The 128,058-nt window shown below is 43.9% G+C and overlaps 7 protein-coding genes and 1 long non-coding RNA gene across 22 annotated transcripts; 6 read left to right on the forward strand and 2 right to left on the reverse strand.

Moving 5' to 3' along the window:
• The first annotated feature begins 30,905 nt into the window (after nucleotides 1–30,905).
• LOC125535305 lies at nucleotides 30,906–32,383 on the forward strand. Its single transcript, XM_048698363.1, has 2 exons — nucleotides 30,906–31,927; nucleotides 32,136–32,383. Exons 1-2 carry the CDS (start codon nucleotides 30,994–30,996, stop codon nucleotides 32,165–32,167), a joined length of 966 nt encoding a protein of 321 aa, XP_048554320.1. The 5' UTR covers nucleotides 30,906–30,993; the 3' UTR covers nucleotides 32,168–32,383.
• A 6,211-nt stretch (nucleotides 32,384–38,594) lies between these two features.
• Nucleotides 38,595–45,645, reverse strand: LOC125517692 (putative 2-hydroxyacid dehydrogenase HI_1556). 8 transcript variants are annotated; one of them, XR_007287766.1, is made up of 17 exons: nucleotides 45,131–45,640; nucleotides 44,588–45,023; nucleotides 44,330–44,444; nucleotides 44,148–44,251; nucleotides 44,007–44,048; nucleotides 41,500–41,610; nucleotides 41,269–41,403; nucleotides 41,097–41,156; nucleotides 40,570–40,672; nucleotides 40,442–40,491; nucleotides 40,256–40,362; nucleotides 39,961–40,164; nucleotides 39,708–39,852; nucleotides 39,486–39,590; nucleotides 39,309–39,411; nucleotides 38,981–39,021; nucleotides 38,595–38,835 (listed from the first exon to the last, which is right to left on the reverse strand). XR_007287766.1 is itself a non-coding variant. In XM_048682885.1 (17 exons), exons 2-7 carry the CDS (start codon nucleotides 44,664–44,666, stop codon nucleotides 41,542–41,544), a joined length of 618 nt encoding a protein of 205 aa, XP_048538842.1. In that variant the 5' UTR covers nucleotides 44,667–44,672; nucleotides 45,131–45,644; the 3' UTR covers nucleotides 38,595–38,835; nucleotides 38,981–39,021; nucleotides 39,309–39,590; nucleotides 39,708–39,852; nucleotides 39,961–40,164; nucleotides 40,256–40,362; nucleotides 40,442–40,491; nucleotides 40,570–40,672; nucleotides 41,097–41,156; nucleotides 41,269–41,403; nucleotides 41,500–41,541. The 8 variants fall into 8 exon arrangements, 2 of the variants coding, with proteins under 2 accessions (XP_048538842.1, XP_048538840.1); XM_048682885.1 differs by adding an exon at nucleotides 42,353–42,574 and having other exon boundaries at nucleotides 39,309–39,590; nucleotides 44,601–44,672; nucleotides 45,131–45,644; XM_048682883.1 differs by adding an exon at nucleotides 42,353–42,574 and having other exon boundaries at nucleotides 39,309–39,590; nucleotides 44,601–45,023; nucleotides 45,131–45,642.
• Nucleotides 45,646–47,987: 2,342 nt separating this feature from the next.
• Nucleotides 47,988–49,096, reverse strand: LOC125535314. The gene is made up of 4 exons (XM_048698371.1): nucleotides 48,748–49,096; nucleotides 48,431–48,660; nucleotides 48,279–48,354; nucleotides 47,988–48,198 (listed from the first exon to the last, which is right to left on the reverse strand). The coding sequence occupies exons 1-4, from the start codon at nucleotides 48,862–48,864 to the stop codon at nucleotides 48,040–48,042; spliced, it is 582 nt and encodes a 193-aa protein (XP_048554328.1). The 5' UTR covers nucleotides 48,865–49,096; the 3' UTR covers nucleotides 47,988–48,039.
• Nucleotides 49,097–58,839: 9,743 nt separating this feature from the next.
• Nucleotides 58,840–72,587, forward strand: LOC125517748. Of its 2 annotated transcripts, none has more exons than XR_007287787.1 (8): nucleotides 58,840–59,013; nucleotides 59,098–59,210; nucleotides 59,320–59,399; nucleotides 64,855–64,968; nucleotides 65,074–65,151; nucleotides 71,056–71,155; nucleotides 71,948–72,019; nucleotides 72,102–72,587. It is a non-coding gene; the product is annotated as an uncharacterized LOC125517748 (long non-coding RNA). The 2 variants fall into 2 exon arrangements; XR_007287788.1 differs by having other exon boundaries at nucleotides 59,104–59,210.
• Nucleotides 72,588–78,917: 6,330 nt separating this feature from the next.
• Nucleotides 78,918–91,248, forward strand: LOC125517764. 5 transcript variants are annotated; one of them, XM_048682886.1, is made up of 12 exons: nucleotides 78,918–79,179; nucleotides 86,582–86,761; nucleotides 86,879–86,989; nucleotides 87,114–87,446; nucleotides 87,575–87,751; nucleotides 87,838–88,125; nucleotides 88,283–88,405; nucleotides 88,876–89,073; nucleotides 89,192–89,427; nucleotides 89,624–89,828; nucleotides 89,913–90,218; nucleotides 90,549–91,248. In XM_048682886.1, exons 1-12 carry the CDS (start codon nucleotides 78,994–78,996, stop codon nucleotides 90,822–90,824), a joined length of 2,619 nt encoding a protein of 872 aa, XP_048538843.1. In that variant the 5' UTR covers nucleotides 78,918–78,993; the 3' UTR covers nucleotides 90,825–91,248. The 5 variants fall into 5 exon arrangements, with proteins under 5 accessions (XP_048538843.1, XP_048538847.1, XP_048538846.1 ...); XM_048682890.1 differs by having other exon boundaries at nucleotides 78,963–79,179; nucleotides 86,571–86,761; XM_048682889.1 differs by having other exon boundaries at nucleotides 79,161–79,179; nucleotides 86,628–86,761.
• Nucleotides 91,249–91,818: 570 nt separating this feature from the next.
• LOC125517820 (RAN GTPase-activating protein 2-like) lies at nucleotides 91,819–94,992 on the forward strand. The gene is made up of 2 exons (XM_048682891.1): nucleotides 91,819–92,031; nucleotides 93,072–94,992. The coding sequence occupies exon 2, from the start codon at nucleotides 93,100–93,102 to the stop codon at nucleotides 94,753–94,755; it is 1,656 nt and encodes a 551-aa protein (XP_048538848.1). The 5' UTR covers nucleotides 91,819–92,031; nucleotides 93,072–93,099; the 3' UTR covers nucleotides 94,756–94,992.
• Nucleotides 94,993–95,962: 970 nt separating this feature from the next.
• LOC125517836 lies at nucleotides 95,963–102,638 on the forward strand. Of its 2 annotated transcripts, none has more exons than XM_048682892.1 (9): nucleotides 95,963–96,248; nucleotides 96,634–96,847; nucleotides 96,969–97,082; nucleotides 97,538–98,538; nucleotides 99,884–100,057; nucleotides 100,149–100,265; nucleotides 100,538–100,717; nucleotides 101,197–101,243; nucleotides 102,017–102,638. In XM_048682892.1, the coding sequence occupies exons 1-9, from the start codon at nucleotides 96,198–96,200 to the stop codon at nucleotides 102,360–102,362; spliced, it is 2,244 nt and encodes a 747-aa protein (XP_048538849.1). In that variant the 5' UTR covers nucleotides 95,963–96,197; the 3' UTR covers nucleotides 102,363–102,638. The 2 variants fall into 2 exon arrangements, with proteins under 2 accessions (XP_048538849.1, XP_048538850.1); XM_048682893.1 differs by having other exon boundaries at nucleotides 97,565–98,538.
• A 15,118-nt stretch (nucleotides 102,639–117,756) lies between these two features.
• LOC125517862 (cysteine proteinase inhibitor 3-like) lies at nucleotides 117,757–121,634 on the forward strand. 2 transcript variants are annotated; one of them, XM_048682894.1, is made up of 4 exons: nucleotides 117,762–118,071; nucleotides 118,899–119,124; nucleotides 119,547–119,638; nucleotides 121,277–121,634. In XM_048682894.1, the coding sequence occupies exons 1-4, from the start codon at nucleotides 117,859–117,861 to the stop codon at nucleotides 121,289–121,291; spliced, it is 546 nt and encodes a 181-aa protein (XP_048538851.1). In that variant the 5' UTR covers nucleotides 117,762–117,858; the 3' UTR covers nucleotides 121,292–121,634. The 2 variants fall into 2 exon arrangements, with proteins under 2 accessions (XP_048538852.1, XP_048538851.1); XM_048682895.1 differs by lacking the exon at nucleotides 119,547–119,638 and having other exon boundaries at nucleotides 117,757–118,071.
• The last annotated feature ends 6,424 nt before the right edge of the window (nucleotides 121,635–128,058 follow it).

The raw sequence follows: 128,058 nt of genomic DNA on the forward strand, positions 1-128,058 counted from the left end.
GCAAGTTCATCATCATCAGCTTCGTCTTCATCAAACGGCACTTGGAAAGCAACTTGCTTCTTTTGAGGACTTGGGCGAGGACCTCGTCCAGCAGTGGCCTTTGTCTTTAGCAGTGAGGGGCCAGCTGAGGAACTTGGTGCATTTGAGGAACTAGCTAAGACACCTGAGGCAATGGAGATGCCGGCAGTCCTTTGGCACGAAGCGAGATGCACAGGTGCTGAGGATTTGGTCGGAACAGCTGAAGGCTTTGGCGGAGGAGCTGAGGACTTTGGAGGAATAGGAGCAGCATGAGGAATTTGCCGTGAGGGCTTTGATGATTCTGGCCGTGAGGGCGTTGCTGAGGAGCTTGGCCTTGAGGGCATTGTTGGTGAAGCACTTGGCTTGCGCGCAGGTTTCTTAGACATAGCCTTCTTTGGCTTGAAAGCAGAGGCCTCAGCAGAGGCAGTAGCAGCAGCAGAGTCTTCACTGAATTTCCTCACTGCTTCTTTGGCTTGCTTAGCCTGCTTGGCTTGGCGCTTGGCCCATTCATCAGGATAGTCCTCACCGCGCTTGAGGATGGTGGGATCTGCTATTTGGCCAGGTGCCAATGGAGCTCTAGGGCATGGAGGATTGTAACATCCCAAAATTCTAAATTTTGGAATGTTATAATAATTAGATAGATTTGATTTATTTTTTGATTATTGTGTGATCGATTGAGTGAAATTCGAAACTTTTTGAAAGTTAAATGAGAGGGAATAAAAGGACTTTCCCAAACTTTCATTTTTGCATTTATGATCTCCGGGAATTCAAATTCTTTTCACCACGAAACCCTGGAGAGAAGATGACATGACTTCTTCCATTTATTTAAATGACAAGGGGTGTTGAAAATATTTGAATTTCATTTGAGAATATTTCCAATTCTGAAACTTTATGCAACTCAATGATTTTCACGAGCGAAGATAAAATGACTTCTTCAAATTATATGAAATATGAGTTGGGAGTTTCAAAGGATCAATTTCAAAGTCCTTTTGGAATTAATTTTCAATTTGGATTTATTTGAGTTTTATTCAAATTATTTTCTCCAAAAATAAAATATATGGAAAATAGGGCAACATGATTCCCTATATTAGAAAATTGGAGAAAAATTAATTTGAAATCATTTTGGTATTTTTAAAATGATTTTTATTGGATTTTACTAGACCAGTAGCACTCTTTGCTTTATCTGAATTTGTATGAATTTTATTTGATTTTACAAAAATGTTCACGTTGTAGAAAATCTTTTTCTGAAAATTTTGATATATTATATGCCTATATAATGTTTTTATTTATCTTGGGTTTTGCTATTTTGTTCGTCTGGAAGAATGTTTTTTTAAACAAAAAAAATTTAAAAAACTTCTCGGGCCGCCGAACTGGGCCGAAGCCCAGCCCAGCGCCCGAGCTTCGTCTTCCCCACGGAAGCGGAGACCCGCGCGCGTACGCCGGCGACGCCAAGTCCGCCCCGGCCTCCTCCTGCCCCCTCGCCCAAGGAAGGCCTCGGCCTCGTGCCTTTATAAGGATGGCCCCGGACCCCGCCTCCTCTCCTCCCCTCGCGCCGCCACCCCACGCCCGATCCACCGCCGGCGAGATCCGCGTCGCAACCGCCGCCATCACCGCTTCTCGCCGCTGCCGCACCACCGCCGCCGCTCCACCGCCCGCGCCGCCGTCCCGCGCTCCGCCCTTGCCGCGTGCTTGCCTCTGCGCCGCGCCGCTCGACCCGCCGGACACCGCCGCCCCGCCGGAGTTCGCCGCCACCTCGACCCGCCGGACGCCCGACCCAGTCCACCGCCGAAAAACCGTTGAGTTTCGTTGAAAATATGAACCGGTAATAAACCGCTTTGGTTTTTTTTTCTTTTCTTAGGTTTTCTTTTCAAAAAAACCCTAGATCTTTTAAAAAAAATGGTTTTGTTTAGATTTACTTATGTAGAGAACGTTCATTAGATTAGCCTCTGTAGTGAACGAATTCGTCACATATGCTTCTGTAGCGAACGCTCGTTCTGTAGAATTTTTTTTCTTTTTCTTATTAAATTCGGCCAGGGACCTATATGTGAGGATTTTCTTTACAGATTAGTCCCTGTTCATCAAACGATCACTACTTTTTACCCGTTTATCCAAATCCAACGAAACCAACACCCACGTCTTCGTTACGATCTCCTCTATCTAGATAAACAACTTAAACATGTTTTGAAAAGTTTAAAATTTGAATTAGAACAGATTTGAATTCAAACTTCGTTTGATCATAACTTGAGTTTCGTAGCTCCGTTTCAATTGATTCTTTTTGCAAATCGAAGCTCTTGACCTAAACATTCTGATAAGGCCAAATTCACATAATTTTGGTACTATTATAAATTGTTTTATGTTGCAAGAGCTATTTTCTTGGTTTTGATGTTTTTCGAATCGTCTTCTTGTTCTTTTTTATCCTTTGAGTGGTTGCTTATGTGTGGTCACTATTGCTTGATTACGATAGATTGACCGGAGTGTGACGAGTAGAACTATCAAGAGTTTTGAGTGCGAATCATCTTCATCTACATTGCAGGCAAGTTCACACTTTGATCATACCTTTTTCATACCCAGTTTTTATTACATTAGATCAAACCTCCAACATTGCATGATTAGGATCTCATTAAATTGTGGGATGGGAAGTAGTTGATGAGGTAGGAACCTATTGCCCTGCATTCAAACCTTGGGAGTTACATTTACGTTATGCTTACATTGCCATGCTATGCCCGTAGACGTGGATTGGGTTTTGAGAGTATTCATGACAGATGTGAGATTGTTAATTAATGGTTTACTTAAGGTCGCAACTTAAACACACATCTGGGTGGATTGAGGCACCTGGTTATTCTAGGATTGCCTGTCTAGACACCTGGGTAGACCAGGATTGCCTGTTTTTCTATGAACCGCCACCCAGGCTCAAAGGGATCATAAGATTATTCATGCTAGAAACTTCCATGTGCAGCCACAAGCTATTATGGGCTCTAGCATAGTTGATTAAGTCGTGCGAACTCTTACAGGGTAGACTAGCAGATGTAGGGGAAAGTAGGTGTAACAGTCTATCCATCGTAAGGTGCTAGCGCTTCTGAAAGACTATGTCTCGGTCATCCGTCTTCTCAAACACCATGTAGTGCGAGAAACCAAACGGAGGCGATCGAGTCTTGTGGGGAAAAGTGCGCAAACCTCTGCAGAGTGTATAAACTAATCATGATTAGTCATGTCCCCGGTTATGGACATCTTGAGTATCTAGTACCTGGATTATCATGTGAATCTCAACATGTTACTCTAAAATTTAATTTTTGTTGGGTTTTGTTTAATGATGTTACTTAATTGGGATTGAGAATGATGTCAACCATTCTCAATGTTCAACAATCATCATGATAGTTAAATAAAATTTATTCCTTTGCAGTAGGGAAAAATTGGCTTTTCGCAAAAACCTTATAACCGTAGAGCTTTTCCACCAGCCATATATGCATGTAGTGATAGCCATTGTTCATCATTCTCTATGGTGTGAATTAGCCAGTACATTCAATGTACTGACCCTTTGTGGCTGCAACATCTCATATTGCAGGACTTCTTACGACGAGTAAGTGATACGTTAGGGTTACGATTTCTACACTCAACTTTGCCGTTGGTGTTGATGGGAATCCACAACCTTGTTACTTCTGCTATTTGGATTGAGGTAATAGTATTTACGTTACTTATACATGTGATTTACCTCTGTTATAAATCCTCGAGTACTGTGTGTGTCGGCATACCGATCCAGGGATGACACTTAAGCACAGAGACTTGATCCATTCGGGTCGGGTCGCTACAAGATGGTATCAGAGCACATGTTGACTGTAGGACGTGACCCTAGAAACTGGCAAGCCCATAGGAAAGATTTTTTCTCTAAAACTTTACTTTTCAAAAAGATCTTTTACCTCTCTTCTCTTCTGAGCTTATTCAAATGTTCCCTTTAGTGAGACCATACCCCTTTCCCCTTTTGACCACACGAAGATTCGACTGATGAGACCACTCCAAGAAGTACAAGATATCAGACAACTAAGGCCACATCGGAATGAAGAGTATTTTCCGTGCATCTGAATAATGGAAACTACAACGGTTGAAGACCGAAGACAAGTAGAATTTGAAGGCTCTGAAGAATACCCAGATTTGTATGACCTAGGAAGGCTATCCTTATGGAACTTGGCAGACTATGGAAGTTGTCAATACCCGAGATCAAGGTGTATCGGAGAAAGACTGAAACTAGGAGCATGAGAACTCAAAGTTTTGTCAAGAAAACCCTAAGGCAGGAGATATCAACTATGGAATGATAGCTCATGGAAATGACAAGTGCAGAAACATGGTTATCCATGATGTCATCGCCCGCTTATGCTATTTGTCACCGGGCTGAGTTAAGTAGGAATTTCTTCGGAAGGATTGGATGGTAGAAGGCTGATGGAGCACCTATCAGCAAAAGATGAAGTTTTAACCTTAGCCGGTGTATCACCAGGATCTGGAGTAGTACATCAAGAAGTTTAAGATGGACCTTCAGGAAGCCGTATTTCGACAAGGAGCATTTCGTAGAGAACTTAGGTCCAAGAAGCCGAAGTAGCCAAGCTGGAGGAGCAAAACCTCGAGATACCGGAGATTCGTCAGGAACTGAAGGACAGTAGGACCGTGGTTCATGCCAAGGATGTTGAAACCCAGAAGTTTGGAATGCAACTCCAGAATATTAAAGGACGTCACGAGAGACTTCGCGTCAACAGAGTTGACCTGGCAAAAGAACTTGAGAAACACAAGCATGATCGAAAGAAGCCATTGGAGGCTTGAAGAGTTTGGATACGTTGAAGATTTATTGACCTTTAGAAGACCAAACCCCTGTTATATACCTACGTTAGATGCGATGTTTGTGAGCTGTCATTTGTTTGATGTTTTTCCCGACAGCCACAAATAAAATATGTCTTTTTAAAAACTATTGTTTGTATTGTGTGTATCCCTCTATATCTCTCTTATCTCACCCCAAACCCTTGGAACCAATAGAGGACGAATGGAGATGAACTCATGTTTCCCTAGACCGATAAGTCAATTGGAGATGGACCAATGGATTCAGAACATGGAGGATCACATGAAGAATAACCCTATAGTCGGAAAGGATATGACCCAGCATGCTCTTCAGTGCTTTGAAAGAGGTGCTGCTACTTGGTGGAGAATGTACCAAACCATCAATGGATGGCAAGGAGTAACCACTTGGAAAGAATTTAAGTTGACTCTGCCAAAGTCTCAGCTTGTGTCCCAGAAGTTGAAGCCTTATGGAAAGGATATGAAGAAACCTTGTGCATGCAAGATTTGTGGAGAAATGGGACACACCCATAAAGAACACAAGGATGAATGCCCTAATTGTGAAGGAAGTCACCCAGTTGAAGAATGCCCAACTAGGCGAATTACTTGTTTCTTGTGTGAAGGGACTACCCACTATCCTGCTCAGTGTCACATTTACCCCATGGTACAACGAACCATCCAGCAGAAGAAAGAAGTAAAGAAAGGATCCCTTATGGGAATTTTAGAAGAAACTATAATGAAGGAAGAGGTGGAGAACACACCTAAAGAAGACCCGAGTAAACCCTTCACTAAGTCTTGCTATTCATGTGGAGAAGAAGGACACATCTCCCAAAATTGTTTGAATGGGGATCTAGTAGAATTCCCGACAGAGGAAGTAGAATATGGCCCACAGGAAATAGAAGCCATGATTGGCATGGAAAAGTCCAGGAAGAGAAACCTATTGGAGCCCAGGAGGGACCTGAGTCATATCACCTGTTACAGGTGCAAGAAGTCAGGGCACTACATCAACAGTTGCCCAAAAAGGAAACCTCGATACTTGCCAGAAGTAATATGTTTTAGTTGTAATGGAGCAGGGCACTTTGCCAGAGAATGCCCCAAGGAGAAGGAAACTTGTCCTAGATAGTTGAGTTTGCAACAAAAGAAATGGAGTAGTAGAAGTGAGAACATTTTCTTTTATATTGAGGTGTTGAGTTGAGACATGTAATGGAAAAGCGAGAGATTGTAATCACTTGAGAATGAATAAAGTTAGCATCGTTGGTGCTGATATGGATTCTATGAGATTTTACTCTATGAAGAAGAATTTTGGCCATTCTGAGGATATGAGAAATATGGTCTATGGAAGATTTGTGCATTTTAAGGGTGGTAGTACCCTGTAAGAACCGTTGACCCCTGGAAAAGATAAGGATACTCCACTGAGTGGATTTCGGACAAAATGAATACGAGTTTTGTCTCGATATGTGTGATACCCCAAGAGTATGTGGGATGAAGTTGGAGACCGTCAGTTGTTTGGACCAAATGTGATCAAGGAGTCAGAAGAGAATGTTAAGTTGATTCGAGACAGACTGAAGGTAGCTCAGTCCAGGCAGAAGAGTTATGCAGACTAAAAAATGCAAGGAGGTAGTCTATGAAATTGGAGACAGAGCATGTCTTCGTGTGCCCCCTCTGCGAGGAGTTAAACAAATTGGTGTTAAGGGAAAGTTAGCCCCGAGATTCGTAGGACCATACCGAGTTTTGGAGCGTATGAGAGAAGTGGCCTACAAGTTGGAGTTACCCGAAGGACTGTCAGGAGTTTAGGATGTGTTTCACGTTTCCCAGTTGAAGAAGTGCCATGCAGAGATGGCCAATATTCCCCTGTAAGGACGCTTGACCCTGGAAAGGATAATGATGTTCCATGAAGTGGAATATGGACTTCATAAGTATAAGTTTTAACTCGGTATGTGGGATATCCCACAAGGATGAAGAGATGAATTACTATTGGATATAAAGGAGGTATGATATTGGAAATATGGATCAAGGGAAATTCCATGATGAGTCTGAGTAATCGTGTCCTAGTTTGGTGCCAATAGAAGGAAGGAAGATAATACAATTGGATGGATTTAAGAATACTAGGAAGTTGGAAGTTGGAATAATGATCAGTTGCCCGATGATAAATTCAAGGACTACAAGTGATGAGATGGGCCATAACCCACAGGCCCCAGGACCTGCCAAGAAGCAAGCACATTCTTGCTGAAGGAAAAACCCTAGAGGAAGATACGACGTTTATCGGCAGACGATTTTATAGGAGTAACGCAAAACCTGAGAGTTGTGAAGGAATGATAGATATTTGTTTGGCTTGCAGAATCAATGGATTATTCCAAACGCAGTTCATCGACAAGAGAAATTCTGCAATGCTTGTGAGCATGACCGAGTGTTAGAATGCGAGATTCTCTAAACCATATACAGGGTAATGATTTGGGTGCGGGATGGATTGATCACCATACCGACTTACTCTTATTATTCACCTTGCTATGTGGGATGGTAAATCTGAGTGACTTACCTATAGTAAAGAGACGACGATCAAACCTTGTTTAAACCTTAGAATGGTATAAGAATTTTTCCCTTGTACACGGCAGCTTTTTGCCAACCGTAGGTTATACGGTGAGGTTCAACCCAGACCCATTTCCTGCAGGAGAAACCATAAATTGTTGACCACCATGAGATATCGATAGTTGTTTAGTTTTGGCGCCAGACCCGTCAGGTAAAGAGACCCAGTCTCGGAATAACCTTACCAAGAGGAAAGGACAGAAGAATTGAGGAAAAGATTATGCTGAAGGAAATATGCCCTAGAGGCAATAATAATGTTATTATTTTATTTCCTTATATCATGATAAATGTTTATTATTCATGCTAGAATTTTATTATCCGGAAACATAATACTTGTGTGAATACATAGACAAACCAAACGTTACTAGTATGCCTCTACTTGACTAGCTCATTAATGAAGGATGGTTATGTTTCCTAACCATAGACATGTGTTGTCATTTGATTAACGGGATCACATTATTAGAAGAATAATGTGATTGACATGACCCATTCCATTAGCTTAGCACCCGATCGTTTAGTATGTTGCTATTGCTTTCTTCATGACTTATACATGTTCCTATGACTATCAGATTATGCAACTCCCATTTGCCGGAGGAACACTTTGTGTGCTACCAAACGTCACAACGTAACTGGGTGATTATAAAGGAGCTCTACAGGTGTCTCCAAAGGTAAATGTTGGGATGGCGTATTTCAAGATTAGGATTTGTCACTCCGATTGTCGGAGAGGTATCTCTGGGCCCTCTCGGTAATGCACATCACATAAGCCTTGCAAGCATTGCAACTAATGAGTTAGTTGCAAGATGATGTATTACTAAACAAGTAAAGAGACTTGCCAGTAACGAGATTGAACTAGGTATTGAGATACCGACGATCGAATCCCGGGCAAGTAACATACCGATGACAAAGGGAACAATGTATGTTGTTCTGCGGTCTGACCGATAAAGATCTTCGTAGAATATGTAGGAGCCAATATGAGCATCCAGGTTCCGCTATTGGTTATTGACCGGAGACATGTCTCGGTCATGTCTACATTGTCCTCGAACCCGTAGGGTCCGCACGCTTAAGGTTTCGATGACAGTTATATTATGAGTTTATGAGTTTTGATGTACCGAAGTTAGTTTGGAGTCCCGTATGTGATCACGGACATAACGAGGAGTCTTGAAATGGTCGAGACATAAAGATTTATATATTGGACGGCTATATTCGGACACCGGAAGTGTTCCGGGTGATTTCGGAGAAAACCGGAGTACCGGAGGGTTACCGGAACCCCCCCCCCCGGGAGAAGTAATGGGCCATATGGGCCTTAGTGGAGAAAGAGAAGGGCAGACAGGGTGGGCCGCGCGCCTCCTCCCCCCTGGTCCGAATTGGACTAGGAGAGGGGGGGCGGCGCCCCCCTTTCCTTCTCCTTCCCCACTTCCTTCCCCCTCCTAGTAGGAGTCCTACTCCTACTAGGAGGAGGACTCCTCCTTGGCGCGCCTATAGGGCCGGCCGGCCTCCTCCCCTTGCTCCTTTATATACGGAGGCAGGGGGCACCCCTAGACACACAAGTTGATCCTCGTGATCGTTTTCTTAGCCGTGTGCGGTGCCCCCTTCCACCATAATCCTCGATAATATTGTAGCGGTGCTTAGGCGAAGCCCTGCGACGGTAGAACATCAAGATCATCACCACGCCATCGTGCTGACGGAACTCTTCCCCGACACTTTGCTGGATCGGAGTCCGGGGATCGTCATCGAGCTGAACGTGTGCTAAAACTCGGAGGTGTCGTAGTTTCGGTGCTTGATCGGTCGGGCCGTGAAGACGTACGACTACATCAACCGTGTTGTGCTAACGCTTCCGCTGTCGATCTACAAGGGTATGTAGATCACACTCTCCCCTCTCGTTGCTATGCATCACCATGATCTTGCGTGTGCGTAGGAAATAATTTGAAATTACTACGTTCCCCAACAGTGGCATCCGAGCCTAGTTTTTATGTGTTGATGTTATATGCACGAGTAGAACACAAGTGAGTTGTGGGCGATATAAGTCATACTGCTTACCAGCATGTCATACTTTGGTTCGGCGGTATTGTTCGACGAAGCGGCCCGGACCGACATTACGCGTACGCTTACGCGAGACCGGTTCTCCCGACGTGCTTTGCACAAAGGTGGCTAGCGGGTGTCAGTTTCTCCAACTTTAGTTGAACCGAGTGTGGCTACGCCCAGCCCTTGCGAAGGTTAAAACAACACCAACTTGACAAACAACCGTTGTGGTTTTGATGCGTAGGTAAGATTGGTTCTTGCTTAAGCCCGTAGCAGCCACGTAAAACTTGCAACAACAAAGTAGAAGACGTCTAACTTGTTTTTGCAGGGCATGTTGTGATGTGATATGGTCAAGACATGATGCTAAATTTTATTGTATGAGATGATCATATTTTGTAACCAAGTTATCGGCAACTGGCAGGAGCCATATGGTTGTCGCTTTATTGTATGCAATGCAATTGCGCTGTAATGCTTTACTTTATCACTAAGAGGTAGCGATAGTCATGGAAGCATAAGATTGGCGAGACGACAACGATACTACGATGGTGATCAAGGTGTCGCGCCGGTGACGATGGTGATCACGACGGTGCTTCGAAGATGAAGATCACAAGCACAAGATGATGATGGCCATATCATATCACTTATATTGATTGCATGTGATGTTTATCTTGTATGCATCTTATCTTGCTTTGATTGACAGTAGCATTTTAAGATGATCTCTCACTAATGATGAAGAAGTGTTCTCCCTGAGTATGCACCATTGCGAAAATTCTTCGTGCTAAGACACCACGTGATGATCGGGTGTGATAGGCTCTACGTTCAAATACAACGGGTGCAAAACAGTTGCACACGCGGAATACTCAGGTTATACTTGACGAGCCAAGCATATACAGATATGGCCTCGGAACACGGAGACCGAAAGGTCGAGCGTGAATCATATAGTAGATATGATCAACATAGTGATGTTCACCAATGAAACTACTCCATCTCACGTGATGATCGGACATGGTTTAGTTGATTTGGATCACGTAATCACTTAGAGGATTAGAGGGATGTCTATCTAAGTGGGAGTTCTTTAGTAATATGATTAATTGAACCTAAATTTATCATGAACTTAGTACCTGATAGTATCTTGCTTGTTTATGTTTTGATTGTAGATAGATGGCCCGTGCTGTTGTTCCGTTGAATTTTAATGCGTTCCTTGAGAAAGCAAAGTTGAAAGATGGTGGTAGCAATTACACGGACTGGGTCCGTAACTTGAGGATTATCCTCATTGCTGCACAGAAGAATTACGTCCTGGAAGCACTGCTGGGTGCCAGGCCTGCTGCTGGAGCAACACCAGACGTTATGAACGTCTGGCAGAGCAAAGCTGATGACTACTCAATAGTTCAGTGTGCCATGCTTTACGGCTTAGAATCGGGACTTCAATGACGTTTTGAACGTCATGGAGCATATGAGATGTTCCGGGAGTTGAAGTTAATATTTCAAGCAAATGCTCGGATTGAGAGATATGAAGTCTCCAATAAGTTCTATAGCTGCAAGATGGTGGAGAACAGTTCTATCAGTGAGCATATACTCAAAATGTTTGGGTATAATAATCACTTGATTCAGTTGGGAGTTAATCTTCCAGATGATTGCGTCATTGACAGAATTCTCCAATCATTACCACCAAGCTACAAGAGCTTCGTGATGAACTATAATATGCAAGGGATGAATAAGACTATTCCCGAGCTCTTCGCAATGCTGAAAGCTGTGGAGGTAGAAATCAAGAAGGAGCATCAAGTGTTGATGGTCAATAAGACCACTAGTTTCAAAAAAAGGGCAAAGGAAAGAAGAAGGGGAACTTCAAAAGGAATAGCAAGCAAGTTGCTACTCAAGAGAAGAAACCCAAACCTGGACCTAAGCCTGAAACTGAGTGCTTCTACTGCAAGCAGACTGGTCACTGGAAGCGGAACTGCCCCAAGTATTTGGCGGATAAGAAGGATGGCAAGGTGAACAAAGGTATATGTGATATACATGTTATTGATGTGTACCTTACTAATGCTTGCAGTAGCACCTGGGTATTTGATACTGGTTCTGTTGCTAACATTTGCAACTCGAAACAGGAACTACGGATTAAGCGAAGATTGGCTAAGGACGAGGTGACGATGCGCGTGGGAAATGGTTCCAAAGTCGATGTGATCGCGGTCGGCACGCTACCTCTACATCTACCTTCGGGATTAGTATTAGACCTAAATAATTGTTATTTGGTGCCAGCGTTAAGCATGAACATTATATCTGGATCTTGTTTGATGCGAGACGGTTATTCATTTAAATCAGAGAATAATGGTTGTTCTATTTATATGAGTAATATCTTTTATGGTCATGCACCCTTAAAGAGTGGTCTATTCTTATTAAATCTCGATAGTAGTGACACACATATTCATAATGTTGAAGCCAAAAGATGCAGAGTTGATAATGATAGTGCAACTTATTTGTGGCACTGCCGTTTGGGTCATATCGGTGTAAAGCGCATGAAGAAACTCCATACTGATGGACTTTTGGAACCACTTGATTATGAATCACTTGGTACTTGCGAACCGTGCCTTATGGGTAAGATGACAAAAACACCGTTCTCCGGTACTATGGACAGAGCAACAGATTTGTTGGAAATCATACATACAGATGTATGTGGTCCGATGAATGTTGAGGCTCGTGGCGGATATCGTTATTTTCTCACCTTCACAGATGACTTAAGCAGATATGGGTATATCTACTTAATGAAACATAAGTCTGAAACATTTGAAAAGTTCAAAGAATTTCAGAGTGAAGTTGAAAATCATCGTAACAAGAAAATAAAATTCCTACGATCTGATCGTGGAGGAGAATATTTGAGTTACGAGTTTGGTGTACATTTGAAACAATGCGGAATAGTTTCGCAACTCACGCCACCCAGAACACCACAGCGTAATGGTGTGTCCGAACATCGTAATCGTACTTTACTAGATATGGTGCGATCTATGATGTCTCTTACTGATTTACCGCTATCGTTTTGGGGATATGCTCTAAGACAGCCGCATTCACATTAAATAGGGCACCATCAAAATCCGTTGAGACGACACCTTATGAACTGTGGTTTAGAAAGAAACCAAAGTTGTCGTTTCTGAAAGTTTGGGGCTGCGATGCTTATGTGAAAAAGCTTCAACCTGATAAGCTCGAACCCAAATCGGAGAAATGTGTCTTCATAGGATATCCAAAGGAAACTATTGGATACACCTTCTATCACAGATCCAAAGGCAAGACTTTTGTTGCTAAATTCGGAAACTTTCTAGAGAAGGAGTTTCTCTCGAAAGAAGTGAGTGGGAGGAAAGTAGAACTTGATGAGGTAACTGTACCTGCTCCCTTATTGGAAAGTAGTACATCATAGAAACCAGTTTCTGTGACACCTACACCAATTAGTGAGGAAGCTAATGATGATGATCATGAAACTTCAGAACAAGATACTACTGAACCTCGTAGATCAACCAGAGTAAGATCTGCACCAGAGTGGTATGGTAATCCTGTTCTGGAAGTCATGCTACTAGATCATGATGAACCTACAAACTATGAAGAAGCGATGGTAAGCCCAGATTCCGCAAAATGGCTTGAAGCCATGAAATCTGAGATGGGATCCATGTATGAGAACAAAGTATGGACTTTGGTTGACTTGCCCAATGATCGGCAAGCAATTGAGAATAAATGGATCTTCAAGAAGAAGACTAACGCTGATGGTAATATTACTGTCTACAAAGCTCGACTTGTCGCAAAAGGTTTTCGACAAGTTCAAGGGATTGACTACGATGAGACCTTCTCACCCGTAACGATGCTTAAGTCTGTCCGAATCATGTTAGCAATTGCCGCATTTTATAATTATGAAATTTGGCAGATGGATGTCAAAACTGCATTCCTGAATGGATTTCTGGAAGAAGAGTTGTATATGATGCAACCGGAAGGTTTTGTCGATCCAAAGGGAGCTAACAAAGTATGCAAGCTCCAGCGATCCATTTATGGACCGGTGCAAGCTTCTCGGAGTTGGAATAAATGCTTTGATAGTGTGATCAAAGCATTTGGTTTTGTACAAACTTTTGGAGAAGCCTGTATTTACAAGAAAGTGAGTGGGAGCTCTGTAGCATTTCTGATATTATATGTGGATGACATATTACTAATCGGAAATGATATAGAATTTCTGAATAGCATAAAGGGATACTTGAATAAGAGTTTTTCAATGAAAGACCTCGGTGAAGCTGCTTACATATTAGGCATTAAGATCTATAGAGATAGATCAAGACGCTTAATTGGACTTTCACAAAGCACATACCTTGACAAAATTTTGAAGAAGTTCAAAATGGATCAAGCAAAGAAAGGATTCTTGCCTGTGTTACAAGGTGTGAAATTGAGTAAGACTCAATGCCCGACCAATGCAGAAGATAGAGAGAAAATGAAAGATGTTCCCTATGCTGCAGCCATAGGCTCTATCATGTATGCAATGCTGTGTACCAGACCTGGTGTGTGTCTTGCTATAAGTCTAGCAGGGAGGTACCAAAGTAATCCAGGAGTGGATCACTGGACAGCGGTCAAGAACATCCTGAAATACCTGAAAAGGACTAAGGATGTGTTTCTCATATATGGAGGTGACAAAGAGCTCATAGTAAATGGTTACGTTGATGCAAGCTTTGACACTGATCTGGACGATTCTAAATCACAAACCGGATACGTGTTTACATTAAACGGTGGAGCTGTCAGTCGGTGCAGTTCTAAACAAAGCGTTGTGGCGGGATCTACATGTGAAGCGGAGTACATAGCTGCTTCAGAAGCAGCAAACGAAGGAGTCTGGATGAAGGAGTTCATATCCGATCTAGGTGTCATACCTAGTGCATCGGGTCCAATGAAAATCTTTTGTGACAATACTGGTGCAATTGCCCTGGCAAAGGAATCCAGATTTCACAAGAGAACCAAGCACATCAAGAGACGCTTCAATTCCATCCGGGATCTAGTCCAGGTGGGAGACATAGAGATTTGCAAGATACATACGGATCTGAATGTTGCAGACCCGTTGACTAAGCCTCTTCCACGAGCAAAACATGATCAGCACCAAAGCTCCATGTGTGTTAGAATCATTACTGTGTAATCTAGATTATTGACTCTAGTGCAAGTGGGAGACTGAAGGAAATATGCCCTAGAGGCAATAATAATGTTATTATTTTACTTCCTTATATCATGATAAATGTTTCTTATTCATGCTAGAATTGTATTATCCGGAAACATAATACTTGTGTGAATACATAGACAAACCAAACGTCACTAGTATGCCTCTACTTGACTAGCTCATTAATGAAGGATGGTTATGTTTCCTAACCATAGACATGTGTTGTCATTTGATTAACGGGATCACATTATTAGAAGAATAATGTGATTGACATGACCCATTCCATTAGCTTAGCACCCGATCGTTTAGTATGTTGCTATTGCTTTCTTCATGACTTATACATGTTCCTATGACTATGAGATTATGCAACTCCCGTTTGCCGGACGAACACTTTGTGTGCTACCAAACGTCACAATGTAACTGGGTGATTATAAAGGAGCTCTACAGGTGTCTCCAAAGGTAAATGTTGGGTTGGCGTATTTCGAGATTAGGATTTGTCACTCCAATTGTCGGAGAGGTATCTCTGGGCCCTCTCGGTAATGCACATCACATAAGCCTTGCAAGCATTGCAACTAATGAGTTAGTTGCGAGATGATGTATTACGAAACGAGTAAAGATACTTGCCAGTAACAAGATTGAACTAGGTATTGAGATACCGATGATCGAATCTCGGGCAAGTAACATACCGATGACAAAGGGAACAACGTATGTTGCTATGCGGTCTGACCGATAAAGATCTTCGTAGAATATGTAGGAGCCAATACGAGCATCCAGGTTCCGCTATTGGTTATTGACCGGAGACATGTCTCGGTCATGTCTACATTGTTCTCGAACCCGTAGGGTCCGCATGCTTAAGGTTTCGATGACAGTTATATTATGAGTTTATGAGTTTTGATGTACCGAAGTTAGTTCGGAGTCCCGGATGTGATCACGGACATAACGAGGAGTCTCGAAATGGTCGAGACATAAATATTGATATATTGGACGGCTATATTCGGACACCGGAAGTGTTCCGGGTGATTTCGGAGAAAACCGGAGTACCGGAGGGTTACCGGAACCCCCCCGGGAGAAGTAATGGGCCATATGGGCCTTAGTGGAGAAAGAGAAGGGCAGCCAGGGTGGGCCGCGCGCCTCCTCCCCCTGGTCCGAATTGGACTAGGAGAGGGGGGCGGTGCCCCCCTTTCCTTCTCCTTCCCCACTTCCTTCCCCCTCCTAGTAGGAGTCCTACTCCTACTAGGAGGAGGACTCCTCCTTGGCGCGCCTATAGGGCCGGCCGGCCTCCTCCCCTTGCTCCTTTATATACGGGGGCAGGGGGCACCCCTAGACACACAAGTTGATCCACGTGATCATTTTCTTAGCTGTGTGCGGTGCCCCCTTCCACCATAATCCTCGATAATATTGTAGCGGTGCTTAGGCGAAGCCCTGCGACGGTAGAACATCAAGATCATCACCACGCCGTCGTGCTGACGGAACTCTTCGCCGACACTTTGCTGGATCGGAGTCCGGGGATCGTCATCGAGCTGAACGTGTGCTAAAACTCGGAGGTGCCGTAGTTTCGGTGCTTGATCGGTCGGGTCGTGAAGACGTACGACTACATCAACCGCGTTGTGCTAATGCTTCCGCTGTCGGTCTACAAGGGTACGTAGATCACACTCTCCCCTCTCGTTGCTATGCATCACCATGATCTTGCGTGTGCGTAGGAAATTTTTTGAAATTACTACGTTCCCCAACATATGCCACTACTGGAAGAGCCCAGAGAAGGAATTTGCCGAGAATCTGAGAAGACCGGCACTGTCAATAATAAGGATGGAGTATATGAGTTTTGATGGAACTGTAACCATGCTTTTAAGGGTGGTAGCACCCCAAACCCCTGTGATGATTGATGGATTTTGAGAAGACCCCCAAACCCTAACCTTTTCTTGCTAGCCTCTCAGAATCTCGAGGACAAGATTCATTTTAAGGGTGAGGTTTGTAACATCCCAAAATTCTAAATTTTGGAATGTTATAATAATTAGATAGATTTGATTTATTGTTTGATTGTTGTGTGATCCATTGAGTGAAATTTGAAACTTTTTGAAAGTTAAATGAGAGGGAATAAAAGGACTTTCCCAAACTTTCATTTTTGCATTTATGATCTCCAGGAATTCAAATTCTTTTCACCACGAAACCCTGGAGAGAAGATGACATGACTTCTTCCATTTATTTAAATGACAAGGGGTGTTGAAAATATTTGAATTTCATTTGAGAATATTTCCAATTCTGAAACTTTATGCAACTCAATGATTTTAACGAGCAAAGATAAAATGACTTCTTCAAATTATATGAAATATGAGTTGGGAGTTTCAAAGGATCAATTTCAAAGTCCTTTTGGAATTAATTTTCAATTTGGATTTATTTGAGTTTTATTCAAATTATTTTCTCCAAAAATATAATATATGGAAAATAGGGTAACATTATTCCCTACATTAGAAAATTGGAGAAAAATTAATTTGAAATCATTTTGGTATTTTTAAAATGATTTTTATTGGATTTTACTAGACCAGTAGCACTCTTTGCTTTATCTGAATTTGTATGAATTTTATTTGATTTTACAAAAATGTTCACGTTGTAGAAAATCTTTTTATGAAAATTTTGATATATTATATGACTATATAATATTTTTATTTACTTTGGGTTTTGCTATTTTGTTCGTCTGGAAGAATGTATTTTTAAAAAAAAATAAAAAAACTTCTCGGGCCGCCGAACTGGGCCGAAGCCCAGCCCAGCGCCCGAGCTTCGTCTTCCCCACGGAAGCGGAGACCCGCGCGCGTACGCCGGCGACGCCAAGTCCGCCCCGGCCTCCTCCTGCCCCCTCGCCCAAGGAAGGCCTCGGCCTCGTGCCTTTATAAGGACGGCCCCGGACCCCGCCTCCTCTCCTCCCCTTGCGCCGCCACCCCACGCCCGATCCGCCGCCGGCGAGATCCGCGTCGCAACCGCCGCCATCGCCGCTTCTCGCCGCTGCCGCCGCCGCTCCACCGCCCGCGCCGCCTCTTGCCTTCGCCCGCGCCGCCGTCCCGCACTCCGCCCTTGCCGCGCGCTTGCCTCTGCGCTGCACCGCTCGACCCGCCGGACACCGCCGCCCCGCCGGAGTTCGCCTCCACCTCGACCCGCCGGACGCCCGACCCGGTCCACCGCCGAAAAACCGTTGGGTTTCGTTGAAAATACGAACCGGTAATAAACCGCTTTGGTTTTTTTTTCTTTTCTTAGGTTTTCTTTTCAAAAAACCCTAGATCAGTTTTTTTAAATAAAAAAACCGGTTTTGTTTAGATTTACTTATGTAGCGAACGTTCATTAGATTAGCCTCTGTAGTGAACGAATTCGTCACATATGCTTCTGTAGCGAACGCTCGTTCTATAGATTTTTTTCTTTTTCTTATTAAATTCAGCCAGGGACCTATATGTGAGGATTTTCTTTACAGATTAGTCCCTGTTCATCAAACGATCACTACTTTTTACCCGTTTATCCAAATCCAACGAAACCAACGCCCACGTCTTCGTTACGATCTCCTCTATCTAGATAAACAACTTAAACATGTTTTTGAAAAGTTTAAAATTTGAATTAGAACAGATTTGAATTCAAACTTCGTTTGATCATAACTTGAGTTTCGTAGCTCCGTTTCAGTTGATTCTTTTTGCAAATCAAAGCTCTTGACCTAAACATTCTGATAAGGCCAAATTCACATAATTTTGGTAATGTTAGAAATTGTTTTATGTTGCAAGAGCTATTTGCTTGGTTTTGATGTTTTCCGAATCGTCTTCTTGTTCTTTCTGATCCTTTGAGTGATTGCTTATGTGTGGTTACTATTGCTTGATTACGGTAGATTGACCGGAGTGTGACGAGTAGAACTATCAAGAGTTTTGAGTGCAAATCATCTTCATCAACATTGCAGGCAAGTTCACACTTTGATCATACCTTTTTCATACCCAGTTTTTATTGCATTAGATCAAACCTCCAACATTGCATGATTAGGATCTAATTAAATTGTGGGATGGGAAGTAGTTGATGAGGTAGGAACCTATTGCCCTGCATTCAAACCTTGGGAGTTACTTTTACGTTATGCTTACATTGCCATGCTATGCCCGTAGACGTGGATTGGGTTTTGAGAGTATTCATGACAGATGTGAGATTGTTAATTAATGGTTTACTTAAGGTGGCAACTTAAACACACATCTGGGTGGATTGAGGCACCTAGTTATTCTAGGATTGCCTGTCTAGGCACCTGGGTAGACCAGGATTGCCTGTTTTTTATGGACCGCCACCCAGGCTCAAAGGGATCATAAGATTATTCATGCTAGAAACTTCCGTGTGCAGCCACAAGCTATTATGGGCTCTAGCATAGTTGATTAAGTCGTGTGAACTCTTACAGGGTAGACTAGCAGATGTAGGGGAAAGTAGGTGTAATGGTCTATCCATCGTAAGGTGCTAGCGCTTCTGAAAGACTATGTCTTGGTCATTCGTCTTCTCAAACACCATGTAGTGCGAGAAACCAAACGGAGGCGATCGAGTCTTGTGGGGAAAAGTGCGCAAACCTCTGCAGAGTGTATAAACTAATCATGATTAGCCGTGTCCCCGGTTATGGACATCTTGAGTATCTAGTACCTGGATTATCATGTGAATCTCAACATGTTACTCTAAAATTTAATTTTTGTTGGGTTTTGTTTAATGATGTTACTTAATTGGGATTGAGAATGCTGTCAACCATTCTCAATGTTCAACAACCACCATGATAGTTAAATAAAATTTATTCCTTTGCAGTAGGGAAAAATTGGCTTTTCGCAAAAACCTTATAACTGTAGAGCTTTTCCACCAGCCATATATGCATGTAGTGATAGCCATTGTTCATCATTCTCTATGGTGTGAATTTGCCAGTACATTCAATGTACTGACCCTTTGTGGCTGCAACATCTCATATTGCAGGACTTCTTACGACGAGTAAGTGATACGTTAGGGTTACGATTTCTACACTCAACTTTGCCGTTGGTGTTGATGGGAATCCACAACCTTGTTACTTCTGCTATTTGGATTGAGGTAATAGTATTTACGTTACTTATACATGTGATTTACCTCTGTTATAAATCCTCGAGTACTGTGTGTGTCGGCATACCGATCCAGGGATGACACTTAAGCACAGAGACTTGATCCATTCGGGTCGGGTCGCTACAAGGATTGAGTGCGAATTTCTTCATGTACTTAGGAGGGACATATCTGTACTCCCTCCATTCTCTTGCCCATCTCCTCTCTATCCTCTGTTTGCGCACTTTGCGCTCATTCTTGGTTTCCTCAGTAGGTGTGCAGTACCCAGCATATATGTCATCAGGGATCTCAAACGCTGTATTTACCTCAGGCCTCTTTCCTCCCTTCTGTGGCTTCTTACCATCAGCCATTTTCTTCAGTTGAGAAATTTGAACAATTGAATTCTCTGAAGAAGTATGCAACTTTTCTTCGAGGAATGCTGCAAATGAGTTAAGTTGATGAGAACCTAGTGATTCAGCAGCTGACATGTGTACCTGTGAATAGAGTATAGTTGCGAGGAATTTGGAGAGGTCATATGCGTTCTCAGAAGGTTTTTCAAAAAGAACAAGTTTGAGGAATTTGACCATATGAGTCTTGAAGATTTTCACTAAGCGTTCTTTGCCTTAGGTTCCAGAGTTGTATAGATCGAAGATCCACACAACTGAGGAATCTTGAAGAAAAATGATGCTTAGAGAAACGAATCAAGAACAGATGACTTGTGAGGTGTTTAGTGTGTGAAGCTATGAAGAAAAACACTTTTGAAGATTTTGTAGATAATCATTCGAATCAACGAGGGTAGTAAAAGTAACTTTTAATTACCCTGGATGAAGAACACGACGAATAGTGAAGTGGAGGGGTGAAGTTCGTCTGTGCAGATCTTCCACGCCCTAACTTGGCGGAGGAAGACGGCTACGGCGGCGGCGGAGTGAAGATTTCCGCTGTCGGCGCGAGTACGTCAGCGACGAGGTCGAGGCAGTGAAGCTCTTCCTCACCGGCGGCGATGAAGTAGCGGCGGCGCTAGGGTTTGAGAAGCTCGAGCTAGAGAGAGAGGTCGAGCGGAGTAAAAGAAGTGAGGAAGGGAAGGAGGGGTATTTATAGCCACGGTGAAAAACTGCTCGCCCGAAGAAATTGGACGAATGTGCCCCTGACCCTTCTCATTCGCATGACATGTGTCACCCACGTAGTGAGAGGTGGAGATCGTGTTAGATCGTGGGTGAGTGGATAAGTGTATCGTGGGATGCGGAACAGTTTGAGCGGCAAAGCCGAAAATTTAGATAAGATAGGTTTTAAAGTTCCGTTTGCAATTTCTTCAGCTGACAAGGACACAATGAAGATTTTGAACGAGTTTCAAATAGAACGCACATGAAGAATTTGTGAACAGATTGGGTTGAGTATAGCATAGAGGGGAAGGATCCGATCACATTCACTTAGCAGAAAACCAACTTGAAGAAATAGCAATAAGTGAATGCTGTAGAGGACATAAACTCATATATATACATAGCCAATGAAGAAAAACGACGGAACCAGTGAAGACTATGCAAAGTTGAAGAATACGAATAATTTGAGGAATTTCAACTTTTGGTGGTGGCGTGACCCACCGTATAAGAATGATGATTTCTGACACCGCGTACAATTATCGTAGGGTTCTGAGAATCAAATTCTTCATTAATTTCTTCACACTAAGAGTGTCATTCTTCATTGATTGAAGAAAAACGTTTCTTCATGTGTTGCACATATAAGTCATCAATTTTGCATAAGTGTTAGGATGAGTGTCCTTTTCAAAGAACATTCGAAGATTCTAGGATATTTAGCTCACACCGCAACTTGCTAAATCTCTTCTCATCCAAGGGCTTTGTGAAGATATCGGCTAGCTGTTCTTCAGTCTTCACATGCTCAATAGAAATGTCGCCCTTCAACACATGATCACGAAGAAAATGATGACGAATCTGAATGTGCTTTGTCTTCGAGTGCTGAACTGGGTTGTGAGCAATCTTGATGGCACTCTCATTGTCACAGAGGAGAGTCACATTCTTCATGTTGACGCCGTAGTCCTTGAGAGTTTGCTTCATCCATAGTAATTGGGCACAGCAAGAACCAGCGGCAATGTACTCAGCTTCAACAGTAGATAGTGATACGCAGTTCTGTTTCTTCGAGGACCAACAGACCAAAGATCGTCCGAGGAAATGACATGTACCAGATGTTGACTTGCGATCCACACGATCACCAGCATAGTCAGAGTCAGAATATCCAACAAGATCAAAAACCGAGCCCTTGGGGTACCATAATCCAAGTGTTGGTGTGTGAGCTAGATATCGAAGAATATGCTTCACAGCCTTATGGTGTGATTCCTTTGGTGTAGCTTGAAATCGGGCACACATGCAAACACTAAGCATTATATCTGGCCTAGATGCACATAAGTACAATAAGGAACCTATCATGGAGCGGTATACCTTATGATCGAAGTCAATACCATTTTCATCAGTGCACAGATGGCCATTTGTGGGCATAGGAATTTTGACGCCTTTGCAATCTTGCATGCTGAATTTCCTCAGTACATCCTTGAGGTATTTCTCCTGAGATATGAATATGCCATTGTGTTGTTGACGAATTTGAATACCTAAGAAGAATTTCAACTCTCCCATCCTAGACATTTGATATTCTTCACTCATCATATAGGCAAATTCATCACTATAACGTTGGTCAGTACAGCCAAAGATAATATCATCAACATATATTTGGCACATAAACAATTCACCATCATAAGATTTAGTGAAAAGAGTAGGGTCGAGTGAACCGGGTTTGAAGCCATTCTTCATGAGGAGTTCCTTCAAGGTATTATACCAAGCCCGTGGGGCCTGCTTGAGGCCATAGAGGGCCTTGTTGAGTCTGAAGACTTTGTCAGGATTCTTTGGATCTTCAAAACCTGGGGGTTGAGCAACATATACTTCTTCCTCAAGCTTACCATTGAGGAATGCACTTTTCACATCCATTTTATATAAAGTGATATCATGATGGTTAGCATAAGCAAGTAATATGCGAATAGCCTCAAGTCTAGCAACAGGTGCAAAAGTTTCATCGAAATCAATTCCTTCAACCTAAGTGTAGCCTTGAGCTACAAGTCGTGCCTTATTCCTCACCACAAGGCCATTTTCATCTTGCTTGTTGCAGTAGATCCACTTTGTGCTGATGATATTGTGCTTGCGAGGATCTGGACGTTTGACCAGTTCCCAGACATTGTTGAGCTCGAACTGATGTAATTCTTCTTGCATGGCCTGAATCCACTCAGGCTCCAGAAATGCTTCATCTACCTTAGTGGGCTCTGTAATAGAGACAAAAGCATACTGCCCACAAAAGTTAGACAAATGTGAAGCTTTTGAGCGTGTGAGAGGACCTGGCGCTTTGATGTCATTGATGATCTTTTCAACTTGCACTTCTTTTGCAATGCAAGGATGATCTGGTTGTCGTTGAAGAGTTTGATCAGCGTTTTCTTCAGCACCATTTTCTTCAGTATTTTCTTCAGGTGCATTAGCTCGACGTTCTTCATGTTCTGGAATGAATTCTTCAGCAGATTCTTCAGTAGGAATGACATCCTCAGTAGCCTTGAACTTGATAGTTTCCTCAGGTGCTGGTTCATCTATCACAGTAGGTAGGTGCTCTCTTTGCGAGCCATTAGTTTCATCGAACCGCACATCTACAGTTTCAACAACTTTGTGAAGAATGTTGTTGAAGACTCTGTAGGTGTGCGAGTCCTTTCCGTAACCAAGCATAAAACCTTCATGTGCTTTCAGTGCAAATTTTGAGTTGTGATGAGGACCTCTAATCCAACATTTAGCACCAAAGACTTTGAAATAACTTACATTGGGTTTCTTATCAGTGAGAAGTGCATAGGCAGTCTTTTTAAAGAATTTGTGAAGATATACTCTGTTGATGATGTGGCACGCAGTATCAATTGCCTCGGTCCAGAAACGACGAGGCGTTTTGTATTCATCAAGCATAGTGCGAGCCATCTCAGCAAGAGTCCTGTTCTTGCGCTCCACGACGCCATTCTGCTGAGGAGTGTAAGGAGCAGATAACTCATGAGTAATACCAAGTTCATCAAGATAGTCATCGAGACCAGAATTCTTGAACTCAGTGCCATTGTCACTTCTGATGTGCTTGATCTTCACATCAAAGTTGGTTGAAGCCCTCGAGGAAAATCGTTTGAAGACTTCCTGCACTTCATGTTTGTAAGTAACAAGGTGTACCCATGTATAGCGAGAATAATCATCAACAATAACAAAGCCATATTGAGATGCTTCATTTGAAATAGCAGAATAATGATTAGGACCAAAGAGATCCATGTGAAGCAATTCAAATGGGCGAGTGGTGGTCATGATAGTCTTTGCTGGATGCTTGGCCTTCGTCATCTTCCCAGCTTCACAGGCTCCGCATAGGTGATCCTTGAGGAATTTGACATTCTCGATGCCAATGACATGCTTCTTCTTCGCAAGCGTGTGCAAATTCCTCATGCCTGCATGACCAAGTCGTCGATGCCAGAGCCAGCCTTCTGAAGATTTTGCAAGTAAGCACACGGCTGGTTGTGGTCCTGTAGAGAAATCAACAATATACAGATCTCCTCTCATAAATCCTTTGAAGACTTTGGAATTGTCAGCTTCCATAACCACAACACAACGGTACTTGCCAAAGACAACAACCATATCAAGATCACAAAGCATTGAGACAGACATAAGGTTGTATCCTAAGGACTCAACAAGCATGACTTTGTCCATGTGTCGATCCTTTGTAATCGCAACCTTACCTAGACCCAATACCTGACTTTTGCCTTTGTCAGCAAAGATGATATGCTTCAGATGCGACGGATATAACGGAGCATCCATCAATAGATTCTTGTCACCAGTCATGTGGTTTGTACATCCACTATCGAGGACTCACTCGGTGGCTTTGGGTTGATCATCCTGCAGACGAATTAGTGCAGCTTACAAACTCATATACTTCATCAGTGAAGAATATGACATCAATCCATCAGATCAATTTTATCAAGTAAAAGAACTGATATAGCAATATGAGGACGTGAGAAATGAAAGTTCATTTCTTCATGATTAGCCTGCGTCCTATCAGGCATTGCTCAGGTCTCCAGCAAATTCTTCAGACGATTACGTGCATCTGGAGACCTGACCCTGCAGAAGAGATTAGTTCTTTTTCTTCACCACCCACATCTGAAGGGGTGGCAAGGAGTTCATCATTCTGTGAGCTCCATGCGAGAAGGATGGCATAGAAGCCAATCCATTTCGTTTCACATAAGATGGGTTAGAGTAAGCATAAGAGTAAGCAGAGAAATTCTTCGAGGACTTATGGACATAATGCTTTGAATAATAATGCACATATCCATAATCCTTAAATATTCCCTGCAAAATAGACGAGTTAGCATGATGATGTTCATATGAGGACTTTGATCCATATGAGGAATTTGGTCCGTATGAGGAATTTGATCTGGGGTTCGTATTCTTCACAGGTGGCGTCATGATGACATTCACCTGAAGATTTTCAAGGCATCTTTTGGGAACCCAGATTTTCTTCATAGGGGAGCCGTTCCTGCAGTTAGTGCCAACATATCTAGCAAATACTTCACCATTCTGATTTTTGAACAGTTTATAGTTGGAGTCAATTGACTCATCATCAGAATGAGGAGATTCACGTGCAAATCCAGATAAGTTAGATGGATCAACTGGAGGTCCCTTTGCAACAACCCATGTAGTTTTGGGGTACTGCTCAGGCTTCCAATATGTACCATCAGCATTGAGTTTCCTCTCAAAGGTGATACCCTCTTTCCTAGGGTTCTTGTTGAGGATCTGCTTTTTAAGCACATCACAAAGAGCCTGATGCCCTTTGAGGCTTTTGTACATGCCTGTCGTGTACAATTCCTTCAGCCCTGCATCGTCAGTGATACTAGCAATGTCCTCAGATGAGGAATTCGTGATAGCAGAGGCATGTGAAGAATTTGAAACATTAGCAGCATTTGAACATTCAGGTGAAGAATTAGCAGATTCACGTCCAATGCACTTCAAGCATGGAGGAACAAATTCTTCCTGAGAAGCGCTGATTTGTTGAGCAAGTAATGAATCGCGCTCCTTCTGAAGATCTTCATAACTCACTCTTAGCTTCTCAAGATCTTGCTTTCTTTGAAGAAATTCATAAGAAAGCTTCTCATGATCCGATAAGAGAGTGTTATGATGACTTTGAAGTTTGTCAAGCTTGGACTGAAGTCTTTGAAGATTTTTAGTCAAAGTTTCAGTGCGATCCATTTCTTCACCCAACATATCATCACTTTTATTTAGCATGTTTTGAACCTTTTCTAAAGCCCTTTGTTGTTTTATAGCAATCTTAACAAGTTTAGAATAGCTGGGCTTAAGGTTTTCATTAGATTCATTATCACTTGATTCAGAGGAGGTATATTTGAGTACCTTGGCACCCTTTGCCATGAAGCAATAGGTGGGAGCGTAGTCATCATCGCTTTCATCAGCCTTGTTGGTGAGGTCATTTTCTTCAGTGTTGAAGATAGACTTGCTGACGAATGCAGTAGCGAGAGCTAGGCTCGCCACTCCGGATTCGGACTCCTCAGATGTCTCCTCTTCCTCATTTTCTTCAGATTCAGCCTCAGAGTCCATTTCCTTGCCAATGAATGCCCTAGCCTTCTTGGAACTGCTCTTCTTGTGATATGAAGACTTTGAGGATTTTGATGATGAAGATTTTGTGGATTTCTTCTTTTTCTTCGCATCATCAGAACTGTAATCCTTGTATTTCTTCTTCTTTGATTCCTTTTCCCACTGAGGACAATCTTGAATGAAATGTCCAGGTTTCTTGCACTTGTGACAGAGCCTCTTCTTGTAGTCACTGGGTGAGGAATCATTGCTCCTTGAGGATCTTCCAAGGCGACCACATCTTGAGAACTTTTGAAACTTCTTCACGAGCAGAGCCAGATCATGGCTCAGTTCTTTAGGATCACCAAGGCTGCTATTAGAGTCTTCATCTTCGGACTCAGATACTGCCTTGGCCTTCAGTGCACGTGTTCTGCCATAGCGTGAACCATAGAGATCTCTCTTTTCAGCAAGTTGGAACTCATGAGTATTTAGCCTCTCGAGAATATCAGCGGGATCAAGTGACTTGTAATCAGCACGTTCTTGTATCATCAATGTCAGCGTTTCAAATGAGGAATCAAGCGATCTCAGCAATTTCTTCACCACCTCATGGTCGGTGATGTCAGTGGCACCAAGTGCTTGAAGCTCATTTGAGATGTCAGTGAGGCGATCGAAGGTTTGTTGAACATTTTCATTGTCGAGTCTTTTGAAGCGGTTGAAGAGATTGCGAAGAACATCAACTCGAGAGTCACGCTGAGTTGAGACTCCTTCATTCACTTTGGACAACCTGTCCCAGATAAGTTTCGCTGTCTCCAAAGCACTCACTCTGCCATACTGTCCTTTGCTCAAATGGCCACATATGATATTCTTCGCTTGAGAGTCGAGTTGCTTGAATCTCTTCACATCAGCAGCATTCAGAGAAGGTGTGACTGAGGGAACACCATTTTTCCACAACATACCAGAGATCGTTATCAATTGCTTCAAGATGCATTCGCATCTTATTCTTCCAGTAGGGATAGTCCGTCCAATCGAAAGTAGGACACCCAGCAGAGACCTTGATCATACCTGCGGTCGACATAACTAAAACTCCAGGCGGTTAAACCAAAATCACACAGAACAAGGGAGTACCTTGCTCTGATACCAATTGAAATTGCGTCATATCGACTAGAGGGGGTGAATAGGGGATTTTTATGAAATTCTTCACTGAGGAATTTGCCAGTGAGGAAATTCCTTAGCGAAGAAATACTAGCAGCGGAATAAGTACTCAAAAGTAAACATAATAGAATACAAGCATAGTCATCATGATGAAATGAAGACAGGCACAGAGTACAGGAAACGTAATCACAGGATAACATAGGATGAAGACAAACAGACTGAAGAAATTGAACTGAGGAAGTTGAGAAAGTCTTTAGTCAAAGTATTCAAACACAGATATGAACAAACACACAACACAGTTATGAGGAAATTAAAGAGTTGAGGAAATAGAACCAGTAAGCTTGGTGAAGACAATGATTTGGTAGACCAGTTCCAACTGTTGTCTCAGTTGTACGTCTGGTTGGAGCGGCTGAGTATTTAAACTCGAGGACACACAGTCCCGGACACCCAGTCAAGGACACTTAGTCCAAGACATCCAGTCCTCACCGTATTCTCCTTGAACTAAGGTCACACAGACCTCGTCCAATCACTTGTGGTAAGTCTTCAGGCGACTTCCAAACCTTCACAAACTTGGTCACTCGGTGATCCACAATTCCTCTTGGATGCTCTAGACCATGATGCCTAACCGTTTGGAAGAAGCACAGTCTTCAAAGGTAACAAGCGTCGGATCCACTCAGGATCAATCTCTTCAGTGATGCTCAATCACTTGGGGTTTGTAGGTGTTTGGGTTTTGGGTTTTTTTGGTTTTTCCTCACTTGATGATTTTCGCTCAAAGTCCTCAGAGAATGGGTTGCTCTCAAATGACAAGTGTCAGTTTCTCTTGGAGCAGCCAACCAGCTAGTGGTTGTAGGGGGCGGCTATTTATAGCCTAGGGAGCAGCCCGACATGATAAGACATAAATGCCCTTCAATGATATGACCGTTAGGTGGATAGATATTTTGGGACAGCTGGCGCATAGCACAACAATGGTCGGAATTTTGAGTAGCAAAATCCTCAAGGCTATCATGTTCCTCACTGTGTAGGCAATCCGCACTGGCGAATTCCTAACTCCTCAGTCAGGACAAATTCCTCAGAGACCAGAAGAACTTCGTCTCTGTCACTGAAGAAATTGACTGAACTATATGAGATTTCCAATGGCTTCACTCGAAGGGATTGGTAGGTGTAGGATTTTGAGTTGAGCATCACATGGAAATTTTTCCTTAGTATTTCCTCGACCCCCTTTAACAGTACGGTGTTTCCTATGACTCAAGAAAGAGAAAAACAAAACTATGAAAACAAAAGTCTTCAAGCTTCATATTACTCGCATGAATATCAAGTCTTCACGGACACACCAATTTCTTCACTTTCAAAGTCTTCATGAAAGTCTTCAGAAATACCAAAATCTTCAGTCGAAGATATTCATTTTTAGGGGTCGACTTTTCCTGTAAATATCAAACTCCTCATAGACTTATAGACCTGTGTACACTCACAAACGCATTAGTCCCTTAACCTATAAGTCTTCAATACACCAAAATCACTAAGGGGCACTAGATGCACTTACACATCACACCAATTTCTTCACTTTCAAAGTCTTCAGAAATCCAAAGTCTTTAGTTGAAGAACTTCATTTTTAGAGGTCGACTTTCTCTGTAAATATCAAACTCCTCATAGACTTATAGACCTGTGTACACTCACAAACGCATCAGTACCTTAACATATAAGTCTTCAATACACCAAAATCACTAAGGGGCACTAGATGCACTTACACAAATCCACCAAAAAGAAACATAGAGAAACGCCGTCTTCTATAGTGTTCGAGGGGCACCAAATCGTCTTGTGCCTAGACATGATATATCTGAAATGATCAATGCACACGATTAGTCCGCAAAAGTATTGTCATCAATCACCAAAACTACCAAGGGATAAATATGCCCTTACACCCTCTGGTCCCCAAATCATCATCTCTCGTGTCCAATTCAAATAGGTGAATCAATTCAAAGGATGGACATGGGTTACAATTGATACTAGGAGCCATCGATCCCTGCTTCTAGCTTAGATCATAATTTTTGGCGATAGGATGGTGGCAGATTTGTTATGTTGCCTTAATTCTGATGTGAGGTCTATTAGCTAAGTGGCAATCGGATTCTACTACCCTGGCACCGAGGAAGTCCACTTGCGCGGATTCAAGAGTAGGTATCCAAGTCCATGGCGAAGGTCTCTCCTCAAGGTGTGGTGTTGACCAAGCTGCTTAAGCAAGTTCTCAACAAGTTGATCGACTTGACAGCGTAGAGCGCTAGGCAAGTGGAGGCGCTTGTGTGGTTGCAGTCCCAGCCGTACGAGATCGAGAAGAGGACGGGGGATCTAGAGGCTAAGGCGATGTTCCCTCCCTCACCGTCATCGTCACCCCAGCCACCATAGTCACTTTGGTTCTTCCTCTATTCAGTTCACTTTGTTCTTCCTCTATTTTGTTATGTTGTTGTTCTGTGTAATCTATTTTTCTCCGAAGAACTTGCATTTATAAGAAAATTGTTGGATCAAACAACCCATACATGAATTATTCCTAAAAAATCATTATTTCAAAATTCATATAAGAATGCTTTGAATCAAAGAGGCTCAAGGGTGTCTATTAGATTCGGTTAAAATCTTTATTTTTCACTATGGTTTTATAGTACTTGTACGATTTTATTTTCCCTGCAGATTCTAAATTGTCGTTTCCCATATATTTTGATTTTCTTTTTCTTGTGCTTTTCTCCTACAAATACTTAGGGCCCATTTATCAAAATTGTTGACTGGATACCACATTGCAGCAAGGCCCGACGCACTTTAATTCAAGGGTATTCAGCTGAATAGCCAATTTTTAGAAGAACTTGTGTGTTATCATTCCATATATATAATATCGGCAATTTTTATAAGACGGCAATTTCTAGAATTTTTTTATAAACACTTAATTTAAATAATAAACACATTAATATGAGCTATTAAATCACGAGCTAACATACTTAAATATTTGTACCCCCTGCAAACGCACGGACAATTATCTAGTCTACTAAAGACAAACTATTACACCTTCATAGTTGATATGTAGTAGTTTGATCTGTAAGTTTAGCAAAAAAATTGCGAATATAAGTTTAGCATTTTTGTTTGTTTATAGTATATGTTAATTTTGAATGCCCATCCTTAAAATCCGGGACTCACGCCTGCCTTGCAGAATTCTCAAATGTGAAATGTAAACAATTTCAAGAGTTTAGGGTGTTTAGATTTTTTTTTTGTCCTGGACCTGAAGGGTGCGATCTACTATTTTGTTGCAACTTTCACTTTTTACAAGATGTAAGAGAGAGCAAGAATTCGAAAGCAGCGGACATGAAGACTAATGAGATAATAATAATTCAAAAGAAAAGCAAAAGCAAAAGCCCCGAAAAAGAAAAGCAAATGATGCCTCCCAGCTCTTCACCAAAAGCAAGCAAGGAATCGATCCGTGTTGCTTTGTTGCTTAACTAGAATGCCGGTGTTCTAGCCACTCTCGATCTTCTTGTATCAGCCTCCACACACATTGGCCATCTCGCAAGCCGTGACATGGCAAAATCAATGGCGCTCCTCCGTCCGCGCCTAGCCGCCGCCCTGCTCGCTCTGTGCGCGTGCGCCATGGCTGCGCCGGCGGCCGGCGCCAACGTGTCGATCACGACGTGCCGGTCCTTCTGCGGCAACATCACGGTGGACTACCCGTTTGCGCTCCACGCCGGGTGCGGCCACGCGGGGTTCCGCGACCTGCTCTACTGCATCGACCGCACGCTCATGCTGCACCTCCCCTCGGGCTCCTACCGCGTCCTCGACGTCGACTACGCCTACCGCGGCCTCACCCTGCACGACCCGGCCATGTCCGACTGCCGCGCCATCGACCGCTCCCCGGGCGGCCGGGGCAACGGGTTCGTCGTCGAGCCGTGGCGCGCGCCGTTCCTGGCCCCGGACCCGGACAACGTGTTCCTCCTCCTCGGCTGCCGCGCCAGCTCGCCGCTCTTCCAGGGCTTCCCCGACCGCCACCTGCCGTGCCGGAACGTGTCCGGGATGGGGTGCGGCGACTACTACGGCTGCCCCGCGTGGGACGACTACGGGCGCCGGCCGTCGGGCGCGGCGTACGGGTCGGCCGTGCCGCCCGAGTGCTGCGCCGTGTCGTGGGGCGCCATCCGGGCGGTGAACGTGAGCCGGCTCCAGTGCGAGGGGTACAGCAGCGCGTACAGCCTCGCGCCGGTGCGCGCGGAGGGGGCCGGCGGCTGGGCGTACGGCATCCGGGTGGCGTGGGCGCTGCCGGAGGCGAACCGGGGGTTCTGCGGCGCGTGCCGCGCCACGGGCGGGGTGTGCGGCCACGACGTGGAGAGCCACGGCGACCTCTGCCTCTGCGGTGACTGGAACTCCACCTCCAACTGCGACTCCTCGGCGGACGCCGCGCCGTCAAGCGCCGCGGCGCCTGGCGCCGCCATTGCCGCTCTTCTCTTGGCCCTTCTCGCCTCAGGTAAACATATTGACGTAGCACATTTCAGTAGTCTCTTGCATCATCTCATATATTTTTCATCATGCATTTCGCAACCTCGATCACCTCACGATTGTGGGATTAGTTGACCAACTAAACGCAGCAGACCGATCTGAATTTGGATGTCGTTTCTAGTTCTTCGTGCCTCTCATTTCATTTCCTGATAGAGATGTCGCTACCTCTGGTGCAGGATTGTCGTCCGGATCAATAGCCAACATGTGACGGTGTTCATCCCACAGTGACCACTGACGAGCAGTTCGTGCCGCCATGATTACCTCCGCCGTCTGGTGTACCGCCGCAATACTTTTGTGTAGACAAAAACTAGTGCGACTGAAATGTTTATCTGCGGCATAAATCTTTGATTAGGAAATCAGTGTCATATTACATTCGAAGTATACCTACAAAACATATGCGAGTCACCATTTGTGTGCTTTCTGAGCTTGCTCGATTCATCATGCTTATTCGATTTTATGTGGCTCCGTTTGCATTTGTGAGTGATGCGTTGCGGTCCTCGCGGACGCGAGCACTATTTCTCATAGGAAAAGAAAGAAAACAGAGCGCCGCAGCTAGCCTACCCTAGACTCCCGTTCGTGACTAAATAGTAGGTCGGGCCTTCTTAAGTCGAAACAAGCCGCGTTTCCACTGTTTCTTTTTCGGGTTTTTCAGGTTTTCTTTTTCTTTTGTTCTTTCACTACTTTCATTGGTTTTTATTTCTCCTTTTTTTTCATTCTTTTTTCATTTTCTTTTCATGTTTTTGGTTTATTTTCTTTTTGGTTTTCTTCTCCATTTTTTGTTTTCTTTTCTTTCTTCTTCTTTATTTTTTGTTTTCTTTTTCTTTTTTCTTATGTTTCTTTTCGTTTTCACTCTACATTTTCGCATATGTCAAAAAAAAGTGATCAACATTTTTTATACACACGTTCATCATTCCCCGAATGCTTATCCAACATTTTTAAAATACTTGTTCAATATTTCATGCTTTTTCAACATTTTTAGTACTTATTCAATATTTTTAAGTATTTGTTTAACATTTTCAAATACTCGTTCAACATTTTTTATATTTATTCAACATTTCTTTCAATATTTTTAATATTTATTGAACATTTTCACATACTTGTTTGATTTTTTTAATAGGTATCCTACTTTTTTCAAAAACTTCTTCAAGATTTTTCAAATGCATTTTTAAAGAGTACTGTAATTTATATAAACATATAATTAAGAATATTTTAAAGTATAAAGAAAAGTACATAAATAAAGCAAAAAACGAGAACAGAAAACAGAAAAGAAAAAAATAGATGGTGACCTCCCGCGCAGCTAGGCCGGCCCATCTGGGGCTCCCCCCGACTTGAGGCTTCCCCCTATCTAACTTAAAGTGAGAAATAGGTGTGCCCCTCACGGAGGCATAAGAATATGTTTCGCCTGAAAATCAGTACGGAGCCCCAAGCAAACCTACAAAGGCCCATCAAAAGCCCAAACATGTACTGCCATGCATGTACGTATCACTCGAAAAAAATAAAAAGTGATTACCACAAAAGATACACATTCAATATAACTGACCTCTCGAACTATGTCAATATAACTTACTTTCAGACAAACTCAGTCAATATAAGTGACCCTAAGGTCACTCTCCTGGATATCATCTCTCCAACCCAGTTTGTATTCGTGTTGGGGCGCTTGATCATGGATAATGTTCTGTTCGCGTACGAAATCACACATATGATTCATAAAAAGAAGGGTGGTCGTGATGGCATTGTAGCGATAAAACTCGACATGAGCAAGGCATACGACGGGTAGAATGCAACTTTCCGGAGCAAAACGTGTTTAAAAGGAGATTCTCCACAACATGGCAAGGCATCTGGCAGGGCGACTCGTTGTCACTGTGCCTCATTATCCTTTGCGTGGAGGCGTTCTCGATCTTGCTGCAGCGCGTGCAGTTGGACCATTCAATTGAAGGTATACGGATCTTTTCAGAGGCGCATAGTATTGATCGTTTGTTCTTCGCAGACGACTCCCTAATAGTCATGAAGGCTATTGTGGCAAGTGCCGAGAGATTGCAGCAGATTTTGGCTGTGTATGAAGCCCAGTCGAGATGGTAAAATAGGATAATCATCGACGTGTTTTTCAACAAGGGTGCATGTTTGCATAGGAAACAAGTACTGCCGACGCTAGGTATTCCGACAAAGTCCCGAAATGTGAGACATATCCGTTTGTCGGTTCATTAAGGGGCAACCAAGGCCAAGGAGTTTGAATACCTCAAAGAGAAAAATTGTTAGCGCATTCATGGGTGGAAGGAAAAACTTCTTTCGACGACGACATGCAAGGAGATTTTTATCAAAATCGTCGCTTAGGCTATCCCGACCTATGCCATGGTCGTGTTCGACCTGACAAAAATGCTTTGTGAGGAGATCAGCAACATGATTTGCACATAGCAATGGAGCCAGCATGATAGGAAAGATAAATGTCATTGGGTTGGATGAGAAAAGATGACGAAATCAAAGCATGGAGGCGGTCTGGGTTTCCGAGACTTACACATTTATATGATAATGTTAGTGAGGCAAAGCTGGTGGATGTTGCGGCACCCCAACTCCTTATGTGCCTGAAAACTAGGTAGTATATGGGATGTTCTTTTCTCGAGGCCATGAGCAAGTCGCGTATTTCATATGTATGGCGCAATATCCTACGTGGTGTGACCTCTTATAGGAAGGAGCTGTGTGGAGAATTGGAGACAACTCATCGGTTCAAGTGTGGTCCGACGCATGGATACCTAGGGAGGACTAGACGATCGGTGGCATACCATGGGCTGATAATAATTTCCAAAGTAGTTGAACGAATGAATCTTTTTACGGAGAGCTGGGATGTGGAACTTGTTTGCAAGCTTTTCATCGAGGAAGATGCTCATTTTGATCTTCCCGATCCCTACTAGGTCGGGCATGTAAGACTTTATATCATGGCATTACGATAAATAGGGGATATTTTCAATCAAATCAGCGTATCAGCTAGGGGTCAGCATACGGGACAAGAGTCTGAATCATGTTGCTAGCACATCGTTTTTTCCAACCTCGAGTGACTCGATAAGGAACAAGATATTGGTAGATGCAAGTCCCAGGTAAAGCCAGGCTGTTTAATTGGTGTCTTGCTCACAACAGATTGCCCAGTAGACTCAGTATAAAGAGAAAATAAGCTAGATATCATCTGCCCTATGTGTATACGGTTGGATGAAGATGGGGATAATCTATTTCATTAAATGCGAGATGTTGAAGACTTTATGGAGCGAGCAGAATCTTGGAGACGTCGGGCAACAACAATATGAGTGTCCTACCACAAAGGAAGTCTTGCACCAGTTCTGTTTTTTTAAATACATGTTGAATTTTTTTAATACACGCTACACTTTTTTCATATAAATGTGAGACATTATTCGGGTACACTATGAACATTTTTCCAATACATTATGACTTTGTTTTCAAATACATGTTTCAGCATTTATTAATACACATTGAATAATTTCTTCGAATGGTACGAAACATTTTTACATTGTATAAACATTTTTTAAAATGTCATGAACATATTTCTGACTGCGCAAATATTTCTTTAAATTTTAGGAACATTTTTTAAAATGTCATGATCATTTTTTGAATCATACATAAATTTTAAAAATTATGCAAACATGTTTAAATGTGACAGACATTATGAAATTTCATAAAATTTGTTTTTGAATGGTACAAACATTTATTAAGATTGCATGAACAAAATTTCCGCTTCCATTTGGCATTATTTAAATGTGCCATCAACGCTTTTAAGTGAAGTAATTATTTTCATACACATCTGTAAAAAAATTGAATATAAATAAAAGAAAGAAAAGGTTGAAGAACAAAGTGCAGCTTGTAGTGCACCTCTTGCACTGTTGGGCTTGGCCCATTTAGGATTTGCTACAAAGATGCGCCCAACGCAAATGCAATCATCTACTTTAAGTGCGTCCCCTAAAAAACATTAAAAAAAATTTGGGAATTCTTGCCAGTCTTTATTAAACCAACAAAATGTTTGTGGGTACAAGGTTTAGGTTGTGAGGCATGCCCAGCCAGACATGACGACCAACCGAAAGACTACTAGCAAACTTGGCGAGATCATGAGCCTCGAAATTAAAATTTCTACGTTCGAAAACAAAATTGCAAGAAAGAAAAAGACTCTTCCGTTCTGATATTTCATGTAGAATCGCTGCATGTGGTCCCCTGCTTCCGGAGTTGATGTCCGCGATCACCCCTTGACAATCATTTGCAATGCGTAGCCTGTGGATGTGCTGCAAGGCGATTAAGTTGGGTAACGCCAGGGTTTTCCCAGTCACGACGTTGTAAAACGACGGCCAGTGAATTGTAATACGACTCACTATAGGGCGAATTCGAGCTCGGTACCCGGGGATCTCGACATATTGCAGCCGCCACACCCATATTACCATCACCAGAAACGGCCCCATCCGCGTTGATCTTTGCTACCCCCTCCTCAGAAGGAAGCCATCGAGGAGCAGTCGATGGTTGTGCCACAATTATGCGCGCATGTCTGGACTGTTTAGGGATAGTTTGTAACTCTTGAAGATAAGAGTTCACAAAAGAACTAGTTTGTTGCGGACTCTGGAAAATGTTTTCATGGATCGCCCTACGCCTTGCAAACCAAATGGCCCACGGGGTCACTGCCATTTTTGTGAACCTGTCATGGTTCAAAGTATCATAGAGATCAAACAGCCAATGCTTGGCACTTGACTGAACATTCTCCCTCATTCTGTCAACAATCTCCTCATCTGATAACGCCCATGTACATCTAGCCATAGTGCAAGAGACAAGAGCGTGTCTCCATGAATCTTCCCCTCCGAACAGAGGACATGCATCTTGCACCGACATGTTTCTATTTCGAAGAACATCCGTTGTCGGTAACGAATGTCGTGCCAGCCTCCATAAGAACACTCGAACTTTGGATGGAACTTGCAGCTTCCAGAGAGAGCTCCAAGCCTTCTCTTCTGATGAGGTTTTTGAGGGGCCCGCGCGCCCTTCTAACCAACTCTCCCTTTCTATCTTTGTGCTGATAATCATTCGGTAGATTGAGCTAACCGAGAAATTACCTTATCCGGATACCATGCCCATGAGTCAGGAACATCTCGCATGCATATAGGTATTTTTAGGATTTCGTCCGCATCAACTGGAAAAAAACATTAAGTGGAAATTGACCCCAGATGCTTGAAGGCCAGCTACGTGTGTTGGCCCATTTCGAGATTTCTGTTTTTTCTAGGTATTTGCATGTGCATTGCTACGGGATATAAATATTAGTACATTAGCCCACAATTTACATGTGTTTATTATATGATTGTGTAAATAAACATTTATCAAATCCTATCCATGATTTTACATTGTAAAATACTTATTGAGTTATCAAAAAATAGTTTATTTGATAAGTCAATAAAAGATGTGACAATTAAGGCGGTTTCAAGTAGTGATCATTAGGAAAAATATGGAATGTTGGATGAAGCACTCCGTCTGGCAGTAAAAGGAGCGTTGCTCTTTTTTTAAGTAGTAAGATATTCTAATGTTCTTATCATCTTGTTTTTGTCTTTTACCTTTTTATTTTTGGGGGCTAGGCGGTGGGGTGAATACTTGAGCATTTTTCTTCAAAACATGAATAACTTTTTGGAATACACAAACTCCTTTTTTAAAAACAAACGGACATTTTATAACATGAGGTGGACAACTCATTTTAAGTACTCCTGTATGAAGAATGTTTTTTAAAACATGAGGTGGACAGTTCATTTTATAAATACTCCTATATGAAGTTTTGTATTAAGGTATAAGAATACTTTGCCAATTTTTCAAGATATGGAAGATTTCATTTATTCTAAGCTGGTTCTAATAATATTTTTAATCTATTAGATAAGAATATATCACCCAAAATAAAAATAAACTATAAGCTATGTCGTGATCGGGTCGTGCTAGTGCCTGGTAGGGAGCTTTCGTGTGTTTGTATGACAAAATCCATCGCCTCAAGCATAGAACAAGTGGTTGTTTTTGTTCAATTCTTTAAGATAAACAAAAATTTGAGAATCAATGAGTTTTTGGATCAAGTTCCATATTTGACGATTCAGTGTCTCTTTTATGTGAATTACCCTTTTAGTGGGAAGCGACATTATCATAGATAACGAGATGACTTTGTCAACTTTAAAGCTCCACAACCCGAATCGGATCTTCAGTAGGCTGTGTGAGTGTGTCTGTAGTGGTGTGAGTTGCACACATGTTCTTTTACTAGTGGTTGGGGCCCGCCAATGGCGGGCCTCCTAAGGCGTTCCTATGCGGCCCTATCTTGACTCAGCACATTTTTCTGTCTTGTTTGATCCCTAATCTCAACTCATGTAACCTTTCTTTACATGTCTAAGAGAAACACCGATCCTGCTAATCGATGGGACAAAGCTTATCAGGTTGCTACAAGTTTACAACCAATTGGTCATTATTGTATGATTGGGTGCACACATCATTTGGTTGGAACACTTCCCCAAGAAAATTCAAGAGTAAGGTTAGACCTTATCTAGTCAAGAATAAAATGACATCAATATCAACATATTCACTTTGCACCTCAAGGCAATGGGAGAGGTTAACGCAGATCATAATGAAAAGATGTATGAGCAGGACGAAGACACTTGTTTTATAGTCTTGACATATATGAGGATATACCATAAGTTACATGTAAAAAGTAGCAATGGGCTTATAATATAGTTTCTAGAATAATCTTCAATGAGAAATAAACTTGGTAGGGTAAACAATGAATTTATGATCTTTAAGCTTTAGCCGACACATCAGTCTTTACAACCTTAAAATATACTGATCTAAAATATTCATAGCTTGAAAGAGCAAGTAGATTTCCTACAAAAAAATAAATAGAAAATAGTTAGGCGTGGTGACTGGTGAGTGGACAGACACATTAGTGTGGTCAAAAGGAACAACAACATTTTAACATGCCTACAAAAAAACGGGAGGACACTGTAATATCATGCAAAGAAGAAATCACCTCAGACACTTCTCCCTTTTTAGGAGAACCGTATCAAACACCTGAGTTGTACAAACCAAAAATACGAAATTAGCAACTCTCGGTACTTCCTTCACATTCAGTTATATGAGTTCCATCATTTACAACCTGCAATATTTAACTCTTGCTAGTCCTTAGAGCTAGAAGTACACATATTAGATTGGGAAGATCACATTCAGTTAGTCCAAATTAATCAATGAACTACTCAACTAAGTTTGCTTGTGTAAACAATAATATGCACCCATCAATGATCTGGCTATGCAAACAACTATAATTTATAATTTTCTAGGATCCTCGGGTCTGAGTATACCTTCACTAAACTGCTGCTCAGGTTGGTCACCTCGGATCACATCAGTGCCTACAGCACTTTCAATAACAGACTTGCTAAAACTTCTTACTACTGGCACGCTTTCCTGCAAAGTAGGTTCGATCAAAGAGCATCAAGGGAGAGTGAGTACCTAAAAATTCTGAAGATCTAGAACGTAACCTCCTGCAGGCGGCACGCCGGACGAAAGGGGGCAAGGCTGCTGGATCAAAATCTCGACGTCCTCTGTCATCCCCTAGTCAGACTACTCAACTTATTTTCATAGTCCTGAATTAAATTTTAGAAAAATGAAATTTCATGATTACATAGATGAGATGGTCTAGAAGTAGGGCACTGGAAGAAAGGGGAAGGAAAATATCAGGAAGAAGAGAGGAGGGTGTGTACCTGCGTCAACAACACAGTCAAGTATACGGAGAAAAGGTCCGCCGTGCACTTGCCTCAACACGACAATTAATCGAAAGAACTATCCTCTGCACCTGTAGCGCTCAGTCCTGTAGATAGTCTAGTATTTAAAACAACTCCATTCTAACTGCAAGAATACACATTGTCGCTAGTGAGCAGAACCATGGCTCCACATCCATACTGATCTTATTGACATTTAAATATAAACATGGATAGTTAGAACCACACAAAGTACCTGCAGTAGTTCAGGCTGCATATCGAGCACTTAAGTACCAATCTGGTCAGCGATTACAGTGGCACACATTGATGATGCTCAGTGTTGGTGGTTCAGTTCTAGCATATGCACAGAGAAATGAAATCACCTTATAGCATCTAACATGTATTCGTTGTGGTACTGTATCCTCTTATCATCTTGAAGACATATTTCAACCTATCATGCCTGCCATATATAAGTAGTTAATTATCACTGACAATTTATTTAAGGGCAAAAATCTTATCGGCAGGGAACTATACAATCTTCAGCGACTTACCATTCTTAGTAATGAACACAGGCGGATTTCCATACTTCTTCTTAACATGTTTCACCAGACTGAACATTCCCTAGGGAACTAACTATGTGCAGCAAACTCAATGCTGCCTGAAAGTAGACAAATATTTGTGTATTATCAATTGAACATGTGATTAAATAAGATAGCAAACAAAAGTTTAGAGAAAACCTGAAGCTGCAAGTATATCGTTTTTCCTATTCTCTTTCCATGCCTGTAAGCTGCATAGCACATGGAGAAATCAGTAATGTTGACACTGGATTATGGGGATTATCATATGTTTTTTCATCATGACTGACAGAGATGAGATGACTGCAGCATCCGTTGAAGCATCATTCATGACAAGTTTTCTGACGTGCATCCCGTCGTTCCTAGCATATAATGTTGTGTAGTGGTTTATGCCTATCAACAAAAGTTAGATCAAATTGAGTGTGTTTGCATACAGATTCTGAATATGCAGAAAGGGTGTTACATACTATCCAAGATTTTGCTGTCCAGCTTAATCTTATACTGGTGGCAATAAAAAGAAAAGCATCAAAGGATTAGTACCAGAAGTAAGTTCCTATGTTTATCATATCTACTTTTACAAAGTTAGGATGCCTATTCCTTATATGAACTGATACTTGAACTTTGTATCTGACACTGAGTACATAAGAGCTCAATTTCAGCGATGTACATTCAGTAATGTGTATAAATGTCATGCAAATACAATTGTATTCAATAATGCTATGAAAATGTCAATTTTTTTTGCATGGAAAATGTAAGCAGAACACCTTCTACTTCTAATCTTTGTATGGAAGTGCATGATAAAATCAACAACACCTACAAGTCAAACTGGGCGTGCCTTATCCATATGCTGCACCAAGCTCTGCATCTCCAACCTCAACTACAAGACAATGTCTCCAAGGTAAAAAGGACCATCCTACTTCTATAAGTTTGCCCACGAAAATAATATATTTTGTACAGTTTAGCGCAAGGAGAGAGGAGCAGGGAAATACCAGTGGCGGCAGCGGTGGTGGCGCGATCTTGGCGGAGTATACCCCGGCGGCGGCGGGAGTCGACGCAACTGCAGTCGATCTGCGGTGGAGGAGGGAATCTAAGGGACGACGACGGTGTCCGCTTCAAACTGGAACCTATAGGCGCATGGCACAATGAAAAGCAACCAATCAATATCACTGGATGGCTGGATGTAACACAGGACGAAGGGTGGATTCTGGGTCTAGTTATACGTCTTAAATTAAATCAACAATGCCGCCATCTACTCAGTTTGCCTAGTTCACAAATTCTATTTCGGTGAATGGCTCCCCCGCGTGAAGCTTGAGGGCAACATCACCAACAACCTGCACACAAAGGCAGAGCAAAATTCAGTACGAGAGGAAATGGTAAATGGTCACACAAGTCAGCCAGCTTTAATTCTTTTGCGTCGAAGATTTCAATGATAATACACACAGTTAATGATGATGGTGGTGACTTCCTTTATTAAGAATGAAATGATAATGCACATGACACGCCTATCTAAGCAGGGGTTGAATGAGGTGTCCTTCAGTTCAAAGTAATTCTAGGATATCGAAAAAGGAAGCAACAATCCACAAGGAAAATCATGAATTTATGCGCAAAGAGAAAGAGGAGGTTGCTAAGTGGCTAATATCAATAAAGAATAAACCATTTTGTTTAAGCATATATGTTCTTGTTTACTGATGCTTTTAGTCATGAGAAAAAAAGTTCTTCCAACAGAATACTGCCTTTTCATACCAGGCCTGTGGCCAGGAAAGCTGATCATCCAAATTGGCACTGTGATGTTTAAACAGTGTGCTCATGAAGCCAATGAGGTAGCTCATAAATCATATGATTCTAGTGCTAGTTTTGTTTGGAAAGATGATCCACCAGACGTATTATAGAGGCTAATGTAATTGACGCTACCTAATGATATTAAAACGTCACAGTTGGCTCAAAAATAAATAAATAAATGTGGCGCTTCTGAATCTAGAAGTTCTTTTAACACAAATAGTATAATGTCACTATAGGAGTTGTCAAGATATAACTACTAGCGACAACTACATGATTGGTAAAATGAGAACCAACTCTGTGTATTGCAAAGAAACAAGTGCAAACCAACTCTGTGATTCCTGCAACATGTGGTGTTATAATAACATTTGGAAATTTCAGAATTGGATCCTCTGGATCGAATGGCTCCGTCCAAGCAACATCAATTCCTAAACCACCTAAATGACCTGACTCAAGGTGATTAAACACAGCCGTATAGTCCAGTAGGCGCCCTCTGGCAATATTGATGAGATATGATCCCTACAAGAACATGGCAGTTATTGAGAATGGGAGTTCTGCTGTCAGGTGCATACTTCACAGTTTTCCAAAAATCAAAAACAGATCCTATATGTAGATTGCAAAATAATATATGCACTCTGTAAGTTTTTGTCATGAAATATGTCCATTTATGTGTGTGCAAGGAGAGAAATACTAAAATATCAACTCTATGCCATGAACCTTAGTTCATGATGGATAATACCGCCAGCCCGGTACGGCTAGGTTGATAGTGGAGGACAGGCTCGAAGATAAGGCTGATTATTTCTTGTTTCATTAATATATTCTAAGAGGATCTTCTTTACATATAGCCAAACAATAAAAAACAGGATATCTTATTTCTGCTGGCGTAAGGGCCAGGTTACAAGATATCTTCCTAATTTAAATAGTTAAAACATCCCATAATTTGTGCCGATTGGGGTCGGTTATGCCTGTCACATGTGTTTCTGCAGCAAGTTTTTTTTCCGATACCGGTTTTCTTTTTTGGAATGGGCCGGAAGAACCAAATTGCGATAAATCTCAGAAATCTCAGAATTATTCCGTCTGAACGTATTCAAACAAATTCTTGATTTTTTTTGCGTCACAATATGTAATTTTAACCTGGCACACACACATACTCTCACGGATTCCACTGGTCACCTCGCACATGCCTTTTTTCCGTGTGGGGTGTGGGTTTTAACCCTCGCTGCTGCACTATTTTGCTATGCACCATTTACAGCTGAAGAAGCTGCAAACATTGATGGGACAATAGGGGAATCCCCAAGACCTCCAAGGGTGTAAGTTATGGACCTCACCACCACACGAGGCAGTGAGTTGTGATAACATATGCATACAGAGCCTATTTGACAGTCTTAGCATTTGAATTCATTTTTTTTCAAAAAAGTCAAACAGTTACACTGTTTCTTGGGGGTCAGCGAAAGTTCTGTTCGGTTACCACTCGGAAAAAACCTTGATCTGCAGTGGTGCACACACACGGCACCCTTTTTGCGGGGAACACACGACGCTTTTTTTTTGCGGGGAACACACGAGGCTATATGTATGCATTTCTTTATAGACTTTACCAAAAGAGCTGTACATACAGTATCATTCCACGAACGTCTATGAATATTCTTGATATCTTTTCCTTTTGAAAACTTGGAGCAGCACGCTTGTTCTTTGAAACAAGAACATATGCTCCTGGGATCACTTTGGCATTTTCTGATGGTTACTCCAATGAATACACCAGCACAATCTGATCCTCCAACACTATTCTAAGATTAATGTTTCCTCATATACAAATTTTCTTCTTACAGGATGAATCAAGAATGATGGCTTATTTATTCCGTAAAATAAATAGATCTCAGAAGAAGATTTAAGAAATGAGAAGATGTAAATCTCCTACGATGCAGACAAGTATATTGGAGAAAAATACATGTACCTTTTTCAAAGCTGACAGGAACTTGTGATCCACAATCCCAACCTATAAATATTTATAGCTTAGTAACCGCCTAACTGAAGTCAAATAGAGATATTACTGGCAGAATTTTTATTAAATAAATGAACAAAGAGAAGAATTAACTGATTCATTGTTTAACGTCATGCAAGTTATAACTATGTCAGCTTCTCGAACGAGTTCATACATATCTTCTGGACCACCTTTCTTGTCAACCAGCCCATCAAGATCTGCAATAGCAATATTTTGAGAGAGGAAGATAACACAACATCTAATAAGGGAATGATACTGCAACTACTGCAGCTTACCACAAGACACTGTATTTGATGACCAGTTTCTTTTTGTAGCAAGAATTTTCACTCCAAATGGTCTTAGTCTCTTGGCAATTTCCATGCCAATGGCTCCGAACCCCAGGATAAGTATCTAGCATAGTAAATACAAGTTTCTACTCAAATGGGATTTTTCTTGTGGAAAGTAGATAAAAGTAACAGTATCTAGCACAGTAAATACAAGTTTCTACTCAAATGGGATTTTTCTTGTGGAAAGTAGATAAAAGTAACTTATACACGAAAAGCATACTGTTTTCCCGAATATTGCTTCTCCAACTGGAAGGCCCAAGTCCTTCTGAATGACAGCAGTATCCATTTCCTTCTGCAAATTATGGCCAAAGTCCAAAACATGAATATTCCATTACAACTGACAGAAGTAACTTAAATTTATTAAACTAAAAAAACTTATCTTCCAAATGATGGAAGCTACAAAGGTAGCTTATTTAACAAAAAACTGAGTGAATATTCGGTACAAATATATGCGACATGATGAACCATGGCTTGAAATCAGTGTCCGATTGCCTAAATTGTTGGATATTGTACTAAGTAGGATCCACGTGAAACAGAAACCATGTTTAATAGGCTCATCATGTATTTTTTTCCCAAATTTCTGCAGCTTGCAGGCCCTTTTATCAAATCCAGCGGCTGTCGCATCAGCAGCTCAAACTGGAACCTACAGGCGCATGGCACAATGAAAAGCAACCAATCAATATCACTGGATGGCTGGATGCAACACAGGACGAAGGGTGGATGGCAGGGAGGGAGGGAGCAACGCGATACCTCGAGCAGGAAGGGGTTGGGGCCGGGGAGGGGGGAGGTCGAGGGAGCGCGCGAAGCGCGCTGAGCTGAGCAGCCTCTCGCCGTAGCAGGAGAGGTCCATGCCGCCGCCCTGGATGATGAGCAGGAAGACGAGCAGCGAGGGCCCGGACTCGAAGAGCTCGCCGCCGCACTCCTCTTCCTCACCTTGGACAGCGGCCGCGATGTCGACCTGAGTCTGGCAAATCGACAGATCAGACGAAAGTGGTCCCACCGTGCTCGGCAGCGGCGTCGCGGCCCTCCTTCCGCTGCCGTACTCGGGGAAGAAAGGGAGGGGTGAGGAAGCTGGTGTTCGGGCCGGTGCTGGCACTACAGCGAGGAGCCGGTGGTGGAGGCGGCGGAGCTCGGGGCGGGGATAGAGGCGGCGTACTGTGGTGCCGGGCGGCGGAGGAGCTGGGGCAGTGGCGGCGGCAGCCTAGGGAAGGGAGGAAAGGGGAGGTTGCGTGTACAAAGAGAGAAAGAAAAGAAGGCACCGACGTCCTGCGCTTTTTTACTCTTTTTTTTCTCACTAACACAGTAAAATTGACGAGGTGGAATGCGCGAGGAGGTGCCCTTGATGGGCACCTTATTGTTTTGGATTTTGCAATCGATGTTTAGAGAAAACAATAAACTGAGGAAAATTGCTGTGTTATTCAGTTTTTCAGTTCTTTGAGAAAAAATATAAAACTGAGAAACTAAGATTTTTTTGTGTGGCAAATATGCAACTTTTTTTAGAAAAGGAGGATGCACCCCCGGCATGCATCTCGACGATGCATACGGCCACTTTATTAATTATTAAGTACAAAAGACCTTACAAAGTAGTACATCAATGAGCCTGAAGCCACCATCTAGGCAATATCTGTCGCTACTCTTATCCCCTTGATGCAGTAGTGCCGAATGTCCGAGCCTAATACCAAACAAACATCGCACCAAATCCTAACATCTAATGCCGGATGCCCCGTCCTAGCCACATACCGGGACTGTGTCACACACCGGTCCGGCGCACTCACCGAGGCTGCCGCCGCCTTCTTCCACCGATCCATCTCCAGAGCAGGCACTGACGCACAGACCTTGCCAGGCCTGCCGTCGACGCCACCATGGCGCCAGACAGCTCGACCACCCTGCGCTCGTCCATCCAGCTGCATCCGTCATCGAAATGCAGCTGCACCATGCCGCCAATACTCGTCGCCAATGACGCGGTAGATACAACGCCGCACCACCTAGCAACCTCCGCACCATCGCCACTGCTGGAGCTACTTGGAGCCCACCATCCACAACATCTCTCTCCCGAACAGCTCCTCCCAAGATGACGCCTCCATGGAGAATACGACGCGCAGGACGCCGTCGCCGCACAATCCAGACTGAATTTTGGACTTTCGTCCGGGAGGGGTTCAGGAGTGGATAGGGGGGACCTCGGCTTCGCCTCCAGGAAGGGTAATGGCGTCAAGTGACGTCGCCGATGCCGGGCCGAACACGCCGACCAAAGTTTCCTCCGGTCCCCATCCTATGCCACCAAACCTCCGTGTACTCCTGATCCGGCAAGCCACGATCCGAAACCCGTGAAGATGAAAGAGCCATGGGGCTCAACCCACCAGAAAGGAGGATCGAGAAGAACTCTTCGTAGATCTCCAGACGCCGAATCCAACGATCCGACGTGGCCAGCGACGATCATCACCACCCCGTGGCGGCCGACGGAGTCCGAAGATAGGATCCAGATGGATCCGATCTGGATCCGGCGGCACCCGCGACCACCGGTCAGGCCAACGCAGCCACCACCTCACGACACGCAGGTCGCCACCGCCACGCCGCGCACGACGCCAATGGGAGACCCGTCCGCCGCGCCGCCGGACCCCACGTTCGCCCGGCGTTCCTCGGATCCCGTTGTCCCGCGCCAGCCAAGACGGAGAGGATGGGGAGAAGCCCCGCCGCCGCCCAGCCGGCCAGGCTTCGCCCGGTGGCACTATGGATGGCGGCGAGGAGGGAGAGAGGAGGAGGAGACTCGAGGGGTGGCGGCTAGGGTTTTCCACCGGGTCGCCCGCGGGGGCGACACGAGGGGCGAGGAGCAAGGTTCTCTGCAGCGGCAAATGAGTAGGCGTTGGGACCAATCAACTGAGAAAACTCATTGCATTTTTTCGGTTTTCCAGCCTATCAAAATTAACAAGCAAGGAGACAAAGAAGCTTTGGTGGGACTTTTTCAATATTTTTTAGTTTTTGATGTACAAATATGTTCACTACGGTTCAACAATTGCAGCATATGCATGGCCGTGTTGTAAACAACCCTGGCCTGTCACACGTGTTGGCCCCTGCGTTTTGGATTTCGGTTTGAGATTTTTTTCGTCCCAGGGCGAGATGGCCGAATTTCGGCCGTTTTCAAAAATTTCGGTTAAAATTTGACCAATGTTTGACTGACGTTTGACTAAAATTTGATCAAAATTTGTTAAATTTGACCAATTTCGGCTGAAAGAGACTTTTCGCCCTAGGACAAGATGGCCGAAATTCGGCCGAAATCTGTTTTTCTCGGCCGAAAATCAAAACACAGGTTGGCCCAGCTAAAGCATTTACGATCATTCGTATGCACACTAGTAAGCATGCACGTGCAACGCACGTCTCAAATAAAACAAGTTTATATGCTTTTTTACAAAAAATTTAGATTGATCCGAAATGTTGTTTTATCTTTCAATTTGTATTTACAAAAAATGTGACATATTTCTGATCCAGCACGTGCTAATTTTTATTTCAGTGAGTTCTTTTACCAAGCCATTTAAATGTGTCTTATGCACAAAGATATGAGCGCGTGTGTAACACATGATCCAGAAACATGTTTTCGCATAAAATTCACTGTCACATAATAATTGTATTATAACTATTACAAAAATATATTTTAAAAACCGCAACTAAGCATGTCTTGAAGGTCCACTTTTTGAAGCAATGAAGGTCCATCTATAGATGCGATCAATGATGCTTCGTTCAATGTATGGGATATTGTTTTGAGCTTCGTTCTCTTCATACTTTAAAAGATGCACCAAAAATTGCTTCCTCAGCTGAAAACCATCCTACATATGCATTATACAACATTGTTGTAACAAGTTGCATGTGCAATGTGTATACAAATAAGCATAGTGTCAATACTTACGTTAGGTATGGGGAAATATAGTTTTCCATCGCACAATGAGTGCATGTAATTAAAAACCAAATAACCGGACAGGGCACTGCATGTATGAAATAAACACATAATGTGAGTCGAATGAATCAATTAATATTGTAATGCATTTAAAAGATTCATACCAATGTGAATTTGTTGGAGCAACAAGAACTATGCATTCCCATTTAGAGATATCATCCTTGAATGCAGGGTTTGCAACTTCAAGCGCAAGGTTTAGGTTGTCGACCACAATTTTAATTACATTATTCCTCAAAGTAGGTATTGGTATCGGATCAAAAATTGAGACAACTTTTTTGTTTTGATCCAACACAAACAATAGAAATAGCCCAAACATATACCAAGGCAATAAAATCTGCAATGATGAGATAGTTTAGAAATAAATGGAATATTAATTAAGACCAAACAAAGCACTGTTAGAGATGAAAAATTAAAATCTTACCGTATTACATTGTGAGATATGATAATCATTACTGTCAGGCCAACTATGAAACAACCGTTTCAATGTAGCAATTTCCACATTTTCACGATGACTTGAGTCTCGTGCATAGTGGAACATCGACTAAAATAAGAATGAGAAAATATTAGTGCAATGAGAAAAAATGTAATACATGATTATAGTAACTTACACAAAAGTTCAGATCCATATAGTGAGATGGAATGTCTCTGAGAAGCTGGACTTCGTGGCGCGCTAGTATCCGCACAGCCATATTAAAGCAATGTATATCCATGTATTCATCATTGTTCAATATGTTTTTTATTTGTCTCAAATTTAAGCTAATAGGGTACGGATCAGAGTTTTTCACCCATTCGCTCCTGTAAAGTTGAAATACTTTCAATTATAATGACATCAGAGTAATTTATTGGAATAATACAAAATGAATTAAAAAAATATGGCTTACTCTAGTAGAGCGACATCATCAACCATGCTGATGAACAAGCATAGTTCATCGATTAAATCATTGTTTGTTGGTTTGACAGACGATGAAAGGTATAAATGATTGCGAGATTAGCTCGAACTTCTCCTGATGTATTTGATGTTTTTGAAATTCTCAGGAGTGTATCCAAAATCATACATTCCGTGGGATCTGTGTGTTGTCGTTCATCTTCCAATGTCTCGATTTTTCTTATGTTATCATCATTCAATTCCGAGTCTACTAAAATGACAGCTAGTTTTGTTCTAAAATCTGTCATATGTTTCTATTAAAATAGTAATAAGAGTTAATTAGTGATACAACATAGAATAAGTATAATGATACAGAGTGAAAAATACCTGTGTTGGAATGTCATACAAAATATTTCCTGTGAAGTACTCCATAAAATTTATCATCCACAGACCACAAGATGACCTGCATGATTACAAAACTCAAATTTATCATCCACTTTTATCATTTTCAAAGGGATTCATATTATTTTTTTAAATCATCAAATGATCATGATTATAACAAGCCGCGATGAAAACAAAAATTTCACCCACGCAGCATGTGAACCGGACATGCCCTTTGAAATCTAAAGACATTTTTATTTTGTTTGGAAAAAATGCCACACTCACTTACAATGGGTCACTGGCTTAGTAGTATAGTATAGTAGTATAGAGATTAAAAAAACTGAGTCAACCTTCCACCGCCCCCTCCCCTCACGCTTATCTTTTCCCCATTCTTCACCCAGTCCTCCAAATCCACAGCCTGGCCACCCCTCCCCTTCCCGATCCCCATCCACAGCTGCCGGAGCTCTCTGCTGGCCGCACCTCTCCTTCGTCAGCAACGCCGGCGGACGCGCATGCCCCTGCTTTGCCCCGCCCCCCCCTTCGTCAGCAACGCCGGCGGACGCGAGCGCCCCTGCTCTGCCCGCCCCTTCTTCCTATCCGGTGCTGCTGGGACCCTCCTTCCTCCTGGTGACGGCGGGGCGCTCGAGCCGGGCATGCTCGCGGCGACGCCGGGGCCCTCCCTCCTCCTGGAGACGGCTGTTGGGGAACGTAGCAGAAATTCAAAATTTTTCTACGCATCAACCAGATCAATCTATGGAGAGACTAGCAACGAGGGGAAGGAGAGTTGCATCTACATACCCTTGTAGATCGCTAAGCGGAAGCGTTCAAGTGAACGGGGTTGATGGAGTCGTACTCGTCGTGATTCAAATCACCGATGATCCTAGCGCCGAACGGACGGCACCTCCGCGTTCAACACACGTACGGAACGGAGACGTCTCCCATGCCTTGATCCAGCAAGGAGGAGGGAGAGGTTGATGGAGATCCAGCAGCACGACGGCGTGGTGGAAGTAGCGGGATTCCAACAGGGCTTCGCTAAGCGCTGCGGGAGGAGGAAGATGTGTCACGGGAGGGAGAGGGAGGCGCCAGGCCTTAGATTGGTTTGCTCCTCCTTTTTCCCCACTATATATAGGGCCAAGGGAGAGGGGGAGGCGCAGCCCTTGCCCCTTCCTCCAAGGAAGGGTGCGGCCAAGGGGGGAGGAGTCCATCCTCCCCAAGGCACCTCGGAGGTGCCTCCTTTAGGACTCTCCCCCTTTTTTCTCTCTTGGCGCATGGGCCTCTTGGGGCTGGTGCCCTTGGCCCATATAGGCCAAGGCACACCCCTACAGCCCATGTGGCCCCCCGGGGCAGGTGGCCCCACCCGGTGGACCCCCGGGACCCTTCCGGTGGTCCCGGTACAATACCGATGACCCCGAAACTTGTCCCGATGGCCGAAATAGCACTTCCTATATATAATTCTTTACCTCCGGACCATTCCGGAACTCCTCGTGACGTCCGGGATCTCATCCGGGACTCCGAACAAACTTTCGGGTTACCGCATACTAATATCTCTATAACCCTAGCGTCACCGAACCTTAAGTGTGTAGACCCTACGGGTTCGGGAGACATGCAGACATGACCGAGACGTTCTCCGGTCAATAACCAACAGCGGGATCTGGATACCCATGTTGGCTCCCACATGTTCACGATGATCTCATCGGATGAACCACGATGTCAAGGACTTAATCAATCCCGTATACAATTCCCTTTGTCTAGCGGTATTGTACTTGCCCGAGATTCGATCGTCGGTATCCCATACCTTGTTCAATCTCGTTACCGGCAAGTCTTTTTACTCGTTCCGTAACACATCATCCCGTGATCAACTCCTTGGTCACATTGTGCACATTATGATGATGTCCTACCGAGTGGGCCCAGAGATACCTCTCCGTTTACACGGAGTGACAAATCCCAGTCTCGATTCGTGCCAACCCAACAGACACTTTCGGAGATACTTGTAGTGTACCTTTATAGCCACCCAGTTACGTTGTGACGTTTGGCACACCCAAAGCATTCCTACGGTATCCAGGAGTTGCACAATCTCATGGTCTAAGGAAAGACATTAGAAAAGCTTTACATACGAACTACACGATCTTTGTGCTAGGCTTAGGATTGGGTCTTGTCCATCACATCATTCTCCTAATGATGTGATCCCGTTATCAACGACATCCAATGTCCATGGTTAGGAAACCGTAACCATCTATTGATCAACGAGCTAGTCAACTAGAGGCTTACTAGGGACATGGTGTTGTCTATGTATCCACACATGCATCTGAGTTTCCTATCAATACAATTATAGCATGGATAATAAACGATTATCATGAACAAGGAAATATAATAATAACCAATTTATTATTGCCTCTAGGGCATATTTCCAACAGTCTCCCACTTGCACTAGAGTCAATAATCTAGTTCACATCGCCATGTGATTAACACTCACAGGTCACATCGCCATGTGACTAACACCCAAGAGTTTACTAGAGTCAGTAGTCTAGTTCACATCACTATGTGATTAACACTCAATGAGTTTTAGGTTTGATCATGTTGCTTGTGAGAGAGGTTTTAGTCAACGGGTCCGAACCTTTCAGATCCGTGTGTGCTTTACAAATCTCTATGTCATCTCCTAGATGTAGCTACCACGCTCTATTTGGAGCTATTCCAAATAACTGTTCTACTTGGAGCTATTCTAAATTGTTGCTCCATTATATGCATCCGGTATCTCTACTCAGAGCTATCCGGATAGGTGTTAAGCTTGCATCGACGTAACCCTTTACGACGAACTCTTTTACCACCTCCATAATCGAGAAAATTCCTTAGTCCACTAGTTACTAAGGATAACTTTGACCGCTGTCCTGTGATCCATTCTTGGATCACTCTTGTACCCCTTGACTGACTCATGGCAAGGCACACTTCAGGTGCGGTACACAGCATAGCATACTGTAGAGCCTATGTCTTAAGCATAGGGGACGACCTTCGTCCTTTCTCTCTATTCTGCCGTGGTCGAGCTTTAAGTCTTAACTTCATACCTTACAACTCAGGCAAGAACTCCTTCTTTGACTGATCCATCTTGAACACCTTCAAGATCATGTCAAGGTATGTGCTCATTTGAAAGTACTATTAAGCGTTTTGATCTATCCTTATAGATCTTGATGCTCAATGTTCAAGTAGCTTAATCCAGGCTTTCCATTGAAAAACACTTTCCAAATAACCCTATATGCTTTCCAGAAATTCTACGTCATTTCCGATCAACAACATATATTCATCAGAAATTCTATAGTGCTCCCACTCACTTCTTTGGAAATACCAGTTTCTCATAAACTTTGTATACACCCAAAATCTTTGATCATCTCATCAAAGCATACATTCCAACTCCGAGATGCTTACTCCAGTCCTCAGAAGGATTGCTGGAGCTTTGCATACTTATTAGCATCTTTCAGGATTGACAAAACCTTCCGGTTGTATCACATACAACCTTTCCTCAAGAAAATCGTCGAGGAAACAATGTTTTGACATCCTATCTGCAAGATTTCATAAATAATGCAGTGACTGCTAATATAATTCCAACAGACTCTTAGCATCGCTACGAGTGAGAAAATCTCACCGTAGTCAACTCCTTGAACTTGTCGGAAAACACCTTAACGACAAGTCGAGCTTTCTTAATGGTGACACTTACCATCATTGTCTGTCTTCCTTTTAAAATCCATCTGTACTCAACAGCCTTACGACCATCAAGTAGTTCTTCCAAAGTCTACACTTTGTTTTCATATATGGATCCTCTCTCGGATTATATGGCCTCGAGCCATTTATCGGAATCCGGGCCCACCATCGCTTCTCCATAGCTCGTAGGTTCATTGTTGTCTAGCAACATGACTTCCAAGACAGGGTTACGTACCACTCTGAAGTAGTACGCATCCTTGTCATCCTACGATGTTTGGTAGTGACTTGATCTGAAGTCTCATGATCAATATCATAAGCTTCCACTTCAATTGGTGTAGGTGCCACAGGAACAACTCTTTGTGCCCTGCTATACACTAGTTGAAGTAACGGTTTAATAACCTCATCAAGTCTCCACCATCCTCCCACTCAATTCTTTCGAGAGAAACTTTTCCTCGAGAAAGGACCCGATTCTAGAAACAATCCCTTATTGCTTTCGGATCTGAGACAGGAGGTATACCCAACTGTTTTGGGTGTCCTATGAAGATGCATTTATCCGCTTTGGGTTCGAGCTTATCAGCCTGAAACTTTTTCACATAAGCGTCGCAGCCCCAAACTTTTAAGAAATGACAGCTTAGGTTTCTCTAAACCATAGTTCATACGGTGTCATCTCATCGGAATTACGTGGTGCCCTATTTAAAGTGAATGTGGTTGTCTTTAATGCCTAACCCATAAACTATTGTGGTAATTCGATAAGAGACATCATGGTATGCATCATATCCAATAGGGTGCAGTTATGATGTTCGGACACACCATCACACTATGGTGTTCCAGGCTGTATTAGTTGTGAAACAATTTCCACAATGTCTTAATTCTGTGCCAAACTCGTAATTCAGATATTCATCTCTATGATCATATCATAGATCTTTTATCCTCTTGTCACGACGATCTTTCAACTTCACACTGAAATTACTTGAACCTTTCAATAATTCAGACTCGTGATTCATCAAGTAAATGTACTCAACATCTACTCAAATCATCTGTGAAGAAAGAACATAACGATATCCACTACATGCCTCAGCACTCATTGGACTGCACACATCAAAATGTATTACTTCCAACAATTTGCTTTCTAGTTCCATTTTACTGAAACGAGGCTTTCAGTCATCTTGCCCATGTGGTATGATTTGCATGCCTCAAGTGATTCAAAATCAAGTGAGTCCAAACGGTCCATTTGCATGGAGTTTCTTCATGCATACACACCAATAGACATGGTTCGCATGTCTCAAACTTTTCAAAAAGAGTGAGTCCAAAGATCCATCAACATGGAGCTTCTTCATGCGTTTTATACCGATATGACTTACGTGGCAGTGCCACAAGTAGGTGGTACTATCATTACTATCTTTTGGCATGAACATGTGTATCACTACGATCGAGATTCAATAAACCATTCATTTTAGGTGTAAGACCATTGAAGGTATTATTCAAATAAACAGAGTAACCATTATTCTCCTTAAATGAATAACCGTATTGCGATAGACATAATCCAATCATGTCTATGCTCAACGCAAACACCAATCTCGATGGTAGAGGGAGCGTGCGATGCTTGATCATATCAACATTGAGAAACACTTCCAACACATATCGTCAGCTCACCTTTAGCTAGTCTCCGTTTATTCCGTAGCTTTTATTTCGAGTTACTAACACTTAGCAACCGAACCAGTATCTAATACCCTGGTGCTACTAGGAGTACTAGTAAAGTACACATCAACACAATGTATATCCAATATACTTCTATCGACCTTGCCAGCCTTCTCATCTACCAAGTATCTAGGGTAATTCTGCTCCAGTGGCTGTTCCCCTTATTACAGAAGCACTTAGTCTCGGGTTTGGGTTCAACCTTGGGTTTCTTCACTAGAGCAGCAGCTGAATTGCCGTTTCATGAAGTATCCCTTCTTGCCCTTGCCCTTCTTGAAACTAGTGGTTTCACCAACCATCAACAATTGATGCTCCTTCTTGATTTCTACTATCGCGAATATCTCAAGGATCATCATATATGTCCCTGATATATTATAGTTCATCACGAAGCTCTAGCAGCTTGGTGGTAATGACTTCGGAGAAACATCACTATCTCATCTGGAAGATCAACTCCCACTTGATTCAAGCGATTGTTGTACTCAGACAATCTGAGCACAAGCTCAACAATTGAGCTTTTCTCCCTTAGTTTGCAGGCTAAGAAAATCGTCGGAGGTCTTATACCTCTTGACGTGGGCACGAGCCTGAAATCCCAATTTCAGCCCTCAAAACATCTCATATGTTTCGCGACGTTTCAAAACATCTTCGGTGCCTCAATTCTAAACCATTTAACTGAACTATCACGTAGTTATCAAAACGTGTATGTCAGATGTTCGCAACATCCACAGACGACGTTCGAGGTTCAGCACACTGAGCGGTGCATTAAGGACATAAGCCTTCTATGAAGCAATGAGGACAATCCTCAGTTTACGGACCTAGTCCGCATAATTGCTACTATCAACTTTCAACTAATTTTTCTCTAGGAACATATCTAAACAGTAGAACTATGCTGAGCTACGACATAATTTGCAAAATCCTTTTGACTATGTTCAGGATAATTAAGTTCATCTTATGAACTCCCACTCAGATAGACATCCCTCTAGTCATCTAAGTGATTACATGATCCGAGTCAACTAGGCCGTGTCCGATCATCACGTGAGACGGACTAGTCAACGTCGGTGAACATCTTCATGTTGATCGTATCTTCTATACGACTCATGCTCGACCTTTCGGTCTTCTGTGTTCCGAGGCCATGTCTATACACATGCTAGGCTCGTCAAGTTAACCCTAAGTGTTTTGCATGTGTAAAACTGTCTTACACCCGTTGTATGTGAACGTAAGGATCTATCACACCCGATCATCACGGTGCTTCGAAACGACGAACTGTAGCAACGGTGCACAGTTAGGGGAGAACACTTCTTGAAATTTTAATGAGGGATCATCTTATTTACTACCGTCGTTCTAAGCAAATAAGATGTATAAACATGATAAACATCACATGCAATCAAATAGTGACATGATATGGCCAATATCATATTGCTCCTTTTGATCTCCATCTTCGGGGCTCCATGATCATCATCGTCACCGGCATGACACCATGATCTCCATCATCGTGTCTTCTTGAAGTTGTCACGTCATCTATTACTTCTACTACTACAGCTAACGGTTAGCAATAAAGTAAAGTAATTACATGACGTTTATGTTGACACGCAGGTCATAAATAAATTAAGACAACTCCTATGGCTCCTGCCGGTTGTCATACTCATCGACATGCAAGTCGTGATTCCTATTACAAGAACATGATCAATCTCATACATCACATATATCATTCATCACATCCTTTGGCCATATCACATCACATAGCATACCCTGCAAAAACAAGTTAGACGTCCTCTAATTGTTGTTTGCATGTTTTACGTGGCTGCTATGGGTTTCTAGCAAGAACGTTTCTTACCTACGCAAAACCACAACGTGATATGCCAATTGCTATTTACCCTTCATAAGGACCCTGTTCATCGAATCCGATCCGACTAAAGTGGGAGAGACAGACACCCGCTAGCCACCTTATGCAACTAGTGCATGTTTGTCGGTGGAACCGGTCTCACGTAAGAGTACGTGTAAGGTTGGTCCGGGCCGCTTCATCCCACGATGCCGCCGAATCAAGATAAGACTAGTAACGGCAAGCATATTGAACAAAATCAACGCCCACAACTACTTTGTGTTCTACTCGTGCATAGAATCTACGCAATAGACCTAGCTCATGATGCCACTGTTGGGGAACGTAGCAGAAATTCAAAATTTTCTACGCATCACCAAGATCTATCTATGGAGAGACTAGCAACGAGGGGAAGGAGAGTGCATCTACATACCCTTGTAGATCGCTAAGCGGAAGCGTTCAAGTGAACGGGGTTGATGGAGTCGTACTCGTCGTGATTCAAATCACCGATGATCCTAGCGCCGAACGGACGGCACCTCCGCGTTCAACACACGTACGGAACGGAGACGTCTCCCATGCCTTGATCCAGCAAGGAGGAGGGAGAGGTTGATGGAGATCCAGCAGCACGACGGCGTGGTGGAAGTAGCGGGATTCCAACAGGGCTTCGCTAAGCGCTGCGGGAGGAGGGAGATGTGTCACGGGAGGGAGAGGGAGGCGCCAGGCCTTAGATTGGTTTGCTCCTCCTTTTTCCCCACTATATATAGGGCCAAGGGAGAGGGGGAGGCGCAGCCCTTGCCCCTTCCTCCAAGGAAGGGTGCGGCCAAGGGTGGGGAGGAGTCCATCCTCCCCAAGGCACCCGGAGGTGCCTTCCCCTTTTAGGACTCTCCCCTTTTTTTCCCATCTCTTGGCGCATGGGCCTCTTGGGGCTGGTGCCCTTGGCCCATATAGGCCAAGGCACAACCCCTACAGCCCATGTGGCCCCCCGGGGCAGGTGGCCCCACCCGGTGGACCCCCGGGACCCTTCCGGTGGTCCCGGTACAATAACCGATGACCCCGAAACTTGTCCCGATGGCCGAAATAGCACTTCCTATATATAATTCTTTACCTCCGGACCATTCCGGAACTCCTCGTGACGTCCGGGATCTCATCCCGGACTCCGAACAACTTTCGGGTTACCGCATACTAATATCTCTATAACCCTAGCGTCACCGAACCTTAAGTGTGTAGACCCTACGGGTTCGGGAGACATGCAGACATGACCGAGACGTTCTCCGGTCAATAACCAACAGCGGGATCTGGATACCCATGATGGCTCCCACATGTTCCACGATGATCTCATCGGATGAACCACGATGTCAAGGACTTAATCAATCCCGTATACAATTCCCTTTGTCTAGCGGTATTGTACTTGCCCGAGATTCGATCGTCGGTATACCGATACCTTGTTCAATCTCGTTACCGGCAAGTCTCTTTACTCGTTCCGTAACACATCATCCCGTGATCAACTCTTTGGTCACATTGCGCATATGATGATGTCCTACCGAGTGGGCCCAGAGATACCTCTCCGTCACACGGAGTGACAAATCCCAGTCTCGATTCGTGCCAACCCAACAGACACTTTCGGAGATACCTGTAGTGCACCTTTATAGTCACCCAGTTACGTTGTGACGTTTGATACACCCAAAGCATTCCTACGGTATCCGGGAGTTGCACAATCTCATGGTCTAAGGAAATGATACTTGACATTAGAAAAGCTTTAGCATACGAACTATATGATCTTGTGCTAGGCTTAGGATTGGGTCTTGTCCATCACATCATTCTCCTAATGATGTGATCCCGTTATCAACGACATCCAATGTCCATGGTCAGGAAACCGTGACCATCTATTGATCAACGAGCTAGTCAACTAGAGGCTTACTAGGGACATGGTGTTGTCTATGTATCCACACATGTATCTGAGTTTCCTATCAATACAATTATAGCATGGATAATAAACGATTATCATGAACAAGGAAATATAATAATAACCAATTTATTATTGCCTCTAGGGCATATTTCCAACAACGGCGCTGCGCTCGAGCCGGGCATGCTCGTCGGCGATGCCGGGGCCCTCCCTCCTCGTGGCGACGGCGGGGCGCTAGAGCTGGGCATGCTCGCCAGCGACGCCGCGGTTCGCTCGTGCTGATGCACTCGCCGCGGCAGGAAGTTCCCTCCCCCTCCACCCTGCTCGGGACGCCATGAAGGTCCGGTTCCGACTGTTCTTCTCCCCTCAATCGGGATGCTCTGCACTCTGACCCCATCTTGATTACCCTGTCCGTTTCGGTCAGGAGCAGGAGCAGTTGCTGCTGGAGACCTCCATCTTGATTAGGATCACCACGATGACCTCCGCGTGCTGTGCTTGGGACCCTCCCTATGCTTCTCGTCGCTCCTCCGGGTCCAGGTTAGTCTCTTCGACCCCGCCGCCTGCTGGTCCCCGTCAAATCGGTGCATATGTGTATACTTTCAGCTCGTATACTTTGACATATCCATGCTTTACTCTTGCTGTGCAGAAACTTCTTTTGTGCTGCAACTAATGGGGAAATACAAAAATACAAATAATGTCAATTACTTTGAGCCTTTGAGTTAGAAGGTATACCAATCTCTTTGCAGTGTGCTCTTAATATACTCTTCTCTTGGCCATGCTGAGATGTTTAAGTCTTTCCACTTATCAGTATTTAGTTCCATTTGAAGCGATGCATATTCGAATACATTTTCCAGTCCTTTGAGCTATTGAATGAATAAATGACAAAGTATTAGCATCACAACTGAACAAGCCCAGAAATCGTCTTATCAAAAGATGGTGTAGTGGGACTAATGACTAACCATAGCAGTGAGGTCTTTGCGGCTCATTCCTGGGCCCAGCGAGTCGAGCACCTGGATGCATCGCTGCCCTGTATTTATAACTGCTAGGTACCAATGGAAGTGTTCAATGTTAACTGGAAGGAATATCTGAAAATAGGGTTTTTGTTAGTCTAGGTCCCATATACAAACATTCGTCCTTGATTGAATTCATAGTAATATGTATGGAACTGAGACTCACCCCATTTTCTAAATAAGTTTTAGCTCTGTTTAATACCCACCTTGGCGCGTCATCCCGTATAGAGCTAAATTCCTTTATCATCTTAGAGATGCATGCATTTTCTAAGAACACACTTCCACCTGACCTCATCTGTAGATGCTCTTTAGCACTTATGCAATGTATGTATGCGTCTATGATCTGCAATATTAAGTGCACACCTTGGTTATAGGAGAGAATAAAAACTCATGTTAAAATAGCATTGTCTTGTCTATATATACTTACTTCGTCGCCAAGAAATTCTTCGGGGAGTAATAAACGTTCTAAGTGTCGCCTTTTGAGATGTGAGTCGTCGTTGCTCACTAAATTTCTTTTATCGTTCGGTTCAGACATGATATTTTCAATCACGGACCAATCATCGCCGGTGCAGACGTAATCTATCATGATGTAAGTAACAACATTTAGTAATAACAAAGAAAATAAATGTAGCAAAAGCAGGGCATAGAAATTAAATGTAGCAAAAATAGGCATAATATATCATGATGTAAGTAACAAAAGTTATTAATGATGACCACAAAAATAAATTTAGCAAAAGCAGGGCATAGAAGGATTTGTCCGTGCCTTCTGGAGCGACCACGTAGTCTTGTGCCTTCTTAGGTTTGTTATGCAGTCGGACAGGCTTCCCTGTCTGCACAGGCATTGCAGCTTGTGTACTATAATTTCTGCCCCTTCCCTGCCGGACGTTTGTTCTAATTCTTCGTCCTTAGGGGCATCCATTTGTTCACTTGTTTCGTTGTCGGTTAATTCCTGGGAGCAACATTACAAAGAATGATCCGTATGCAGGATTAATAAAGGATTAATAATATAATTAAGAATTAGAACTATATGGGACATATTTGGAGAAGATGCCTGTGTCACTTTGGAGACTTCGGAATCAGTGTCCTGCGTGCTCTTCTCTTTCTCCAGTTCATCTTTGTTGGCTATTCCATTTGATTCTGCCAACTTGCCCCCTATAGTTTCTGCCCCTTCGGTGCCGAATGTTTGTGCTAATTTGTCTTCATGAGCTGGCTGCATTTGTTTACTTGTTTTGTTTAAGGTTAATTCCTGAGAGCAACATTACAAAAAAATAATCCGTATGCACGATATAATTAGAATTATAACTATTTGGGACATAGTTGGAAAATAAAAGACGCCTCTGTCACCTCGGAATTAGTGGACTGTGTGCTTTTATTTTTCTCCACTCCATCTTTGTCGGCTATTCCAGTTGAATCTGCCAGCTTGTCCCCTATAGTTTCTGTCCCCTTGGTGCCAAATGTTTGTGCTAATTGCTCGTCCTGATTTGGCTGCATTTCTTCACTTGTTTTGTTGAAGGTTAATTCCTGAGAGCGAGGTGACAAAGAATAATACATATGCAGGAATTTATATAATTATAGTAAGAACTATTTGGGACATATAGTTGGAAAGGAATAGATGTCTTTGTCACCTCGGAATCAGTGGACTGCGTGCTCTTATTTTTCTCCACTTCATCTTTGTTGGCTATTCCATTTGATTCTCCCTCACTTAGTAACTGGAACACACAATAATACAATATTACCCAGTACTTACAAAAGAGAAGATATTATTCATGTGAGTAAAGAATTGTATGTATGATAATCTAGTACAAAATACATATTATTTCGTCCTGCCAGAATAAGAATAATAATGACATGTGAAAATAAAAAGCGCCTTTGTTGCATCGGGGTTTGTATGCTTGTCTTAGGGTAGCACCTGATCAATCTGCATATTTTCCGTATCATCCATGATTTCTTGATCTTGTGATGCCTTTGTTGACTCGTGGTTCATATCCTCGTCCTTGGCTCCCTTGTTGGTGTTTTCCTGAAAACCCAAGCATTTATTATTAGCACGTAGTTAACATTAGTCTCATTCTTATTTCTACATCACACCTAGATGCACATATCTGCATATGTTCTTAACATAGTGGTATGAGGACATTCTTTCCAATTAAATTTCAATATGTATTTGTTTGTTTTATTATCCAGTCAACTTTTTGAGAGTCACTTGGGTGACTATTCTCTCAAGTAATCAGGTGGATGCAGTAATAAGAATTTCCTTAGGCACACAGAGCATCTTGGTAATTTTGCGGGGGCAAACAAAGCATGTTGATTCACTTTGTTGGATCCCCTCTAGTGACCATATTGCCTTCTAGATGTGAAATCGTGAATATTGTGTAATCACAGAGAGATATCAATACCATGATGATGGCAGATTGATCCGCAGAGCTCACAAGGGATTGCGACGCAGACATGGAGGAAGATGGTAGTTCACCACGGAGAGATGTGTACGGCAGGCTGGAGAGACCTGCGGTGGAGGAGGCCGGCGCGGTGGAGGGGTGTGAGGATGCGGCTTGGGAGAGAGGATTGAGAGGTGGAAGAAAACCCTATGGTGCAAAACCTGTTGGTTCTTTGTGCTCCTGATCGAGAGATCGTTAGTTGTAGGCAATATGTAAGGCGGAAATCACGGGAAGGATTTCTATAGCGTGAGGAGGAAAGGAATCGTGGTCGTTATTCAGGGCCGACACCTTTCCTTTGATTTATCTCAGGCCCATTTTTTGCTTTTTTATACCCGACGCATATACAGAATTAATGTAATCATTTTTCGTAATACATTTTTTATACTGTAATATTGGGTTCGGCTCATCGGATCGTTTATTTGATTTTTTGTGTGCTTTCTCTTACGTTTTAATATACAGAAAAAAAATTTACCTTTCTTTGTACAGAAGTATAATTCATTGAGATTAAACGACGTACCCTCACAAACATAATACTAAACCATCAAGATGACCTTCGTACTTATGTTTTATTATTACTATTATTGCTGCTAACGTATACAAGAAATTTTTTCAATATTTCTTGCACGCTAGTAATATAGCCTGGTCTGGAAAAACTTCATACATAATTTCTTATATGAAAGAAACCATCATCCATATACCACAACTGGGTTAACTGAACTACCTTGGTGGTATTTGTTAGGGAACGTTGCAGAAAACAAAAAATTTCCTACGGTTTCACCAAGATCCATCTATAAGTTCATCTAGCAATGAGTGATCGGATTGCATCTACATACCTTTGTAGATCACGCGCGGAAGCGTTCAAAGAACGGGGATGAGGAAGTCGTACTCGACGTGATCCAAATCACCGGAGATCCTAGCGCCGAACGGACGGCACCTCCGCGTTCAACACACGTACGGTCAGCGTGACGTCTCCTCCTTCTTGATCCAGCAAGGGGGAAGGAGAGGTTGAGGAAGATGGCTCCAGCAGCAGCACGACGGTGTGGTGGTGGTGGAGCAGCAGTACTCCGGCAGGGCTTCGCCAAGCTCGTGACGGAGGAGGAGATGTGTTGGGGAGGGGAGGGGCTGCGCCTTTGATGTCCTTTGCAGCCCTCCCCTCACCCCTCTATTTATAGGGGAAGGAGGAAGGGGGCCGGCCCCCTCTAGATGAGATCTAGAGGGGGGGCGGCCAAGGGGAGGGGGGCTTGCCCCCCAAGCAAGGGGGCGCCCCCCTTAGGGTTTCCCCCAACCCTAGGCGCATGGGCCCTAGGGGGAGTGGCGCCCCAGCCCACTTTGGGCTGGATCCCTTCCTCATACAGCCCATAAGGCCCTCCGAGAGAGGTGGCCCCTCCCGGTGGACCCCCGAAACCCTTCCGGTGACCCCGGTACAATACCAATATGTCCCCGAACCTTTCCGGTGACCGTATGACAACTTTCCATATATAATTATTTACCTCCGAATTATCCCGGAACTCCTCATGACGTCCAGGATCTCATCCGGGACTCTGAACAACTTTCGGATTACTGCATACTCATATCTATACAACCCTAGCGTCACCGAACCTTAAGTGTGTAGACCCTACGGGTTCGGGAGACAAGCAGACATGACCGAGACGACTCTCTGGTCAATAACCAACAACGGGATCTGGATACCCATGTTGGCTCCCACATGCTCCTCGATGATCTCATCGGATGAACCACGATGTCGAGGACCTAATCAATCCCGTACTCAATTCCCTTTGTTAATCGGTACGTTACTTGCCCGAGACTCGATCGTCGGTATCCCAATACCTTGTTCAGTCTCGTTACCGGCAAGTCACTTTACTCGTTCCGTAATGCATGATCCCGTGATCAACCACTTGATCACATTGAGCTCATTATGATGATGCATTACCGAGTGGGCCCAGAGATACCTCTCCGTCATACGGAGTGACAAATCCCAGTCTCGATTCGTGCCAACCCAACAGACACTTTCGGAGATACCTGTAATGTACCTTTATAGTCACCCAGTTACGTTGTGACGTTTGGCACACCCAAGGCACTCCTACGGTATCCGGGAGTTGCACAATCTCATGGTCTAAGGAAATGATACTTGACATCCAGAAAAGCTACGGCAAACGAACTACACGATCTTTGTGCTATGCTTAGGTTTGGGTCTTGTCCATCACATCATTCTCCTAATGATGTGATCCCGTTATCAATGACATCCCCATGTCCATAGCCAGGAAACCATGACTATCTGTTCATCAACGAGCTAGTCAACTAGAGGCTCACTAGGGACACATTATGGTCTATGTATTCACACATGTATTATGATTTCCGGACAATACAATTATAGCATGAATAATAGACAATTATCATGAACAAGGAAATATAATAATCATTTTATTATTGCCTCTAGGGCATATTTCCAACAGTATTTGCAGGGCTGACCTGCATGAGTACTCATTGAGGAGCAAGAGTATCTCAGGCCCCACGCTTTCCTCGTTTATCTCAGGCCCAATGTTTTTTTTGTTTTTTTATACCCCACACATACAGAATTAAAGGAGTTATTTTCATAATACATTTGTATACAGAATTATTGGGTTCAGCTCATGGAACGTTTCATCGATACTTTTGTGTGCTTTCTCTTACCTTTTTTTATATACATAAAGTTTACCTCTCTGTATAGAAATATAATTCTTGTATCATTTGTCTTGCCAGCTAGTTAATGTACCCTCAGCGGCCGTGCTTGATAGGAGGGGCCAGGGAAGTGCTTTAAGTCGTTCCAAGAATGTGAGACAGTGTCAAGTCTGTAAGGCAAGTCAAGGGGATCCTGTTTGTAAAGATTGCTTTGCTTGGAACGTTCTTGTACCTATTCTGCTGTCTGTTTTTTCGACTCGGTGTTTAGTAATGTGTGGTTATCCTGATGTCAATTTGCAGCGGCAAGATCCTTCAGCGGTGCAGGAGATTAAGGGTTCCATAATCGATTCCGCGCTTATTGCTGTCCCCATTTTTCAGGTAAACACTGAAGAAAACCTAAAGCCATCTAATATTCTATTGTCTTTCTGAAAAAAGAAAGCATGTGAGCTCATGTACCACAGATTCGGGAACGACGTATGTTCATACAGTAGTAATAATACCTCTCAACTTCACTACATTCTGCAAATCTCGTAGACTCTTGCAGTTTTCATCACAAATATATGACATAGCTAACATAAGTTAAGTTACTCAACAGCCGGAGACATCTTCAAAAAAACTTTACATGAAAGAAACGAAAGGGGTTCAAAGACTGCAGGACACTTTGGTGTTCGAGAACATCTTCAACAGAACATAACGCTACATTATATTTAGATAGCACAGAATACAACATAGACCGTTCCCTAATATGGCTAATATGGCGCCTGGTTTATTGTATCACTCATCTCCACCGCAAAGTAAAGGAAGCTTCACACTCTGTCCCTAACAAGACCTGAAAATAAAAGGAAAGAAAAGTGTTAGGTCGAGAATTAGTTATATAGATACAAAAGCAAAGGTGCAAAGAATACACGAAAGATCGTACCTGCCTCACCCCTCTAAAACATCTCTGTAGACAATGTTTTTGGTGCTCTTCCCAGATTTATCAACCTCCTTGTTAGGCTTGGCTAAAATTCGTGTCTTCTTTCTTGACACACCCCTTGACAATGCAACATATAGCTGGCCATGTGAGAAAACAGGTTCGGGAAGGTAAATACCAACATTCGGGATGGTTTGACCCTGTGCCTTGTTAATGGTCATCGCAAAACTCAGGCGGATGGGGAATTGTTTTCTCTTAAGCTTGAAGGGAAGTGAGGTGTCCTCCGATGGCGACATAGGGATACTAGGTATGAACACCCTCTTTCCAGCATGCTGGCCACCAACAATCTCTGCATCGATTGCATTATCCTGGAAGGCTCTGATCATAAGTCGTGTTCCATTACACAAGCCATTATGAGGGTCGAGGTTCCGTAGCAAAATGACCGGGCAATTGATTTTTACTCTCAAGACATGGGGGGCAAGCCATTTGGTGTGATGGAGTTCAGAAAATCAATCGTGTAATTATTCTGGAAGTCATCCTCGATAGAGTCAAAGCTATGGTATACCTTTTCTTCTCCCGAAAACCTAGAGATCATCTTGTCATTCAGGTCATCCACATGCTCGTTTTTGGTCGAGAGAATTGCACGTTTGCTCATGTACTCCCTCGACCTAGCATTGGTGTGCAAGGATGGGAAGACATCTTCGATGAGCTTGTTAACAGGTTCTTCGTCCTCGGTATAAGCAATCACAATGTCTTCAGGGAGACGCACATAGTCGTCGCCAATTGTTTCTTCCATTCCATCGCCTATCCTAAGGAGGTATTCGGAGAACCAAGGGTCCGCTTGTGCTTGCATATTACGCGTGAGGCGTATCTTGCGGATCTTCTCCCACAAATAGGATCTCAAAAGTGTAGCATCCGTGATCTGTGCTCTTGTCCCTCGGGTCACAACGGGGAGGACCTGTCTAAAATCCCCACCAAAGACGACAACCTTTCCACCAAACGGTAGAGGACATTCCATTATATCCTGCAACGATATGTCAAGCGTCTCAACTGCTTGACGCTTTGTCATAGCAACTTCATCCCAAATTATCAAGGATGCCTGTTTAAGCAACTCTGCCGTACCACTCTGCTTTGTGAAACTACACATGCTGTTGTTAGTGAGCTTGATTGGAATTTTGAACCTGGAGTGTGCAGTCCGGCCTCCGAGCATTATGGACGCTGCAATACCTGACGTAGCAGTTGCGATCACTATTAGGCCCATCGAACGGACCCTCGCAAGCAATGCCTTGTACAAGTACGTCTTCCCAGTGCCTCCAGGACCATCAACAAAGAATATCTGGCTTTTTTGGTTCGTCACATGATCCATTATGTCATTGAAACCAGCCAGTTGCTCATTGTTCAGGCAGTTGAATAGATCTAGATGTTCTTGATCTGCTTTGACTTGCCTCTCCTCTGTTATCTCCCTATACTCGGCGTCTGAAGAACCATCTGTGTCAACCAAATCCGGAAGCCCATACATTTTAATATCCTTTCCCATGGATTGCATCAGATCCCTGATATCCCTAAGGACCATTTGCTCAAGTGCAGCCTCATTCGATTGAGTACGGCGGTAATCTTCAGACATCGATGCTAGGTGTTTGTCCCACAACTGACGGATTTCTGTTGCCTCACAGAATACCAATATAGTTGCAAACAACCGTCTAAGAGCAGAAGGCATCTGAAATGTTGCTGCCTCTGTCATGCAATCATCAAGTGTCCTGTCATGCTCAATGAGTCCTAAGTGCTCACACGCCTCTCTCAAGGAACTGCATGGATTGCCATTCACTGTTTTTAAATCATCAAATGAAGTGGCACCTCGGACATGGCTGAGCAGCACCCGCAAGTAGTACCTCTCTCCTTCAGCAGGGTGTGCATACACCAGTCTTCCAATCTGTGGTCTATTATTTTTTCTCGGTTGCCACTTCTTATTACCGGCAATCCACCTATAATGTTCTGGGATCTCTCTGTACATCCATTTCCTTGCCTCTGGATACTTCTGGTTCATCTCAAAGTACTCGGTAAGCATGGATTTGGATGAAGATGGCCGAGCGACAACATCTTCCAGATTTTCATAAGCCCTAAATGCAACTCTGTGCATGTTTGGTAGATGAAGTTGGAGCTGCAACACAGATGGACTGACACCAAATATTTTAAAGCCAAATATCCTGTAAATAGCTTCCGGAGGAGATATATAGCGTGCATCCCTATACTGTCGGATTTCATTGATGATTCCCCCATCATTGATAATATCTTGCTCAAATGTAAATGATGCCTTATCATGCCCTTTGTAGATGTATTTGAACAAGTACTTGACTGCCTTGATGCTCGAGCATGCTTCGACATTAATGTGACAGTTGTATGTCATTAGCAGGAATGGGTTGTAAGGGACCACCCATCTGTTGTCCAAATCTGCTCCTCTGATCCTAACTCGAACCCCATCGTCCCTCCTTCTATAGATCGGATATGAATCTTTCCCTTGTAATGTGGCATCACAGAAATCTCGTGGGTAATGAAACCGACATTGTCCATCTATCATGCAAGGACAACTCTTCTTCAGCGCACCACATGGTCCGTGCAACATGTGTTTGACTACCAGATCATGGAGAACAAGATATTTCTTCTTGTCGGGTATCTCTGCAGATATCACCCGATCATAGTCATCTGGGGTCCTTAACTTGCTTTTGGCTTTCATGATTAAAAGTATATGCTCATGAGGGAGACCTCGTTTCTGAAACTCGGTGACATGTACATAAGCCGCAACTTCTCCGAAATGCTTACCTTTAATTAGTAGGTCCATCATACTTCGCTGTTTAGCTCTGTATACTCTTGCCACAAGGTCTGGACGATCTTGCGGTAGTTGTCCAGGCAACATTTCCTTAGTTATCTCCTCCTAGTAGGGATTGCATGTCATGGTGATAAAATAATCCGGTTTACCCCATCGTTGTACTATTGCCATCGCATCCAGAAACCTGCGCTGCATGTCACGGTCACCACCAGGAAATGTACGTGGAAGCACTATTCTCTTGCCAATCCGATCACCACGTGACTCGCCGGCATAGACGGTGTCAACAAGACCCTATAATGAATCAATATTTGACGGTAAGTAGTGTACAAGGTTGAAGCAATGAGTGCATCATATATAATGTGATTTATTGGTATTAACAGAAGCATGTTACCTGGTATAGGTCAGCACGTATAACCTTTTGATTTTCTGGCCATGAGTACCAGTCAAGCCTCATTGTCTCAATCTTGATGTACATGTCAACAGCCCACTGTTGGAAAAGGCGCCCCCCGAATAAGATGATGTTAAAAAGCTTTTTTCGGACCTGTAGCTTGAAGCAATAGTACTCCCTCGCGCTAACAAATTTCCTGGATTTTATGGCATTAATCTCATTGTCTCCAAACTCCTCTAGGTTATCATCGTTGTCATCTAAAAATTGATTAACAAAAAAAGTTGGTATGATAGATAGAATCATAAGAATATAAAAAACAGCAAGTACATGCAATACCTGCAGGTAAATCAGTGGCCTGGTCTTCAAGCTGTGTGGTATGACCAACTTGTTCTCCCATCATGTTGTTGTCTGTAAGATGGACGACTGTCTAAGTTTTAATTTGACCAATATGTATATAAATCTGCTATGAACATCATACCTGAACGAAAATCAGTAGCTTGGGTCCTTTGTGGTGCATAATCATGCACTGAACCTTGGGTTGTGGCATCGGGGAGCCCAATATATGGCATCCAACGATTCCAACCGATCTCCCCACGTGGGAAGAATAGTGGATATGACAATGGGTCGTAGCAGCCATAGTATGCTCTAATATACACGGGACGATCTCCTTTGCCGTACACGACAACACTCCTATCAAAGGTATTTTGAGGGTCACTTCCTTCAACCCATATTGCTGCTACCTGCGAAGTAGTTGGTGTATTGTACCTTCGCTGATCAAGGTTGATATCTGTGTTCAGTGAGATCCTATATTCATCCAGATTCGGAACAACACCAATGCTTCTAAAAGCTTGAGCATAAGGGTTATGTTGTAGTATTGTCAGAATCTTCTGTATGAGATCTAGCCTAAGATCTGGAGACCTCTTAACCCTGTGGATCAAGTTTTCATCCGTATCGTAAATATATAGCTGCAGATGCCGAGGGCCATATTCACCGGACATCAGATCATCAAGAGCGTGGTACAACTGGCCACACGCACGAAATGTGTAGACGCCGGTTCGTGCGGCAGTGCTGACTTGACGATCAAGAGTGACACCAAGAGTTGTGAATGAGAAGTGAGAGTTGAAATAACGTATATTCTCTCTGAAATATTTAGCATCCTCATCAGATTGACTTGTAAACAACCGTTTCAACTCGTCAGAAACTTCTGGAGTAAACACACCCACTTTGCCCTTTCTGCAACAAAATGCAGGCCCCTCGTATTGAAACCGCAATGCTCCACAGTGGCAGCAGTCGCTAACTTTTCTAAGGACATGGTGCTTTTTGGGCAGGTTCATGTATAGTCTGTCATGAGTGTCATTACTGCGAGTTCCATCATCATGATTCCGATCCACAAGGTAGGATTGGAAAGCAACATCTGGAAAAGTGTAGACATTTGCATTAAATTAATTTACAAAACAAACCATTTTGTTGTATTATATAGTCTATTGGTACATCATGATAGCAACAATAGACCTGGTTGGGCGAACATCCTAGCTTCCTCATTAGGGTCATCATCTCCAAGGTTGTCGCCTGCCAAGCAGTCTAGCTGCCAACACATTCGACAATGCAAAAGGTGTTTCAAATAATTCTTAGGACATGAAACAAAGGTAACCGGGGGAGAGGAGACTTAAAATGATAATTATGCGTACCATCAATATTAATCGTGTGGGCATCAAGCTCTAGTATTCCATATGGATCTTCGCCGTGGTTGTCGCCTGATAATAACATTTTATATGGGAAAATGAGTAAGAATCAGAGATGAATTGAAGTTATGAACTAGGTGTTAGTAAAAATATACCATGAGGAATCTGAGTGGCACGACGAGCATCAGGGATCGTTTCCATTCTTGGACTATTGTAAGTTGACTGGATCGGTACAGGTTGTTTGCTTCCATAAATAGACTTTGTACCTGAATGAACAAAAGAGGGCCCAAATTATTGTAGCAACAATAGACCTGAATGAACAAAAGACAACCCCCAACTCAGTACAATCACTCAAAAGAGGGCCCATTTTGTTGTTTTATATATTGTATTGGTACATCATGACATTATTGTAGCTGAATGAAATATTATATTTGTAGCATAAATATTTTAATGAACTAACCTTTGTTTTGTAAAGACTCATCTGGGTTATGTAGGTTCACGATTGTACTGAGTTGGGGGTTCTCCTCCCCTGACAGCTGGGTGAATGGCAATTGTCGTGAATGTCGCTGCATCTGGTACGCATCATTTCTGTGCAACCAATCGGTCTCATTGTCGTCATAAATATTCTCGTCTGAAGTTGAATTTGGTCTAGGCTCTTGTACACATGTTATCGTCTGAAGTTGTGTGACTGCCGTTTGTCCGGTAACTCGCACCTGTGAGACAATGTTACTGCCATCGGCGACGGCATCAATATGCTTATTATGCTCGCTGGATATGGGTTGTCCCTTTAATAGTTCATCTGTATTGTGTGCATACTGCTCCCTTTCCCCCGTATCTCCAGCCCATTATGGTCTGAATAGACAAAGAGTAGATCATTATATGGCAATACCATTGGGCTATACATCACCAAAGTCGACATTCATTACCTTGTGATACAGCCGACTGTGTGTGTGTTTTGTTTTCCAGTCCATTGACGTCTGTTGCGATATTTTTTTTTGTTTGTAGGCTTCACGACGTCTCTTATTTATCTCATCCCTATTTTGTGCATACCGCTCTCTTTCCCTCTGCCTTTTTATCTCTTTACGATCTGCAAGTCATGACACCGTTCAACAGCTGAGCAAAATAAATAAGAAATCGAGTGATTGGGTTAAGTACCCAAGGAGTGGGTGTTGGTTATATCCTGGAACGGTGTGCGCGCCCCGCTGGGAGTGGTAGGGACCATACGAAGTTCTTGAACCCTGTGAATGGCAAATTGTTATAATACAATTATAATTGAAGTGGCATCTGACTGAGGACTTTCAGATCTAAAAGTAGTGATTTGTTCTGGAAGTTGTGACTAATTTTCTTATGAAATTCATCTTCAGCAGTTACATGGATGAGTTTTCATAGGTGCCTCATTATTCGTCTGCAATTTACAGAGAGTCTAACAAATCTGGGATGTAAGAATGGTTCTTCACTGCTTTCATGTGTTGGTTAAATTACAGACTGGCCGCCGCTGATGTGTTTTAGTATATATCGCAGGATGGAAACAAGAGGGAATGAGGGCGCACCTGCGTTGCAGAGGAGTTCGTGGACGGTGACGGCGTGGTAAGAGCTCAACGGCGATAAGGCAGGACAACCTGGGCGGCGGCGTCTTAAAGCGTCACCAAGCCTGGACGGTGGCGGCATGTAAAAGCTTCACGAAGTCCAGAAGAGCGTAGACCTGTGATGGCGAAGTAGTCGTCGTCGCCGGGTGCCTCGCCGGCTGCGTAGGGCGTACTCCTCGTCGCGTCCGTCGCCGGGTGCCTCGGCGGCTGCGTACGGCGTAGGTCAATCTGGATGCCTGGAGGGCCGGCTCTGTTTTTTTTTGTTTCTATGCAGTTGAACAACCCATTCGGAGATTATGTGATGTTTTCCTTTGTAAGCATATTAATATTTTCTAGGTGGACTTTTTTTTTTTGGCCGAACGTGGGAGGGCAGTTTTCGTCTGCCCCTTGTTGGCTCTTTTAACAGTAGTGGAGATGAACATGCGCGTGTGTCGGTGTGTGTGTGAACTCTGCTAACTGAACTACCACAGCCCAACTTTACCACGTTCTACAATCTGCACAATGTACTCGTCAGACTAACCTGGTTGTCGACGCAAATAAGCAATATCGAGAGCCACCGTAGGATAGATATCTGACGGTTTCAACAAAGAGGGCACGACACCCACGGGCAGTAAAGGCTAGTTTGGATGGTGTCCACAACGTCATGCCTGGAAAAGATAGGTGCCTAGACTGAGCCTGAGAAGATGGTCTTTATTGCCTGGTCAGGCTAGCGTGTGCTGTATATGTGTTTGGTTCGTGACCTGCCTGGCGGCTACTATAATCTGGCCCTGTCATTTTTTATTTGAATATAAGAAACCGCCCATATACAAGTGCTAGTACTTCCTCCATTTTAAAATATAGTGCGTCCGCGTTTCCCGAAGTCCAACTTTGACCATAAATTTAACCAACGAGACCAACTGCGGCGGGAGAAAAAATTATATAATAAAAAACTTCTTTCGAATATGAATTCACTGATATAATTTTTGCTCCCGCCGCAATCGATCTTGGTAGTTAAATTTATGGTCAAAGTTAAAACACGTGAATAGAGAAAACACTACATTATGAAATGGAGGAAGTAGTTGATTAGTACTCCCTAGGCAGATGTTACGGCCACCAGGCGTCCAACTTCCTAGGCCTGGCCAGGCTAAGCACATGTTATGGGTCAGGATAAACACATGACAAGACTTCTCAGGCCAGGCTAGTACAGACATGTCCAGGTTGTCAACCAAACAAACCCCAGGCAGCATCCAGGCACGTGTCAGGCCAGGCCATACGCTGTGAGGAAGAAATCCAAACACACCCTAAATCCTGACATGTTTTCTTCTCCACCGAGGCTGAAAGAATAGGACTACTCGACCGCGGGAGCAACCTCCCGTCCTAGAGTCGTGAATCGAGATGCAGGCGAAGGATGTTCACTATTTTCGTACTAGTGATCACTATAAAAACGAAGGTCTTCTTTAATTCATAGGATAGAAAAATTATAAGAATAGAAAAATTATAGGCCCCACGAGCAGGGCACCGGAGTGCAATTGTGCCGTCTGGACAGTTTTGTGAAGGTGCCTTGCTCCTCCAAAGATACGGATCTTCGGTTGACGTCTTGCAACAAATGCTTTGGCTACTATGACAAATAAACTGAGTCAACATATTGGAACTTCTGACATTTGTGCTTTATGTGGTATTGAACGGGAGGATACCTTCCATGCTATGTGCAGGTGTCCGATGGCTACGGCCCTCTGGACAGCTATGCGAGAATCATGGCCTATTCCAGATCTCAGAAGCATCAAGAACACGGGCGACGAATGGTTGTTGCACCTACTGGATAGGTGTACCGAGACGAGAGGCTGGTCATTCTCATGACGTTCTGGCGTGTGTGGCACTGTCGGAATGAAGTCACGCACCAAAAACCAGCGCCTTCAGTTGAAAGTTCCAGGCGTTTTCTTGATAGCTATATCAATTCTCTCATATGCATTAAGCAGATCTCGGTGACACTGTGAAGGGGAAAATGGTGGTCAACATTGGCAACCAGAGCCCCCAGCTGAAGCATGTTACCCAACCTGTAAGTACTACAACCACTGATCGTTGGCAGAAACCACCAGTAGGATGGGTGAAGCTGGACATAGATGGGTCGTATATTCATGGTGAGAACACTGGTGGTGCTGGAATGGTACTGCGTGATGATACCGGTAGGATTATCTTTGCTTCTTGTCGCTTTCTGTTGTCGTGTACATCACCTTTGGAGGCGGAAGTCGCTGCATATAGGGAGGGGATTTCTTTGGCGTTGGAACGGACGGACAAGCCCCTGATAGTGGAGTCCGATTGCTTGCTGGCCATCCAATTTATTTAGGAAACAAGCACTAATCGCTTGCCGGTGGCAACGCTAGTCAAAGAGACAAAGGACCTCTTGCATGAAGGTCGTGAGTTTTGCTTAGTACATGTAAAGCGTAGTTTGAATGCTGCTGCTCACTTGATGGCTCAGCTAGGTCGCACGCCGCGGCGTACTGCTACCTGGCTAGGCTCAGGACCAGTTGATTTTGTGTATATCTCTGTCAAAACAAGTGTAAGACTGCTGCTTAATTAATATATACACTTGTTGACCTGAAAAAAAGAAAAATTATAGGAAGTGAGATAACATGCATGTCAATTCCTACAGAGAAAGAGATGACATTTGATGCATACAATAGGATTTTCTCCATTGAATCTAGGCCAATGTTTTTTTCCTCCAAAATATGAAGGATTGACTCTTATCCCATCTAGAAATAGGAATCCATTTTTTACAAACCAAAATGCTTCAAAGAAATTTTTCCTTTTTAAATCCCATCATATAGAATTTCTACAAAAATTCTACAAACCAAAGAAAGCCGAAAGTGCTCTGCACACGACGGTCCACATACTATCGATGGCTACTTTGAACGGCAGTGATTAGCCAAATGATTGCAATTTAACGATTCGACCCATCGTGCTGAAATCGGGCAAAAGATTGCCGTGCGTATTAGTAGTGTTCTTACTACGAAAAACACGGTTATTAAAGCATTCATAGCAGATTTCTGTAGTACTCCATAGTATTCCCTTCGTTTTAAATTACTCGTTGCAGAAGTAGATGTATTTAAAACTAAAATACATCTAGATACATTCATACCTGCGACAAGTAATTCAGAACGGAGGGAGTACATTTCTGTGCGCGTGGACAGATACGCAGTCCGCTGCGTCCTCACACGTCGGTGTGGACTGTGGAACGTGCACCATGAGCATGTGCAACAGTAGACACGCTTGCATCTAGATGGGCCGGATACGGGTCGTCAATCCTCATCGACGGCCCGGCCGGACATGTGGATCGTCCCGCTCTCGCTCTCGCTCTCTGCCGGTGAAAGTACGTCGTTGGAGTAAACTGCGTGGATCAAGCGGAAGGGTCGCGCGCTAATCCCGACAATTTTTTTTGGAGATACGTATGCGGGATCATCTGCCAGCCAGGTATACAGACGCAAGCGAATCTCACGAGATCACGTGTAGCAATATTTAAAAAGCCCACGCCACCCACGCGCTCAACCATCCGCCACTTAGGCCTCCTTTGATTTGAAGGATTTTTCATAGAAAAAACGCAGGAATTCTCATTCCATAGGATTTGCTACTGTAGCGATGTTTGATTTGCAAGAACCAGTATGGAGGAATACTGTTGCAATCCAGAGAAATACTGTTGGTTTCATGTGATTTCGCATGAAGTGAAACATTGAGTCAGACCTTTTTTTTACACAAAGATCGAGGCAAGAGGAACAAAGTTGCATACCAGCGCATGGTTTCTCTACTAAATAATGCATTCCTTTGATTTCAGTTCCTGCATTTCAAACGTTCCATTTGTTTCATATTCCTATACTTTTCACTGTTTTTCAATTCTCTGTTTTACAACTGCAACCCTATAAATTTTCTGTATTCTTTCTATTTCAGTGTTTTTGCAATCCTGTGAATCAAAGAGGCCCTTAGAAACCAATATTTCCTTCGCACGACGTATTTGGCAAGCCGGCTTAAGGAAACCCATGGTACGTCTTCTTCTGTTAATATAAGAAGTACAATTTTAATCATCGATCAGAGCAACCCTGATGTGGCGGCGGCCTGAATTTTTGATGAGAGTGGGGATAACTTTTGATTTGGTGGTTTTTGACCTTGACGTTCCGGTTATACTGTACCCGACAATACACCTCGACAATCGCTAAACCAATTTTTGATGGTTATTGACATTGCCGTAGGCACAATCAACCTGAACAACGAGGTTCGAGTTCTTGCAAGCAACCAAAGAACCGGTAAGAACAAAGGTGAATTGCAATCTAAAATTGCGGATAATAAATCAACCACACGAAATAGATGAACAAGTTAAGGTTCCACTATGGATCTGACAAGACGATAGTTCTAATCGTCTCGTAGATAAATTATACTACCGTCTTGTCAGATAGAACTACCGTAGTCTCATGGAGTAGCAATGACTAGACAATATAAGGGCATGTATAATGGTTGATAAAATAATCTTATCTTAAGTTTTGCATGTAATCTAGAGATGATAAAAAAAGAGTCTACAATGGGTCATCTCTTAGCCTTATCTTCAATAACTAGCGATTCATAAAAACATGGTGAGATATATTGAACTAAGAGATCATCTTTTGTTTTCTTTTAAATAAGAAAAGACAAGCCTTTTTTATGAGTTTTTCCTCCTCCATCTCATCGTTTATCCTACGTGGCACTCCTAGTACATGCCTAATAAAACTCAGGTCCAAAATCTAATTTAGAGTAGTAGTTGTTTATTAAAGGACTGTTTGTTAAAAGTAGACGTGAGTAGAGACAAACATGCGGCCAATACGGACACGGATGGCTTCAGGCGTACTCCGTGGGCCTGCACAGGCCGCTAAGTATTCTAAGGCTGGTTGTAATGGGGAGTATCATATAGTAGTATCATGCATATGATACTAGTGTATAATACTACCTCCCTAATGCATAATATCATATATTAGTATCATGTAGTACTTTTTTATTACCATGCATGACACAAAGTAGCATAGCATTTATTATGATACGGTATCATAATATGATACTCCATCATCTCTTTCTTCATTTAATGCTATGACACCTCATCAAAATTGCCTAGTTGATATGCATGATACTAGCTATGATACTACCATTACGACCAGCCTAATGCCTAATCAAGTCCTTTGGTCATGGCCCTTGTACACGTGACCGCATGCAACCATGCATGATGGATGGTTCGATGTGGATGCATGCAGGTGACATGGTTGATGGATTCGGTGGACATGCATGCAATGTTGCTCCATCTGATTTGAGTGCACGGTTGATTTCATCTCTAATATCTCTTTCATTTCTGAGTACAAGTAAATTAGAACATAAGTGTAGCCAGTGGCGGAGCTTGCAGCCCAAACATGGGCGGGCCAACAAGAAGAACATAGCTGATGGGCTGCTGTTTTAAGGCCCAAGATTAGATGTATACTGTATAAAACTTCATGGGCTGGGCGGGCAATGGCCCATTCAGCCTTGCTGAAGCTCCGCCAGTGAGTGTAGCATCGTATTTTTGTCAGTCAAATCATATGTACTTTCTCTGTAAAGAAATGTAAGAGTATTTAGATTACTACTCCCTCCTTTTCGGTTTATAAGGCTCAATTCAAAAATCTCACCAACCAAGATAGATGATGAGTGATGGAATATTTTTTATAGTTTGCAAAAGCACCCAATTAATGCTCTTGTTTTCCTTAAAAAATTATGTTTACGAATGCATTAATTGTAATGCATGCATGCATTTTATGCATTGGTCAGTTTTCTCTTAATACTTGCATGCAATGATTTAATGCACCTTAAAGTCTGAACATGTGATGAGAAACAACCAAATTGAGCCTTATAAAATGTAAATAAAATGTAAAAACTAAAATTTTGAGATAAGCCCTATAAACTGGAAATGAGGGAGTATAAAATAGTAATAATGTAAATGCTCCTTGTAACGCGCAGGTGAAACAACTGATGAAGGGGGTGTTTGTTTCCAGGGACTTTTTTGTGCAGGGACTAGAAAAAGTCCCTCTTAGAGACTTTTTTACCAAACGGGAGGGACTTTTTAGGTACTAAAATAGGCATTTGGGACTAAATGAAGAAGACTCTCAAGGAGAGTCTTTCTGAGACTTTTTGGAAGTTTTTCAACAATGCCCCTCCATGCACCCATTGGCCCGCCATCCCATGATGTTGTTTGATTATTATTTTTCTATATACTATGGGCAACATGGTCATTTAATAGCATGTAGGAAGGGACTAGGGACTTTTTAGTCTCTGGAAACAAATAGGGAGGGACTTTTTAGTTGGGACTAAAAAAAAATCTTAGGACTAGAGAACCAAACACCACCGAAGAACAGTGAGTGTAACCATGAAAGTGATGTCCTCATCAAGCCCCATGTTCACTGCCTGGAGAACAGGAACCAACATTTAAACCTCCCTGACAAACACACCATTAACCGTTAACCGGATCTCGGACTTTGGGCATACGTCCGTGCCCCGCCACACACACTCACAGACCACAGTATTTGCTCACAGAAAGAAAAAGAAAAACAGACCATAGTCTCGCTCGTTCCCACTATTAACACGCGCACGCTCGGTACGCGAGCGTACCGAAATGGCCAATCAAGGCTCCCTGGACCCGTCCAGGGGACAGCGATCGAGCAACGACCCTAGGCTCGGGTCGCCTACTTATTACAGCTGCGTATACCCGCACAGATCATAAGCCCGTTCATTCGGCCATCGTGTGCGACCGTAGCGTACTGTACGTGAGGGGTGAGGGGAGGAGAAGACCGTCTCGCCGGCGGCTCGGGATTATGGGCTGGTTCGCGGTGGCGAGGACGCTGTCCTTGCTCCTTCTCGTGGCGCTGGCGCGGCTCGCCGCGGCTGGGATGCCGCGGCCGCCGCCTCACCGGATCCTGGTGGACACGGACATGGACACCGACGACCTCTTCGCCATCCTCTACCTCCTCAAGCACGACCGCGCCGAGTTCGACGTCAAGGTAACCGCCACTGCTCGCTTGCCTGTATATATAGTTGCACCCATGGCGGCTGCCGCTGCATGCCTGCGAGGCTCGGCTCGCCCGTGCGTCCACGACCATCCAAGAGATCCCGCTCCCTCGTCATTGAGCGTGCGCTTTTCTATTAGTAGCATATACTTTCGTTTCGTGGATTCTGCGCATTTTTTCGTGTTCTTTCTTCATGGACCGGTTTCCTCTCCGGGTGCGGTGATTTGGACGGCAATAGTGAACAGTGGTGGGGGAACAACACAGAAATGGGAGTGCTTTTTGTTCCGGAGTTGAGCGGCGGGGCTTTTCCCTGCCTAGCGGATAGCATTGGGCTTGCTTTCGTGCGAGGAGTACGTGGGGAAAAGGTTTGATTCTCCATTGTACTCCCTCCGTTTGGAATTACTCGTCATAAAAATGAATGTATTTAGATATATTTTAGTTTTAAATACATCCATTTTCAAGACAAGTAATTTCGAATGAAGGGAGTTCGTAATTGCGAGTCTTGGATGGCTGGCCGGAGCAACAAGAATGCAGCAGCTGCTCCCTAGCTTGAGTATTCTCGGTCGTCTCATCTCATCACATCTCTCTCTCTCTCTCTAGAGCATTGCAGAGGCCGAGCAGCATAGAGCTCTTTATTTTATTTTCCAAAGAAAACACTATTTTCATATACTGAAAAAATCTGAAAAAAGTATATACATAGATGTATATTTGTAGTATACACGTACACATATAAAATTTCATGAATAAATATGCTCACATGTAATGTATACCAAAAAGATAAATATACAGATTAAAATGGGCTTTATCTTTGTTGTTTTTGGGCCAGATATTTATCTTCTTTTGTGTAGCATGCAAATAATAGGTATTCCTTTAAAAAACCATGATGAAGCATTTTACATACTTGACGAACATGCATAATTTGCACGAAGAAATTGATATTTTCTGAAACTCTTAAGTATATTTTTCATGGAGCCCGGCCTTTGCAACGCCGCACTCCTCTCTCTCCCTCTCCCTCACTCCTCTCTCTCTCTCGTTGTGTTGTTTGAAGCACGCTCGCTTCAAACGTCTATGTATTGTTGGTACTGGGAGAGTATCAGGTGATACTCTAGGACTGCAAGAGGGAAAAAAAAATCCAAGTTTATGTGAATGAAAGGTTAAAAAAAATGTGCGAATGAATGAATGGGCGATGGATGCGACGAGACAGGTTATCATGCTCAGATATGGGCAAAAGAACATTGTTGTTCTCGTCGTCTTGGTGCATATGATTGTGTGTCAGTGTCACGTCACCATATCCTCTCCCGCCCATGCCTGAGCGCTAGCTTATCCTCTATTTTCATTTTATTTATAATAGTTCTCCACTATCCTCGCAATTCGAACGAACAAATGCACTGCCCAGGCACGACGCTTATACATTTTCTAACTCCGGAAATCGACGGACGACCGCCCTTTCGGTGCAAAAAACTGAAAAAGACGCGTCATTTCTCATCTTGAACACGTACGCCGGGCCCGACGTGGGGAAGAAAATGGAGACATGCCGCGTGACATGCATGACGGCCATGGGCCATGCATGCAGTGTCAGCGATACAGGTGTGTTGGATCGGTGTCGGACGCTGGCCGTGGATGGCCTACCAAAATTCGCCGTGCACCGTTTGATCTGTGTGTTAGCAACGTGACAGCGTGCACGCCTTCCTCGTGGACACTATGGGCAGAGGCGCCGATCGAAGAGCAGACGCTTCAAAGGGAACTACGCGTAGCTCGGCTGGTTAGGTTTCATGTGGTGTGTGGTGGAACAAACCTATCAGGATTCAAATGCTAGACTTGGAACTGGTGCTCGCAATTTCTTGAATTTATTTCAGGTTTTTCAGTGATATTCCTTCAGTTAGAGAGGACACCGACAACACGGCGCCTGTTCCTCTGGAAAAAAAAACGCGGCGCCTGTTATGAGTTTGTCAATTTTAGATGTTATGTCGGCTTAGAGCAACTCTAGCAGAACCTGCATTTTGCCGAACTGTAAACTGTGCTTACAGGTCGCGCGGAGGCGCTTATGCAGGCTAAAAAATGCGGCGGCAGAACAGAAAACCGCAAACAAACCCGTAATATTTTTAAAAAAGCAGTTTCGCGGGAGAAATTTAAGCAGCATCTCACCGGAGCTCGCTCGCATAGATGGTTCTTCTTCTCATAATAAGTTCGCACACTCCACATACATACACATTAAAGGTCAGAAATGCTAGACAGGGCCTAAGCTACCGCACTACTACAACAAAAATGAGCTCACCGGAGCTCCTGCGGTAGCTGCCCACCGGCAGCGATCGGTCGGAGTCGGAGTCGAGGCAGGGTACCGCGGTTGAGCCACCGACGCGCCCCCCGCTTGCGAGCGGCGTCAGATCTGGCGCGGCGGCGGCGTTCCGCCTCATCCCCCGAGTCGGCCATGGCGGTCGAAGGCTCACCGGCGACGACAAATCGAGCGGCGCGATGGGGAATTGGGGGCAAACGTGGCTGCGGGGGGATAGGGTTTCGACCCGCATCTGCCCCACAAACTCGCAGTTATACTGGTTCGGGGGTAGCGTTTGTGGGTTGCGGCAAAAATATTTACGGGCCGAACACCGATGCAGGCTCTGGTCTGGCCAGAATAATGGGCCGAGTCCGTATAATCGCCGAAATTATGCGGGTTCACGCCGGATGCGGGGTCTGCTAGAGTTGCTCTTAGTATCTTAAAGATACTCATAGGGATAAGATAGTGTGCATGCTTTCATAGAGTGATAGAGATGCTTGTATGTGTGTATGTAAGCAGCTGTGATTATACTGTGTTAAAAAAACCAAACATTCATACTGCATGCAACGCTGCTGTGCTCTTCTCTGGAATTGGTCAGTGCATTCAGAATCGACTCATCGTTTTGCGGACGTATTCGTTTCCTCTTGCTTGCCATAGCGGGACATGATTTATGCACTCTTACTCACGTATTGATTGTCAACCTTTCAAAAGATATAATTAAATGTATTTCACTCACATACGGGACTTAACACAAATTGACATGTATACTTGTATTTTTTTTGTGCGGCCAACACTTACGTAAAACATATGGCTGCAGAAATGAGACTGCAACTCAAAATTATGCTATCGATTTTATTTTTATGTTTATATATCGTAGCATAAGAGGGCGAACAAATTGCAATTCCAATGCGACAATATACCTCGCTCCCCTACTCGATCTAGATGTTTCGAAATTCAAAAATTCTCTCACTTTAATTCTTGCAAATGACCTTCTATGGGCGCTTATGATTCTCGAACACGTGCCGCATGATCTCTCCGTTGTACTATAAAAGTGGGGATCCATTTGCCGCCCCCTACCACTCCATGATTTTTGGAACAAATACATTCATTTATTAAATCACTTACACATAAGTAATTATCATTCTAAAACTGTATGTCAATTGTATTGTAGATAGTACACATGAATGCTATTCATATCCTGATTTCCCCTTTACCTCGCCCGGTCAATTTCGGGTTTCATATTACGTGCCACAAGCCTTATCACTTTGGCACTTGCTCCTTTGCGGTTATATTCGATAAGCTCTTATATAAAGAATGAAATCACAACAGTCATATGACAACATCATTGTTGGGTTGAAAGGTTGTCAACTTAATGCAACAACGTCGGCATGATCTAGACCCGATTAGGTTGTCATCCTTACCCTCCTTCTGTTGCTCCTAAAAGACATGCTATTTGATTTTCATCGTGTCATGTGATACTAATTGAAAGGCGTCTAACCCACTTCGGAAAAGAAGCCAATTGTCCTCATGTTGCTCTCATTGTTGTCAACATAACTTGTTGTTTTCATTCACTTATTTTCGGGAGAGCCGTTTTGGGTTTGAGGGGGGGGGGGGGGGATATGCACATGGATGAATAGTAAATTCAAAACAAAGTAAATAAATTTCAAAAATTCTGAATTTTTGTAGATGTTCATATTACTGTAACATGCATGCTTGACAATTTTTATTGTAACTTGCATGCTTGACAATTTTTATGTGAAACGAGATAGCAGTACTTTGTCGATGAAAAAAACAAAAATTAAGCGTAACATTTGGCGTTCGACTTTTCCTTTCTGCGCAGTTCAAAATACCTAAGCTTTTCACCCAAAAATTTGCAGGTAGCATCTTAATTTGACAATGAACATATTTATTTTTTTTCAATTTTTTTTTACATTTGCATATAACAATTTTTGCTCGCAGGAGCATATGCTCCCAAAAGCCGAATTGGATTTCTACTTATTTTGTACCTTATATCTTTTATTATAAAGTTATAGTTCAAATACCATCCACTTTCTTGTTATATTTTCGTTGTTCTGATAGTGTTGGTAAGGAAGGTTTGAAAGAGAACGAAAAACAGTCGCTAAACCGTAAAAAAAGCGAGGCTAAAAAACCGATTTTTATAATTAATAATTATTAATTCGGTAATTCCAAAACTAGTAAAGAAGACGTGCAATTTTTAAAAATAGGAAGGACGCCATAAACAGCGGCGTCCAGACCTGAACGCCATTAAGAACAATGGCCATGTCTGGACGCCATTGCCAATAGTGTCCAGTTCTGTGGTTTGACCAGTGCTGTAATTAAACTGAACGGAGTCGTTTCGAGTTGATTATGGAGTTGCATGAGCTGTAAAACCTAGTTCGCTGGCAATCATTGCTCCTCCTCCTTGCTGCACGGTAAGCAACCTCAGCCGAGATGTTACAAACCCTGCCACTACTCCATCAAACACAAGGGATTACTGCTCTCTCGTATTGATTCATTCAAGTATCAGGTCTAATTACAGGAGGGGAAATACTAGAGTGGAGAGATTGGGAAGGAAGAGAGCTAAGAGCATCTCTAGCTCCGCCTCGACTTGCGCTCTGGGTAGACAGCGGCAGAGCTCTGCCATGTACGCCTCGTCGAAGGCCTCTGCCCCAGCCTTTCCCTCGCGTCCGGGTCCTCCTTTCCTCCCGTGTGGAGACCACTCGCGGGTCAACGACATCTAGCCACGACATCTCACCGAACTCAAAGTTTCGGTGGCTGTCGACGCCGTGCAGTCGGACCAACCAAATGTCATACTCTTTGACATCCTGCTCGGCGGAGTGGAAGGATCCGAGCCAAAGCTTCTCGTGGGTGTGTTGGTTCGTGATTTCGTCTACCCGCGTCCCCATGCCCGCTATCGCACGCCAATGTATGGTCTCTAAGGCGGCGGCGGCACCAGGAGCTCGGGGAAGCTGGAGAGCCTGCCGAAGGAGGCTGATGGGACGATGCTCGAGGAAGCGCCGCAACGACAACGGGAGGCGAGTGGGTCGGCGCTATGCTAGCGGCTGTGCAGATCCACGCTGCGGATGGGCGGCGAGGCAGGGCATCCACGGGATCCGGCCATGACGGCAAGGGTGGGGGTGCGGGAGCTGTGGGGTGGCCTGCGAGATGAGTGCGGCGAGGGATTAAGGGAGAGAGGCAAAGAGGCATGGTGTGGTTTTACTCTGCGACCGAGCAGTCGAGTAAGTTTAGGCACTCGGCTCGGCTCAAAGTAAAATATATACTCCACTATAGGATTCACGGGATCAGCTAGATCCCGTGTAGAGGAGTAAAATCGTTTTTTACTCTCTAGAAGATTTCAGGATCGGCTAGAGATGCTCTAATCCTTATTAGAGTCCTTCAGTTCATTTCATGATCGCTTCGGATAAGCTATAGGAATAAGAGCAACACTACTAATAGCCACATTAACAACATAATTAATTGGCATATCCCTCTTCTATCTGACACACTCAATGTAAGCGTGCCGCTTGAAGGGAGTGGAGTGTCTCGCTAACTTGCGGGGTCCAACCAATTGCATCTTCTCTTCCAAATTTGTGTTACTCCGGCCATACCCATAGTATGATTGCGACGTTCGCATGTTGATGCTGCGATCGGGATGTTACAGCCAACAACGCCGACCATCACAGCCGAGACACCGTGTCATCGGCTGCTCGCCATTATGATCTACCAATCGACATTTTTTTGGACAGACAAGCGGATTAGGTTGGAGACAGCCGATCTAGGGGTTCCTGGGTGGTTCAATCATGCACTGGACGCCGCTAACACTAGCGTTCAAACCTGGATATGGTTTGCAATAGCGGCCAGCTTGGACGCTGTTACTCATAGCGTCCTTCCCATTTTCAAAATCTCAAGTTACCTTTTCCAGTTATGGAATAATTGGTTTATCATTTATTATTAATAAAAAATCGGCTAAAAAAGGCTGCCTCGTCGGATCCCGTTCAGCCGTCCGATGGAGAAGGTAGGGTTGTTCTCCTTCGTCCGTCTCCTCCTCCCTCTCTATCTGAAGGAGGCGAGGGGCACGTCAGACACCTCGCCGCAGTTCAGAGAGCTCGCGCGCCGGTCAGCTCCGGGAGTTCGGAGAAGGTCCTTTGCGATTCCCTGACATAGATTCATGGTCTGGATCTCAGGGACGGCGGCGGGCCATCAGTGGTTACGGATCGGCGATACAGCGCGGCAGTGCCCCCTACCGCGCACGAGGAGAATCGGGAGGCGCGTCGGTGCGGCGGAGAACACCTGCGCCCAGCCCAATGTCCAGGCAGGAGGGCATGGATGCCAATGGCCGCGCATTCTAACTGCACGCTCGGCCTTCGTTCTCCACCTAGCAGCTTGGTCTGTAACCGTGAATCCATGGTCGTGCTCTCGCGCAGTCGTGGGGGGACGCATACGCGCCACCTGCGCGCTGCTCTTCGGTTCGTAAGCGCCGGAGAGCCCACCGGAAGCCGTGTTTTCCTTCCTCGCGGCGAGGCAGATACGGCTTGACGGCATGCCATTCTGAGTGCCATTCTGAGTGCTCCGGCCGGTGGCGGCCAGCCGGCCACCGCAATTCCAGTCCTTTGCGTGACAGCTTGCTAGGTCGACGGGCGCCGTGACATCCCTACTCCTTCAGGAATCAGGCTTCAGAGGTAGGTGTGCCGTAAAAATGGTGTTACGCCGGCATCTCATGTGCGCCCAGAAATTGCTCGATGAAATGCTCGCATGGTTTTATCTAGCTCAGATTTGCTGATACTAATATACTAGTCTTTTGCGCCCTTACGCATTATTATGATACTTTTCTGCTATGAACACTGATGATTTGGGCTCCTAATGTCGTTTGTGCAGTAGGTGTAGTTATATACTCCCTCCGTAAAGAAATATAAGAGTGTTTATATCACTAAAATAGTGATCTAAACGCTCTTATATTTGTTTACAGAGGGAGTAGTTGTGATTCCCGCTGAGAGAGAGGGACAATACCTAGTCTAGTAGTGTTGTGCGCTCAACTGAACTGAACCGCATTTTGTCTTTTCTTCCGGTATTCTCATGAGTCATGACCCTGTTGTTCGAAATTTTCATTTGCTAGTGCTTTCACAGGCTATAACTATCAACGCGAACTCATGGACTGATGCTGGTCATGCAGTCAACCAGTTGTATGATCTCCTCTACATGATGGGCCGTGATGACATTGCGGTGGGAGTCGGAGGGGAGGGTGGTATATCCAATGATGGTAGAATTTATCCTCACGTTGGTGGCTATTTCCCAATAATTGACCAGGTGAAATAGATGGCCCATGTCCATCTGATTCTCCTTGCAAGTTCTGCACTACCAAATTCTACATTGTAATTTTACCATGTTCGGTAAAAATAACTGTTTGTGACTTCAATTCCTCAGGGAATGTCAACAATAGGGGAGTGTCGATACCGACAATCAATTCCACAGGGATCAGGTGGCCGCTTGGACATCAACGCGAATTATGGAGTTCGACGGGAAATTCTTCCTCAGGTACAGAACAAAGATAGTAACCCACCATTCATGCCTTTTATCTCAAAACATGGTTGTAGATTCTTTCAGGAAGACTGTACTGGAAGGCAGTGCATTTCTTAACTTCCTTTTGGCCTTGAATCAGGGAAATAGAAGTTACTCCCCTCTTCAACAGCCAACAACTCAACAGGTGATGATTGACACCATATCCGCTGGGCCAACGAATGTCTTCCTCGTCGGAACACATACAAACTTTGCGCTGTTCCTCATGAGCAACCCTCACCTAAAGAAAAACGTGAAGCACATTTACATAATGGGTGGGGGTGTGAGATCGCAAAATCCCACTGGTTGCTGCCCCAAGAACGACACATCATGCGTGCCACGACAATGTGGTGATCATGGCAACATGTTTACAACTTACACCAAAAATCCATATGCCGAGTTCAACATATATGGAGACCCTTTTGGCGCGTATCAGGTAATCTAGAGGCACACCAATTGTTTGCAGCCCAGTGTTAAGCATTTAACTGCGCTATCTTCTTTTGAGGAATCAACTATGTTATTGTGCATCTGGAATTAGTCTTATCTCTTTATCTGGTATTACAGGTCTTTCATTCTGGTATCCCGATCACCCTTGTGCCACTCGATGCAACCAACACGATACCAATCACTGAGTCCTTCTTCAAGGCATTTGAGGAGCAACAGAGCACTTATGAGGCACAGTACTCCTTCCAGTCTTTGAAGATTGCTCGCGATACCTGGTTTGATGACCAGTTCTACACAGTAAGTTTTTACATGTGGTGATATGTTAATCTGCATGTGTACTTGTGTTATTGGTTTAACCTTGTTCTTTTTTTGCTTTAATTCAGAGTTACTTTATGTGGGATTCTTTCATGTCTGGTGTGGCACTCTCAATAATGCGCAATGGTCAGAAACTGAATGGCGATAACGATTTTGCTGAGATGGAAGTGATGAACATAACTGTGGTTACATCCAATGAACCATACGGTGTGCATGATGGATCAAATCCATTCTTTGATGGACATGCAAGCCCAAAATTTGATTTATTGAAAGGTGGTGTACATAGTGGTCATGTTCAGATAGGATTCAATGATTCATTTTGTGTTTTGAAAGGGGGCACTAAAGGAAAATGCCAGGTAACTGCAGTTTAAAATGGAAATATATACTTATTACATAACATCAGAAAGTGCAAATCAGTAGAGATATGTGTGCATCTAAAGATTTCATCATTATATTATTGAAGACTTTTGGTTCATCGTTGTATATAACATGATGGGCTAAATATTTTACCAGGATGGATACACCAAAGAAGTGCAAGGTCCTGACTCGGTTGCTGTACTTGTCGCAGTGAAGGCAAAACCTAATAGAAATGTTAAAAGTCCTCTTGATAGAGAGTTTTTTGACCACTTTCTCGAGGTATTTGTTTCTGAAGTACATGCTTACTTTTGATTTGATCCTCTGTTGTTCTGAATATTCTCAAGGATGTCATTTTCTGACAAAACATTTGTTAAACCTTGAGTGATGAATAGAAAAATGTGATGACTGATGATGATCCAGGAAGAGCCTTACATTCCTGTCTATTTTATGCACTTGAGACAAGCTCTATGATTGTTGAATCTCACAAACAAACTTCAACAAAAGCAGTAGGAAAGTATTTTTTTAAATCTGATTAAACATCTAATTCTGCAATCTAAGATTGCAGTCGAGATGTAAGGGGTTCAGAAACATAGCAACACCATGGGAATACATAATAAAAAAGGAGCAATAGGGATGTACTAGTAATGAATATGTAGATGGGAAATGAACAATGACATAACATAATTCTCTCCAATCAACTTGTTTGCTGCACTGTTTATAAGTCAAATATTTTTCATCACCACATGCAGGTCCTGAATCGCCCTGAACACACTGGGCACTTCAATTTCACCGATCAGTTTTGTCACTACAAAGAGATTATGTACAAACCTGATTTGAAACATCAGATTAGAGGAAAGCCTGTCATATTTGACATGGACATGAGTCCTGGAGATTTTCTTGCCCTCTTGTGCCTCCTGAAAGCACCTATGGAAGCAATTGATTTGAGGGTCAGTATCATCTGTGCTAATCTCCCCTTCCAATAAACTTGCAAAAATATTTACAAAATCATACGGTAAACATTGCCTGTTATAAGTCTAATAGTCATTTATGTTCTTACATATGCAGGGGATATTGGTAAGTGGCAATGGTTGGGCAAACCCAGCTACAGTAGATGTTATCTATGACGTTCTTCATATGATGGGCCGTGATGACATTCCAGTAGGACTTGGGAAAATTACTGCGCTTTGTGCCCCTGACCTTGGATGTGAATACGTGAAAGCCATACCACATGGTTCTGGTGGTTTTCTTGACACTGACACCCTTTTTGGACTAGCCCGGGTGTTGCCCAGAAGTCCTAGAAGGTACCAACGCATGGTTTTAATTAATGAATTAAAAATACACGTCTTACATCTAGATATCTTGGGGTCTCGTATCAAAAATATGATTTTGCAGCCTCATTCTGTATGCATAAAGACAAATCTGGATATTACTACTGGCACACAGTCAAGTATGACAGAAATGTAGACCACGTGGTACCTAATCATGTTATTTTATCAGGTACACAGCAGAAAATTCAGTAAAATATGGTGCTCCAAGGGACACCGCGCGCCCTGAGCTCAGGCAGCCATTGGCTTTTGAAGTTTGGCAACATATTAGAGAAGAACTCAAACCAACTGACAAGATAACCATCCTGACCAATGGTCCTCTCACAAACATAGCGAACATCATTCTATCCGACACAAAAGCAGAATCAGTAATTGAGGTTAGTTCCAAAAGCTTTTGAGATACACATTACTTCAGCTCAGCGGAAATTTATTTGACTAAAAAGTTTCAAATGTCTGAGCAGCGCATTTTTATAGTCGGGAGTCATTTGGCTGGCGGAAATGGAGATGGAGGCAATGTGTTCACTGTTCCATCAAATAAGTTTTCAGAGTTCAATTTCTTTCTTGACCCTCAAGCTGCCAAGGCGGTTGTAGAATCTGATTTAGACATCACTCTCATTCCTTTGAGAGCTCAACGCCAGGTGGCTTCTTTCAAAGAAGTCACAAGATCGTTGTGTACTGCTGAGAAGACTCCTGAATCATCGTTTGCATACCAGTTGTTGCTGTCAATGCAGAAACTGCAAAAGAATAACCAAGCATATCGTCACATTGTAAGTTGGTTTTACAGGTTCTATATCTAAACTGCCATAATGGAAAAAACCATTTTAGATAGCGTTGTTATACATAGAGTAACAATAGATAGTGTTGTTATACATACAGTATCCAAATAAAAGGCAAAAACTTCCATAGTAATTTTATCTGGATTATCTAGTTTCAGTTAGCATCATCTATATATTCACAAAGGCCTGTCAATTATATACCACAATTCAATAGTGAAAGAAACCACTTCAGTTATTTCATTTGAACAGTTCGTATTCAAGTCGTATATTTGTAGCAGCAAATTTGTGATTTCCTCTTATTTTTGTTTGTCACCATTGCAGGACATGTTCCTTGGTGAGCTTCTTGGTGCTGTGTTCTTGGTTCAGCAATCACATCTGAATCACTCGATCACCCAAAGGGCCATCACTGTTAGATCTGGTCATGTGAGCATCGATGGTCAGACCATCCTCCGCCGGACGAACGGAAAGGTAGTAAAGGTACTAGATCATCTCGACGCAGATGCTTACTACACCGAGTTTGCGAAGCTGCTCAATGCGAAGAAGCAGTCTGCGGTCGTGGGTAGCTTTGATGAGCAGAAAAGAATGTGGAACAAATGACGCGGTTCTGCTAGATAGTCTGGCGCGTGGAGAGGAAAATATGATTCTCGCTTGCCCTCCTCCTTTTGTTGTAAAAATGTCAACACCGCAAAGCTCGCCGGAGGAGAAATTCAAAGCAGTTGTGGAACACTGCAGATTCTCACTATCTGTCTTCCGAATACCTGCTGCTGCTGGCTTGCTGCAAGATGGTTGCCGGTGAGAAGGAAGGGAGTCAGCAACCAAGATGGTGATGATGTTTTTTTTTTTTTTTTTGCTTTGCTTGTAGTGATAGTTTGGTTTATGTTTTTTTCTGTTTGATGGGAATTGGAGGGTGAAATCCACGTCCTGTAAGGAAATAGTTGATTATCTTATATGCAAGGTAGTTTTGTGGTATGATGATGATAGAGGGTTCTGAAATTCCAGATGCATGGTTCAGAACATTGCACATATACTGAAATTGGCGTATGATTCGTTGGAATTTTGAGGGCCCTTGTTTGCTCCCAGAACCATGGCAACTGACCTCGTGTCCATTCCATATCATGTGAACCAGCAGACCGCCTTGGATCCATCCACGAATCCAATTGTAAGGACATACTCATATATTTGAAAGTTAACATCATCACATACTCAAGATATCCATCACGACTTCACAAATCACAAGTTCGCAGCAACGGCCGTAGCAGATCTCGTGCTCCTGCCCCCATACTTTTTTTTTTTGAAGAACGAACAGTTTTTTTTTTCAGCACGAGTGCGCCGCCTGGCAGAGAATCCAACGGATCCGCTCGCCTCGGCAGCAGAGTCCAGCGCAGCCAAGATTTGAATTTCGAAATCCGGATCACCGCCGCGCTTACGTTAGTTAATCCACGCCCCTGGGACTCTTTCCACTAACCGTCGGTTAAGGGCATCCCCCGATCGGACGGCCACGGAGCGACCTCGCGCGAGTCGCGTCCTCGTCCAGAAAGAGAAAACCCTCCCCCCACGCTCCGCCGGCCGCCGCTTCTTCCCCTTCCACTACCGTGCCCCCGCCCAAACCCTCCCCCTCGAGGACTCGACCCCCCACCCCCACCCTGCTGGTATCTTCCGGCGAGCCCTCTCCACGCTCTCCGCCGGGCCGCCCCACCTCCCATCGACGCAGCCGGCCTCGCTGGAAGCCGCCGCCCCTCGCCACGACTCCGTCGCCGCGGCCGTCGTTCCTCAAGTATAGACGGTGCCGCCGTCTGGATCCAAGGTAAGGAGAGTGCGCATCTTATCTCCGTGTTGGTTCATCTGCAAATCCTTCTTACTGCTTTTTCAAATCAAACCAAATGAATGTGTATAAATTTGGTTGTCCCGTATGTTTCTATCTCCCCGCTGGCACGGGCAGGGGATTGGGAGGTAACGTTTATGTCCCAAGCGAGTAACTTATTTCAACCGATCCATGTTTGGAGTAGTTAGACGCTGTGTATGTGTTTGGCTTAGTTCAACTTCATTTTATTTTTTGCTCAGGTAAGACTGGAGATACAACGAGAGAGATCTGAGTTATTATGTTTTAGCTGATTGAACTGGCACTCGTAAATCACAATCCATACTTATATACAAACAAGAAGCTGGAGTGGATGCATAACTTTGGCCTTTGGGAGACTACGATTTGCAGTAACTCTAAGCTTTGCTTGATCGAAATATCAAATAGATATGGAGGATCTGTCCAATAGTAGTAGCTTATTGTGTTCTGAAAAGCAATATGCCCCATGCCTGGACTGCTGGTTGTCTGCTAGTTCTATCCAGTCAAGCAGTATATATAATAATAGTCCCTCTGTACACTAATGTAAGACATTTTTGTGAACTGCAAAAACGTCTTACATTCGTGTACAGAGGTAGTACACAATAATGGTAAACATAGTAACGTCCCCCCCCCCCCCCTCCCTGGTGCTAGGTTGAACTCCTGTTATTCTGTACTTGATATTGTTGATTTCCTCTGTAAACCAACCACTTTGAGCAAAATGCTTTTCATCACGGATGAATGAAGTTGTTGTTGTCCTTCTCCATTTTCTTAAATGAAGATGGGTGCCCCCTTTAAGAAGAAGAAAAATGATGTTGTTGTTACACTGCAGACTTAACTATGTTTTACCAACTGGTATTTAGCTGTATATATCCTTGTTGGTACTAGTGTTTGGTACCTCGGGGATAGGCCCTCCAATTGCTCCACTAATTTCGCTGTTTACTCAATATTGCATTACTTTCTGTAATTTGGGATCATGCTAATGCCTATTCTTGGTGATTTACCTGTAGGTTGCTGTGTGAAGTGCCACCTTTCCACATGGATTCAACAGCGCAAGATTTCCAGCCCCGGACATTCTCCATCAAACTGTGGCCACCGAGTGAAAGCACTCGTCTGATGCTTATAGAGAGGATGACCAAGAACCTGTCCGCCGAGTGCATCTTCTCTCGCAAGTATGGCATTTTGAGCAAAGAAGAGGCTCATGAGAATGCTAAGAGGATCGAAGAGGCGTGCTTTGCTTCTGCAGAGGAGCATTTCAAGAAGGAGCCTGATGGTGATGGTAGTTCTGCTGTCCAGCTATACGCAAAAGAAACTAGCAAGCTGATGCTTGAAGTCCTGAAAAAAGGCCCAAGGACAACCGAGGAACCAGAAGCACCTGTTGTTGATACACCTCTTGAGCCTGCTGATACTGTGTTTGACATATCTGGTGGCAAGCGCGCTTTCATTGAGGCAGAAGAAGCAAAGGAACTTCTCAGTCCACTAACAAAACCAGGAAACTCGTATAAAAGGATTTGTTTCAGCAACAGGAGCTTTGGTATTGGTGCTGCCAATGTTGCTGGCCCAATTCTTGAATCAATAAAATCGCAGCTCACAGAGGTAGATATCTCAGATTTTGTCGCTGGAAGACCCGAGGACGAAGCCCTTGATGTAATGCGCATATTCTCCAAAGCTTTAGCAGGGTGTGTACTGAGGTACCTGAACATCTCCGACAATGCTTTAGGTGAGAAGGGTGTGAGGGCATTCACAGAGCTGCTGAAATCACAGGGCGACCTGGAAGAACTATATGTGATGAATGATGGCATATCAGGTGAAGCTGCAAAAGCTCTATCTGAGCTTATTCCATCAACTGAGAAGCTTAAGGTTCTCCACTTCCACAACAATATGACTGGTGATGAAGGTGCTATGCCAATTGCTGAGATGGTTAAGCGTTCTCCAAACCTAGAGAGCTTCAGGTGCTCCGCGACAAGGATAGGATCTGATGGTGGAGTGGCATTGGCTGAGGCATTAGGGACATGTACTCGTCTGAAGAAACTTGATATCAGGGACAACTTATTTGGTGTGGAGGCAGGGGTAGCTCTCAGCAAAACCCTTCCGAAGCTTGGTGGCCTCGTTGAGCTCTATCTTAGTGACCTCAATCTTGAGAATGAGGGTACAATAGCAATTGTGAATGTCCTCAAACAGTCAGCGCCTCAGTTAGAGGTCCTTGAAATGGCAGGAAATGAAATAACCGCCAAAGCAGCCAAAGCTGTAGCAGAATGCTTAACGGCAATGCAGTCGCTCAAGAAGCTGACCTTAGCTGAGAATGAGCTGAAGGATGATGGGGCGGTGACAATCGCAAAATCTCTGCAGGAAGGCCACCCGGGTCTGAAGGAGCTTGACGTGAGCACGAATCTGTTTCAGAGGTCTGGAGCCCGGTGCTTTGCTCAGGCTGTCGCAAACAAGCCAGGTTTTGTGTTGCTGAACATCAATTCGAATTTCATCTCCGACGAAGGGGTCGACGAGGTGAAGGAGATCCTGAAGGGAGGCAAGAACTCGCTGGAGGTGCTTGGCCCGCTGGATGAGAACGACCCCGAGGGGGACCCTGAAGATGACGAGGAAGAGGAGGATGACGATGAGGAGGAGAAGGACGGGGACGATAATGGCGATGGCCTGGGCTCGAAGCTGCAGGGCCTGAAGGTGGAGGAGGAGGACTAGTCGTGTCTAGGGTTGTGGCAAGATTAGCTCCTGTCTTTTGCTCCGGTTAGCTTCTGAAATGTTCACCGTACGGGTTAAAAATTTTCACATGAAGAGAACTCACTGTGGCTCAATTGTTTTGAACCGAGTCAAGCACAAGCAGCCAGTTGGGCGGTTTATCTGTACTTCTGTACTAACTTCCGTTGAACATTTTTTTCTTCATGTTTTTAACACAATCGCTGAGATATTTTCGGAACCTGCACTATGCCGTGATGTGTTATCCGTTGGATCCATGGGGTTGACTAGATGGTGCCTATGTCGGCAGTGGCAGACTGATCCAAGCACCGTGTGCGTGTGGTTTCTATCTATCTACAGATACAGAATAATGATATGATACAGCCTGCATCTGCATGGGCACTGCCGCTGAGTTGGACGAGCCAACGGCCTAGAGCGACAGTTCGCCTTTTGTATTCTCCGCCGTAAAAGGTTGTATACATGTCGTACATTGTTCTATATGTTGGTACTACTACGTACTCCTACTTCCTTCGTGGCTAAGACATGATTAATGCCGCCGCGGCTCTCCCGTTCACACGTCCCGTCGCCCTCTTCCGTTTCCTTGAATTGAATCATGCAGCTGCATGCCCTTTCTTTGGAGTAATCAAATTTTGCAACTGGGACCTTCCTCCGAGCTCCATTTCATGATTTCAGTATGTGGTGCATTGATTTGTTCCGAAATTGTCCTTGGAGAAAAAACACAATGGCGGTCCAATTCAGTCACCTGTATTCTTTTTCGAGACCATCCTTCACCTTTACTTGTCACGTACTTTTACGCAGTTTTCTTCTTGAGAAAGACAATCCTTTTTCTAAGTCAACTGGGACAATCTTATATCTAAGTTTTATGATTCCAACAAAGATCGAGCAGTTGTATATTTTTTTTGAAATGAAGCAGTTGTATATTTTGGAAATATATATACTGTGCTAACTTTAGTTGACCAGGAAATCACTAATAGTTACTGTTGCCTTTGTTTTCAATTATAAAATATTTTGCATATTTCAATATAAACTATATGCAGACTGAAATGAGTGAACAAACACACTAAAAATAGTCTACGTACATCTGATTCATGAAAAAATTAGAACATCTCATAATATCCAAAACGGAGGGCGTATATTACGAAAAGAGGATACAAGGAGGGGCTAAACGTAAAACCTACGCGCTGTCCAGCCGGTAAAACCACACCGCTCGAGCCTGAGCGGGTCTCTCTCGGCCTCTCTCCCGGGTGCAGCCTCCTCTCTCGCTCGCCCTCTTCACTCCAACTCGCCTCCTCCCCTCCAATCCCGCGATCAGAGGAATCCCCCAAACCCTAATCCCCCTCCCCTCCGCGCAGCCGGAACCATCCACCTGTGGCCGGGTTCCTCTGCTTCATAGCCGATCCTGGTTCCTTGGCTTCTAGGGTTCGGAGATGGGCGACCACATGACCGTCTTCCGCTCACTCCGCGAGCTCTTCCCTCAGGTACGCCCGATCCCCCTTTCCATCTCGCATGGGGGATATCGGTGTTGCTCGGATGAGTAACGGGGGATGGTTGTAATTTTGTTCGGCGGCGAGGCGAGGGTTTGGGTTATTGGTAATTAATTACACCTGCGGGAGGAAACCTGTTACAGATTGGGAATAGTGGATTTCCATTCGGACGCACTATGATTTTACCGTGAGGCGGGGCGGGGGTCTGATTCTAGTCTCCTGCGGAACTAGGATTATTTCTAGATCGATTCATACTGCCTCTGAAAGGGTTCGATTATTCTTGTCAGGGGAATTGCACGGGTAATAATAAGCCATTTAGTTTTTGGGTTGTCCATGGCTGCCGTCTAAGTGGTGACACTTTTTGTGCGCCCTTTCGCAGGTTGATCCCCGCATGCTGAAGGCTGTCGCGATAGAGCACCATAAAGATGCTGATTCCGCTGTGGTCGCCGTCCTTGATGAAGTCATGCCATCTATGATGGGTTCGGTCGAAGTCTCGAGCGTCCACCACGAGGCTGCGGTCTCTAAGTTTGATTTTTTCAGAAGCTTAACCGTGAATCAAGATGCACGTGAAACAGGAAGTTCGTCATCTGCTGGTAAGTATGAAGACTCATATTACTCGATCTCTGTATCTGAAGGCTGTCGCCATAGAGCACAATAGAGATGTTGATTTAATGGTGGTAGCCGTCCTTGACGAAGTCATGCTATCTATGGCAGGTCCAGTCGGAATTTCTGGTGCCCATCATGAACCTGCGGAATTTACGAAAGATTTATTCAGAAATGTATCTGCTAATCATACTGTGGGTGAGACAGGAACTTCATCATCTGCTGGTAAGTAAAAAGATTGAGATTATGGGCCAATCTATGCTTAGTGTAAAAGACGCTCCATCAGGGTGCTTCTATTGATTATCTTAGATCTAATCAAAATGTTTGCATGCATAGGTTTTATCGTTGTGTAGGGATAGTGTTTGGGATCTTCTGGGTTTAGGATAAGCTGTGGGCCCAAAGTTAACTCATGTAGCAGTAAGCACTTGGTGGTTTGGGTAGAAACATAGTACTGCCAGTTTTGCAATTTAACTTATTACAATTATACAAGTGTTAAGTAACGACCCAAAGGCTGTGTTATATGGGCTTTCTTATTCTTGACTTAAATTTCTATCTTGCTCATTGAGCTCATGTGGGTTTAACTTCAGAGCTAATCTGTACAAAGTCCTTATCTTCAATAAATTGCAAGAACATTTTCTCTGATATATAATGCTCATTAGAACCTTTCCTGTTTTCTGAAGTTATGCTAATGAATGGAGTCAAATCAGGTTCTGATATTCATGTTGATGAAGCTAATGGAAATGTTGATTCTGCAATCACAACTGACATGCAAGAAAATGTTGTGGGTGAACTAGATGTGACTTCATCATTACAATTGATGAATGGACAACTAGATTTCCCTTCCTGTTCTCTGCCTGCACTTAATGATAAGCAGTGTGATTTGGCCGTTCAAGATTTCTTAAACGCATGTAATGGTCGGTCTTTGTGGAGTGAATACATTGATGAATCACTCCTGGGGAAAAATGGCAATGACAGCATAAATCTTAATGTTGCTGAAGTCCATGCGCATGATGTGGACATCACAGGCCCATTTGGGGAATCCATCTCTGACGCTATCTCTGACGCTGAACATCAGCAGCGCACTATGACCCTTGAAGATTTCTTAAAATCGTGTTACTCAGATCATTCAGCTAATCAAGTTGGAAATGGTGGATCTTTATCAAGTGAATATATTGTTCAATCACTCATGAGGAAAAATGGGAGCGACAGCATTAATCTTAATGTTGCACAAGTCCAAGAGCAAGATTTTGACATCACAGTCCCAGTTGGCGATTGCATTTCCCAGGATAATCCTTTGGAGCTTCCTTGTTATCATGCAGATGTGGATAACTCCTTTTGTTCCAAGACTTCTACTGGTGTTCCTGACAGTGTAGTCTCACCTAAATTTCTCAGTACTGAAAAAGACACCCTTGCACCTGCGCTGGATTTTCCTATTCCAGACACCCAAGAATCCTTTGTTGGTTCTGGTGGAGTCTTAGTACACATGGATAACAATTGTGCTGACATTGATTACAACTCCGAGGATAGAGTTCAGCATGGTGACACATTCTTGTCTTCTTCAAGTGAATTGATACCTGATTTGAATTCAAATCACTTTGCCTCCGTGGCTTCAACTCATTCAAGCCACTCTGTTAGTATTGAGTCACTTGAGGATTCCATTGCTGATGCAAAAAACAAAAAGGTACTCCAATTATTTTAACTCCCACCACGCTGGCTTTTTTCAAAACATTTGTTGTATATACACTTCCTTGGGCACATTACTCTCATGTGGTTGCATGCGTGTATGGTTACACGTGCCTGTGGTTATGTGGATTATACTTAGTTGCACACCCTTTCCTTTATCTTGAAAAAATTGCATGGCATGAATATTTACATTTAGGTTGATGACTTGCTTACCAAATGTAAGAAGAAAAATGAAGCCACTTTGGCATTTTGTGTTAGTAGTAGTACTCCCTCCGGTCCTTTTTACTCTGCATATTAGGTTTGTCTGAAGTCAATCTCATCCAACTTTGACCAAGTTTATACAAAAAATTATTAACATTCACATAACAACACATTTATTATTAGATCCATCTCGGAATATATTTTCATACTATATTTATTAAATGTTATAGATGTCAATATTTTCTAATATAAATTTGGTCAAACTTAGCAAACTTTGACTTTAGACAAAGCTAATGTGCGGAGTAAAAAGGACCGGAGGGAGTATATAGATCAAATTGGCAGGTTAGACATGAAGGGCACTGTGTTAAAAGAGAATGTTTTGCTTTAAACTCACAAGCTAACCTCAATAGATTATGTTTCATGCACTGAATAACTGAAATGAAGTGAAAGAAGGATCATGCTAAAAATACCATTTCAGTCAACAGATTCAGAAGCACTTATAGCAGAAATGAGTAGTAGGAATTACTGATATGATCGTATGGAGATTCAGCTGCATTTCTTGAAGCAATGTGCATTTGGTGCTAGCTGACTTGTTGTAGTCACTAGTCAAGTCCAGGCTGTAGTAGGTTGACTGGAATCACTGTGGTCACTGTCAGTGATTCTCGGCATATTAGCCACTTGCATCCCCTTAGGATGGCATGCCAAACTTAATAGTAGAAAATAAACTGCCTTATTGCTGGTCTAGGAGCCACACTTCGATTCATCCTAGACTAACTTTTTGCAAGCCACATTCTACCTACAGTTTCCTCATATTTTGAACAGTTAACAGCTCTTTCAGTGTCTAAGGAGCTAAAAACTAGGCACTGGCACCCTTAAGGTCTGTACTAGTGTACTAGGGAGATATAATCTTAAAACTTTCTGAAGTTGCCATACAGATAATCATCTGCCACATCAATTTTTTTTCCTGTGCAAGAAACTGAATCGACCATGATTTATCTGTTTTGGTTTACTCTCTGAATTAAAAAAAAACTATGTACACTGATTAATTTAAGATGCAAAATGCACTTTGTATATTATAGTGACTGATTCGCCGATAACTGCTGAAGTTGGACACTTATTCTTCTGCTGTGACATTAATGCAGAACGATCTGTTACCCTCACTTGAGCTGGTTACTAAGATGATAGAGGATGTAGAACTTCTTGAAGAAAAAGCTAAAGTAGCCAAGCGTGAATCATCTATTTCTGGTACAAGCATTCTCACCAAAGTTGAGGAGCTCAAAGAAATGTTGAATCATGCAAAAGAAGCAAATGATATGGTTTGTCCTTTTATCCCCTGATCAAACTTTATAAAAGAGAGAACTCTTTAGTTGTCTAACCTAAATGAGTCATCAATTGTGCTATATGCAGCATGCTGGTGAGGTTTTTGGCGAGAGATCTATTTTGACCACGGAGGCGCGGGAGCTCCAATCTCGACTTCAGAGGCTGTCAGACGAGAGGAATAGTTATCTAGTTGTTATTGAAGAGGTATTATCTTAATGCTTTGTTTGATGGTATTTTCTTCATCTACTGAGCTTCCTGACAGAACATGGAATGGATGGTCCATCATGTTTTATTTGTCTTCAGTTGTTTGTCCTTTAATGATGTTGTTTACACAAATTAATTTTATGAGAAAGCATAATTACCTAGTACAAGTTAAAAAAATTAAATTTCATATTGGATATATTGAGTTGCAGAAGTATTTTTAGATTATAAAAGTTGAGTTGCATCTAAACACATCTCCGATCTGATCTATATAGATACGGCAAACTCTTGAGGAAAGATTGGTTGCTGCACAACAGGAATATGAAGCAGCTGTGAAGGAAAAAGACGAAAAGGAAGCTTCTGCTCAGGCACTACTTAGTGAACAGGAAAAGGAGATGAATTCCATTGTTGAAGAATCAAGAAAGTTGCAGAAAGAAGCGGAGGAGAATTTGAAGGTATTTCTGTGCAACCTTTATATGCTTTACCTTTGTGTCTGTAACTTTCCTGATAATAAATAATATAAATTTGGACTGCTATCAACGTCTGATACTGAATGTCATTATTTACTGTATAATAAAATCTTTTATGGGTACTGCTCAAAGTGTCTCTTAATTAAATCTACAGAGCAATAGTTAATCCCTTTAAAGGTAAAAATGCTTCTTTATGTTTGATACTCCCTCCGTTCCATATTAAGCGTCGCTGATTTAAAGTTTGTACTAAATCAGTGACACTTAATATGGAACAGAGGGATTACTGATTATCATTATTTATGCTGTCTTATAAAAGGTTTTATGGGTAGTGTTGTTCTTATGGAGTTTATACACATCTGTCTTTTAGCACTGCTAGAAGTAGTATGTGTTGGGAGCCCATATTATGAATTAGTTTGAAATTGATTTCAATTGTTAATGGTGCATATTTATTGTTGGATGTGCAGCTGAAGGAGTTCTTGGTTGAGCGGGGTCGAATTGTTGATACACTACAGTAAGTTATCATTTCATGTCAGCTACTTCGTGGCGCTAAAGTTTTCCATAGCAAGACTGCCCTATAGCTTATTTAACTAATTATCTCTGAAATTAAACTGAATTTCGATGACTCTGGAACTTCAGAATATCTTGTGCCATCTTTGGAAGTTAACAACATGCTTACTACTCTTGCACCTTTTAATGTCAGCATTATGCTTATGTAGTTTGGCTATTTTTCAGACAATATATAATAGTCTTCTCAGTGAAGCAAGAAATGACATTGTAAACAAGATGATTCTTGTGTAGCACTTCTGTTCAGAAATAAGTGACATTTTAGAACTCATGCATTCAAACTCCCCTGGGTGGACAACTAATATACCACCTCTTTACACTAATATGAATTGAACTGCAAAAACGTCTTACATTAGCTTACAGAGACAGCAAAAACTTTTTTTTTTGCAAACTATTCTTTCTGAGAAGGCAAGGGGAATATGTTCTAGTAGGGTTTTCATGCAAACTATTTTTGCAATATTATCGCCCCGACATATTAGTACAAAGAATAACGTTAAAGTTAGACATTGGGAAGTGGGAACCATGCCCATGTTTTCAACATCATCTATTTACAAATCGTGAGTATTCCATTTGTTTTTTTTGTTTGTTATTTCAGTGTTGTTTGGAACTGTTCATGCATCTAATCTGAAGGATCAGTCAAAACTATAAATATTTAAATTCTTGATAATGCTGTGTCAGTTTATAGACGGAGTACTGAAACATATCCTTGTCCTTACGCAGAGGTGAGATGGCTGTCATTTGCGAGGATGTGTCTCAACTCAAGCAAATAGTGGATGAGCGCTTATCTTGGAGCAAGTTGCAGCGATCAACAATGTCAAGTCTCTCCTCTTCGCTGCATTCTTCACTTCACAGGAGTGCTAGTTCGTCAGACAGGACCACCGAAGCCGTTGAGTCTAAAGATAAACATACAGTTGCTGAAGTTGCAAGGCCAGTGGCTGAGGATCCGGATGTCGACGGGAGAAAGGTTGAAATGTTAAATGGCTGTGACAGTGAAGGTGCAAGCTCAGTGGGTGAAGACAACAGCAAGCAGCGGGGTTCCAACGAGGATGGCTGGGAACTGTGCTGAACTGAAGATGGCTGAAGATCGTCAGGGTTTGCCTGAGTTTGCTCCATATAAATAAATAAAAATGGCGGTAATAATCATTTAGAACCGTCTCTATTTTGTGCGAGCAAAATTAGTGAACTTGCGGGACTTGTCATGGTATAGCTTTGCCTTTTGGGAGGCGACTGAATATCAGTAAGTTAAAATGGTGCTGATATGATATGTATATACCGAGATTCTAGCTTAATCTATAGTATAAATAAATGATTGGTGCCATGTCAATGCCAATTTTATTGCACAGTCGCTTGGTCCCAGCACATGGAAGCTTTACCCAATGTACTCCGTGCGATTACATTTTATTTATTGTCGCAGTACATGCAGTTTTAGCTTTGTCCTAACTCAATCTCCTTTTATGAAAATATATGTAGTAGTAGATGCTAATATGATATCTATAAACTTGAATCAGATGTAACGGAATTTTACCTAAGACAAAGAACTTCAAGCGAATTGATAACAGAATGAGTAATTTAAAATTAGGGGGAGGGAGGGGTTATCACCTCTGTACCTTGTACCCACACGGATTGTAAAGGCTTTTACATCTTCTTAATCGTAGCCGATACCTTTAAGCTACATATTTTCTACCATTTTTTTTATTGTAGCATGATCCTACAAACTCTATACCTTATAATTTGTGTGTGTGTGTGTGTGTGTGTGATGGAGGGGTATTAGAGCATCTCCAGCCGTTCGGCCCTCCAGGGCGCCGAAAAAGAGCGGCCTGGGGGCGAGTCGGCGCTAGATCGGCCCCCGGGGTTCGTTTCTTCCCAGCCACGGCCCCAGGTGCCGCCTCGCAAGGCGTCCCATATTCGAACTCTATCGTTCCCGCTCAAAGAAACAACAAACATGCGATCATCGCAATAGTTCGACTATTCGGTGCCACAGTTCGGCGATCAAATAAAAGGACACGCAGTAGTTCGGTGTATAGAAAAGTAAGGACGCGGAAGGAATACATCAAACGTCGAGCTCAATCTCCGGCGGCGTCGTCATCGGCGTACGCGGGCCGAAAGGAGTCGGCGCGGCTTCTGTGTTGCTGGGCGCGGCGGAGGCATCGTCAGTGGGGCTGGGCGTCGCGGAGGCATTGTCATCAGCCGCCGGGCTGGGCGTCGGCGTCGGCGTCGGCGTCACCGGTATCTGATTCAGAATGAGGTCATGCTCCGCCAAGAACCACGCCTTGAGCTTCTCGTCGCCGCTCTGGAGCATGTCAGCGCCGCCCATCAAGAAGGCGAGGTCGTTGTTCCTTTTCTTCGCGTCTTGAGCTTTGAGTTTCGCGGCGGCATTGGTCCGGAGCAAGTCGAGTTTGACAGCGATGTTCGTCATCAAAACATCCTACCTCGCCTCAGTTTTCTCTTCTTGTTGGGCGGCCCTGGTCTTGGCGTCGGCGAGGCAGTGTTCTATGGACTCTTGCACGCGCGCGGCAATCGACTCAGCGTATTTCGCCTTCTTGGCGCCTTTGTTGCTGTCCGGGCGCCTGTCGGCCGCGCCCGCGGTTGGTGCGTCTGGCTTGTACGTCTCTTTGGCTTTGGCGAGGGTGCGTCGGACGGCCGCGAGTAGAGGACGTGGCGAAGAGGTGGCGTCGGTGAGGCTGCGCAGTCCGGCGACGAGTACGTGTACGGCGGGTACTGCACGCCAGCGAACGCGGGCGAGGGCGTGCGTTGGACAGAGCGCCCATGAGGGAAGGTGATGTTGGGGTTGAAGCCACCATGGGCGCCCCCATGGGCATACCCCGGCGACGACGAGAACCCGGCCGGAGAGCCGACGCTTTGCTGGCTCCAGGTCGCGTACGAGTGCCCACCGGGTGGATTCATCATCGCCGCGCGCGCCGCCTCCGCTTGTTCCACCGCCGCCGCAGCCGCAGCGTGCGCCGCCTCCGCTTGTTCCACCACCGCCGCAGCCGCCGCATGCGCCGCCTCCGCTTGTTCCACCGCCGCCGCAGCCGCAGCGTGCGCCGCTTTTTCCCTGGCCGTCTTGGCCCTGTTGCGCCTGTCGGCGGTGACGGCCTCCCGGCGCTCCACATCCGCCTTCCACTCGGCGTTGCTCATGCCGGGGGGCTTGGATAGCGGCGCCCTCGGCTTCCTTTGTTTCGGCTGGGCGGCAGCGGCGACAGTGGGATCCGTCGCGGCGCGCGGCATCACATACTTCTTCGGCAGCATGGCGGCGGAAGGGTAGGGAGGAGGCGAGCGTTTGGCAGGAGGAATGAAGAAGAGAGGGGAGTCTAGGGGGGAAAGCGGGAGAAAACGGCGGGAAAAGGGCTTCAGTCGCCGACAGAGCGGCCCCACGTCGCTTTTCGCTTGTGCCGGCGCGCCCAGGCGACACCCGGCCGCTTGGGTTCGGGGGATCGCCGGCTCTGAATTTCGCCCAAACCGGCGCTAAACGAGATCTTGGGGGCGCGACTCGGCCGATTTTCGGCCATTGGCGCTAAAAAATTGCCTGGGGGGCGGTTGGGGGCGCGGCTGGGGAGATGCTCTTACATAAATGATCTAGATGACGACTAGAGGGGGGGGGGGTGAATAGGCGTTTTAAAACTTTTACGGATTTGGCTTTATCCTAATGCAGAATTAAACTAACGGATACTTTTCATGCACAAATCCTAAATATGCTAGGCTCAACTAAGTGCACCAACAACCTATGCTAAACAAGATAGGCACTAAAAGAAACTAGCAAGCACAAACTATATCACAAGATAAGGAAATGTAGGAAGTACTAAGCAATTCAACTAGCACAAGATATATCAATATGAGCAAGTATGAATTGTGGAAAGTAAAGGGTGTGGGTATGAGATAACCACAAGTGAGTCGGAGACGCGGATTTATCCCGAAGTTCACACTCATGGGAGTGCTAATCTCCGTTAGAGCGGTGCCAAAGAAAAAGCTCCGGGGCGTCACCAAGTGACTCACCGTATTCTCCCTTTCGAGTCACCCCCGACGGATGAGCCTCGGTTCACTCGGGGTTGGTCTTGAAGGCGACCACCACACCTTTACAAACTTCTCCGGAGCACACCACAACCACGGAAGCTTCCGGAGGAACTTGACCACCTATGCCACTTCAACACCCTTCCCCGGAGCACACCATAAAAGGAAGCTTCCGGGGGAACCTTGGCCACATAGGCCTCTTCACAATCTTCTCAATGTATCACCAAACCGTCTAGGAGGCGAAGCCTCCAAGAGTAATAAACTCACGGGCTCTCACTCGAACAAATCGATGCGGGAAGCTCAAACCAAAGCAACAAATGCAATGCAAGGTCAAGCAACAAATGCTCAACTCACCCTCTCAATCTCACAAGATGCAACTCAAGAAAGTAGGGGATTGAAGAGAGGGGATGCAATGGAGGAAATCAACAAATGACTCCAAGATCCATCCACAAATCCCCCTTCACTTAGAGGGGAGATAGGGGTTTGGGAGAGGTGGTAAGAGGCTCAAAATGATGTTTAGAATGTGAATGAACAACCCCCAAACCGGTGGGGAGGAAGGGCTCTTTTATAGCCAACTTCTAAAACTAGCCGTTGGGGCTCCAACGGACACTTCCTGGACACCCCGTGCCCACGGGGTCCCGTGCGCACGGTACAAGCCCGTGTGCACGGGGCCCGTGCCCACGAGGGTCAAAAACCTTGTGTCCACGGGGTACCCAGAACAGCCTGCAGCAGCCCACTAAAACAGTGATAACTTTGGCATACGGACTCCGAATTCGATGATCTTGGGCTCATTTTGAAGCTATGGAAAAGCCCAAGGTCCTCACATAGAGAACCACCCAAGATCAACAAGAAATATATCGGGTTTCATAGTAATTTCAAAAAAAATTCCTGTGCTCACGCAAGATCATGGTGATGCATAGCAACGAGAGGGGAGAGTATGATCTACGTACCCTTGTAGATCGACAACGGAAGCGTTTGGTTGATGTAGTCGTATGTCTCCACGGCCCGACCGATCAAGCACCGAAACTACGGCACCTCCGAGTTCTAGCACACGTTCAGCTCGATGATGATCCCCGGACTCCAATCCAGCAAAGTGTCGGGGAAGAGTTCCGTCAGCACGACGGCGTGGTGACGATCTTGATGTACTACCATCGCAGGGCTTCGCCTAAGCACCGCTACAATATTATCGAGGACTATGGTGGAAGGGGGCACTGCACACGGCTAAGAGTATGATCACGTGGATCAACTTGTGTCTCTAGGGGTGCCCCTGCCTCCGTATATAAAGGTTCAAGGGAGGGGGGCCGGCCGGCCAAGGTGTGGCGCGCCAGGAGGAGTCCTACTCCCTCTGGGAGTAGGACTCCCCCCTTTTCCTAGTTGGAATAGGATTCGTGGGGTGGGAAAAGAGAGAGAGAAGGAGGGGGGCGCCGGCCCCCTCTCTCCTTGTCCTATTCGGACTAGGGGGGAGGGGCGCGCGGCCCAGCCCTGGCTGCCTCTCCTCTTCTTCCACTAAGGCCCATTAAGGCCCATATAGCTTCCGGGGGGTTCCGGTAACCTCCCGGTACTCCGGTAAAATCCCGATTTCACCCGGAACACTTCCGATATCCAAACACAGGCTTCCAATATATCAATCTTTATGTCTCGACCATTTCGAGACTCCTCGTCATGTCCGTGATCACATCCGGGACTCCGAACAACCTTCGGTACATCAAAATGCATAAACTCATAATATAACTGTCATTGTAACCTTAAGCGTGCGGACCCTACGGGTTCGAGAACAATGTAGACATGACCGAGACACGTCTCCGGTCAATAACCAATAGCGGAACCTGGATGCTCATATTGGCTCCTACATATTCTACGAAGATCTTTTATCGGTCAGACCGCATAACAACATACGTTGTTCCCTTTGTCATCGGTATGTTACTTGCCCGAGATTCGATCGTCGGTATCCTATACCTAGTTCAATCTCGTTACCGGCAAGTCTCTTTACTCGTTCTGTAATACATCATCTCGCAACTAACTCATTAGTCGCAATGCTTGCAAGGCTTAAGTGATGTGCATTACCGAGAGGGCCCAGAGATACCTCTCCGACAATCGGAGTGACAAATCCTAATCTCGAAATACGCCAACCCAACATGTACCTTTGGAGACACCTGTAGATCTCCTTTATAATCACCTAGTTACGTTGTGACGTTTGGTAGCACACAAAGTGTTCCTCTGGCAAACGGGAGTTGCATAATCTCATAGTCATAGGAACATGTATAAGTCATGAAGAAAGCAATAGCAACATACTAAACGATCGGGTGCTAAGCTAATGGAATGGGTCATGTCAATCAGATCATTCAACTAATGATGTGATCCGTTAATCAAATAACAACTCTTTGTCCATGGTTAGGAAACATAACCATCTTTGATTAACGAGCTAGTCAAAGTAGAGGCATACTAGTGACACTCTGTTTGTCTATGTATTCACACATGTATTATGTTTCCGGTTAATACAATTCTAGCATGAATAATAAACATTTATCATGGTATAAGGAAATAAATAATAACTTTATTACTGCCTCTAGGGCATATTTCCTTCAGTCTCCCACTTGCACTAGAGTCAATAATCTAGATCACATCGCCATGTGATTTAACATCAATAGTTCACATCATCATGTGATTAACACCCATAGTTCACATCATCATGTGACCAACACTCAAAGGGTTTACTAGAGTCAATAATCTAGTTCACATCTCTATGTGATTAACACCCAAAGAGTACTAAGATGTGATCATGTTTTGCTTGTGAGAGAAGTTTAGTCAATGGGTCTGCCACATTCAGATCCGTATGTATTTTGCAAATTTCTATGTCAAACAATGCTCTGCACAGAGCTACTCTAGCTAATTGCTCCCACTTTCAATATGTATCCAGATTGAGACTTAGAGTCATCTGGATTAGTGTCAAAACTTGCATCGACGTAACTCTTTACGACGAACCTTTTTGTCACCTCCATAATCGAGAAACATACCCTTATTCCACTAAGGATAATTTTGACCGCTGTCCAGTGATCTACTCCTAGATCACTATTGTACTCCCTTGCTAAACACAGTGTAGGGTATACAATAGATCTGTTACATAGCATGGCATACTTTATAGAACCTATGGCTGAGGCATAGGGAATGACTTTCATTCTCTTTCTATCTTCTGCCGTGGTCGGGCTTTGAGTCTTACTCAATTTCACACCTTGTAACACAGGCAAGAACTCTTTCTTTGACTGTTCCATTTTGAACTACTTCAAAATCTTGTCAAGGTATGTACTCATTGAAAAAACTTATCAAGCGTCTTGATCTATCTCTATAGATCTTGATGCTCAATATGTAAGTAGCTTCACCGAGGTCTTTCTTTGAAAAAACTCCTTTCAAACACTCCTTTATGCTTTGCAGAATAATTCTACATTATTTTCGATCAACAATATGTCATTCACATATACTTATCAGAAATGATGTAGTGCTTCCACTCACTTTCTTGTAAATACAGGCTTCACCGCAAGTCTGTATAAAACTATATGCTTTGATCATACTATCAAAGCGTTTATTCCAACTCCGAGAGGCTTGCACCAGTCCATAAATGGATCGCCGGAGCTTGCACACTTTTTTAGCTCCTTTTGGATCGACAAAACCTTCCGGCTGCATCATATACAACTCTTCTTCCAGAAATCCATTCAGGAATGCAGTTTTGACATCCATTTGCCAAATTTCATAATCATAAAATGCGAGAATTGCTAACATGATTCGGACAGACTTAAGCATCGCTACGGGTGAGAAGGTCTCATCGTAGTCAACCCCTTGAACTTGTCGAAAACCTTTTGCGACAAGTCGAGCTTTGTAGACAGTAATATTACCGTCAGCGTCAGTCTTCTTCTTGAAGATCCATTTATTCTCAATTGCTTGCCGATCATCGGGCAAGTCAACCAAAGTCCATACTTTGTTCTCATACATGGATCCCATCTCAGATTTCATGGCCTCAAACCATTTCGCGGAATCTGGGCTCATCATCGCTTCCTCATAGTTCGCAAGTTCGTCATGGTCTAGTAACATGACTTCCAGAACAGGATTACCGTACCACTCTGGTGCGGATCTCACTCTGGTTTACCTACGAGATTCGGTAGTAACTTGATCTAAAGTTTCATGATCAATATCATTAGCTTCCTCACTAATTGGTGTAGGTGTCACAGAAACTGGTTTCTGTGATGTACTACTTTCCAATAAGGGAGTAGGTACACTTACCTCGTCAAGTTCTACTTTCCTCCCACTCACTTCTTTCGAGAGAAACTCCTTCTCCAGAAAGTTTCCGAATTTAGCAACAAAAGTCTTGCCTTCGGATCTGTGATAGAAGGTGTATCCAGTAGTTTCCTTTGGATATCCTATGAAGACACATTTCTCCGATTTGGGTTCGAGCTTATCAGGTTGAAGCTTTTTCACATAAGCATCGCAGCCCCAAACTTTCAGAAACGACAACTTTGGTTTCTTGCTAAACCACAGTTCATATAGTGTCGTCTCAACGGATTTAGATGGTGCCCTATTTAACGTGAATGCAGCTGTCTCTAATGCATAACCCCAAAACGATAGTGATAAATCGGTAAGAAACATCATAGATTGTACTATATCCATTAAAGTACATTTATGACGTTCGGACACACCATTATGCTGTGGTGTTCCAGGTGGCATGAATTTGTGAAACTATTCCACATTGTTTTAATTGAAGACCAAACTCGTAACTCAAATATTTGTCTCCGTGATCAGATCGTAGAAACCTTATTTTCTTGTCACGATGATTTTCCACTTCACTCTGAAATTCTTTGAACTTTTCAAATGTTTCAGACTTATGTTTCATCAAGTAGATATACCCATATCTGCTCAAATCATCTGTGAAGGTCAGAAAATAATGATACCCTCCGCGAGCCTTAACACTCATCGGATCGCATACATCAGTATGTATTTATTTCCAATAAGTCAGTTGCTCGTTCCATAGTTCCGGAGAACGGCGTTTTAGTCATCTTGCCCATGAGGCATGGTTCGCAAGCATCAAGTGATTCATAATCAAGTGATTCCAAAACCCATCAGCATGGAGTTTCTTCATGTGCTTTACACCAATATGACCTAAACGGCAGTGCCACAAATAAGTTGCACTATCATTATTAACTTTGCATCTTTTGGTTTCAATATTATGATGTGTATCACTACGATCGAGATCCAACGAACTATTTTCATTGGGTGTGTAACCATATAAGGTTTTATTCATGTAAACAGAACAACAATTTATTCTCTTACTTAAATGAATAACCGTATTACAATAAACATGATCTAATCATATTCATGCTCAACGCAAACACCAAATAACACTTATTCAGGTTCAACACTAATCCCAAAAGTATAGGGAGTGTGCGATGATGATCATATCAATCTTGGAACCACTTCCAACACACATCGTCACTTCACCCTTAACTAGTCTCTGTTTATTCTGCAACTCCCGTTACGAGTTACTAATCTTAGCAACTGAACTAGTATCAAATACTGAGGGGTTGCTATAAACACTAGTAAAGTACACATCAATAACATGTATATCAAATATACTTATGTTCACTTTGCCATCCTTCTTATCTGCCAATAACTTGGGGTAGTTCCGCTTCCAGTGACCAATCCCTTTGCAGTAGAAACACTTAGTCTCAGGCTTAGGACTAGACTTGGGCTTCTTCACTTGAGCAGCAACTTGCTTGCTGTTCTTCTTGAAGTTCCCCTTCTTCCCTCTACCCTTTTCTTGAAACTAGTGGTCTTGTCTACCATCAACACTTGATGTTTTTCTCGATTTCTACCTTCGTCAATTTTCGCAGTACGAAGAGCTTGGGAATCGTTTTTGTTATCCCTTGCATATCATAGTTCATCACGAAGTTCTACTAACTTGGTGATGGTGACTAGAGAATTCTGTCAATCACTATCTTATCTGGAAGATTAACTCCCACTTGATTCAAGCGATTGTAGTACCCAGACAATCTGAGCACATGCTCACTAGTTGAGCGATTCTCCTCCATATTTTAGCTATAGAACTTGTTGGAGACTTCATATCTCTCAATTCGGGTATTTGCTTGAAATATTAACTTCAACTCCTGGAACATCTCATATGGTCCATGACGTTCAAAACGTCTTTGAAGTCCCGATTCTAAGCCATTAAGCATGGTGCACTAAACTATCAAGTAGTCATCATATTGAGCTAGCTAAACGTTCATAACGTCTTCATCTGCTCCTGCAATAGGTCTGTCACCTAGCGGTGCATCAAGGACATAATTCTTCTGTGCAGCAATGAGGATAAACCTCAGATCACGGATCCAATCCGCATCATTGCTACTAATATCTTTCAACACAATTTTCTCTAGGAACATATCAAAATAAACACAGGGAAGCAACAACGCGAGCTATTGATCTACAACATAGATATGCTAATACTACCAGGACTAAGTTCATGATAAATTAAAGTTCAATTAATCATATTACTTAAAGAACTCCCACTTAGATAGACATCCCTCTAATCCTCTAAGTGATTACGTGATCCAAATCAACTAAACCATGTCCGATCATCACGTGAGATGGAGTAGTTTCATTGGTGAACATCACTATGTTGATCATATCTACTATATGATTCACGCTCGACCTTTCGGTCTCCGTGTTCCGAGGCCATATCTGTATATGCTTGGCTCGTCAAGTATAACCTGAGTATTCCGCGTGTGCAACTGTTTTGTACCCGTTGTATTTGAACGTAGAGCCTATCACACCCGATCATCACGTGGTGTCTCAGCACGAAGAACTTTCGCAACGGTGCATACTCAGGGAGAACACTTCTTGATAATTAGTGAGAGATCATCTTATAATGCTACCGTCAATCAAAGCAAGATAAGATGCATAAAAGATAAACATCACATGCAATCAATATAAGTGATATGATATGGCCATCATCATCTTGTGCTTGTGATCTCCATCTCCGAAGCACAGTCATGATCACCATCGTCACCGGCGCGACACCTTGATCTCCACCGTAGCATCGTTGTCGTCTCGCCAATCTTATGCTTCCACGACTATCGCTACCGCTTAGTGATAAAGTAAAGCATTACAGCGCGATTGCATTGCATACAATAAAGCGACAACCATATGGCTCCTGCCAGTTGCCGATAACTCGGTTACAAAACATGATCATCTCATACAATAAAATTTAGCATCATGTCCTGACCATATCACATCACAACATGCCCTGCAAAAACAAGTTAGACGTCCTTTACTTTGTTGTTGCAAGTTTTACGTGGCTGCTACGGGCTTAAGCAAGAACCAATCTTACCTACGCATCAAAACCACAACGATAGTTTGTCAAGTTGGTGCTGTTTTAACCTTCGCAAGGACCGGGCGTAGCCACACTTGGTTCAACTAAAGTTGGAGAAACTGTCACCCGCAAGCCACCTATGTGCAAAGCACGTCGGGAGAACCGGTCTCGCGTAAGCGTACGCGTAATGTCGGTCCGGGCCGCTTCATCCAACAATACCGCCGAACCAAAGTATGACATGCTGGTAAGCAGTATGACTTATATCGCCCACAATTCACTTGTGTTCTACTCGTGCATATAACATCAACATATAAAACCTAGGCTCGGATGCCACTGTTTGGTTTTGTAGTAATTTCAAAAAAAATTCCTGTGCTCACGCAAGATCATGGTGATGCATAGCAACGAGAGGGGAGAGTATGATCTACGTACCCTTGTAGATCGACAACGGAAGCGTTTGGTTGATGTAGTCGTATGTCTCCACGGCCCGACCGATCAAGCACCGAAACTACGGCACCTCCGAGTTCTAGCACACGTTCAGCTCGATGACGATCCCCGGACTCCGATCCAGCAAAGTGTCGGGGAAGAGTTCCGTCAGCACGACGGCGTGGTGACGATCTTGATGTACTACTGTCGCAGGGCTTCGCCTAAGCACCGCTACAATATTATCGAGGACTATGGTGGAAGGGGGCACCGCACACGGCTAAGAATATGATCACGTGGATCAACTTGTGTCTCTAGGGGTGCCCCTGCCTCCGTATATAAAGGTTCAAGGGAGGGGGGCCGGCCGGCCAAGGTGTGGCGCGCCAGGAGGAGTCCTACTCCCTCTGGGAGTAGGACTCCCCCCTTTTCCTAGTTGGAATAGGATTCGTGGGGTGGGAAAAGAGAGAGAGAAGGAGGGGGGCGCCGGCCCCCTCTCTCCTTGTCCTATTCGGACTAGGGGGGAGGGGCGCGCGGCCCAGCCCTGGCTGCCTCTCCTCTTCTTCCACTAAGGCCCATTAAGGCCCATATAGCTCCCGGGGGGTTCCGGTAACCTCCCGGTACTCCGGTAAAATCCCGATTTCACCCGGAACACTTCCGATATCCAAACATAGGCTTCCAATATATCAATCTTTATGTCTCGACCATTTCGAGACTCCTCGTCATGTCCGTGATCACATCCGGGACTCCGAACAACCTTCGGTACATCAAAATGCATAAACTCATAATATAACTGTCATTGTAACCTTAAGCGTGCGGACCCTACGGGTTCGAGAACAATGTAGACATGACCGAGACACGTCTCCGGTCAATAACCAATAGCGGAACCTGGATGCTCATATTGGCTCCTACATATTCTACGAAGATCTTTTATCGGTCAGACCGCATAACAACATACGTTGTTCCCTTTGTCATCGGTATGTTACTTGCCCGAGATTCGATCGTCGGTATCCTATACCTAGTTCAATCTCGTTACCGGCAAGTCTCTTTACTCGTTCTGTAATACATCATCCCGCAACTAACTCATTAGTCGCAATGCTTGCAAGGCTTAAGTGATGTGCATTACCGAGAGGGCCCAGAGATACCTCTCCGACAATCGGAGTGACAAATCCTAATCTCGAAATACGCCAACCCAACATGTACCTTTGGAGACACCTGTAGATCTCCTTTATAATCACCCAGTTACGTTGTGACAGTGATATTTGGTGGCACACAAAGTGTTCCTTTGGTAAACGGGAGTTGCATAATCTCATAGTCATAGGAACATGTATAAGTCATGAAGAAAGCAATAGCAACATACTAAATGATCGGGTGCTAAGCTAATGGAATGGGTCATGTCAATCAGATCATTCAACTAATGATGTGATCCCGTTAATCAAATAAAAACTCTTTGTCCATGGTTAGGAAACATAACCATCTTTGATTAACGAGCTAGTCAAGTAGAGGCATACTAGTGACACTCTGTTTGTCTATGTATTCACACATGTATTATGTTTCCGGTTAATACAATTCTAGCATGAATAATAAACATTTATCATGGTATAAGGAAATAAATAATAACTTTATTATTGCCTCTAGGGCATATTTCCTTCAAAATAATGATGCAAGTAATGCAAAAGGTTTGAGCTCTCTACATGCGACATGATCAAGCTATGCCCGAGAGTCCCTCTTGATAGTACGGCTATCAAACCTATAATTCGGTCTCCCTCCAAGCACCATGAGACCGACAAAACTAGGAAAACCTAGCTAAGGTATACCTTTGCCTTGCATATTCAACTTGAGCTTGGTGATGACTCCAATGCTTGTCTCAAGTTGGAATCCCTTTCTTGTCCACAACCACTTGGTGAAGATTCTTGAATTGCTTTCTCATATTGCAATGAGGGAAGCCTTAAATTAAGCCCATCTTCACATGAGCATTATCATGATGTGGACCGCAAGCTTCAAAGCATATAACCTCCGGCTTCTCATCTTGTACTTGGACTCCTCGAACTCGATGACCATCACTACTTGATGTCGTCCACACATAGGCTACTTGAGATATTTCCTTTTGATGCAAGCCCATGAGAAACACCTAACCCACATAGACATAACAAACACATAGCATGGGTTAGGTAAAAAAGCACAATTCACAATTACTTACCATACCACTAGATCACTTGATCCCACGTGGTACAATGTTTGCGCTTTGAGAGTTGACCATCTAGATATAATATTCGAGCTTCATCTTGGTCAACCAACATCTTTACTCCAAGCTCCATCTTGGTTTCTTGAAAACCACAATAAACTCTTCATTTCCCTTCATTGCTTCAAGACAATATCACCAAAGACTCTTTCATGACCATAACTTCCACTATGAATATCATCTTGATCACCACTTTCCCTTCTAAAAAACCCCATCACAATCTCTTGAGAGGCATAATGAATTGTTCACTCTAGTTGCTTGCTTTAAGACTTGATCAACTGAAACCCAACACGTGAGATCACCATGATCTTGTCTTGAATCATAACTTGAATTCTTCTCTTTGATTATTCTCTCAAACCCTTGATCCTTAAAAGTCCTCCATCATAATATCTTGAGAGGCACAATGAATTCTTCACTCTAGTTGCTTGCTTCAAGACTTGATCAACCTAAACCCAACACATAAGCTCACCATGATCTTGTCTTGAAACCATAACTTGAATTCTTCTCTTTGATTATTCTCTCAAGCCCTTGATCCTTAAAAGCCCAAATATGTCAGTCTTAGAGATCCTCCAATGAACTCCACCATGAACATAATTAGATTAGGCATAGAAATCAATCTTGATGGATTCAATAGAAGTACTCGAAGACCAACTTGAAACCTCACTGGGTATGCGATCTCGAGAGCCAACACCTAGGCCTCGTGATCACGGGGTATCCAGAGAGTTGACACTCGACCCCATGCACATGGTACAAGCCCGTGTGCAAGGGGTATCCAAAGAAGGATACCATGAGGACTTCTTCAGATGCTTTGATGGAAGACTTCACAAAACAACCCAACGCACTTCAAGCATCACTATGGAACATATCTTCATATAAGATTCAATGCACTTGATGCTCCATAGGAATTGTCATTTAACTCCAAAGCATATAGCAAACATATCTTCATATATATGGACTTCATCCTTGATTCCATTCAATATCCTTGAGGCACCATCTATGGACAAAACCTTCAAATATATCTCATTGAGAAACATTAGTCCATAGAGATTGTCATTTAATTACCAAAACCACACTTGGGGCTACATGCCCTTTCAATGGGCAACGACCATGCGTGTAAAATATGTGAATATAGGCATGACGTGGGGCGTGTGTGAAGTGAAGCCGCTCCGGACATTGAGAAAGAGGAGTCAAGAGCAACTCCAACGCGTTGACCCAAACGGACGATGATTTTGTCCATTTTTTATCTGTTTGGGTAGGCCTGTCCTGTTTTTTTTTGGGGGTCGGTCGTGCACCCGACGCTGGTGACTCATTTCATGTCCGCGCACAAATTTTAAAAGGCACGCGGCCATAGATCATGCCAACGGCCATGCGGTCGTCCAAAGTTCATGCCGGCATTATGCCAGCGGTCGGCATACAATGCCAGCCTTCAAAAAACCCACCACACAGTTCATGCTGACGCATTTGCCATTGGTCGGCACACATGCCAACACACAAAAGGGGCGGGAAATTCGACCACACCATCTCGGCCATGGTCATGCCATCACACTTGCCAGCATACAAAAAAGGGATGGCGGTCGCAGCCATAGATCACTCGTCGTCGAACTTGAGCATGTCGGCCTGCATCTTCTCGAACCATGGCCTCTTCCTCGACGACACGGTGTTGACAACAAAGAGTTCTAAGTTCTAAGCCGGTGTAGCCTACCGTCCTTTCTCGGGATTTGAGGATGCTGGGGGATGAATTCAAAGAGGGGATTTATTTGAGTGAGCAAAATGTGTCTACTTTCGTGGTGTACTTCTGCTTGGGGGGGGGGGGGGGGGGGACATTGGCGACATTAAGAAGACAGTGTGATTAATATCAAGAATGGATGTCATACGGGTGCGTCTATGTGAGCGTCTGCCTTTGTACAATATTAAAAAAAAAATCAATATCACATGCATGTGTCAGCTTGTTGTCATTTGAATCATTCACGGAGGATATCCTGCAATGTCTCGATCATGCTGATTAGGAGCGGCCGGAGAGAGTGCGGGGAGGAGCAGGCGTTCCATGGCCACCGAAGTCTTCAACTGGATGGGTTCATTTTCTTTTATCTATGTGATGAAGTGACTAGGCAAAACCTTCATCAAACCCACGGAGACAACACTTGTTTTTAGGGAGAAAATGCACTCTTTCAATCAAAACTAATAAAAAGACGACCAAAATCATGAAATTTCAACATTAATAAAACCACCATCTCACCACAAGCGCGTCGCAATCGACTAGAAGACGTTAGCTTGCACTAAAAATACTCCGCGTGAACCAAACACGAGATGTGCCGGGCAAGTCGCGTCCGTATCGTTCCCATCCGCCGCCCGATCCAGGCCGTGGACGGCCGGGATGCCTAGACCCGTCGCTGTCTCCCCCGCGCCAACCGAACCTGCCCCCACTCTCGCTTTCCCCTCCCCCCGACCCGAGAAGCAACGCGACGCAAGCAGGCAGACAGACAGCCAGCCACCACACGCCGACGCCAAACTCGCCGACCAATCGAAGGCTCGGGAGGAGCGACGATGGCCCGCCGCTGCGGCTGCCCCGTCGGCGCCGCGCTCCTCGCCCTCTCCCTCGCCGTCCTCCTCGCCGCCCCGGCCGTCCCCGGGGCCGCCGGGTTCCACCTCGGCGGCGACGAGAGCGGCCTCGTGCGGGGCATGCTCGCCGCCGTCCGCGAGCGGGCCGAGGCCGAGGACGCCGCGCGCTTCGCCGTCGCCGAGCACAACAGGAAGCAGGTGCGCCGCGTTTTTTTTTTGGAACGAATTATTCGGTCGATGTGAATCGCGTCGTCGGAGTAAGCTGTGTCGCCCTACGGCGTGTTACAGTTAGGTCCAGGAGTCGGAGAAGCAAGGCTTGGCGTAGGTCCGATCTGTGCAGGTACATAATGATGCAAGATAGCATGCAAGTTAGGGATCTACTTGTTGATTTCAGAATTTCGTTGACTTTAAACGTGTGCGGATGTACCAATTCTACTATTTATTCTGCGTTTTAAGCGCCCAACAGCATGTTTTGAGACCTGATTGCTAAATTGCAGAGTTTGTTGGCTTCAGACTCCAGTGGAAACATAAGCAACTTTTAGAAACCACTTTTTTTTATACTATGCATACGTTTTAAACAGCTAGCATCCATCGCTGCGTCTTTCATGTTCCGATGATTGCAGTTTCGCGTGCACTTTATTAGCTTAGGAATATATCTGATGACTGATCATGGATTGAGTTGCACCCTGATACGTTTTTTGGATCATCATGAGATACTCCCACGGTACTATGGGAACTTGAATATTTCCAGATTTTGTCATTATATGGGATTTTTTTTAATGTTTGCTTATATTCTCTGATAGGGTGCGTTCTTCGTCAAAATATATACTCCCTCTGTAAAGAAATATAAGATCGTTTAGTCACTTAGTTCACACGAGTTCCTCTGATATATACTCCCTCTGTAAAGAAATATAAGAAATATATACTCCCTCTGAGAGGGAGTAATGCTTAAGTTCCTCTGATAATGTTGTGCAGTCTTCATGAAAACATGTTAGATTTCCTCTGATGTTAATCTTGCTGTGTAGGGTTCTGCATTGGAGTTCACACGAGTTGTGAATGCAAAAAGGCAAGTGGTTGCTGGGACCTTGCATGACCTGATGGTGGAGGTAGTGGATTCTGGAAAGAAAAGTATGTACAAGGCAAAGGTATGGGTGAAGCCGTGGCAAAATTTCAAGGCAGTTGTCGAGTTCCGTCATGCCGGTGACTTCCAGTCTGAGTCTTCCGTTGCTTCTGATGCTAGCACTGGGCAAGGTATTCTTGGTCTCACTAGCTTTCTTAACATCTAAGGTGATAGTGTTGAATGTTATCAAGTACTACCTCCGATCCATAAAGAGTGTCACAGTTTTCAACTAACCCCAGTTCAAAACTAATTCAAAATTGCGACAGTTATTTTGGATCGGAGGGAGTACTATCTAGTTCTGAAAGTATTTCAATGCTGATGATTTGCCTTGCCACATGATCTGAATAACTTCTTTAATGCTGGAAAACATGTCCTGTTCAGCAACACCTGGATTGGGCCAGATAAAATGAAAATAATCCAGCAAGAGATCTCTGGAAAGATCAAATTATCACATCTGTCTATTCACATTTATCAAATGCTTCATGATTTGGTAATTAATTAGTTCAACCTATTAAGAAAGATGATTTCTGCTTATAAAAGTAAAATTTCCCAGCTATCCTCAAGCTGTCTCTTCAAACCGACATGGCACCGAAGATGCACAGCAACGAGAATACTGGACTTTCTGTTGACTCATCCTCTTCTCAGGTCTGTTTGATCACTCCTTCTCATGTTCAACTCATCACAATGCCTTTTCCAGTCATCACCAAAATGTCAAGGAGTAGTTTATATATTCATGGGCTAATATGTCTTAATGCTTGATGATTAACTTCCCTAGGAGTAAGAAATAAATAAGGACTTATCTTGTTGTCTTGCTACTGCAGAAGCTTTTTTATTTGACAAACATTCCAATCCAAATTAGTTTCCTGTCGCAAGTGTATTATTCACATACTATGAATATGAAAGATCTAAGCATTTGCAATCCACCACCACCTACAGACCCTCATTTTTCTGTTCTCGGTTTGAAGAAAGTATAGTCAATCATACACCAGTACCAGGCCTTCCCCATGAAATCATTTGCAACTCGCAGTGATGACATAATTTATCCATTTTTTGAGTAACCTATTTTCAAGATGCTGGAAGGGGAGCCTTGGCGCAGCGGTAAAGCTGTTGCCTTGTGACCATGAGGTAACGGGTTCAAGTCATGGAAACAGCTTGTTGCAGAAATGCAGGGAAAGACTGCGTACAAAAGACCCAAAGTGGTCGGACCCTTCCCCGGACCCTGCGAAAGCGGGAGCTACGTGCACCAGGCTGCCCCTATTTTCAAGATGCTGGTGCCATGGCGTTCCGGAAAGTAGCCACTACTCTCGGGTGTACTACACCTGAGTTTGCAAAAAACTGAAAAAACGTGATCAAACCAAATAAAAAAAATCGGAAAAATTTGAGACATCAAACCATATCAAATGCTCAAGATTCTTGCAAAATTTCAGCCAAAAATAACATCCGAGGAGCTCTCACAAAGAAAAAAACAATATCAATGCTTAAAAAGTGCACAAAACTTTGAACATTGATTTTGTTTTTTTCGGTGAGAGCTCCTCGGTGTTATTTTTGGCTGAAAATTTGCAAGATGCTCGAACATTTGATAAGGTTTGATGTCTCAAAATTTCAGATTTTTTGGATTTGGTTTGATCAGACCATCCACTCTCATGGCTTTCTATTATCCTTCACAGTAGATTTTCAAAATATTGATATTCTGAAATGTGTTGGAAGCCAGTAAATAATTCATACGTACTCCCTCTGTCCCATAATATAAGAACGTTTTTGACACCACACTAGTGTCAAAAACGTTCTTATATTATGGGACGGAGGGAGTATAATGTTATGATTCACGTCACCAAACGTACTTAAAGTTGCCCATCTATATGTTTGAAACTATCTAGATAGGACATGTGAAATATGTCACTGGACTTGTCATTAGAAGTACTTAAATCTGCACGAACACAAAATTACAAGAAATAGTGCCCAAAGTAAAAAAAAAGTCAACATCATTCACAGCATGCTTTGACACGTGTGATGTTTTCCTTCCTAAATTATTGGCATTTCCCTAACCGCATGGTGAAATTTCCGAAAATACCCATGTTATTTATACCCATCATGGTACATTTCATACCTGATTGCTGGTGCTTGTTGGTTATAAGAGGTATTTTGTGCAGATTGATTTAAACACTCTTCTGTTATTGGGGGTATAACCACAAGAACCAAGTCGTAGTCGAGCATTACTTATTTGCTCCATTTGTTTATTTGTGAGCACATTGTGGCAAAATATAACCCAATTTTGATTTCCAGGCACACACGGTGTGAAGGTTTCTTCCATGGAGTATGGAACTGGAAGGCGTGAAGGTCGGAACATGAGGTTCTGAAATGTAGCTGCCAGCAACCTGTGAACCTAAGTACTACTAGTAGTTTCCCCTGTGCAAAGTTTTTATCCGCCGTTAGTCTGTTTATCAAATGGCATCTAGTCGCATCTTCATCCCCTGTTAGATAGTACTACTATATGCTGTCACACGGACATGCTTTGAGCCTTTGACAGTTAGACGTCTGAACTCTGTATATTTGTTTTGAAACGTGGGGACTCTGTATATTGCATACGGTTCATGTTCAGGTATGTACATTATGGCATCATTAGTGTTGCGTTCATTGTTCATTCATGTGTCCAAGGACAAGGCATGTTGTTCGACGAATCTACACACATACAAGTCACTACTCCCTTTGTGTCAAAATATAAGACCTTTCTTGACACTATGACATTGTCAAAAACACGTCTTATATTTTGATACGGAGGTAGTACTAAAGAACGTTGTCAGAACTCAATACAAAACCAAGCTATTCACATAATTGAATATGTTATAATGCGTTTTGCATTATGTTTTTCTCTTGAGAAAGTTGCTTGCATTCAAATCACGAAATAATGCAAAGTTCTTGACCTGTACAAGCGCACCCTAACACACGCACAATGAACCAGGAAAATAGAGAGCAACCTAAAACAACTAGTAAAATACGATAACCTCTGGAGCTTTGTGTCATCATTCCTGAACCTTGCAAGAAGACCAATGCAATACAAGACTCTGGAATCAGACCCAAGTAGGTCATCATCTTTAACCACGACATAATTGCCGCCGCTTTGCTCTCCTTTTCTTTGCACCGGCATCGAAAAGATAAGGACACACACATGTGCATCCAACATGCCTGCATCAGCCTTCACCATTTGTGGTATAGCTGGCCAAACGGCACGGCCCATCCTAATCGTGCCTGGCACGGCTCGGCCCGCCGAGGCACGATTATTATACGGGCCGTGCCGTGCCAGCCCGCATGCTGCAGCCTGCAGCCCAGGCACGGCCCATATGCTAATCGGGCCGGCCCACAGGCATGCTAGGCCCGCTAATCTGCCACCTATTTTGCGCACTGGGCGTTTTTAGCCTATTTTTACCTGTTGGGCCACATTACGATACATAAAAAAAAAATAAAAAAAGATAATCGGGCCGTGCCGTGCCGGCCCGTGTGCTCGGCCTTCAGGCCCAGGCACGGCCCCTGGCGTGCCGCGTGCCGGGCCTGGCCCATTTAGCCCGTGCCGTGCCGTGCCTAGCCCGTGCCGTGCCGGCCGTGCTACCGGGCCGGCCCAGCTATCCCGGCCCGTTTGGCCATCTATAATTTGTGGCTTTGAGTACCGCTATATGTGTCCCTTTCAGATGAAAGAGAACTAGGATCGGTTCTGGCGCCGCGGTCGGGCCAACCGCCCGGGAAAAGCAGGACATCCCTCGAACAACAACACAAAGTAAGAGGAAGAACAACAACGGAAAATCATACCGACGAGGAGAAACAAGAATCTCTGTCTCCACACAACCACCTCCCATCTGAGGACCCAACCGGCTAGTGCCGGTCGACCTTCAGACACCATAGCCCACGACCTCAGCGAGATCCCCGGGATCTCCTACCCTGCTCCCCCCTAGATGAAGGCAATAGCTCCCCCTGACCATGAACAGAGCCCGGGGAAACTTATTCATACGCAACGCCGCTGCAACGACCTCAACAGCATCTCTCTCAACCCTAACCCTACTGTGAACCCACCCCACACACAGATCCGAGGTTACCCCTCCCTCCCGCCGCCGTCGCTGCTAGCGGAGTGTAACACCCCGGATGTAACTTTCCCTTCTTGTACTCCAACTCTTGCCGTTCCCGGCGTTAAGTTATATTTATTTCTCGGGTTCGGGTCTTTGTCTCCGTGTGTTGTTTTTGTTTTCATGCATCTCATAACATGTCATCATGTGCATTGCATTTGCATACGTGTTCATCTCATGCATTCGAGCTTTTTCCCCGTTGTCCGTTTTGCATTCCGGCGCTTCGTTCTCCTCCGGTGGTCAATTCTACCTTTCTTTCGTGTGTGGGGATTAAACATTTCCGGATTGGAACGAGACTTGCCAAGCGGCCTTGGTTTACCACCGGTAGACCGCCTGTCAAGTTTCGTATCAATTGGACTTCGATTGATACTCCAACGGTTAACCGAGGGACCGAAAAGGCCTCGTGTGTGTTGCAGCCCAACACCCCTCAAGTTTGGCCCAAAACCCACCAAACTCTGCTCCATGTCCTAGAGCGTTCGATCACGACCGCGTGGCCAAAAACCGCACCTCATTTAGACTCTCCTAGCTCCCTCTATGCCTATATATACACCCCTCCGTTTTTGGATCTTCTCCCTTCCCGAAACCCTAAAAAACCTCCCCGCCGCCGCCGGACAACGTCCGCGCGAGCCGGACGTGTCCGCCCCGCTCCCCTCAGCCTACCGTAGGCCGCCACGTGGCCTCGCCTGTCCCCGCCGCCGCCGCAGCCGGGGAGCCCGACTCCGGCCCCCGCGGCCCGGATCCACCGCCGCCCGGCCGAGCCGCCTCGCCGCCTGCTCCGCCCCGCGCCGCCGCCTGCTCCGCCCCGACGCCCGCCGCCACCACGCCGGCCGCCGCCTGCACCGCGGGCCCCCGCCGCCGCCGCCGCCGCACGCCATCGCGCGCCCCGCCGCCGCACACCTTGGCGCCGCCCGAGCCGCCCCGGGGAGCCACCGGCCGCCCGGCGACGCCGGCCACCGGACCCGGCCGCCGGCCATCGCCTCCTCCCGCCGGCCGCTGTTCTTCTTCTTCCCCAACGACAGCTACAGTGCAGCGCCGCCTCGGGATCCGTGCCCGATCTAAATCCAGCTACAGTCACCCTAATTTTCGCGAGGTGGATTTTTCTCTAAGTCCTGAAATTCTTGATCCAAGTTGCTCTATTCGAGGCCCCGTAACTTTGCATCCGTAGCTCCGATTCATGCATATAATATATCAAAATGTTCGTCTCGACGAGTACATCATTTCGTTCCATTGCATCATTTTCATTTGAGTTCATCTTGATGCCTAAAATGCTATTAGAAGGAGGCTTCGTGAGATAATTGTCAGATCTGCTAGTTCATCTTAGACTTTTGTCATTTTTGCCATGATTATTGTGTGCATGATATGCCTGTGAGTCCTTCATATGTTTTGTTAAGCATTTTGTCTTCTTTCCAGAGGTGCAACCCATGCATTTTTAGGATGTGTGTGGTGACTTGTGCAAGATTGCAAAGTGAGGCACCCGGTAAATCTGTTTTCAGAGACTTAGTTGTTTTCACTAAGTCTGGGATTATTTAGTTCATGATGCCATATCTTCAGCTTGTTTCCTAGTGATCCGTGCCTCTTTTGAGGATGATCAGTAAAGGAGTTTTGTTAATCATGTTATGCTCTATCCATACATGTCCTTGTTTGCAATTATGGAGCACCCTAGCTTGATTCAATCGAGCTCTACTTTTGCTTCGTTGTGAATCTAGGAAGATCGTCAACTCGTTTGTGATTTTGCCGGCGTTGTTGTAATTGATCCGTGCATGTTATGCCATTTTTCTTGCCATGTATAGCTTGTATTTTGCGTCTTCTTAAAGGATGTATACTTGTCTTGCCATGACTTGCACCGTAGTGAGTGCATCGAGCTCGTCTACATGCCTTCGTGAGTTATATTTCAGCATGTCTCAGTTTTCACTAAGTCTGAAAACTGATTATGTTTTTGCTATGTTCGTGTGCCCGTTAGTATATTTTGTGATCCCTTTTGGCCCCAGGTCACTTTGGGACTTTTGTTAAGCTTTTTGAGTAGCTCCATGCCATATTATTACTTGTCTTAATCAGGTCATGCATCTTGTTGTTTTGCTGCTCCGAAGAGGGCTTCGTGATCTGAAATTTCAGACAAGTGTTAATTTCACTAAGTCTGGAATCTGTTTTGCATGTGCGTTTTTGCTATGCTTGTTTGAACCTCATAATGGATGAATTGGCCGTGGCTCAGTGCTAGTCTTTTGTTAAGCATCTTGTGTGCATCCCTTATATGTATTTTGTTGTCATTTTTGGTGGCTGTAGCATGTTCATCTCATTGCATTTAGATGCCTACTTGCTGTAAATCGCAGACCGGTGTCATTCTTAAAACGCTTGCCATTTCCAAACCGTAACTCCGATTCCGACGATCTTTATATAGTTTTCAAGCGATTTCATCTCATCTTTCCAGTGGCACCCTTGGAATTCCAAGTTGAGGCCAGGTTCATGCATCCCCTGCCATATCTTGCATTTTGCATCCCGCATAGCATATCATCATTTCATCATATTGCTTGGTCTTGCACGTGGTTGATTGTATCCTTGTTGCTTGTTTGTCTTGTTGGGTAGGGCCGGGAGACGAGTTCGCTACCGAGGAGCCCGTTGAGTTTGCTTGTGAGGATCCAGTCAACTCTGACAACTGTGCAGGCAAAATGATCATACCCTCGAAATCACTACTATCTTTGCTATGCTAGTTTGCTCGCTCTTGCTATGCCAATGCTACGATGCCTACCTTTTGCTTGTCAGCCTCCCAATTGCCATGTCAAACCTCTAACCCACCTTGTCCTAGCAAACCGTTGATTGGCTATGTTACCGCTTTGCTCAGCCCCTCTTATAGCGTTGCTAGTTGCATGTGAAGATTGGAGGCCGTTCCTTGTTGGAAACATTTTTTTTACTTGTTGGGATATCATTATTTTGCTATGTTATCTTAATGCATCTATATACTGGTAAAGGGTGGAAGGCTCGGCCTCTCGCCTAGTGTTTTGTTCCACTCTTGCCGCCCTAGTTTCCGTCATATCGGTGTTATGTTCCCGGATTTTGCGTTCCTTACGCGGTTGGGTTATAATGGGAACCCCTTGATATTTCGCCTTGATTAAAGCTTGTCCAGCAATGCCCAACCTTGGTTTTACCATTTTCCACCTAGCCTTTTCTTTCCCTTGGGTTCTGCAGACTCAAGGGTCATCTTATTTTAACCCCCCCGGGCCAGTGCTCCTCTGAGTGTTGGTCCAAACCGTCAGCCGCCGGTGGCTACCAGGGGCAACTCTGGGCTGGCCTACCGGAAGTTTGGACAATCTGAGTGTGCCCTGAGAAAGAGATATGTGCAGCTCCTATCGGGATTTGTCGGCACATTCGGGCGGTGTTGCTGGTCTTGTTTTAACCTGTCGAAGTGTCTTGAGTTACCGAGATACCGAGTCTGATCGGAACGTCTTGGGAGGAGGTTTATTCCTTCGTTGACCGTGAGAGCTTGTCATGGGCTAAGTTGGGACTCCCCTGCAGGGATTGAACTTTCGAAAGCCGTGCCCGCGGTTATGGGCAGATGGGAATTTGTTAATGTCCGGTTGTAGATAACTTGAACCTTAATTATTTAAAATGAATCAACTGAGTGTGTTACCGTGACGGCCTCTTCTCGGCGGAGTCCGGGAAGTGGACACGGTGTTGGAGTAATGTTTGCGCAGGTTGTTCCTCTAGCTTCTCGCTCGTGCTTTGCCTCCTCTTCTCGCCCCCTTTTGCGAATAAGTTAGCCACCATATATGCTAGTCGCTTGCTGCAGCTCCACATAAATTTGCCTTATCCCTCCTGTAAGCTTAAATAGTCTTGATCGCGAGGGTGCGAGATTGCTGAGTCCCTGTGGCTCACAGATCCTATAACTCCAGATGCAGTTCCAGGTGATTCCGCTCCAGGTGACGATTACGAGCTCAAGTGGGAGTTCGACGAGGACTCTCAGCGTTACTACGTGTCTTTTCCTGATGATCAGTAGTGGTGCCTAGTTGGGGTTTGATTCAGGGCCTTGTCGCATGTTGGATTATTTTCCATTTTGGCGCCGTAGTCGGGCCATGAGTGTTTGTATGATGCATGTTATTTATGTACTCTGATGTGACGTGGCGAGTGTAAGCCAACTATGTATCTCCCCCTTTCATTATATATTACATGGGATGTTGTAATGATTGCCTGACTTGCGACATTGCTTTCAATGCGGTTATGTCTCTAAGTCGTGCCTCGACACGTGGGAGCTATAGACGCATCGAGGGCGTTACACAGAGGGAGAGGGAACTAGCGGCAGCGCCGGCGACACGCAAAGGGAAGCCGCGATCGCCTCCTTTTCTCATCTGCACGTGATCTGGAGCGGCGGCATTTTGCATTATTTGAATTGTTGAATTTAGCTTCGCATATCAATGATCTTAAACAAGGAGCAAAACTTGGCGACAATTCATGTGTAGCGCAGTGTGACACCCCCGGTTCAATCGTACACTAATCATATATGCAAATGTGTACGATCAAGATTAGGGACTCACGTGAAGATATCACAACACAATTCTAGACACATTAAAGTCATACAAGCTTTATATTACACGCCAGGGGCCTTGAGGGCTCGAATACATAAGGTCGAATACAAACGAGTCAACGGAAGCAACAATATCTGAGTACACACATAAGTTAAACAAGTTTGCCTTAAGAAGGCTAGCACGAAAGTATCAATGATCAAAAAGGCAAGGCCTCCTTCCTGGGAGCCTCCTAACTACTCCTGGTCGTCGGTGGTCTCCACGTAGTAGTAGGCTCCCTCGGGGTAGCAGTAGTTGTCGGTGGTGGCCACTGGCTCCTAAGATCTGTCATCTGATTGTAGCAATCGGGTATAGGGGAAAAGAGGTAGCAAAGTAACCATGAGTACTTATCCAAAGTACTCGCAAGACTTACATCAGATCTAAACTGAGTATGCATCTGTAT

This window comes from Triticum urartu, chromosome 1, assembly GCF_003073215.2.
Source record: "Triticum urartu cultivar G1812 chromosome 1, Tu2.1, whole genome shotgun sequence".
Taxonomy (NCBI): domain Eukaryota; kingdom Viridiplantae; phylum Streptophyta; class Magnoliopsida; order Poales; family Poaceae; genus Triticum; species Triticum urartu.

What these genes read in the sequence shown, in the direction of transcription:
- LOC125517764 (XM_048682886.1), top strand. Translation starts at nt 78,994, where the DNA reads ATGGGCTGGTTCGCGGTGGCGAGGACGCTGTCCTTGCTCCTTCTCGTG. An exon ending in GACGGGAAATTCTTCCTCAG is followed by an intron (nt 86,990 to 87,113) that starts GTACAGAACAAA and finishes GCCTTGAATCAG; the next exon opens with GGAAATAGAAGTTACTCCCC. An exon ending in ACCAAGCATATCGTCACATT is followed by an intron (nt 90,219 to 90,548) that starts GTAAGTTGGTTT and finishes TCACCATTGCAG; the next exon opens with GACATGTTCCTTGGTGAGCT.
- LOC125517692 (XM_048682885.1), bottom strand. Translation starts at nt 44,666, where the DNA reads ATGGATACTGCTGTCATTCAGAAGGACTTGGGCCTTCCAGTTGGAGAA. An exon ending in ATCAAATACAGTGTCTTGTG is followed by an intron (nt 44,252 to 44,329) that starts GTAAGCTGCAGT and finishes TTGCTATTGCAG; the next exon opens with ATCTTGATGGGCTGGTTGAC. An exon ending in TCCTGTCAGCTTTGAAAAAG is followed by an intron (nt 42,575 to 44,006) that starts GTACATGTATTT and finishes ATGTTCTTGTAG; the next exon opens with GGATCATATCTCATCAATAT.
- LOC125517836 (XM_048682892.1), top strand. Translation starts at nt 96,198, where the DNA reads ATGGGCGACCACATGACCGTCTTCCGCTCACTCCGCGAGCTCTTCCCT. An exon ending in AGGAACTTCATCATCTGCTG is followed by an intron (nt 97,083 to 97,537) that starts GTAAGTAAAAAG and finishes TGTTTTCTGAAG; the next exon opens with TTATGCTAATGAATGGAGTC. An exon ending in AAGCGGAGGAGAATTTGAAG is followed by an intron (nt 100,718 to 101,196) that starts GTATTTCTGTGC and finishes TTGGATGTGCAG; the next exon opens with CTGAAGGAGTTCTTGGTTGA.
- LOC125535314 (XM_048698371.1), bottom strand. Translation starts at nt 48,864, where the DNA reads ATGTTCCACTATGCACGAGACTCAAGTCATCGTGAAAATGTGGAAATT. An exon ending in ATATCTCACAATGTAATACG is followed by an intron (nt 48,661 to 48,747) that starts GTAAGATTTTAA and finishes TCATCATTGCAG; the next exon opens with ATTTTATTGCCTTGGTATAT. An exon ending in TATATTTCCCCATACCTAAC is followed by an intron (nt 48,199 to 48,278) that starts GTAAGTATTGAC and finishes ATGCATATGTAG; the next exon opens with GATGGTTTTCAGCTGAGGAA.
- LOC125535305 (XM_048698363.1), top strand. Translation starts at nt 30,994, where the DNA reads ATGGCAAAATCAATGGCGCTCCTCCGTCCGCGCCTAGCCGCCGCCCTG. An exon ending in CTTGGCCCTTCTCGCCTCAG is followed by an intron (nt 31,928 to 32,135) that starts GTAAACATATTG and finishes CCTCTGGTGCAG; the next exon opens with GATTGTCGTCCGGATCAATA.
- LOC125517820 (XM_048682891.1), top strand. Translation starts at nt 93,100, where the DNA reads ATGGATTCAACAGCGCAAGATTTCCAGCCCCGGACATTCTCCATCAAA.
- LOC125517862 (XM_048682894.1), top strand. Translation starts at nt 117,859, where the DNA reads ATGGCCCGCCGCTGCGGCTGCCCCGTCGGCGCCGCGCTCCTCGCCCTC. An exon ending in CCGAGCACAACAGGAAGCAG is followed by an intron (nt 118,072 to 118,898) that starts GTGCGCCGCGTT and finishes CTTGCTGTGTAG; the next exon opens with GGTTCTGCATTGGAGTTCAC. An exon ending in TGATGCTAGCACTGGGCAAG is followed by an intron (nt 119,125 to 119,546) that starts GTATTCTTGGTC and finishes AAAATTTCCCAG; the next exon opens with CTATCCTCAAGCTGTCTCTT.